Below are 112,462 nucleotides of genomic sequence, written 5' to 3'. Positions count from 1 at the left end.
ACTTGCCCGAGGTCACTCAGGCTAGGGGTAGAGCTAGAAATAGAACCAAGGTCTCCTAAGTCTCAGCCCTGTAATTTGGGAGTAGTGGTCAGTAGTGTCTGGAAGGTTGGGGGGCACTTTGAAGAGGCTTAAATGGTTTGTTTTTCTCAGAGATTGGGATGGGAACCAGGCAGGGGTTCTGAGGGGCAGAGGTGGTTGCTCCAGTGGTGGGAAGGTTGACAGCATTGTCTCTGGGGCCCTGCAGTGTGGCGGTTACTTAAAATATATTTTAGTGATAACATAGGCACTTCTACCACCAATTCTGTGGTGCCACTGAGGATGTTGATTGTTGGGTTTGGATTTTTTCCCTAAGCTGCTGAACCTCTATCAGGCTGAGTGGATTTTGGGTCCTTGACCACTATTTGCTGGACAGCTACTGAGTCCTCAGCAATAGCAGCCTGGGCAGTAACATAGGCAGCGGGACCCAGTATATCCTGGGCGGTTGCTATTCAGTTCTTCTGTTACTCTGATGTATTTGATCTTAGTGTGGGCAAGTTCGGCTTTAGCTTGTGCAGTTACAAAGTCTGCTTGGGTGGCTGTTTAGCCTTGCTGGTATTGGCTTTTACCTGCATACAGTCCTGCTCACTTCCATCTGGGCCTGCATAATATCCCCTCTAGCCTCATGTTTCTATTAATGCATCTGAAAAACACTAAAAGGCTCTTCAATTTCTGGGATCTAGCATCTCCCTCCTCTTTGTCTGAAAATCTCCCCATTTATTATTAATGAATAAAGAGGATATACAGGAGTTGCACAGTTCATTTGTATTTGATTTTTAAAGGTGCAGTTCTGATTTCCTTGGCTTGGTGCAAAACATCCTCCACTCCAGATACCAATAAGCTAATTTTTTTCCATTACCTGCAACAGGTAGTTTATAGGAATATATAGTTTATAGGAATATGATTTAACTGGGAATCGGTCCTGCTTTGAGCAGGGGGTTGGACTAGATGACCTTCTGGGGTCCCTTCCAACCCTGATATTCTATGATTCTATGATAGTAACACAGATCTTAAGAGCTCTATAATCTCACACCTAGCTCTGCTGTTAAACAAACAGCCTGCTGCCGTTAGCCCGCCCCCCGAGCTCTGAGGCTTCGCAGTTATGTGGGTGTCAATTCCCACCTAAGAGCAAACTTTCAGAAAGTATTAACTTCAGTGCCCATCTTTAGACACCTATTGCCTGATATACAGAAATGCTAAGCAACCGGGGCTCCCATACTTCATGCAGTTGTGGGGGGCATACCTCAGCAAAGCAGGCTGTGCTGTACTGTAGGGGTCTAAAACTGGGCACCCAAACTAGACAGGTGCACAGTGCAGATCAGAGGGCAGCAGAACTGAGGGGCTGCGGCTGGCCACACGCTGAGCTGACTTATATGGGGGGGAGGTGGAGGCATTTCCACGCAGAGTGTAACGTGTCTCTCCCCAAGGGAGCAGTTTTCCTGAACATTCCTAGGCTCCTTCCCTCCCTCATGGTCTGGACTCCCGTGCCGTCGCTGGCTGTCAGGCTGGGAGGACCAGCGGTAAAATACCCACCACAAAACAACCGCCTCCCCTGCGCCGCATGCAAGATGGGTATCGGGCGACGCTCTAGCCACTTCCTGTCGCTGCTTGCTTCCTCTCTATGGGAGTCGGTCCTCCATGTGTCCGGCCTCAGGGCGGAAGCGGAAGCGGAAGCAGGCTGCCCGGAAGGAACCTACCCGGAGGCGCGGAGGCGGCTGGAGCCGGAAGGGAGCGTGGCGGCCGCTCACAGGTGGAATAACCGCAGGAGCTCGTGGCCTCGGGACGTTCGCACAGCAGGTGCCTTAGGCAGTGCGTGCCCTCTCCTTTGGAGTGCGGGTCACGCGCTGGGTCGAGCGGCCCCTCGGCGCCAACAGAGCCGGCCGGTCCGTGTCCCTCACGCGGGGGCTGGGCTAGGCTGTCCCTGCCCGTATGGGGCAGCTCCTTCTCTGTGGGGGCTGGGGTGAGGAACAGGGGGAGCCTGCCGTTTCCGTGCGGGGTGGAGAGGGGATCCAGCTTTGTCGCGGGGAGGCAGACCCCAGACAGTGTCTGTGGCCGGGCAGGTCTCTGGCGCAGCGTGATGTTTGGCAGGTCACAGCTCGTGTGTCCCTGCAGCCCTTCTGCATGGACGGAGTTTTGGGGCCGGGCTTCGCCCTGGTTCACACCTCGCGGGTTCCCGCTGACCATCTTCTGTGTCACTTGCCATCTGCTGTGCTTGCCGTTGTTCAGCTTGGCATCCGTGGGGCTGGCCAGCACAGAGTCTGGGACAAGGACTGTGCTGTAATGGGAGAGCGTTACCTGTGCAAGCCGTGTCTGTTTGCACATTCAGGATGTAAAGTGCTACCTGATATTAGCGTGGCTTGGAACTCAGGGGGTTACAGTGAGTCATGCATTGCATCGCAGTTCATTTCTGTTTGAACAAATTACCAATAGTGCAGAAAACACATTATGGGATGGAGCAACTCTGCACCACAACAGTCCTTGACACTCCTGTTATGATACATGGACTAAAGAGCATGGTTTCCTGTATTGAGAGTCTTGTACAGTCTTGTACATTGTGTTATTGTGGTCACAGGCTTTTAGCTTCAGTGGAAATATATTTAGTTTCCAAACCATGCTAATGCTGTCCTGTTTTTTATTCACACATCTGAAACCATTTGTGGGAGATTTTCAAAGGCACACTGGGGAGTTGAGCAATCTAACTCCAACTGAAAGTCAATTGGAGTTAGGCATCTCCCTCCTCTTTCTGTCTGAAAATCTCCCCCTTTATTATTAATGAAGAAATACGATTTACAGGTTCATTTATATTTGATTTTAAAATGCACTATGTGGAAACAAATTTGGATACTAGACTAGGAGTCGAACATCTGGGCCCAAATTCCAACACTGTCTGTGGCTCATAGTGTGACTTTGCACAAGTACTTAACCTCGGTTTCAATATCTATAAAATGGAGATATTATACTTATTTTTGTAAAGTTCTTTAGGGTCTAGAACTCAAAAGAGCTAGGTTGTTTGTTAGAAGGGATCTCCATCCTGTTAAAGCAAATAATTTGTTTTCAAAGTAGTGGTTCTAGTCAGACACCTTATTTATTAGGTTTGTGGTCTCACCAGTGCCTTTGGAACAAACACAAATACAGTCACTGAAGTGAATATCCAGATCTCCATTTCTACTGGACTTAATGAGGGGCTGTGATGGTGGATGTCCAATGCAGAAAAGAAACCTGGGTTTGTCCTGACTTAACTGTGAAGGCTTAGTAGCAGTTATGAGGGAGTCTGTTGGTTCCTAGCCTGTTATTCCCATCAGCTGTGCCTCAGGATACATGGAATTTAGCTACAAGTTATAGAGAAAGTATACAGTACCAAATACATGATATCTAATAAAACAGTATTTATTAGTGATTGTGACACACCTGTATGTGGATACCCTTATTTTGCAACTTTTGTTATGTGTCAGTGTCTGTCAATTTCTCCTGGTTCCTTTTTATAGGATGCCTCTTGACGCTATCTCCCAGCCTTTGCTATTCTTGCAGAGTGTTTAGGAGTAGGTCATAACACGTATGGCATATCTGTTATCACCCCAATGTGTTCTATCTGAGCTCCAGAATGAGGGGTTTGAGAGGAATCTGTTCACCTGCTGACATCCTGCCAGATCCATGCTTAAGAACATGGACTTCACAGGGGCAAATTCTCTTGTGCCAGGTTCTGCTTCAGACACAGTTCATATTTGACCTGTATATATTGCTTTTCATTCCCAGATTCTAAAACAGGCTACAAATTACAGCCCATTTTACCAATGTGCTTATTCACATTAATAAATGTTTCCCAAACTGGGTCCTATATAGATGTATAACATCAATGATCCTTGGTCTAAAATAGTTGGAATTTGGAGACCTTCGGGCCATGCTGCACAAGACAGCTGTTTGATGTGTTTTTGGAGAAGATTGAGGTTGTGCTTCCTATGTGAACACGTAGAAAGGAGATTTTCGAAGGGGCAGGTTGAGCTCTTGCTGAATTGATTTAAATGCTGCAGGGACTTAATTTGTATTGTCAATGTTTTAGAGTTCCCAGAGCCTTGAATAGGTCTCTTATTAGTTATTAATTCTAAATAAATATCTGTGTCCCTTCTTTTGGTCTTTGAGTTGCTGCCCAAGGGTGGGGCCTTTCCCTGGAGTGTAATCCTGTGAATGTCTGATTTCTAGACAGATTCCAGAGTATAGTGTAAAGGTGCACAGACCTCTGTAACTTACCCCATACCCAAGGGTCTTGCCATCTGCTTGCTTCTTTCTCTAAGGAGGAAATTGCATTTCCAGTACAGTTCAGCAGCTTTATTAAAAACAAAGTAAGACTATTTTAAAATGAAACAAACACCTACTTTATAGTGTCTGAGGTCAGCCTATTCTCCTTTCAGTTGTCTCACAGAGACCATGGCAAGTTCTGTGTGTCTCAGTCATTCATGCTATTACCATATTCAGGGAGCTCAACCCCTTCATCATTCTCAGGCCAGCCCCCATGTTTCTGACCAGGTTGGTTGGTTTCCTAGGAGTTCTGCTGTCCACCATTGACCAGAATAGTTCATGCATTGTCTTATTATTATTAACAACCATGTACGGCATCTCCACAGCAGGGGTGGTTTTGTCCATGACAGATTGTCTGCTGCTGTGCCAGCATACTCACTAGACAGGACAGAGTTCATTTTTCTGTTACATATCAAAACTATAATAAGAGATCTGCCCCATCTTTATGAAGGATAGGAAGGTTTATTTCAAGAACATGAGGGCATGCCTTTACCTGACCAAAAAACAAATGGCATGAGATCTTTAATTGTACATGTGCAGTAGATGAAACCTTAAAAGACAAGGTTCTACTCAAAAGATTCCCCCACAATAAACTCCACAGAACTAAAATTGACTTTGGAAGGAGGAGTTGACCTGAGTGAGATTTTAAGTTTTGTTTCCACAGAGTCATCACTGGAATGAGATTTGTTTAACCGTACACTGCAACGATATGCAATAGTTTGGGATAGGAAGGGCCCATCATGTGAGCTTCTGTTAAAGTCCCTGGAAGTAGGGGGTTAGATAACAATGTTGACTGTTTACAGTGTGGGAGGAGAAAGCCCAAAGTGAAGTGCTGCAGCAATCTCACATGCTGCCAACTCGGCTACTTCCCAAGGGCAAACATATACCGTGATTATGCAGTTGTGGAGGACACATTTATTCTAAGGGTTTATTTCTTTTAACTTAATCAAAGTCAAGGATCACATAATGAAGTAAGAGCAGAGGGAGGGTTGTTACTGATGGAATGTTAGCTGGAAAAAAGTGACTTTAAAGGATCAGAGTGAGCTGGTTTGGCATAGTGGAAAAGGAAAGCTGTTACTGGCAGACAGCAGCATGAAAAAGATGCAGAAATCACATTCTAAGAGGTGGGTGGAGTGTAATGTGCCCAGAGTTATGGGTGGATACATTTTAATTAAACCAAAATTAAATTTTGCAAAAGGAGGAGAGGAGTGAGAGCCATGATGTAAGCAGAGTGGGGGTGGCCCCATGTAGCATTTAGTAAATGAGGCTAAGGAGTTTGAACTTTGGAGGAATGAGACAGAAAGCTAATGGAAGAATTTGAGACTTGGGGTGAGGCTCAGTCATCATGGGAAAGTTAACATTCGCTGCAACATGGTGAATGGATGGGGCAGAAGAGAGGATATAATGGCATCATTTCCATGGCACGTGTCTTGTAAACTATAGCATGGCCTTCCATTAGGGTCCCCAGTTTATTTGTCCGTAGGGCCCTCATCCTTAAGTCAGCCTCCAGAGAGAATTGAGGGCCCTTGACTCCTTGGAAAGAGTATCCCTGAGTGAAGGGACCCACTGAATCTAACTGGGCCTTCTATGTAATCTTATCTGGCTCCCATCACCCTAGAATCTGACTTTGGTCAGGACACTAGCAATAAATCTCTACAGTTATGAAATGGGTGTAGGATTTTTAATAATCATAAAGAGTCAGAAACTTAGTCTTACACCTGATTTAAATTTGACCAGTTTGTAGAATGCCTTTTTTAGGGCACACTGTATGTGAGGAGGGGTCTCTGGCAGTAAAAATGTAGAACTGATACAGGACACACAGAATTAGAGAGTGAGTAATATAATTAATGCCAATCAGCATGGGTTTATGGGAGGTAGATCCTGTCAAACTATTTTTTGTGCTTTTGATGAGATTTCAACTGGTTGATAAAGGTAATCTGTTTGTAATATACCTAGACTCCCATAGGGCATTTTAGTTGGCATACAAAACAATATGGTACACAGTAAATGGATTAAAAACTGGCTGATAGGTCTCCAAATGTAATTGTAAATGGGAATCATCATGAAGCAGGTGTGTTTCTAGTGGGGGCCTGCAGGGATCGTTACTTAGCCCTATGCTATTTGACATTTCTTCCAGCTCATGGAGAACAAACATATCACTGATGAAGTTTAGTAGATTACATAAATGTGGGAATAGCAAATAATGAAGAGGACAGGTCTGAAAGCATTCTGGATCTCTTGGTATTCTGGATGCAAACAATCAATGTATTTTAATATGGCCAAATATAAATGTATACAGCTAGGAACAAAGAATGTAGCTCTTACTTACGGGATGGGGGACTCTATCCTGGGAAGTAGAGACTCTGAAAAAGACTTGGAGTCCATGTCCAGGTGAATATCCACCACGATAACCCAGTGAGACACTATGGCCAGAAGGGCTAATGCAGTACTTGGATGCATAAACGGGAATCTTGAGTAGGGTGGGGAGGGTAACTTGAGTTGGTATTTGGCACTGGTGTGACAACTACTGGAATACTGTGTCCAGTTGTGCTGTCCACAGTTAAAGAAGGATTTTAAATTGGAGAGGGCTCAAAGAAGAGCCACAAGAAAGATTAAAGGATTGGAAAACATACCTTATGGTGACAGTCTCAAGCTAAACAGACTGAGCTTCTTAACAAAGAAGGTTAAAGGGTGAACTGATCAGTGTATAAGTATCTACATGGGGAAAGAAATTTGATAATTGGCTCTTCAATCTAGCAGACAGTAGTCTAACAAAATGCAATGGCTTGAAGTTGGAGTTACACAAAATTTACATTGGAAATAAAGCATAAGTTTCTAACAGTGAGGATAATTAGCCATTGGATCAATTTACCAAGAGTTGTGGTAGATTTTCCATCACTGACAATTTTTAAATCAAGATTGGAAGTTTTTCTAAAACATATGCTGTAGTTCAGCAGTTCTCAACCAGGGGTCTGAGGCCTCCTGGGGGGCTGTGAGCAGGTTTCAGGGGGTTCACTAAGCAAGGCCAGCAATAGACTCACTGGGGCCCAGGGGCAGAAAGCCAAAGCCCCACTGCCCTGAGCTCTGCCAACCGGGCCTCAAGCTGAAGCCTGAGCAGCTTAGCTTCGAGGGCCCCCCTATGGTGTGGGGCCCTGGGAGTTGCCCTGCTTGCTACCACCTAATGTCAGCCTGGCTTTACATGCAGATAAACCGTTGTTGTCACATGTGGGCCATGGAGTCTTTATAGCATGTTTGGGGGGCCTCAGAAAGAAAAAGATTGAGAACCCTTGCTGTAGTTCAAACAGCAATTATTTTGGTGAAGTTCAGTGGCCTATATTATGTAGGAGGTCAGAGTAGATGATCACAGTGGTCTCTTCTGACCTTCAAATCTAGGAATAAATGTGCAAAAAAGCTGGTTATCATGCCCTTGTGTTCCCATGATTTTAGTCCTGGCTGTAGCTGAGGAGTCTAATCTTACAATCCTTGTCTCCTAATATTCTTAGGTTCTTGGATTTTAAGCCCAGGAAGGACTATTATGATCTAGTCTGACTTCCTGCATAACACAGGCCATTCAATTTCAAATAGAACCTGGACTTACATTTTAGGTGGACTAGGACTCTGTACAACGCCCCCTAGACATTATAAATGGAATGTTTCAGAGACAAACTTTTTCTTTATTTCCCCTCTAGGCATTTTCTATAAAATGGGAATTTTTATTGCACTTCTTGGAATCTGGTTCAGCTCTTCTCTAGCAAAGGCAGATTCTAAAGCAGTGACAACGTCCCTGACTACAAAGTGGTTGTCAACCCCTTTGTTACTGGAAGCAAGGTAAGCATACAGGCTGTTAGTTTTCATTCACAAATCTGAAATGTAGAAGAATAAAAATGCTAGCTTGTGGGCTAAATCTCACACACACACAGTATAGTAAATCCTAGAAGAGTATTAAATGGTATTTGTCAGCATACCTTAGTAACTAGATGTAAGCACTAATGTGCTGTGTCTAAATCTGTTTACTCAGTTCCCCCCCAGTATTGTGGACTTGATGAATAGTTCTGCTCTCATGTCCCATTTTTCCTGTGCCTATGTTAACAGGCTGGTATATGGTAGAGGGGAGCAACATTAGTACCCCGACCCCATCACTCCCATTGCTGTTCTTCTAGCTAGATTATCAGTGCACTGTTTCCCGCTTCATCATTAGAGAACTCCAGCCAGTTGAGGCAGCCTGCTTGTCAGCACCTCTGACTTCTGGGCTCTTGCCAACCGTAGCATTCAGCCTCATAAATGTGTCCAGAGAGCACCTGCCTCCCCATCTGAGCAGTGAAGCTATTCCATGTATTCTCATGTAGTTCTGATTTGAAAATATGCTGGTATACCCATACAGTCTTTGCTGAAAATGAATTAAAGGTGTCATACATTATGTGCTGAATGATTGACAACAGGTTGGGTTTAATTCAAATGCATTTTGATATCAAAAAGATGAAGGAAACAGTGCAGGGATGTTAATTTAGAAGAATTTGTGAAGGGAAGAGAGACACCCACCCATTCACTGACCATAAGCACCACAAACAACTAGCACAATCTTGGGTTAAGTTATCAGTGCTGTTTAAGGTCCTTATAACCAAACTTGAACATAAGAATGGCCATATTGGGTCAGACCAAAAGTCCATCCAGCCCAGTATCCTGTCTACCGACAGTGGCCAATGCCAGGTGCCCAAGAGGGACTGAACCTAACAGGTAGTGATCAAATTGATCTCTCTCCTGCCATCCATCTCCATCCTCTGACAAAGAGAGGCTAGGGACACAATTCCTTACCCATCCTGGCTAATAGCCATTAATGGACTTAACCTCCATGAATTTATCCAGTTCTCTTTTAAACCCTTTTATAATCCTAGCCTTCACAACCTCCTCAGGCAAGGAGTTCCACAGGTTGACTGTGCGCTGAGTGAAGAAGAACTTCCTTTTATTTGTTTTAAACCTGCTGCCCATTAATTTCATTTGGTGGCCCCTAGATCTTGTATTATGGGAACAAGTAAATAACTTTCCCTTATTCACTTTCTCCACACCACTCGTGACTTTATATACCTCTATCATATCCCCCCTTAGTCTCCTTTTTTCCAAGCTGAAAAGTCCTAGCATCTTCTCATATGGGACCCATTCCAAACCCCTCATCATTTTAGTTGCCCTTTTCTGAACGTTTTCTAACGACAGTATATCTTTTTTGAGATGAGGGGATCACATCTGTACGCAGTATTCAAGATGTGGGCGTACCATGGATTTATATAAGGACAATAAGATATTCTCTTGTCTTATTCTCTATCCCTTTTTTAACAATTCCTAACATCCCGTTTGCTTTTTTGAATGCCGCTGCACCCTGCCTGGACGTCTTCACAGAACTATCCATGATGACGCCAAGATCTTTCTCCTGATTAGTTGTAGCTAAATTAGTCCCCATTGTATTGTATGTATAGTTGCGGTTATTTTTTCCAATGTGCATTACTTTACATTTATCCTCATTAAATTTCATTTGCCATTTTGTTGCCCAATCACTTAGTTTTGAGAGATCTTTTTGAAGTTCTTCACAGTCTGCTTTGGTCTTAACTATCTTGAGCAGTTTAGTATCATCTGCAAACTTTGCCACCTCACTGTTTACCCCTTTCTTCAGATCATTTATGAATAAGTTGAAGAGGATTGGTCCTAGGACTGACCCTTGGGGAACACCACTAGTTACCCCTCTCCATTCTGAAAGTTTACCATTTATTCCTACCCTTTGTTCCCTGTCTTTTAACCAGTTCTCAATCCATGAAAGGATCTTCCCTCTTATCCCATGACAACTTAATTTACATAAGAGCCTTTGGGGAGGGACCTTGTCAAAGGCTTTCTGGAAATCTAAGTACACTATGTCCACTGGATCCCCCTTGTCCACATGTTTGTTGACCCCCTCAAAGAACTCTAATAGATTAGTAAGACATGATCTCCCTTTACAGAAACCATGTTGACTTTTGCACAACAATTTATGTTCTTTACTATTGTTTTAACTAATTTGCCCAGTACTGACTTACCGGTCTGTAATTGCCAGGATCACCTCTAGAGCCCTTCTTAAATATTGGCGTTACATTAGCTGTCTTCCAGTCATTGGGTACAGAAGCTGATTTAAAGGACAGGTTACAAACCATAGTTAATAGTTCCACAATTTCACATTTGAGTTCTTTCAGAACTCTTGGGTGAATGCCATCTGGTCCCGGTGACTTGTTACTGTTAAGTTGCTCAGTTAATTCCAAAACCTCCTCTAGTGACACTTCAATCTGTGACAATTCCTCAGATTTGTCACCTACAAAAGACGGCTCAGGTTGGGAATCTCCCTAACATCCTCAGCCATGAAGACTGAAGCAAAGAATTCATTTAGTTTCTCTGTGATGACTTGATCATCTTTAAGTGCTCCTTTTGTATCTCGATCGTCCAGGGGCCCCACTGGTTGTTTGGCAGGCTTCCTGCTTGTGATGTACTTAAAAAACATTTTGTTGTTACCTTTTGAGTTTTTGGCTAGCTGTTCTTCAAACTCCTTTTTGGCTTTCCTTATTACATTTTTACATTTAATTTGGCAGTGTTTATGCTCCTTTCTATTTACCTCACTAGGATTTGACTTCCACTTGTTAAAAGATGCCTTTTTATCTCTCACTGCTTCTTTTACGTGGTTGTTAAGCCACGGTGGCTCTCTTTTAGTTCTTTTACTGTGTTTTTTAATTTGGGGTATACATTTAAGTTGAGCCTATGTTATGATGTCTTTGAAAAGTGTCCATGCAGCTTGCAGGGATTTCACTCTGGTCACTGTACCTTTTAATTTCTGTTTAACTAACCTCCTCATTTTTCTGAAATTAAATGCCACAGTTTTGGGCTGTTGAGGTGTTCTTCCCACCACAGGAATGTTAAATGTTGTTATATTATGGTCACTATTTCCAAGCGGTCCTGTTATAATTACCTCTTGGACCAGATCCTGTGCTGCACTCAGGACTAGATCGAGAGTTGCCTCTCCCGTTGTGGGGTTCCTGTACAAGCTGCTTCAAGAAGCAGTCATTCAAAGTATCGAAAAATTTTGTGTTTGCATATCATTCTGAGGTGACGTATCCAGTCAATATGGGGATAATTGAAATCCCACACTATCATTGTTTTCTTTATTTGGTAGCCTCTCTAATCTCCCTTAGCATTTCATTGCCACTATCACTGTCTTGGTCAGGTGGTCGATAATAGATCCCTGCTGTTATATTCTTATTAGGAGCATGGAATTACTATCCATACTGTGACGGGGCAAGGCCAGATGGCTATAGAAAAAGTAGTGGGAGATAGATATATTAGCTGCAGGCTAAACAAATCCCTGGTGCCAGGATAAGTTAATTGACCTAGAGCAGCTGCCATTTAAGACACCTGGGGCCAATTAAGAACTTTCCAGAATGCAGGGAGAATGCCAGGTTGATAGGGACACCTGAAGCCAATCAGGGACAGGCTGAAACTAGTTAAAAGCCTCCCAGTCAGTCAGGTGGGTGTGCATGTCAGGAGCTGTGGGAGGAAGTTGCACTGTTGGAGAGACTGAACAGTACACACCATATCAGGCACAAGAAGGAGGCCCTGAGGCAAGGGTGAAGTGGAGCCTGAGGAAGTGAGGGCTGCTGTGGGGAAGTAGCCCAGGGAATTGCACATATCAGGTTTCTAAAAGGTCAGCTACCATAGCTGATACTATTAGGGTCCCTGGGCTGGAGCCCGGAGTAGAGGGCGGGCCCGGGCTCCCCCCTTTGCCCCCTTTCCCCCCCGATTAATCATAGAGACTGGGAGACAGAGACTATGCAAGGGAGGATAGCTTCTCCTCACCTCCCTCGCTGGCATATGATAATGGCTCAGTAGACTGTGACCCTTGTCTCTAGAGAGAGACGGGTTACGTGGAGGGTCACAGTGAGCCTCTGAGGCTTGCAAAATCCACCAGGAATCGCGGGACCCACGGAGACAAGGACAGAGCTTTTGTCACAATAGAGATTCTGTGGAACATGTGGATTCCTTTAAGATTTCTATTTCATTTGATTCTACATTTTCTTTCACTTATAGTGCCATTTCTCCCCCCCCCCCCCCCCCCCCCCCCCCCCCCCCGCACAACCTGTTCTGTCCTTCCGATATATTTTGTACCCCGGAATGATTGTGTCCCACTGATTGTTCTCACTTCACCAGGTTTCTGTGATGCCTATTATATCAATAGCCTCCTTTAACATGAGGCGCTCTAGTTCACCCATCTTATTATTAGACTTCTAGCATTTGTGTACAAGCACTTTTAAAAAACTTGTCACTGTTTATTTGTCTGCCCTTTTCTGATGTGTCGGATTCTTTATGTGAATGTTTCTTGTCTGATCTGGCCCATACTTAATCCTCTTCTATCCTCTCCTCCTGACTAAAACCTGGAGAATCTCTATCAATAGACTCTCCTCTTAAGAGAAGTCTCTGTCCGATCCACGTGCACCTCTGCAGCAGTCGGCTTTCCCTCATCTCTTAGTTTAAAAACTGCTCTGCAATCTTTTTAATGTTAAGTGCCAGCAGTCTGGATCCACTTTGGTTTAGGTGGAGCCCATCCTTCTTGTATCGGCTCCCCCTACCCCAAAAGTTTCCCCAGTTCGTAATAAATCTAAACCCCTCCTCTCTACACCATCGTCTCATCCACGCATTGAGACTCTGAAGCTTTGCCTGCCTACCTGGACCTGTGTATGGAACTGGAAGCATTTCTGAGAATGCCACTATAGAGGTCCTGGATTTAAGTCTCTTTCCTAACTTTGCAAATTAAACATGATCACTGCGCTTTTTGTAGGTGAGGTGAGGGGGGAAATATTCCCACACACTTGATAGACATTCCTTTGGATAAGTTCTGTGTCATAAATCAACACTTGGTCAGAGTATTACACACCTGTGTTAATATATTTCCTCCCCCCACCCCCAAGGGTTTTATTTATATTTATTTATTTTTTATTTATTAAGTTTTATTTAAAGAATATTTTGAATAAGAACTTTAAAGAAACATTTACAGGAAAATGATACAGGTCTATAGGCCCAAAATCTAACCACCTTTCTCTTATGTAATGTCAGTTTTTAATACATATTTATCACCAGGGTCTGTGGACATGAAAGTCCTTATAACATTTAGGAATGCCTAACTGTTTAAGAAGAAATATGCCAGGAGTATAGTGCTCCTGAGAAATTCTCCAATAAAAAAATCAATTTGCCCATCAAAACAGGAAAACATTTTTAAGCAAGGAAACAAGTTATTAATTTAAAGCTTTTAAAGAGCTGTTAAAAACACTGGGAGTGGAGAGGGCCTTGAAATTAAGAGAAATACCGTGACAAAGGCATTTTAAGAAACAAGATTAAGTGTAGTTGACACAAAGGATGGTACAGTATGTTCCTACCTCAGTGCATATAAAGCTGAGACTAAGCCCTTCAAAGTCTAAACAAAATGAGGTTATGGAGAAAGTCCCAATGGTAAAGTAGGTATTAAATATTCTTGATAGTAAAAAATCTGAGTTCTATCGGTGGGAGATAGTAAAGTTAGGATCTTCATTACCTCACTTTAAGATTTAATGGAATCATCAGAATTGGAACCTTGATAGATTATTCTACAGCTTAATAGGTCTCTTGTCAGGAAGCTGTTCCTGATCTTCTGGCCAAGATTTTCTTTTAAAAAAGGGACCTGAAGTTAGATTCCTAAATAAGTATTTAAGAGTTTGCTTTAGACACAGTTTGCTATTCGGGTTGCTAAAAATAGGATGGAAAATGATCCATCCATGGAAAATGGAAATTGATTTAGTATGTTTTGAAGAAGCGGTCTGGTGTCCATGCATTTTTATACTGATCATAGCTCCTGAAGGAAAGTCTTCGGCTGACATCAAAACCAGTTTGGCCTGGTTGGTAAACAGGGTGCCATAACCAGGAGCCCATCTAAAGTAGGGGGGAGGGGAGAAAGGTGAATTGAAATTCCACTCTAAGAGCAGGTGCTGGGCCTGTCACTAGGGCTATGTCTACACTACGCACCTTTTAGCGACACAGCTGTACCGCTACAGTCGTGCCACTAAAAGGCGCGCAGTGTAGCCGCTGTTTGGCGACAGGTGAGAGAGAGAACTCTTCTGCTAACAAAACTTCCATCCTCAACAAGTGGCGGTAGCTTTGTCTGCAGGAGAGAGCTCTGTTCACATTGGCGCTTTTCATTGGCAAAAGTTTTGTCGTTCACAGGTAGGGGTGGGTGTGTGTGTTTTTTTTTTTTTTCTCCACACCCCTGAAGAGTTTCATCATTCAGGTTCCAGTGTAGACAAAGCCTTAGAAAGCACGCCCATGGAGAGAGACAGATATCTCGAAAGGTACAGATGAGCCTGAACCATGTGATGTGTCTGCATAACAACACTTATACAAAAGACCACATTTACACCACATCTACAGTAGGAAATTAAGTCAGTATAACTAGGTTGGAAAAATCCACACCCCTGAGTGACACAGTTAAACTGACCTACCCCTGGGTGTAGACAGTGCTATGTAGACGGGAGGACTTCTCCCGTTGACATAGGTACTCCATCTCTGCAAGAGGCAGGAACAGGAGAAGCCCTCCTTGAGATAGGAGATTAAGTGGGAAACAGACGGAACCAAAAATAAATATTTCAAACACTAATGAACACCTTCAGGATAAGTGATCATTATATTTTAAGTGTTTGATGAGCAGGCTTCTGCACTGAGCTATGGAGTGATGTGAATGTGGGTGAAACTATAGTGCTGAATCCTCCCTCCAGTTTGATTTACTGAAACTGGTATAGTAATTTGCTGCACAATTGTTCTCAAGAAGTTCAAATCAGGATTAGCTCAAAATAGATTGAAACTTAGACACAAATTGCTATCCTGGTTAACTTGCTCTTTATCTTATCCTGTTGCTACTTGATTTCATAGTCAAAATAAATAAACCCCTGGTGTTTGGAGCGCACAAAACTTTTCATATTAGAAAAATCTAGCTACTTTATTGATCATGACTGTTAGGAATGGTTACAGGGCTATTGAAATAGGGGAGATTTAAAAAAAAAACCCCACGAAACATTCACATAAATATGTCCTGTTATTCACTGTATAAATGGTTTTTCCCACAAATATTGCTAGCTCAGACATAAAAGGGATAGATTGAAACCTCAAGTTATGTACACTTGTGCATTTTAGTACTTGTGATTGTGAGGGAATTATAAGTGCTTTACAAGCATCCTCTCCACCAGTGGTTCTCAACTTTTTCAGACTACTGTTCCCCTTTCAAAAATCTGATTTGTCTTGCATACCCCAAGTTTCACCTCACTTAAAAACTACTTGCTTAGAAAATCAGACATAAAAATATGAAGTGTCACAGGACAGTATTTCTGAAAAATTTCTGACTCTCACTTTTATCATAATTATAAAAAATCAATTGGAATATAAATATTTACATTTCAGTGTGATACTTGAGCCTGTTTTTCACTTGTGAGCCTTGTCTGAAGCCCAAGCCGGCGAGCTGAAGAGTAACTTAGCTTCACGGGGGCCCTGGGCATTTGCCCTGCTTGCCACCTCCTAATGCCGACTCCTAATGCAGTCCCCCTAAACCCCCTCCCCTCCCCCAGGGGCTGCAGCCCCGAGGTTGAGAAACACTGATCTAGATGAGTTGAGTACCTACCCCCGAAGACCTCTGCATATCCTCAGGGGTATGCATACCCCTAGTTGAGAACCACTGCTCTACACAATTCTATCAATCAGCCTTACTTGCAGCAATCCTGCTATTTCTAGCTTCCTTCCTAGTAATGATGTTTGTTTTTCTTTTATGGGCAGACATATGCTAGGGATTAAATGTGCTGTAAAAGCTAACAATTTCATAAAGCACTGTAATTTAAGGTAAACTTCATAAAACAAGTTCTACTGAAGATTTTCCCCCTCTCTGTGCAGTGAATTTTTAGCAGAAGAAGGTCAAGAGAAATTCTGGACTTTTGTCGAGGCCAGTCAAGAAATTAGATCATCAGATCATGGTGGTAAGATTCTGTAAACCCTTTTCCTTGATTGATATTAATCAGCATAGATGAAAAGTAAGCAAAAATGTTTTACAATGTATGCAATCACAGAAAAATGGAACATAAACTATCTATATGACTTAGATTGTGATGGGAGCTGTGACCTGAACAGGGCAATCAAACAGCCAGTTGATTAAAGCCAATCTATATGTGCTAAAACTGATTTGTCAGGTTGTGCCATGACAAGAAAATATTGTAAATATTTTCTTTCCTTTTGTGTTTGTTGGAAAAAGTAATTTTGTAATTAGTAAGTAGCTGGCAACTTAACTATATTCCCATACTCCTCATGTTTAGGTCCTGATCCTGCAGTTGCATCTAAAGTTACATGAACTCAGTGCAGATCCAGCTGTAGAACTGGGCTCTAAAAAAGACAGGAGTAATACTTCATATTGTTTAGTGAGATTGGCCCTTATTTCAGGTTTTAACTACATAATGGTCCCATGCACTTTTCACAGTATAGGTTATTGTGAAAACCCATGATTTACAGTTAAATGGCCCTCTTCTGCAGTAGTCTCGCATAGAGGTTAATTGCTTGTGCTCTGGCTTTGCAGGTACTAATTATTCCTCTTACCATGCAATGCTGAAAGCAGCTTGCCAGAATCTGTCACCACTGCAGCAGAACTTGCTGAAGTTTTCCCTGTCTTTACGTTCCTACTCTGCTACGATTCAAGCCTTTCAGCAGGTTAGTACAAAGCAATGGAAGCCATCCAATGACTGTGTTTCATAGGATCCAGGAAGGAAGTAGCTACTTCAGCTACCTACAGACATTAAGTTTGTGGCTCAGATAATAAAAATGATGAAGTAGTTTGACACTTGTTTTCAAACTAGTAAAGGCCTCCATTCCATGTCATAGTCAAACCCTAGCTTGTTTTGGAAAAACAAAAAGTACTTTTATACTTCAAAAGTAATTAAACCACTTTAAATATTTTGATGTGAAATGAATGGAGATCTGAAGAGGCGAAAAGGGGTTTGTACCTTGTTTAGCTTCTTTCAGATGGCTTAACATTTTTAAAATTTGTTGCTTACTTTTACTTTAGAAATATTAATGTAAATCTTCACTGTTTTGCCAGAAGTCTCCCTGCAGGGCCTCAAAGATACATTTTACAATACTCATATAATTAATATTCTCATGTGTATAGAAATATTTTTATCACAGCACAAACTTAACTGTGACCCAGGGTTTTTTTCCTTTTGATTTTGGCATCTAATTCCTTTTTAAATATTTGGGCTTTGTAAGTAATGGGGTAGATAAGTGTATAGTTGCCTCTAAGGGTATGTCTACACTATGAAATTAGGTCAATTTTATAGAAGTAGATTTTTAGAAACCGATTTTATGCAGTTGATTGCGTATGTCCACACTAAGCGCATTAAGTTGGCAGAGTGCATCCTCACTACCGTGGCTAGCATCGACTTAGAGCGGTGCACTGTGGGTAGCTATCCCGCAGTCTCTGCTGCCCATTGGACTTCTGGGTTAAGCTCCCAATGCCCGATGGGGCAAAAACACTGTCGCGGGTGGTTTTGAGTACATGTCATCAGGCCTCCATCCCTCCGTGAAAGCAACAGCAGACAATTGTCTTCTGCCTTTTTTTCCTGGGTTACCTGTGCAGATGCCATGCCACGGCAAGCATGAAGCCCACTCAGCTCACAATCACCATACGTCTCCTGGGTGCTGCTGGCAGATGCGGTACTGCATTGCTACACAGCAATAGCTCCTTGCCTTCGCAGCAGACGGTGCAGTAGGACTGATGGCCGTCTTACGTCTCCTGGGTGCTCTTGGCAGACCTCGGTGAGGTCGATCAGGGGCGCCTGGACAGACATGGCTATTCTCCTCTTAGAGCACCAAATGGGAGCCAGAGACCCCAGGTCATTCTCTTCTTTAAGTTTCGTCTCATGGAGATTCAGTCCTGCCTGGAATATCATGTGAGCTGGAGGCTTCTGCCTCAGGCTGCTCTCCCAGTCGGCAGCGCCGTGCAGTCGCACCTACCTCAGCCTACCCCTTGCTTCCATGGCTCAAAGCCTGGACAGTAGTAAGGAGCAGTTCAACTCTAGGCTGAGCAAGTGCAGAATGGTGGTAGAATGTGCCTTTGGGCTTTTAAAAGCTTGCTGGCGCTGTTTGTGGACTAGGTCAGACCTCAGCGCAACCAACATTCCCATTGTTATTGCTGCTTGCTGCGTGCTCCATAATATCTGTGAGAGTAAGGGGGAGATGTTTATGGCGGGGTGGGAGGTTGAGGCAAATTGCCTGGCATCCGATTTTGATCAGCCACACACCAGGGCAATTAGAAGAGCACAGCAAGGCACCTTGCGCATCAGAGAGGCTTTGAAAACCAGTTTCATGACTGGCCAGGCTTCCGTGTGACAGTTGTGTGTTTCTCCTTGATGCAAACCCACCCCATTCACTGATTAATTCTCTGTAAGCCAACCACCCTCCTCCCTTCGAAATAAAGTAACTATTTGTTTTGAAACCATGCATTCTTTCTTAATTAAAAACAAAAAACGGACAAGGTAGCACGGGTGGGGTGGGGGAGGAGGGAAGGACAAGGCCACATTGCTTATTGTAGCTACACTAAAAATCAAACTGTTTGAATGACAACCTTCTGTTGCTTGGGCCATCCTCTGGAGTGGAGTGGTTGGTTGTCCGGAGCCTCCCCCACCGCGTTCTTGGGCGCCTGGGTGAGGAGGCTATGAAACATTGGGAGGAGGGGAGGTGGTTATACAGTGGATGCAGCGGGGGTCTGTGCTCTTGTTGGCTTTCCTGCAGCTCCAACAGACGGTTAATCACATCAGTTTGCTCCCGCATTAGCCTCAGCATCGTGTCCTGCCTCCGCTCTTTGAGCTCACTTAATTCTTTTCTGGCCTCTGCCACTGAATGCTTCCATGCATTAAGCTGTGCCCTATCAGTGTGGGAGGACTGCCTGAGCTTGGAAAACGTCATTGCGAGTGCATTTTTTTTTCGCCTTCTAATCTGCGATAACCTCAGGGACGGAGATGATAGGAGGAGCGTAGACACATTCTACGCTCTACGATTCTTGGGGGACTGCATGGTCACCTGTGCTGCTGAGCTCGCCACGCTGACCAAACAGAATGAAATTCAAAAGTTCCCAGGACTTTTCCTGTGTACCTGGCTCGTGCATCAGAGTTCAAAGCGCTGTCCAGAGCGGTCACAATGGAGCATTCTGGGATAGCTCCTGGAGGCCAATATGGTCTATTTGCGTCTGCACTACCCCAAATTCGACTCAGCAAGGTCAATTTTTAGCGCTACTCCCCTCGTTGGGGAGGAGTACAGAAGTTGATTTTAAGAGCCCTTTAGGCTGACGGAACGGGGTTGGTTGTGTGGACGCAGTCATTTTTAGATCAGTCTAATGCGGCTAAATTGGACCTAACCCCATAGTGTAGACCAGGCCTTAGCAATCTTAATCAAAGAGTTGTTCTATTTGTATATTTAATTTGGTTTCATTTCCATGGCAACTGTGACATCATAAACTTACTAGTTCTTCAGTAGTTCTGTTGTGGGATTCTAAAGATATTAGCCCATGCCCGTGGAACTGGAGTCAACAGAATCCTTAAATGGAAATCGTATTCTTTGACCTTTATTTACAGATCTAGTACATTTTATAGTTTGTTAAATAATATGCACCATTCTGTAAAGTACTTTATTTTAGTAAAGGCAGACTTGTGTTCCTTTCTGAGGAGGTTTTCCTTTTCATCTTGAATGATCTGATATGTTCATGTTTAGAGAGATTGACTTTTTGGTGCTTAATTATAAGGAATTTTGTGGTATACATAGAGTGTTCTGTGTAGTTACATAAGTAAAATAAAACAATTTTGAAGTTGGGGGGTGAAAAGCCCTATCATTGTAAATACCCTCTGCAAACCAAATCATTCGTGAAATTTAAGTGTTCAATGTTCTTGCTTTATTTTTTGTTTGTTTAGCAGGTAACTTTTAATTACATTAGTACTGGGAGTTGTACATCACCTTGCGCTCCTTGATTAGGAGCCCAATATTATTATCGCCTAAAAGTCCTATTTTCAGTTTCATTTTGTAATGTGATTTGTTATCTTTGTTCGAAGAAAATTTTACAAACTATATTGTAACACAGATATTTTAATACAGATAGCAGCAGACGAACCTCCACCAGTGGGTTGTAACTCATTTTTTGCTGTGCATGGGAAGAAGACTTGTGAATTTGACACCCTTGAAATCCTTTTACAAACAGCTTCAGAAAGGTAGTCTTTTTATATAAGATCTAGCCCAAACTGTAACTTTGTTAGATTTAAGTGGGGAAATTTCATTGAATTCCTACTTTCTGCATACTCTGTTTCCAGATTATATTTGACCTTTCTTAGGCAGAGTAGTAAACACATTTGCAATTTATTCTTTGGTGTTAAACCAGTCAGGAATAATTGTCTCTCATCCTTCTCATTCTCAAAAATTGTACCATAAAGTAATGATATTCTAAAAGGAAATGGCAGAAGTGGAAAAGGTCTGTAGAAGAGCAGCAGTAATTCTTAGAAATGTGGAAAAATGTCCATGTAAAGAGTTTAAAAAAGATCAGGGCAACTTAAAGAGATGAGGAAGAGCTGACATAATAACGATATAAAAGTTAATGAAAGGTTAAGAAGAGGTTAGTCAGATGCTCCTGTGTCTCTTTTCTTAAAATAAGAGAGCAAAGGGAAACCCATCAAAAATAAAAGGCCACACTTCTAAAACTGGTAGTTCCTGTCCCCACTCCTCCAAAATGCATTTGTCACTAAGCTATTTCTGGTGGGCCAGGATGATGTGACCATCACAGAAAAAGGGGAGTAGCGGGAGGAGGTATGTAACGGGGGGGAGGGGATATAGAGCCAGAGAAAGTGTACTAGTAATACACTGTTTTATAAGTATTAGTTTATCCTCATTTACACTGAAAGCTTTTAGTGCTTTCTACCCATAGTTCTCTTACCTTTGGAGCAAGTCCAAAGCTTTCTAGGGAGGTAGGCCGCAGTTGGTGCCTCGTTCTCCCTAAACATAGAATTGTTATCCCAAGGCGTTTGCCCCTTTTCTGGAGCTGTTTTCCCCCATTAGGTATTCTTCCTTTCTCCTCCCTTGCATCTTCTGGAGAGTTGTTTCATTCATCTTTCTCCTTGGAATGAGCTGGGCCTGGTTTATATAGGGCAAGGCCCCTCCCACTCCCAGCAGCCTCTGAGAGGACTGCTTAATTGGAGTCAGCTGCTTGCTCACCCCCATGTGACAGTTCACTGTTTCACAACATTATTAATCTTTGGAATTTGCTGCTGCTGGATATTATTGACGGCAAACATTTTAGGATTAAAAACAGTAATTAGTCATTTAATATGAATAATCAGAAGAGCCACAGTTAAATTAGTGAGAATAAAAGTTGTAGTGTCCCTCATGAGAGAAGGAACAGAATTTGGGTGTAATAAACAGAGGATTCTTTATTTGGATTGCTGGACAGAAGTTGTCTTAAGAGGAACATGGTTGGACTGCACAATGTTACTACACAGGGTCTGCCTGAATGTTTCTCGAAATTAATCAGTTGTGGAGTAGATTGCTGACAGTACAAAAATGTATGAGATAATGTTTTGGACAAAACCTGCCTGAGGTTAGGCAGAAACTTCCCCCAAGTAATCCTGACTGCATAACTGTCCATTATGAGGGTTTATGTCTTCCTCTGCACTATGGTGCTGACCCCTGTTGGAGGAAGGATAGTGGAGGATATTGAACTTTTATATACACCAATGGTCGTATCTGTGTAGTATGAGGACAAACACAGAGCCATGCTTTAAGCAGCAACTAGAGAACTCCCTTAACAAAGTTCTCACGTTTATTAAGCCCTCCGCTGCAACCTGTGTCTAACTGTGGAGGACTATGAACTCTCTGACAACTCCAAAATCTGGATGTGGTTCCTGTGTTCCTAGGACATTGATGTGTTTGTATAGTACAGAGGTCTCAAACTCAAATGACCACGAGGGCTACATGAGGACTAGTACATTGGCCCGAGGTCTGCACCACTGACCAGCCCCCCCCCGCCCACTGCCCCAGTCCCGCGCTGCCCCCACTCCACCCCTTCCATGAGGCCCCTCCCTGCCCTGCCTCTTCCCACCCCTTCCCTGCCTCCAAGGGGTGCAGCGTGCATCAGGGGGCTCAGGGCAGGGGGTTGGGGAGCCAAAGGGGTGTGGCAGGGGGCTTAGCGCAGGGGGTCGGGGTGCAGGCTGCAGCAGGGGGCTCAGGGCAGGGGGTTTGGCTGCAGAAAGGGTTCGGGGGGTGGGTCCAGCCCAGCGTGCACCAGGGGCAGGGCAGGCTCTGTGCCTGCCTTCTCTGTGCCCTTGCTGCTCCGGGAAGCGGCTGGGACCTGGGGGGCGTGGGGGGAACAATGGGGTCTGTGTGTTGCCCTGGTCGATCCTCTAGGTACCTCCCCCAAAGCTCCAATTGGCCACGGTTCCCTGTTCCCAGCCAATGGGAGCTTTGGGGGAAGTACCAGGAGGCGCGGCCAGGGCAACATACAGACGCCTGTGCCCCCCACCCCTCCCCCCGCAGGTCCTGGCCGCTTCCTGGAGCGGCGCGGGGGCAGGGCAGGCAGGGAGGGAGCCTGCCCTGCCCCCAGTGTGCGCTGGGCCAGAGCTGCTCTAGGTAAACGCTGCGGGGAGCTGGCGGGCTGCAGAAAATAACCCCATGGGCCATGTGTTTCAGACCTCTGGTATAGTAAGACACTAATCCTTTGAACATGTAAAATACTTTAGTATTTATAATACAGATATCTAAATTTAGAGTCAGTGGTACCGTATTGTCATTTTCCGTGAACAGTAAAATTCTGGACAGCAGAATGCTTACAAACTATTTCTGAGAGTGGTTCTGCTGTAAGTGTTCCACATTTTTAAGACTAGGACAACAAAAACTCAGAGCTTATGCTGACAAATACATGAGTCTCAGCTTTATTTTATTTTCATTCAGATGTTATTTTAAAATGACACACGATAGTAATCTTAAATTTATTTTCCATCATAACTAACAGGATTATGCGAGGAAATAATTGAGTTGAAATTGGCAGTAAATCTTGGTAACAAAACTAAAAAGTGAGGGACTTTACAAAAAGCAATTATTAACATATTAGAAACTTAAACTACAATCTGTCCTCATGTTCCTCTTTCTCTGTTTTGCAGCTTGATCTTTTGTAAACATAAAGGTTGGCATATTTTACTTCTGGTTCATGTGTAGGTGCATAGCATCATCTTGCTCATTCGCTGCACTGCCGATGCATTCTGTTGGTAAATCCCATTTGGGAATATTTTGAACTTTATATTAGGGGCAAGATTTGAAAAGGAGAAGAAAATACACACACAAGAATACAGAACAGGAAAACTAAACCTATAGGAGGCTGGAAATGTCTCTTTAATGTCTGTTGTGTTTAGCTTATTTTATTTTTGAGATAGGACTCATGCCCCAATAAATAGTTTATTGAAAACATTGTTGCTCATTTATATAAGGATCATCGTTGGGTGCTTTCCAACCCCCACCATCCAGTTTTACAGTTTAACCTTTGGAGCCCTGTTTTTTTCATTTTATCCAAGTTTTGCCATCGCACACGAATGACTGACACGCTTAATAATCAATTGAGAATAGTCTAAGACCTTGTCCTTTGTGAAAAGACACCTGATGGTTACACAGGGAGGGAAAAGAGATTTTGATGCGTCTTGCTTAGTTTCCTCTTTCAAGTGCATGTTAAAACCACCACATTTTATTCTTGATGTTTGTTCTTAGGCTGAAGCCTTTTTTGTTCAAAGGAGATCACAGATACCCCCTCTCAAACCCAGAAAGTCCTGTTGTCATACTCTATGCTGAGATTGGCACTGAGGAGTTTTCCAAATTCCACAACCTGCTTGTTTCGAAAGCCAGTGCAGGAGAAATCACTTACATCCTCAGACACTATGTTGCTGTAAGTACTGATACTATTTTGAACCAATTTCTTTGGAATTAGAAAGAACCTCTCTTGCTAAGACTTTAAAAAATGGGTGCCTAAGGTGAGGCTCTGACATTCACGCTCAGATACTTAAATAAGTGGCCTAACTTTTGAGAGTTGTGAATCTGGACATAGGATGCTGATTTTAGGCACTTGTTTTGAAAATCTAGGCCCATATTTCCTGTTACAGGAATATTTTATTTGCATTAAACTGAATATTCAGACTGCATTTCTGGATTCTGATATATCTATTCAATCAAATTATGAAAATTACTTTATCATTTAAATGTCTAAGAAAAAGAGTTCCTTTTATTATCCAATATTTGCATGGGTGTGGTGAAGCACAAAACATTTGTAGCATAAGCTGGGTGGGTAAAGCGTGAGAGGTATTTTCCAAACGGAGGCCATTCCTTTTATTTGGAATAGGATTGAATTTCATTGCTGAGCCATTCACCAGTCCTACTGTGATCTGCTCTTGTTTCTCCTGCCATCCCATCAATCCGGAGGGGGGACGACCCCAAATTTACTTTCTATACTGGATCTCAAAAGGAATAATTGTAGAATGGATGTTTAATTGTACATTTTTAGTGGCTTACAAGAGTTTTGATCTGTTTAGTTTCTCTTCCTGATAGTGTGATAGTGTTGATAAAAGCCATAAATGTAGTACTTGGACTGACAACCAAATATGCTATATGTGAAAAGGCATCGACTGGCTCAGCTTTAGTGATATTTGTACTTTCGGTGAGACACAGCAAAAAGAATAAGGCTGTATACCACCCTTTTCTTTTTAAAAAAACACGATTCCATGTGACAGAATTCCCATTCTTTGCATAAAATGCTTAATTCTGGGCCTTGGTTATAAAGCCATCGATTATAATATGGTGTTAAGAATTTTTGTGAAGTGCTCAGAGGTGTCATCTTAAAATCATGAAACATAAATATATGATCTCCTGTCCTGAAGTGTTAATAGGTTTGATCATTTCTGTGGTATTCCTTATATACCATTCAGTGAATGCTGGAGGCTGAGGTATTTTCATTCCCTTGCTTCTCAGCAAAAAAGAACCACTTTTTTCTTCCCTGCTGTTCATTTTGATTAAATAAATGTATCCATCTAAAGTTGGCTCAAATATTGGCTTATGCAGCATCATTTTTTTGTTTGGTTCTATTCGGTATTCACAAGCTTTATTTTGGACGCAGCAAGGGATTCTATCACAGGACCATTCACCAGCCCTAGTGTGATCTGCTCTTTCCTATGATTCTTTGTCATCCTCTTCTGCAAAGAGCCTAGTAGGAATATAATAAGACATTAAACGATTGTTGTACTCCTGCAAAATAGCTCATTCTGGGGCTGCTACTTATGTATTTTATACTGTACAAGTTGTGTTTGAATCCTAAAATGACAGACATTCATGTTCTGGCACTCCAATCCCTTTAAATACATGGCAATACGAGCTATTTTGCTATGGGAAACACTAGCTTAGTGTGTTATACATCCATACAAAGACGTGCTATGTGCTGCTGTTTTTTTACCTTTTCTTCTAGAATCCAAGTAAAGAAAAAGTCTACCTGTCTGGCTATGGTGTGGAACTGGCTATTAAAAGCACAGAATATAAGGCCAAGGATGATACCCAGGTGAAAGGTGAATTCCTACTTAAAATAAGAATTTTATATACAAATAATTTGAGTTATAATAAAATGGTTTCATATTTTTTTTTCACATGAATAGTTTTTCTCCCAGAGGGCAGGAGATGGTGCTCTTCTTACCTGTCTGAGCTCTGAAGAGCCACAGTCTCTTCCTTCCTACTCTCCGTGTTGTCGTTGTCGTCCTCCTCTAATTTTGGGAGCAGGTTTACTCTCTTCAGAGCCATTCTTTGATTAGACAGATTACTGTTGTGCACCACCAAGACATTACTTCTTACTTACCCCTGTCCCGAGCATAGTATGGTTCCTCCTTCAGCTTTCCAAGCCATCCAGGGAGATGGAGACTAAAATATTTGAAATTAGTTTTGCCCCTCCTACTATCTCTGGAGCAAGAATAGGGGCAATCCCCATTTCTGGAAATCTGACACAGATGGGCTAAACTGCATATTAGTTAAGTTCATATGTATATATGTATTTTATAGCATTGCATTTAATAATTTTATTTTTGTGTCCATTTAGCAGACATCCGATACTTCTGGATTTTTAAAAAGAAATAGCTACTATCAAAAGCAAGTCCTACTCTCCTAATCTGTTTTAAAATATTAGCATTGACTCGATCACATATATACTTTGAAATTAATTTTGTTACTGTTTCAGCCGATATGGTAGTAAACTCAGTAGAAAGATAGCAGTAGTCATACTGTATTTAAATAAATTTCCTTTCACCCAGAGTAAATATAGATAATTGTTGAGTAGAACAAAACTTACACTTCATGCAAGATGTTTTAGGGTTTGCAGTGTGACCTTTTTCTAAATACAGTAGAACCCTAAACTTAAACACCTCAGGAATGGAGGTTGTCCTTAACTCTGAAATATTCGTAACCATGAACAAAAAATTATGGTTGTTCTTTCAAACGTTTACAACTGAACATTAACATAATACAACTTTGAAACTTCACCATGCAGAAGAAAAATGCTATTTTTAACCATCTTAATTTAAATGAAACAAGCACAGAAACAGTTTCCCTACCTTGTCAAATCTTCTTTTAAGCTTTCCCTTTACTTTTTTAGTAATTTACATTTAACACAGTACTTTACTATATTTGCCCTTTTGGGGCGGGGGGGGTCTCTGCTGCTTGTACTTTGTCAATATTCTCTCTGAAATTCTTAAAATAAAATGCTTTGCAGTGTAAAAAATTATCCCTCAAATTATTCTAGATTGAGCAGATTTAATTCAAATGCCTCTTTTTAGCCTAAATTATTAGTTAATTATCATTTTGAGAATAACTGGCACACTGGAGCATCTGATTAATTTCAATTTAGGAAGCTTTTATTCTTGTTGCATTAGTGTGAGAGCAATTTCATTAATGTATCATTACAACTTCAGCAAGACCTTTGTGTATTGGTTTATGGAACAGAAGCTGTTTTCACAACCCCAAGGGAGGGAACCCCCCCCCTTTTTTTTTTCAGACAGAAAACACGCTCATTCTAGATAAAACTGAATCTGTGGGAAGATGCTTTTGTGTTAGTCAATATATACATTATTTTCATTAATAATAAATAATAAAGTATTTTGTAACACTGAAAAATCCTGCTACCCTAGTGAATTCCACTGCTCCTCTATTTTTCTTTGTCTGATCCAACCCCCTTTTCTTCCTACTATTGCTGAGTCATCTCTACAGTTAACACACAGGCTGTGCTCTCCTTTGGAGCTCTTAACATCCCTTGAGCAGAGGAGCGCAATTTCCAGATTCACTTCTGACCCTCTGTTTCTTGTATTTGGCGGCTAATACAGCATCCTGTTTTTAGCTGGCTTACTTTTTTAGTGAACTTTTTGCTAGATACTCATGACAGCTGTGGTCTAGTGGACTGATCACAGGGCTGGATGTCACAAGAACTGGCTTCTATTTCCAGTTTTCACAGTGACTTGCCATATGACCATGGACTGTCACTCCTCAGTTCTTCTTCGAGTGCTTGCTCATATCGATTCCAATTAGGTGTGTGTGCGCCAAGTGCACGATCATCGGAAGATTTTTACCCCAGCAACACTCGGTGGGTCGGCTGAGGCGCCCCCTGGAGTGGTGCCTTCATGGTACTGGATATATGCCCTAGCCGACCCAGCGCCCCCTCAGTTCCTTCTTATCACCCGTGACGGTGGACCCCCTGGGCATACCATCAGGCCCAAGGGGTTCCTTCGGGGGCTTCCCGTTCCGCCCCTTCGGAGCCCCGAGTACTGGAGGCCACTGTGTCTCGCCCCCCACCCCCCGGGGGGTTCTGAGGGGACTGCTCCAGTGCCAACACAGGCCCATGCCCCTAGCGTGGTGGACCTTGGGCAACAAGTTCCTGCATGTGAGGACACCACACCGGATCCCTGAGTCCCAGGGGTATCTTCCTCGTCCTCGCCTGATGAGGCAGTGGCAGGGACTACAGTTTCGGGCCCTATGGACCTCCGCACCCACCAGGAGCTGCTCCGCAGGGTGGTGCGCAATATGAATCTCCAGGTAGAGAAGGTGGTGGAGGTAGAGGACCCTGTGGTCGACATTCTGTCTGCGGAGGCACCGTCCAGGGTGGCCCTCCCAGTCATATGGACTGTACAGGCCAATGCCAAGACAATCTGACAATCGCCAGCCTCTAGTCCACCTACGGCCAAGGGGGTGGAAAGGAAGTACTTTGTCCCCTCAGAGGAGTACGAGTACCTCTACAAGCACCCCCAACTGTGCTCCCTTGTCGTGGCTTCGGTCAACGAGAAGGAACGGCATGGTCAGCAGGCCCTGGTGCCCAAATCAAAGGACACTAGATGCCAAGACTTTTTTGGGCGCAAGGTGTACTTGGCTGGATGCTTGCAGCTCAGGGTGGCCAACCAGCAGGCACTCCTGAGCAGATACGATAATTCATGGCGCTCTATGGAGAAATTCAAAGAGTTGGTTCCACAGGAGTCCAGAGAGGAATTTGGGGCTCTAGTGGAGGAGGGCAAGAAGGTGGCCAGAACCTCCCTGCAAGCCTCTCTGGACTCGGTGGCTAGGACCCTGGCCTCAGGCATAGCCATGCGCTGCATCTCGCGGCTACAGGTCTCTGGCTTACCACCAGAGTTGCAGCAGACCCTCCAGGACCTACCCTTTGATGGCCAGGACCTATTCTCAGACAAAACAGACTCAAGGCTGCAGAGTCTGAAGGACTCGAACTATTATGCGCTCTCTGGGAATGCATACCCCAGTAACGCAGAGAAGGCCCTTTAGACTGCAGCCTCAGAGGTCCTACCCTCCCCCTCAGCCAAGACAGGACTTCTTTAGAAGATGCGGCCGAGGTGGTAGAAGAAGACAAACTGGCCACCAAGCCAGCCAAGGCCAGGGCCCTCCCAAGCCATCGACTGGGCCTAAGCAGAACATCTGAAGGTGCGCCCGAGGATGGAGAACCAGTCTCCATTCAGGATCCTTCCCCGCCTTTCCAAGATCGTGTCTCCCATTTCCTCCATGCGTGGTCTCACATAAAATCAGACCGTTGGGTTCTTCACACGGTGGAAAGGGGTTACTCCCTTCAATTTGCTTTTTTCCCCACCCTCCTACCCTGTCCCTCTTCAGGGACCCTTCTCACGATCACCTCCTTCTACAAGGAGGTCCAATCACTCCTAGCTGTGGGGGCGATAGAGGAGGTTCCAAGAGAGTCACGGGGCAGGGGTTTTTACTCCCTCTACTTCCTAATCTCCCAAGGGCGGGCTTCAGCCCATCCTGGACCTACGTGGATTCAACAAATTCATGGTAAAGTTGAAGTTCCGCATGGTCTCTCTAGGGACCATTATTCCTTCCTTAGATCCTGGAGACTGGTATGCCGCCCTCGACATGAAGGACGCGTACTTCCACATTGCGATCTACCCAGTGCACAGACGCTTCCTTCGCTTTTGGTCAATCAACAGCACTTTCAATTCACCGTCCTTCCTTTTGGCCTATCTACGGCCCCCAGGGTGTTTACCAAGTGCATGGCTGTTGTGGCTGCCTCCCTTCATCGACAACAGATCCAAGTGTTCCCATACCTCGACGACTGGCTTATTTGGGGCCGCTCCAGGGATCAGGTGCAGTCTCATGTCCAGCTTACCATGAACATGTTCAGTCGACTGGGCCTCCTGCTCAATGTCGCAAAATCTACTCTGGTATCAACCCAGAGGATAGAATTCATAGGAGCAGTCTTAGACTCAGGCCTAGCCCGAGCACTTCTGCCAGAAGCACGCTTCCAATCCCTGGTGAACATCGTCCACAGCCTGCAAAACTTCCCAATCTCGACCGTGAAAACATGCCTATGCCTCCTGGGACATATGGCCTCTTGCACATACGTGACCACGCACGCCAGGCTGTGGCTATGTCCACTCCAAGCCTGGCTATCAACAGTATACCGCCCAGGTCGGGACAGCTTGAGCATGGCGGTTACCGTCCTGCCAGGAATATTAGCCTCTCTAGACTGGTGGCTGGACCCCAAATCAGTGTGCGAAGGGGTGCCATTTCACACCCCGCAGCCCTCCGTGTCCCTAGTTACGGATGCGTCATCCCTGGGATGGGGAGCCCACCTCAGGGTTCTCCGTACATAGGGGCTATGGTCGGCAGGAGAGTTATCCCTGCAGATCAACGTACGGGAACTCAGAGCTGTGCGCCTGGCATGTCAGGCATTCCGAGAGCGCATTCAAGGCCATTGTGTTGCAGTCCTCACAGACAACACAACGGCCATATTTTACATCAACAAGCAAGGGGGAGCCCAGTCGTCCCCCCTCTGCCAGGAGGCCACTTGTCTGTGGGAATTCTGTATAGCCCACTTGATCCATCTGGTGGCGTCATTTCTCCCAGGAGTCCAGAACATCTTAGCCAACCACCTCAGCAGATGATTTCAGACTCACGAGTGGTTGGTTCGCCCGGACGTCATCCACCCTATCTTCCTGAAGTGGGGCTTTCCCTTGATAGACCTATTTGACTCTCGCAAGAATCGCAAATGCCAAGTGTTTTGCTCTCTACAAGGACGCTCTCCGGGTTCCCTGTCAAACGCCTTCCGCGTACAGTGGAAGGATCACCTGTGCTACGCCTTCCCTCCATTCCCACTAGTCCACAGGGTCCAGCTCAAGTTGCGCAGGGACAGAGCCCATCTGATTTTGGTCACCCCAGCATGGCCCAGGCAGCACTGGTATACCACTCTCCTAGAGCTGTCCATGGACGCTCCAATTCCAGTCCCACTGTGGCCAGACCTGATCACTCAGGACCACAGACGACTCTGTCATCCCGACCTGCAATCTCTCCATCTCACAGCATGGATGCTGTATGGCTAACTCCATCTGAGCTGTGCTGCTCTCGCTTGGTACAGCAGGTCCTTTTGGGTAGCAGGAAGCCCTCTACCAGGTCCATGTACTTAGCCAAGTGGAAGCGTTTTTTCCTGCTGCTGCGCTCAGAGTCATATGGCCCCGCTACAGGCGTCAGTACCTATCATCTTGGACTACCTCCTGTCCTTAAAACAGCAGGGCTTGGCAATATCATTCATCAGAGTGCACCTGACAGTTATTTCGGCTTTCCACCCGGGCAAAAACAGGCGTTCAGTCTTCTCCAATCCCATGGTCAGCAGATTTCTCAAGGGGTTGGAGCACCTGTTCCCACAAATTCAACAACTGGTCCCTACGTGGGATCTTAGCCTGGTCCTCCCCAAACTCATGGCTGCCCCGTTTGAGCCGATGGCCACCTGCTCGCTCCTGTACCTTTCCTGGAAGACAGCCTTCCTCATAGCTATCACTTCTGCGAGGAGTGTGTCTGAGCTCAGGGCACTCACATCGGAACCGCCGTATATGGTGTTCCATAAGGACAAGGTACAGCTGCGACCCCACCCTGCCTTCCTCCCTAAGGTGGTGTCTGCCTTCCATCTCAACCAGGACATCTTCCTCCCCGTCTTCTACCCGAAGCCACACACCTCTCAATGTGAACAACAGCTGCACTCCCTGGACGTTCGCAGGGCCCTCACTTTCTACATCGAGCAAATGAAACCTTTTAGGAAAACATTGCAGCTGTTGGTTGCTGTGGCAGACCGGATGAAGGGCCTCCTGGTCTCCTCCCAGCGCATCTCGTCCTGGATCACATCATGCATCCTTGCGTGCTATGATTTGGCTGGTGTCCCAACTACGCACCTTACCGCCCACTCCACACGGGCTCAGGCTTCATCTTCTGTTTTCCTGGCACATGTACCCATACAGGAGATATGTAGGGCAGCGACTTGGTCATGGGTACATACCGTCGCCGCCCACAATGCGATAATTCAGCAGTCCAGGGGTGATGCTGCATTTGGTTCAGCGGTCCTTCACTCCGCGACATCTCACTCCAACCCCACCGCCTAGGTAAGGCTTGGGAGTCACCTAATTGGAATCAATATGAGCAAGCACTCGAAGAAGAAAAGATGGTTACTCACCTTTGTAACTGTTGTTCTTTGAGATGTGTTGCTCATATCCATTCCAATTAGGTGTGTGCGTGCCGCGTGCACGATCGTCGGAAGATTTTTACCCCAGCAACACTCGGTGGGTCGGCCGAGGCACCCCTTGGAGTGGTGCCTTCATGGCACTGGATATATGCCCCAGCCGACCCAGCGCCCCCTTAGTTCCTTCTTGCCGGCTACTCCAACAGAGGGGAAGGAGGGCGGGTTTGGCATGGATACCTTGAAGGAGTGTTGCTCATATCCATGCCAAACACGCCGTCCTTCCCCTCTGTCGGAGTAGCCGGCAAGAAGGAACTAAGGGGGTGCTGGGTCGGCTGGGGCATATATCCGGTGCCATGAAGGCACCACTCCAAGGGGTGCCTCGGCCGACCCACCGAGTGTTGCTGGGGTAAAAATCTTCCGACGATTGGGCATGCGGCACGCACACACCTAATTGGAATGGATATGAGCAATACATCTCAAAGAACAACAGTTACAAAGGTGAGTAACTGTCTTTTGTCCTCGTTTGCCCCATCTGTAAAATATGGAGACGACGCTGCTTACCCATTTTTTGTAAAGTACACATCACTCATTTGTAGATCTCAAAGTAAGTATTCATCATTACTGCTTACTGCTATTATGTAAAACTAACCAAAGAGTATATGTAAGAAACTACCTTCTGAATAGTGCTGTAATTGTAGTGTTGCCTTGTATTTATAGGTACAGAGGTGAATGCTACAATGATAGGTGAAAATGATCCTATTGATGAAGTGCAAGGATTTCTCTTTGGAAAGCTAAGGTAAGACATTCTTTTGGTAAAAATCTATTTCTTTTTGCAAAAATAACCAAACAAACCCCAAAACAATGTAGGCAGGCAGTTAGAGTTGAAGAGTTTTAGCAATGCACTCAAATAGCCTAAAGGTCATAAGAGAGCAGAAACTATGTGTAATGGCAGATGCAGACATTTTTGGTGTGCTAATTTCTTTGGATTAGCTACAGTTTCACTGATCTGGCTCTAAGGAAGGTCTGTTTTTTGTTTTTTTTTCCTTTCAGGCAGTTGTATCCTGACTTGAAGGAAGAACTGAAGGAGCTTAGAAAGCATCTAATTGAAAGCACCAATGAAATGGCACCTTTAAAAGTATGGCAGTTACAAGGTAATTTGTATGTGGAAAAGCTTCTTCCTAGTTGTACTGAAATTTTAATTTATGTAAAAATATGTCTCTTGCATGGTCTCTCCATGCAAGTGATATTTGCTTATAGGAGGGTATTCTCGAGGGAGACCTTAACGAAATTCTTAGAATGTCCAGCAGCTTTCAATCTAAACCTTCTTGGGAAGTAGTAATAGAAGTAGTTTTAGTAAGTTTCCATACCAACTGAGGGATCCATAAAGTTTTCCTTCTACACAATGACTACATTGTTGGTACTCAAACACTCTTGATGTTCAGCACCCTGGCATATCTTCTGGAAGTATAGGGTGCAAGCTTATAGTATCTGCAAAGTATAGAAAAGAGAGTGAGGAAAATTGAATAACATCTTTTGTCATGGCCCCACCCTACCTCAGAAGGTTCTGTTTTCTCCAAGCCAGTGAAGGACTAAACTCAAGATGATGATGATCCTGAGGCAGGGGTGCTGGAACAATTTTTATAGTAGGGGTGCTGAGATCCAAACTGTAAACCCTGTATATGATGGAAACCCCTTCAAGCCGGAGGGCATGGCAGCACCTCTAGTTCCAACACCTATGTTCTGAGGTCAAAGTTTTCTTTGCCCTCACCTTGGACTACTTTACTCTTTAATGCCCTGATGCTGCCACTGCTTAGTGTTCACTTATGTTTGGGCTCATTCCTATGTGATGTGAATGAAGTACCCTCAATTCCCATTATAGTCTCTTTTCTAGGGAGGAATATAGATAACTCATAGGAAGGAAGGAATGTAGGATTCCAATCCTGCAAGTTTCTTAGCACTGCTCTCAGTTTTCATTGTGGTCAGCAGAAAAATCCCTGTATATTTATGGTGCTGTCATATTGTACAAAATACCTTGTCAATAGTTTTAAGTTTAAAAAAGAGAAAAATAAATAAAAATACCACCAATGCAGCCAAATGCAAACACCTTGTTATTGTAGCATAAATGTTTCCTGGGCTTTTCAACTCAACTTTTTTTTTTTTAATATTCACCATTTTCCCTTCCTTCTGCTGCCGCAAAATGTAAACTAATTTAGAGTTCCTGCAAAAGACATCAAGTGAACTTTTCATTTTCCCTTCCCTGTTTGATCCATATTTCAAAAGCTTTCCATATTCTGCTCTGTGCTTCAGTCCCAAGAATAGTTGTAGTTTGTTAAACAGGCCTGTGAGAGGGATGCTGCGGGCCCCTGAAAAAGAAATAGCTAAGGCTATTGCATGTACAATATTCTAGTTGCACAGAACGTGCTATACCAATGCTCCTGGAAAAGAACTGAAATCATTAACTGTTTCAGAAAGTTACAGCAAAATGATAATGATAAATATGCAATGAAATATCTACTTAAATCATGTCATTGTAAGGCCCCTTTTGTAGGGTTCCTAGATCCATGAAGCAAGCATCCAGACCCCACCCCAAAGTAGATTTATTCAGCCAGAGCCAGCCAAGGCTCCTCATTTCTGTGGTGAACTAGAATTCTTGGCTCTGTCTGCAGAGACCATAGGGGGTTTCAGTTTCAGGAAGCCATTTACACAAGGTTGGCTACTAAAGGCTATAAATCAGAAAGAAGACTAAAGTGAGCACCTAATAGGGACAGACAGAAAATTAAGCTTTCAGGATTTCCAAATGCAACAGATCATCCTCTGAAATGTTTGTGTCCCAAGCCTTTGTGTGATGTGAAAATGGCAATTGTATCAATTAAGTTGGATTTACACAAAATGCATTGCTATGTTTAGTTTACAATCCTTGACTTAACTGTTCTCATTTTTAGATCTAAGTTTTCAAACTGCTGCTCGGATCCTGGCTGCTCCCACTGTGGATGCTTTGACAGTCATGAAAGACCTCAGTCAGAACTTTCCTACAAAAGCCAGGTAATTCAGTGCAGAACATCAGGGAGTGTTCCCATTTAATAACTTTCCTAACCATATTTTCTCCTCTCTTCAGCATAATTAAAAGCTGAAGTAGGCTTGTTAAATATTTCTTGAGTATCATGTAGCTGAAAGTAAACAAGTACAAGTCTTGCATGTGAGAGCATCTCCCTAGTAAAGATCTTTAGCATGAGGTTAGATGAGTGTATGAAGTTGTCCTTCAGTGGAAGCTGGAGTTGACCACTGGAATGCTAACACTGTTACCTGCATGATTTCACAGGTTCTTGGAGTCTGTTGATGAAATCATTGCTGTTCTGCTGAAAGCAGGGGAGCTGGAACAATTTTTATAGTGGGGTGCTGAGAGCCATTGAACCAAACTATAAACCCTGTGTGTGATGGAAACTATTTCAAGCGAGGGGGTGCTGCAGCACACCCCAGTCCCCCTCCCCGTTCCAGCACCTATGGCTGAAAGCACTGAAATTGGATGTATAGTGGCTTAGAATGCTTAAAATATGGTTCTGGCAGGGATCAGGTGTGCAGTGTTCTGACTCTTAATTACCACACTATGAAGCTTAAAGTTGTTACACTAAAATAGTCCTTAATTGCCCCTTACAAGTTCTTCTTGTGTACAAGAGAAGGTCCCTATTCACCAATTAAAATTTAAAGTGCTGGAGTAGAGAAATGGTGGTAGCATTCACTTTACTATGACTTCTTGTGTTGAATTTAAGGCTTGGTACATTCCAGAGTTGAAGTTTAGTCTTTTAAGTGGTAGTTGCTGCCTGGGGTAGGGGTGTCAGGATAGCATTGTACAGAAGAGTAAGTTTTGAAAGCCGTTACTTGGCATATCCTCTTATTACTATTTTAATGGTGCCCAAATATGTGTTAAGTGCTTCCTGTTGCAGATAATACCAGATTCCTGCTCTGAGGAGCTTACAGATATATTTCAGACTAAGAATGCAAGGTGGGGTCACAGGACAGCAGATGTAGGGGGATGTGGGAAAGAGGACTGGCAGCGTCCATCACATCTGATGTTTTGCTTCCTTAGAGCAATAACGAAAACAGTTGTTTCCTCGGAACTCAGGACAGAAATTGAAGAGAACCAAAAGGTAATGCTTACAGAAAATTATTCAGTCCATTCGTACACTTCACATAGCTTTAAGCTTTGAAAATAACCTTTAAAAAATGTCAACTCGTTTTTGGGGGGCTGGAAAGTAGACGCCAACATTTTTGCACTTGAGTACATAGGCTCCTAAATCTATATTAGGGTACAGAATAAGTGTGTCTGGCATTTCAAATATGAATGAAGGAGCCTAACTTTGCTCACTCACATATGAAAATGTTGGCCAGGATGCCTTAAAATAAAGACAGAGCGAGAATGTGGGATATCATTGTGGAGTGATGGTATCAGGCTCTTTTCTTCACAGATCCATAACAGGTGTTCCCAATGGTCAAGAATGTCTACTTGTCATTTAATCCTCACGTACATGAAGGATATTAAATGTGTGATTTAAGAATACAATAATATGAACTCAGGAGATCTTCTAACCGTACTCATTTGTCTTTATAAAATTAATTTAAGTTTGATGGAGATGCTGAATTGACAGCTCTGGAGAAAGAAATGCTCTATTCATTCCTGGATATAGCACAAGCAGCAGCTCACAGTTTCCTACAGTTCCCCAGTGAAGTGTCTCAATGTTATTCTATAAAGTAGGGATTACATCCATGGGGGTAGTGATAACTTGGTTTCCATGCCAGTTCAGTCCTTAACTTCTCTACTAAGACTGCCAACAAGTGTCAAATTTGGTGGTGACTTTTGAGGTGACTGTTTGTCCACCAGGGACTGGACTGAAACAATTAACTAACTAACTGATGTAGACCCTTGAACACATATACTGCTTTCTGTCACCATTGACCTGAAGTGGATTTGACCAAAGTGACAGTGGGGTAAAGCTCTGTATCCCCTTGTCAGTGCCCATAGTCAACAAGTCATCCTGGTTAATTGTTAGATTTATTTATTTATTTATTTATTTTTAAGGAAACAGGCCTCATTTGAATGGAAGTTGAGGCTGAGTTTATGGCTTTGTATGTTTTGGTAACCATCTGAGTTTCTCCCAAGATGTAAAGAACAGTTGGAGACAAGCCCTCAGAAGTTTAGACACAAAAATTGCTTAGGCATATTTCTGGATTATATTCAAAAGATGTTTGTGGTGTCGGGGAAGTGTGACCTTTAGGAAAGATAGGGTTTGGGGAGTAGAAAATAGGGAGCCTGTAACAGAGCTTTGTCGGGAAATGACATAAAAGGCAGCAAGAACTCTGCCTGATTATCAAATCCCCAGGTTGAACTGGCAATTAGGAACATCATTTCTGGATAGGGAAATACCTCCTGATCTCATTTATGCAGAAGCACTTTTTTATATATATATATATAAATTATAATCAGTAAAACTGCACTTTAAACATAGGGCCTGACTCTTCTTTTACACAGCATTTCTATGCCTGTGAAACTCTTGACTTCCGCTTTTGTTACTGAGTGGAGAAGGAGATTGTGGGCCTCAGTGCAGTAAATGATTGCTTGATTATTGATATAATTATTTTGAGAGTGAACAGAAGAAGTTTGCAGTTTTTGTTCCTTTGCCAGTTGTTTAATAGCTATTTATCAAATATATGGTCTTGTGTATGTGTTTTGTCATCTGTAATTCTAAATAGGCTCCAGTGTGCCAGTGTTTGATGTAAGAAAATAATAAAGTGGCTCTGATGTAGTGCATTGGGAATTAGGCAAACCACGCCAATTAACAGTGGCAGGAGTCGTACAATACACTGAAAATGTACCCATTATGACTGTTCAGATAGCAGAGTAGAAAATACAGGTTTGAAACAGTAATCAAATAAAAACAAAGCAATAGTATCTTTCTGTGTAAGATCTGAATTTCACACTAGCTCCATGTTTATAGGAAGAATATAGGCTTGTACATGGCTATTTCTAGCATTAAAATATGAGCAGCAACTGCTCAGATTTATAGACCCATATACTCAGTACATTCCAGCTGCTTTGAGCCACTCTGGCAGTACAGAGCAGCCAGGAAGCTTATTTAAGCTGCCTGCAGATTCCCATTATGCTATGTAACATCACTTAAATCAGCCTTTGTACCAGATGCTGGAGGATAGCTAATGAGATGCCAATTTTAAAAAAAGTCTCCAGAGGTGATTCTGACAATTATAGGCTGGTAAGCCGAACTTCAGTACCAGGCAAATTAGTGGAAACCTTACTAAAAACCAGAATTATCAGATACGTAGATGATGTGATATGTTGGGGAAGAGTCAACACAGCTTTTGTAAAGGGAAATCATGCCTCACCAATCCATTAGAATTTTTTAAGGGGTCAACTAGCATGTGGACAAGTATGAACCAGTGGATAGTGTACGTGAACTTTCAGAAGGCCTTTCACAAGGTTCCTCACCAAAGGCTTTTAAGCAAAGTAAGCAGTCCTGGGATAGGAGGGAAAGTCCTCTCATAGATCAGTAACTGGCTAAAAAAATAGGAAACAAAGGGTAGGAATAAATAGTCAGTTTTCACAGTGGAAAGAGGTAAATAGCAGGGTTCCCCAAGGATCTGTACTGGGACCAGTGTTTTTCAACATATTCATAAATGAACTGGAAAAGGAGGTGGCAAAGTTTGCAGATGATACAAACTTAGTTTTCAGAGTAGCAGCCGTGTTAGTCTGTTTCCCCAACAAGAAAAGGAGTACTTGTGGCACCTTAGAGACCAACAAATTTATTTGAGCATAAGCTTTCGTGAGCTACAGCTCACTTCATCGGATGCTTATGCTCAAATAAATTTGTTTCTGAGGTGCCACAAGTACTCCTTTTCTTTTTACTCAAGATAGTAAAGTCCACAGCTGGCTGCAAAGAGTTACAAAGGGATCTCACAAAACTGAGTGACTGGGCGGCAACAATGGCAGATGAAATTCAGTGTTGATAAATGCAAAGTAATGCACATTGGAATACATAAGCCCAACTATATTTACAAAGTGATGGGGTCTAAACTAGCTGTTACCGCTCAAGAAAGGTCTTGGCATTATTGTGGATAGCTCTCTGAAAACATCAGCTCAATGTGCAGTACCAGTCAAAAAAGCAAACAATGTTTGGAATCACTTAGGAAAGGGATAGATAAAAAGACAGAAAATATCATGATGCCACTATATAAATCCCTGGTACGCCCACACCTTGAATACTACATGCAGTTCAGCCCCATCTGAAAAAAAGATTTATTAGAATTGAAAAATGGGCAGAGAAGGGCAACAAAAATGATTAGGGGTATGGAGCAGCTTCCATATGAGGAGAGATTTCTTTCATTTTAGAAGAGACAACTAAGTGGGGATATGATGAAGTGAATGAGGAAGTGTTGTTTACCCCTTTACATAACACATTCCCACCTGTCAAAAATACTTGTAGGTGGCTGCCATGTCCTCCCATAACTATTTCTCTTCCAAACTATATGTAGTTGATTGTTTTGTTTTAAACCATGTGTGCTATATTCAAAGTCACCCGAAGGTAATATGGTGCATTTAGTGGAGTTAATATATAAATGCAGGGACATTAATAGATTTGAAACACTACAGAATAAATGCTACGGAAGTTTTTTTACGTTTAACATTGATTTTTTACTTAGTTTGTAGCATTTATCTAATGACTTTGTTACACTTTCCTTTAGTACTTCAAAGGAACATTAGGATTACAATCTGGTGATTCTGCCTTGTTCATCAATGGACTGCACATTGATCTAGACACACAGGACATATTTAGGTATGAACTTGTATACTTTCTTCAAAAAAACTGTTCTGGCTTACAATCTTGAAAGCGTTACTGCATGTGTATATAGATATTAAGCTTGTTTATGGAGAAGTGTGTATTTTTTGTAAATTCAGCAAAGTGAAAGACTAAATGTAAATTAAGTCATACTTATCCCCTCAACAAGTGAAATATGGAGTTAAAGTTGTTGTGGCATCACTGGTGCACCCTGCTGAAAATATGCTGAAGTTTTCCAAGATTTTTCCATTTTCCCAAGATTTCTAGCTGAATCACATGTATATTGCAATACTTGACACAAGGGGTTGAGCAAAAGACAAATTATTCTCTAAGCACAATTCCTTTTGTATCTAGTTGAGACCTAGTCACGAGTTTTCTAGTTAATTTATTATTTCTTTTATTAGCCATTAGCTAGTATTTTAAAGCTGGTGCAAGTCAGTGGTGACAAAGTATTCCTTTCTGATAGCTGGTTGTTAGTCAATTATGGTCATAGTTCATTTCCTAAAGTCCACATTATAATTGACATCCTTGTTGGTAGTTTCAGCAGAAAGGCTAAGCTATGGAGACAAAATTTATCTTAACCAATGCAAAGGCAACCCTTCCTTGCTGCTGCCCACTGCTTTAGCCTGTTCTGTGAAACAATTTTGAGCTACAGTGCTGTCAGTCAGGCATCTGTCAAACACACACACACGCTCTCATTTTAAGAGAAGAGCAAAATATTAGTTAACCCCCTGAAAAAATGTCCATCTAAAAACTGCCATATTGGGGCAGTCTGGGTTCATGTGTGTTCCTGGTGCTATTTAACACTGAATTTAAATATTTTTTTTCTGGGAGAAAATCCTCTTGAGGCAATTTGAAATTACTGAGATGCTGAAAATGAGACTGTATACTGTAAATATTTATAGACTCTCTTATAATGTTTGCACCTTAATATAATCTGGTAATGTTTAGGCTAGAGCAAATCAGTAGTTGTATCTTAATATGTGTGTGATATTGAATGATTTGTATTCCTTCTAGCGTGTTTGATGTGTTGCGCAATGAAGCTCGTGTTATGGAGGGACTTCACAGTTTAGGAATTGAGGGCCTTTCTTTGCATAATGTTCTAAAGCTAAACATCCAGCCATCAGATTCAGACTATGCTGTGGATATCAGAAGCCCTGCTATTTCAGTGAGTACATTTTCTTCTAAGAGCCAGGATGTCCAGCAAAAATCTTACTTGAGCCTGGGGCTTTTAGTTGCACTTAAATAGACCTTTTCAGCATATCATACAAGTGCAATGTGTCTTATTTATATGAATAGCTATAACTTCATAGAATGCAGAATAAGAGTCTGCACTGCAAAGAACTCTTTGGGATACAGACTGTAGATATGCAGCAGGTGCTGCCTCGTAATGGAGTGGAGATAGGTGAGACAGTATAATTGGTAAGGAAGTTAATACGGGAAGGATTCATGTGTTCAAGAATTGGGTTTAAAGGAAGAGAGAATGTGGGCAGACAAGTGGTATGTGGTTCTTTAACTTGTAGAGCCCAAAATGAAGGAAAATATGTTAGTGGGGAGAGGGGAAAATGAGATTAAGGGAGCAATAAAGAGAGGAAGGAGATTAGAGAGGAAGTAATGGGGGGGGTGGAGGCGGAAAGAGGGGGCTAATGTCAGGGTGTCCCCCTGCTCCTGCCCCCCGCTTACCCCATCTCCACAGAATGGGGGACAACGAAGATGACACGACAGGACTCAGGACGTAGGGAGTTCGCTGGCAGCAGCTGCTGTCTCAACTTGCAGATCTACTTAAAAAGGCAATGTACTTCAAGTGGTGTCAGCTGCGCATCTCTCTCTCACACACACAGACACACACACACACGGTGTGTGTCTCTGTCTGCCATGCTGTCTCCCCTCCCTCCATTTGTGCAGCCTTGTAGAGTGTGAGGCTACATTAACAACCATGTGTTAAGCCTTGAGGGCTTAGCCCAGTGCTAGTTCATCATTTAGCAGTAAGGAATTCCCTGGGAAATATCCAACCCTCTGACTTCACCACCTCAACCAAGCTTCACAATCATCATTGCTGTATACGGTATTAAACACACACACACACAGTATAAGTTTAAACAAACAATTTAATACTGTATACAGCAATGGTGTGTGTGTGTGTGTATATATATATATATATGTATATGTCATTCTTGTCTGATGAAAAAAATTTCCCTAGAACATAACCCCCCTATTTACATTAATTCTTATGGGGAAATTGGATTAGCTTAACATCATTTCACTTAGTCGCATTTTTCAGGAACATAACTACAATGTCAAGCGAGGAGTTACTGTACTGGGGATAGGGCAGGACGAGATGATGAAATGGTGCAGGATTAGCTGTAGACAGAGGCTTCAAGATTGTGCCTTGTGAAAGAAATTATAACTACAAAATATAAGGTATCCAGTGGAGCATAGCAAGTGAGGGAAAATAAACCCAAATAATCCAGTGCAATACTTTCATGCCTGAAAAACAGCCAGTTTCTGACCAGACTTGCTTACAGCAGCACAACTGAAAGCAGAACTGTCTTTGACATCTTTGTTGGAGGATATAAATAGAGATTATACGATACCCCTTTTTATGTGCAGTTCTCCAACTTGTTGTTGTTTCTCTGGACAGTAAATTCAACTGAATAAAAATCTAATTCATGAATCCGGACAAACAAACAAGCGCATGAGAAGATTGGACCAGTCAGACTTGTGCAAAGTTGAAAAAGCAAAATAGAGATTAGATCCACCATGTGGATCCATCTACGACTTTTAATTTAAAATAATTTGCTTTCTAATTAGATGTTCAAATTAGGAACACTGTGTGTACTTGGCCTTCAAGACAAAGGAGCAGAAGAAAATGTTATGACACTCTTTGGAAAAAATGTTTACCTGTTACATTGCAAAGCATCTACTTTGGAAAAAGCATCTAGATTGCCAGCAAGATACAGTAATACAATTAAATTAAAGTATAAGGACAAAGTTAGAGTCCCAGGCTTACCTCTTCAATCTAAAAGGTGAACTTCAGTATCTTTAAAGACAATATTTGAGAAACATGACAGTGAGATGGTACTTCTCTTGCTCACCAAGTTAGAATCCACAGTGACAAAGAACAGAAGGGTCATGGAGGAGCAGAGTTTTCTTTCTGCTATAAACAACCAGACTGATTTCCCACTGTCTTCAGGGTTAGGACAGACTATATGTATGGCTTCTAGAGGAATCCCCTTGATTGGAAGCTGGCTTCTTTCAGCATGGCTGTGCAGTTCTCCAGCTGCCCCAAACAAGGCCATCCTTCGGGGGTGCAGGGCCTGGGGTGGAAGTGACAGATTCGTCTCTTCCAGGACTGATCGCACCGGCCAGTCGCACCGGCCAAGGAGGCCATCCAACCAGAGTGGTTGCCCCGGTTCGCCCTACCCAAGGGATGGCTCTTGTTCCAAGGAGCCAGTTCCTGATTTCCTCTCCTCTTATGTTCTAGGACGTTTTCCTGGGAGTCTTATAATTCCAGATGGCTCTTATCCCTACCCTTAACTCTTACCTCCTAGCTCAGAACTTTGGGGTTTCCTGACCTCTACCTCAGGGTTGTCCCTGTATAAGTATGTAATTTTAATTTTTTTTGCTGAGTATATGGATTAGCCTGAAGCAGGCTCTCTGCATTGTTTAAAATATACTCTTGGGCAGAAATGAGATGATGAAATAGTAAGCCTGGCTCTTCTTCCTGTTGACAACTGTCTGATGTTAATATTTTTTTTCATTTCTGAGGATTACCTCAGGTTGTAAGAAATTTAGATGAGAATGTTTTTAGACAGCTTCCCTCTCCTTCAAGGTAGATAGTGTCATTGCTGGTTGGATTCATTGTGATTTAACATAAATTTCAGTTTACTGCTCTAAAGATCTGTAACCCTTTCAAGCCCCTGAATAAATTAAGTGTTCTAAACTGCATGTAATTACTCTGATCTGTAACATCTTGAACATGTTCAGCAATAAAAGAGCAAACTTCCTGGAAACAAAAAATGTTTGGAATTCCTTTGAGAGTACTGTGCTTAGCTTCTTCACGTTACTGGATTGTCTAAGAAAATATAAATTTGGTGGAGGGAGACTGGCCAGCTAAGAAATGCTGTATAACTCCTAAGGTGGTGCTCCTGTTACTGTATAGAGACATAAGAAACAAATGAAGGGAAATATTAGAGGCACTGTATATTTAGTAAGATTTTTGTTGCAGGAACTTAAATGGGAGACTAACCCAAGCTACAAAAACTAGCAAAAAGACAGATTGTGCATCACAAAGTGATGTGATGAAAAATGGATCGTCCAAAAACCCACCTCCCAAAAATCAGAGGGTTGATACAGCCTCATTTTAATACCTGAGAAATGAGTTATACGCCATCATGTAGTAAAGACTTTCCGGCCTTTGATTAGGTAGTCTCTAGAATCAGAAATCATTAATATACTATTCACAGCTTTGTGCAGCACTATGGAGCAATATTAATTATATTTAACTTTTTTGTTTTAAAAGATCAAAAACATCAAATACTTCTCTGCTGTTACTTTCCTTCAGGCTGGACCTTTATTGCTTTTTCTTTCACATTTGTGTTCCTCCCATTGTCGTGTCTTTTGGATGAGGCCTTGCAGCACTGTATAGGAAAAAAATGGAAATGCTAAGAGGAGTGAAAATCTGAAATTGTGCATGGTAGAAGACATGGTAACAGTGGGGAAAACAGATTCATAATTTTACTTCTAACAGATCAAATTCAATTGGTGTTTTTCAGGCCTAATCAGATTTTATTAAACTAGAGTGCTTAAATGCAATGTTTGTTTTACGTTATTTCAAATGTCTCACATTAACTAATTGCAGGTTATATTAGTTTACCGAGCAATTATTTATTTTTCTTAGTGGATCAACAACCTTGAAATTGACAGCAGGTACAATTCCTGGCCTTCCAGTGTGCAGGAATTGCTGCGCCCCACCTTTCCTGGAGTAATCCGACAAATCAGAAAAAACTTCCACAACTTTGTAAGTAATAACCTGATTAGAAATAAGGTACACATTTTTAATAGTGAGGGAAATTTAAGCATTGGAACTACTTTCATACAAGTGTGGTGAATTCTCCATCACTTGAACATTTTAAACTGAGGCTGGGTGTTTTTCTAAGAGAAAAGCTCAAACTCAACCAAAAATTATGGGTTAGATGCAAGAATCACTGGGTGAATTCCCTGTGCGTAAATTATGCATGAGGTTAGACTAGATGATCATAATGATCCCTTTGGATCTGAAAATCTATTAATTATTGTAACAATGCTTTTCTATGAATGGGGTGAGTATGCAGTTGTGTGCATGCCCGTTTCATGACCTGATAATATCTGAGGATGGGCTAATGAGGTTTCTTGAACTTATCATTGGAATATCACTTTGCCACATGTAAAAAGTTAAACTCACCTGGAACACCTTGCAGAATGACACTGGGCTGACACTCAGGAAAATCATGTTCAGTTCCCTGTTCTATCATAAACTTCATTTGAGACCCTAGGGAAATGGAGAGGGATAGCTCAGTGGTTTGAACATTGGCCTGCTAAACCCAGGGTTGTGAGTTCAGTCCTTGAGGGGGCCATTTAGGGATCTGGGGGGAAAAAAATTGGGGATTGGCCCTCCTTTGAGCAGGGGGTTGGACTAGATGACCTCCTGAGGTCCCTTCCAACCCTGAAATTCTATGATTCTATGAAATCACTTCGTCTGTTTGTGCCACAGTGGGTAAAATGTCAATAATAATACCTCTGCAGTGAAACATGAATAAACCTGTTCTCTTAACCATGACCCACTGTTTTGGCCTTCTAATGTAACAAACTCATGTAAATACTTTTATTTTGTAATTACCCAAAGGTTCTTATAGTGGATCCTTCCCATGAGAGTACAGCAGAATTGCTTAATGTGGCGGAGATGTTCTTCAGCAACCACATCCCATTGAGGTAATGCTACATTTTTATGGGAGGGCATTAGTTTAGCTTTTGTTGCTTTCATGATTATTACAAAGTGTTCATCATTAGCCACCTGGGATGTTGTACAAACTTTCAACAGTTAAAAGTGGCTCAGGAAAGCCAATCCCTCCAACAAAACAAAAGAAAACAGAGAAAGCAAGAAACAGTAGGAAAAAGGAGGGCAAAATGATGAAGACATGAAGGGATTTGAGTGGGTGAACCTTGGGGAATGTTCTGTAGGGTCCCTGAACCAGAGTTATTCAAGTCTGCTTATTAACATACCTAGCAAGAACCCTTGCTTAAGATCTTTATAATCATTGGCTATTCTGCATTATTTGTTATGCAACTAAAATCTTCACTAAGATTTTATTTGCATTACAGGCTCATGTTCTTTGGGCTTGTTTTCTTTACAGAATTGGTCTGGTCTTTGTGGTTAATGACTTAGAAGACGTTGATGGGCTACAAGATGCTGGGATTGCCCTTCTTAGAGCATTTAATTATGTTGCGCAAGAAGTGGATAATAATTATGCCTTCCAGACTGTTATATCTGTAAGTGTTCATAAATACATGTTTAATATCTGATGTATGAGAGAGACTGTCTATGTTCATGGGATAATAGGTAATAAGAGAAATCTGTGTTATTTGCAACTCTGAATCTCTAGTATCTGATGAAGTGCACTTCAAACGCTTTTTCTCTTTTAAAATTTTGTGGGTAAAATTTTTGATAATGAAAACAAGGATCAAATAGAATTGACAGCACTGTGCAAGTTTTCTGTGTCACCCTACCTCCCATTCCCTAGTTCTGCCCACGCATCTCAGTTCTAGCCTGCTATGTCACTTACTATTGTAGTTCTTGGCTTGTCTTTAGTAGAGACTGCCAATCCTGCCAGATAATTTTGTGATGAGTACTAGGATGAGAAAAGCAAACTCATTTTCACTTGCAGTTTACAGTGTTCAATCATGTTATCTTAAAATGGTTACAAGATGCACAATTTTTTAATTCAGTTAAATTGCTAGTGGCTTGAAAACTTTGCTTTGTTCTTCCTCTGATTTGTTTTGATATACTAATGATTAGCTGCAAATCAAAGAAGTAATATCTAGCATGCTAAAAAAGGTAAAACGAAGATGTTTTCTAATTTACAAGGGGAATGTCAACCTCCTAGATCATGGCTGTAAGCAAAAATCCTGGGACTATTCTGCAGAAAAACATGCGGCCCTTTTGATTTGGGCAATATCGAGGTTAGGGAATACAGCAATAGTCTTCTCAGCATAAGAACTCTTATATTGAGGCATGGCATAGGCTAATTTTCAAGACTAGCATGTTTATCATTTGGCTTGTATTTGTATATAGTCTATTATCATACACAATAACTAAGTTGCCATAAATGTTCTATATTAGAAGCTGGAATATAGCAGATACGTTATGTTTGGGAAAGAGGGAAAAATCAGTCATGGCTATAAATCTGCATTTGTATCCCCCTCCACAGATATATAACAAAGTAAAAACTGGCGATCAGCTGCAGGTTGAACATGTGGTTAGTGTTCTCGAGAAGCAGTATCCTTATGTAGAAGTGAACAGTATTCTGGGGATTGATTCTGTTTATGATCAAAACAGGAAGGTAAGAATTTTGTGAGATAAAGCATTGTTATCCTGGTAGTTCACTGTTTAATACACCATTTACCGAATATGATTTCAGCCAGTATACTGAGAGGGCAAATCCCACCCCTCCTTGTGCTGAGGCAGAGAGCCCTTCGGCAATCAAACTGGTGCTATTTCACTGTAGAGGGGCAAGATTTGAGGAGGAACCTGGCATGCTGAGGAACCCAGGTCTGGTGGGGCCTCCCTGTGTGCAGTAACTCTAGAAATTGGGGTAAGACTGAGAGGCTCTGCTGATATGTAGATCCTCTAGGCTTCCTTCCTCTACCCGAACAAGGAACACTAGGACCATGGAGGCTGCTTCAACCCATATTCTGGGATGTGGGTAGATTTCTTCCCCTATCCCATCCTGTAACGTGCTCTGATGGCTTATCCCGAGTAATTCATGCTGCATGCTGGGAAGATTGCCCTAAAACTAGTACATGGTATCAGCCAATCTCAATATTTGGGATGCCTCTTTGGGCAGGTTGGAATGGTGCTTTGAAAGTTCTTAGGCTTACAGTAGAAGCATTGGGGAGGAAGGTGATAAAGGAAAGGAAGCCCATACCCAGTTCCTACATGAAACTTGAGTGCAGAGATGATGATGATGATGATAAATCAGGCTAGGGCATGAAACTGGGCTGCTCTTGTATCCCTATTGAACTTTGTGCTCCTGACCCATTGAACTTTTTCCCCCCTCCCATAAAATACTTAATTACTTGACTTGGATGTTCAAACAAAGCCCTTTTATGTACAAAAGGGTTAATCCCTGAAAGGTTTGGAGAGACAGAGAGAAAAAACCGCTGAAGGGATCATTACGAGTGGTTTTACCTGATACCAGAGACTGTGGCCAAATGTTAAAAGTTGTGAGATCGTCTGCTCAAAGGATACGATGTCCTAACTTTTAACCTTAATCAGCCTGTTATAAAGGGATGAAACACTAAGATGGTTTTGGTAAATATCTGCTCTGTCTGGCAATGCTGAGGGTATTGCATAGAGAAGATCCTATTTTGGGGAGTGACAGTGACATTTCGTGACAGTTCTCAGCGTACCCAGGCTTGAGTGTCACCTTGTTACTCACTTTGCTCCAGTGAGAGAGACGCTTGCTTGTGCCTAACTGGGTGTCCGCTCCCTAACACCACCAGCCTGTTAGCCACCCAAACAATCTCCTTTGGGCCTTACTTTGCCTTACAGGCTAACAAAATAGGTAAATCCCATGCCCCTTAGAGCTATTCCCCTGAAGTGTCTAGCGTCTTCTTCACTGGACACTCACAGTAATATTGGGTCTGCTGTCCTTAAGGGAACAGTGTACACACCAACTTGAATGATTCAGCTCAGCACTGAGATATATTTATAGTGAAAATCACATACATTTATTATCAAAGGTTCAGGATACCAGAGAAAGGATAATGGAAACAAAAGGGTTACATATCAAATAAAACAGTAACATGATTTCTAGAGACTAACTTTAACAGGTTAACCTTCTGTCTAAAGAAGTTTATCTCACCCCAAGTTTCAGCCAGGACAGCTTGTGATCCTGCTTTAATTAATGCAATCACACTTCTGATTACTACTTAGGTGCAGGATAAAGGTGTATCTTCCTTGCCTTCACCTTATATCCTCCAAAGTTTATCTGTAACCCAGTGTCACGGTAACCCCTTCTAGCTTATTGTCCACTGTGCTGCCTCCCTGTTGATTTCACATTCTCCCCCCCGCCCTTGACTTTGTATGTAAATTGGGCTTCTGTTGTGTTGTCGTACAATGCTTAGTTTACATGTTGATAGAGACGTGAGTATACTGCCCCCATATTTCTGGCAAAAAACCTGTTTGTCATCTCTGCCTTCATACAGACTTTAGGCACACATTTTCAGTGTATACACACAGCTCCTTACATAGTATCTGTACTTACATTACAATAATATTAATGCCCAGCATGACCCTGGCTTTCATTTAAGACCACATGTGATATTCATTTGTGAACCAGAATGTACATATCAGGATCAGGATATTCTTGGAACCCCCTTGCCAGTTGGTATTGAGGGGTTCTAAGGTCACAGTACTGAATTAGCTTTTAGATTACTGAATATAATAAAAATGAACCATAAGATGGTTACATGCAATGGAGAGACTTGTTGTCTTAACAATAAATACCTGCTAATTTGTTTTCATAGAATTGCGAAGAACTGTGTTTTTAAAAGGCTTTGCTCTGTCACATCTGCCATCACTGTTGAACTGATTTATACATGGACTTCGTAGTGTGCGTCTCTTCTTGTCATTAGTTCTACATGAGATTTTGGCTCAAATGCACATATGTAACCATTTATATGTAGCTTTTAAAATTCTGCCTTTTCTACCCTCATGCACAATAAATAATAAATTCCTGGTACTGGTTTAAGGAACAAGTGGTTGGCAAGTTGTTTTATTATTTGATGATATAAAGAAGTAAAGATTTCAGCGGAGTTAGAGTATGTTACAGTGAAGGCCATAATTCTTCTATGCAGTAATGAGATAATGTACTTATGTTTGTTCTTTCCTTTTATATCAGGAAGGCAGAGGGTACTATGAGCAGACAGGTGTGGGCCCTCTACCTATTGTGCTGTTTAATGGAATGCCTTTTCAAAAAGAGCAGCTGGATCCTGATGATCTAGAAACTGTAACAATGCAAAAAATCCTGGAAACCACCAGCCTCTTCCAGAGAGCTGTGTACTTGGTATGTGATGATTCTAAACTGGGATTTCAAGGGGAGACCTAGCTTTCTGAAAGCTGAGCAAGCAAGCGCCTTTAAAAAAAAAAATAATAATAATAATAAAAAATCAATCTTAAAGCAAGATCACCAGCCATCTTAAGTGACATGATTACTTTGTTTTCAAGCTTTTTAATAAAAATGTGTTTGTAAAAACAGTAGCTTATGCAGCAGCTTTTCTTCCTTCTTTCCTTCAGGGTGAATTGTCCAGTGATCAAGATGTGGTTGAATATACCATGAACCAGCCTAATGTTGTTCCAAGAATCAACTCAAGGATCTTGATGTCTGACAGAGAGTACCTAGATCTAACTGCCATGAGTAAGGGACACTTTCAACTGCAATAAACCCAATCTGTACAAATATTTATTTACAAGAATTGGAATTTCCCCGTGGAATGCACAGTTTCAAAATGTATTATCAATAGTATAAGAGGAGAGATTCCAGCCCACTTGGTGCTAAGGGAGTCAGGCTGTGCCCAGTAACAGCATAAACATTTATATCTATGTCAGATTTTTCATAGTAGTTATGCATTTTCTATTTTTTTCCTTCTACCTTTTTTAGGGGAATTTAGTGACTCATAAAATTGAGACATTAACAACACTAGCAAAAGCCAAGACTGATAGTCCTGTACTATGTGAAACAAATCAGTCAGTTCCGCTCTATCCTAAACCCCACTTGAACAGAAACTGATGAAGTCTCCTTGAAATACTTAGGATTTGCTATAGTACAGATTTCGGTGAAACTTCGCATGGTTAAAATATTAAACAGTTATACTCCATGCAGAAAGATTATGTAGAATAATAATACAGTTACAGATGCACATGTGTGATCTATCTTGAATGGTTTGGAGAGTAGTAACACAATGGATTTTAAATACATATTTCTTTACACAGAGATGCAGTTGAATTGAATGGGACCTTGCACTACTGATTTCAGTTGAACTTTGCATCGTGAGAATGATATGTTGGTTTTGGTGTGTCTTGTAACAGTAACATTCATTGATATATTAGCCATAAACAGCAGAAATCAAATGCAAAAACGGCGTCAAGATATTAGGGTAATGTGTGGCTTAAATATCAGTGAATGTTATAGATTTATTTCTTCTAATGGTATTGTCAGTTTCTGCACCTAATATTTTATCTTTTTCCTGCAGATAACTTTTTTGTGGATGATTATGCTAGATTTACTGTCTTGAATTCCAAAGATAAAACAGCTGCTGTAGCCAATAGTATGACCTACTTAACAAAGAAAGGTAATAATCATGATAAATTATAAACTGAAATCTACTTCTGTGTTTGTGAAGCTCCTAATACAACTAAGTCTTGATCCTGATTGGGACCTCTGGGGCAGTTCAGCGATGTAAATTTTAATAACACAATCTACTTAGCCAGAGCTTTACAAACAGACTGTAAACACTTAAGGGCAGAAAAGCAATCTTATTTGAAGAGAGGATCTTTTCAGGGAAGGAAGAATAAGGAGAACACTGGTGAGGAGAACATCAAAGGAAAGCCTTTTGTCAGAACTGCTTTGAAGGCAGGAAGAGGTTGAGGCTTGGCAGGAAATGGGACTGTCAGGCATGGGTAACAGCATAGTAGGTGCAAGCCAAGAGACTGTAAAAGATGAAGTGGGAGTAGTAAGGCAGAGAGCAGATTCAGAGACTAGGCAGTGAGTTGGTGGATTCTCTTAGAGGCCATCAGTTTCTCGAGGTTCCTGTATGGCCTTGCCACCATAGTAACGGAGCTCTTTGGTAAAGAGAATCAGTCACTAACATCCTTCTCAGATATATAGAATTACTTGCCCTCCTTTTTCCCTGGGTCTTCCTCTCCTGTCCCTCCTGAACCACCTGTAACCTTCTATGATTAAGGCTGCAAGTTTGTCACGGAAGACAGTGCCTTTCTGTGACCTCCATGACTTCTGCAGTGGCTGGTGCTCCTGGCCTGGGGTCCACTTGAGCAGCTCGAGCAGCCCCTGAGCCAGTCGCACCAGCTGCTGCTGGGGCAGTCTTGGGCCACCGCACCTCCTCCCCCTCCCCACCCCCCCACAGCAGCAGGAGTGTGGGGGTGGGAGGAGGTTGGGGAACGGGATGCGGGGAGGGTTCTGGACAGCGCTTACCTCGAGGGGACTCCCCAGAAGTGGCAACATCCCACTCCCTCAGCTCCTAGGTGGAGGTGTGGCCAGGCAGCTCTGCGTGCTGCCTCTGCCTTGAGTGCCAGCTCCGCAGCTCCCATTGGTTGGCAACCATGGCCAATGGGAGCTACGGGGGCAGTGCCTGCAGGCAGAGACAGTGCGCAGAGCTGCCTGGCCACGCCTTCACCTAGGAGCTGAGGGAGGGGAATGTTGCCGCTTCCGGGGAGACGTGGAGCCAGGTAGGGAGTCTGCCAGTACCACCAACACCCCCTCTACTCCTCCCCTCCCCCCCCCCCCCCCCAGCACCTGCAGGGGTCCCAGGCTGTGTGCTGCCTCCTGCCCCCTCTCCAGCACCCGCAGGGGTCCCGGGCTGCCCCCCAGCACCCGCGGTGCCCCCGGGCCACCCCTCCCCCAGCGCCCATGGCACTCGCAGGCTGCCCCCACCCAAGATTTAGTCAGGGGTATATAGTACAAGTCATGGACAGGTCACAGGCCGTGAATTTTTGTTCACTGCCCATGACCTGTCCATGTGTTTTACTAAAAATACCCATGACTAAAATGTAGCCAGCAGCACTGTATTTCTGGTGTACTTATGCTAACATAGGCCCAATCCTGCGAAGTGCTGAGCACTCTCATCTCTACTAAAGTCAGATTTTGAAGATGTGCTGACCAGAACTGAACACAGTATTCCAAGTGAAAACGTGCAACTCATTAGAAGGGCAATTAACCAATGGATCTAACTGCCATGTGAGATTCTTGAGTCAAACAGCCTAGATGAATATAGAACAGGATTAGCTGTCCTTATGAAAAAATATAATCTGCAGTTACATTGCCTAAAATAAAAATGAACAAGGGATCAGGAGCCTCTGCTTTGTGACCTAAACTAAAGGATAGTTGCCTGAGCTTCAGAAGTTTGCGTAATTGTCCAGTAATCAGACTGACCATTTATCTGGTCTGATCTTGCAATTCTTGCGCTTCGTCCATGAACTGCGTCGTCAAATATTGTATTACTTATATTACAGTTGTAGTCAAAAACCCCTGTTAAGATTAGGACCTCATTGTACTACATGATGTACAAACACACACAAACAGATATGGTCCCTGACATGAAAAGTTCATAATCAGCCCTTCGTATGTTCCCATCTTGGCTATTTAAACTTCCTGACTCATCAATACTTGATTTTTTTATTTTATTTCCCCCCCCCCCCCCTTCGTATCTGTGGGACTACTCATGTTGTTCTTTAAGTGACTCTTTTTCTAGTTTCTCCTGACATTGTCCCCAGGCATTGCCTCTTTCCTGTAGTGCTGTAAATGTTTCCCTCACTCCTTGTCCTCTGTTCTTTGTTCATGTGCAGCCAATTAGAGCTGTTCCTTATTTTTCTTTGTAGCACTTAAAATAGACAATACATCTCCAAACTCTCATTTGAAAGTACCTTTTCTATTGTAGATCAGCACAGAAGCAGACATTTCTGTGGAAAGTGGATGACAGCATGAATATTTACTAACGAGCTGGAGGACCAGTTGCCCCTTCACAGCTAGAATTTCTTCAGATCTGTTTAGCTTCACATAGTATCCACTTCCTGTTGTCTGCTGATCTCAGCCCCTAACTGAACTCCTTCTTATGGAGGCATGTTGTTTTTGAGCTGCCTCTGCTTAATTTACAGCTTTTGGCTGTAATGTGGCATGTTTCTTTTTCTAAATAGTGGAAAAGCCTAGGTTTTGCTGAATCACCAGTTAGTATTCTTCCCTCTGCAATGGTACTGAACTCATACTAAGGGTATCTACACAGCAGCTACGAAGGTGATTCCCAGCTCAGGTAGACATGAAAGTGCTAGCTCTGCTTGAGTTAGCATGTTAAAAACATCAGCATAGCCGTGGGGGCATGGGTGGCAGCTCAGGCTAGTCACTTGAGTACAATCCCACCTGACCTCCTGGATGCATGCTCAGGCGGTTAGACTGAGCTGCCTCTCATTTTCATACTGCTATTTTTAGCACTCTAACTTGAGCGGAGCTAGAATGTGTATGTCCAGCTGAGCTGGGAATTACCCTCACATCTGCTGTGTAGACGTTCCCTAAGTGAGACATAAAAGCAATAGCTGGCCACATCTAGATCATAATATGCTGCAACTTGCAAAAACAGGAGTTTTGGCTCCAGTGCCTTCCTCAAATTCTGTAGTAAGGTCACTATTGGATATAATATTTTGCACTAATTTAAACAAAACAAAACCCAAGTCTTTATGTAGTGTTGCTGGCAAACAATGCTTGCTCATTTACTCTCAATTTTAGCAGCTGAGTAACATGATCCCTGCGTATACTATGCTATACAGCTAGCTCCTTGATACTCGTGGCGGTTGTTATAGAAATTAGTAATGACATTTACCTTTTATTCCATTCTTTCCTTTTTATTTGTGTCCAGGAATGTCCTCCAAGGAGATCTATGGTAACTCAAACTTTAGCACTTTCTCTTTCTTGGGTTATTACTTCAATATGTTTAGGTTCTTTGGGGACTTTCTGATATTTGTATAATGCTGGCCTAGAACCTGCAGGTAATCGAAAAATTGTCTGATGCATGTGTTTGATTTTTTTATAATATCTCTTAGTACAAAACTGATTCTGTAAGCTACCACTTAAAGAAGGGTGAAAAAAGCATGTTTTTACCCTAGTGAGAAAGTATAGGTTACTTGCAGGTTCTTAGGTTCCTTTATAATTTTTAAATTTACCAAGTAGTCAAATAATAATTCAGTTTAGAAGCATAATGATGCATGTCCCTCCAATCTGTTAAGTAAGAAAATCAATAATAATACCACTTTTCATGATACATATAAGTATCACTGCTTAACTTATCTGCATCTTTCTTTATGGCCCTTTACTTTTGTCAAACCTCTGCACGTGTGCGTTTCGCAGTATAATGCCAATGTGATAATATTCAGAAGCTGCCTTTTTTCCCCAAGTGTTGCATTTTTATTCTTCTACAGATGATTCTTTTGTTAGACCAGTTACTTTTTGGATTGTTGGAGATTTTGATAAACCTTCTGGGAGACAATTGTTATATGATGCTATCAAACATCAGGTAGGTGGTAGCATTTCAACTTAAAAGGTTGAGGCAGTGTGGTTCAGTGGCTAGAGCACTGGACTGGGACTCCCTTCTCCTCTCTCTTCCAACATTTCCCCTTCCACCGTCTCTGTCTTTTCTGTCTATATTGTGAGCTTTTTGGTGGTAGGGACTCTTTCTTACCATATGTTTTGTATGGGGCCTAGCACAATCGGGCATCCAATCTCAGTTGAGGCCTGTAGGCACTTACCCTAATGCAAATAATAATGGACAGAGTTCAGGCTGACAGACCTAATATTAGAGTGACACTGCTGTGTTTTGACTTGAGCATGCATGTGAGCATTGTACCATAACCTCTGCTTTTTGTCTCTCATTTGCACGGATTGTAACAGAGGAATTTTTCTCTTCCAGTGTTTTGGACAAAATAATTCTTATGTATTTCAATGCAGTACCTGCTCACAAAATAAATTACACATTCAAATAAATATCAGAATTGTATAATTACTTTTTTTTTTCTCTTTTTTTCTTTGTCCCTTTCAATCTCTGGACATTAACCTGTACACTCCACAATAAAACACACTTGAGAAATACGAATTTTGCTCAGAGTACTACTTTAATGTCTCTCTCCAATTTCCTCTTCAGGCAAAAGCCTGAGTAAACAGATAAGCCTTACACCTTGTCCTACAAGTGGCTGAATTTTCTTTTTCAAGAGTGAGGAAAAAAAATCAGTTCCTGCATTGTGACAATTGAGCGCTTTAACATAAATATTAAGAAACTTACCATTTTAACTAACTCAGACATGTTGCCAATACTCAGTAAGGGTTCTAGTTATGACTACATGATAATTCAATACAAACCGGGAATCAGGGAGGGGAGGTTTGTTATAGTTGTGGTGGGAATCGTGCCTTTGAATTTCTTGACTACTGTTCACTTATTCTCTCGATACCGTTTCTGTATTAACTTAGATTTTGTATTTAATACTACATAGTTGTGGGTCATGTAATAAAACAGCATGGCCAATTTTCTTTCTTTAGCCATTTAAATTTTTCTGGCTTCTAAATAAGTTGCAAGTGTCTGGCAAGTACTTTGAATTTCTGCAGCCATGTCACCTAAAGCTGGGATTTTGTCAGGTCTTGTCATGCTCAGGCTGGATCATTACTCTCTAAAAGAAAACAGATGCTGTGGGAAATGATGTTGTTGTATAGGGGGTGCTGTTCCCTCTCAGTATTTGAACCAGTGCCATACAAGGGTGTCAGGTGGGCAGGCGTGGTGCCACCTGACATGCCAGCTTTAAGGTCTTGACCCCTTGGGCTCATTAATACCCTACAGTGCTTGTTGTAAAAGTAGAGTGTTAACTCCTGTTTATCCTGGCTAAATTTCAGCTTTAGTAACTACATTCTACCTACCTAAATTATCCTTTAAGAGTGGAAAATATATTTTTCATGTTTTTGTCCAAAATAGTCACGTAGTATTGCCAGGTTTCATTCCTGCAGTGGCTATACTTCAGTATAAAGCAAGGCAATAGTACAAAGCAGACACACAATGTGTGGCAATTGGTTTGCACTGTGCTTTGGGATCTATTTAGTATTTGGATTGTAAGCTCTTTGTGGCAGGAACCTTGGCTTCATACTTCTCTAATATTCTAAACATGCTGGTGCTATGCAAATAATAAATAAGTTAGCTTAAAGTCATTCATTATCATTAGTCCTGTTAGCTTTGAGCCGCTGACTTCCTGATTTGGATTCAATATTTCCCATTAGGCAATACAGAACAGTTTTCTTTTGCTTTTTATTATAACGGATTTATCCCACTTATCTAAAAACAGACTAGAATTCTAAATGCGTTCTAACTAGCACTTTATTAAAACACAGAAATCCAGTAATCATGTCCGAATTAGCATGATTAATAACCCTAGTGAAGATCCAAGCAACAAGAACACAATCATCACCAGGGCCATATGGGCAGCTTTACAGACACAAACGTCAAACAGTGCCAAGAACTTCATCACTAAAATGGCTAAAGAAGAGACAGCAAAGGCACTGGAAGCAGGAGCTGACATCACAGAATTTGCGGTTGGTGTAAGTACTTGTGATGGCTTTTACCGGTGGTGGGATGCTTTGCTAGCTCTTGTGATGAACTTCTTAGCGTAAATGCAGATTGTAACTCTTGATGCAGTATGCTCGCACAAAAATTCAAATTCTTGTCCTTAATGGGTTAATTTCACCAAACTCAGCATGTTTTCACAATTGAGAGAGGATTATTTACTTTATTTTTATGGCTTTGAAACCCAGTGGGGTCTTGATTTTTAAAAAAATACTGTGCAAGTATTTTTCTGTGCAAGTCTAGTAAAACATTGTTTAGATTTTCTTTTTTAAAAATTGCATCCCAAAAATGCTTTAGATCATTACATACAAGACAGAAAGCAATAGTTAAAATTAAACCCTCCTATTATAAGGTCAGAAAGGACTGAGGAATGACAGTCCCACTGTTTTTCAATTTAATTACTTTGTGCATTTGTTAACCTATTTTGCATATTCAGTTTCCATTTTCAGTGCATATGAATTCTTCAAACAACAGAAGGGAAGAGAAAATATTAGAAGAATAAGAAAATATGATTTTTAGAACTGCAAAAATTAGCAATGGGGCTTCCAGGCAGGGTAGTACCTGAAACTATTGCTGAGTCACTTTCTGAAATTAGCTACATTTCAGTTTGATGGTGTCACTTTAATAAGTACAGGAAAAGGAGAAAATGTTTTCAAATTAAACTTGAAAAAGTGATACCAAGTCATTAAGGATAAAGAAATTCATTATGACTATTCCAAGTAGCAGGAATGGCAGACGACAAGGCTTTCACGTCAAAAGTGGTGAGACTGATTGTTTGAAAAGGACATAAAGAGGCCAGGGCTCAAACAGAGAACAGGAGAAAGGTAATAAAGAGAGAAAGGGTTTGTGGGCTAGGTTGTAGCAAACTATGAAGAGGTTTGTAAAAACTTGATAAGACAGTTTAACAAGTAGTGTCTATCTATCACAGGGCATTTCTGCAGAGTCTCTATTACGGTTCCCATTTCAGTGAGAATATGTTTTCTTTTTTTCTTTCAGGGCATGGATGTCAATACTTTTAAAGAGGCCTTTGAATCCCCCAAAGTGGATTTTATACTGTCTCATGCCATGTACTGCAGGGATGTTCTTAAGTTGCAGAAAGGACAGAGGGCAGTGATCAGCAATGGAAGGGTGAGCTCACTTCCCAGACTGGGAGACAGACATATTCAATATGTAGCAAATAAGGAAAACTTAAGTGACAATGGGGATCTAGGAATGCAATGTTGACTGTAGCCAAAGGTTGTTACCATCTGATGGCTCTTTACGTGTGAAATTAGTGGCTGCTCTCAATACAGTTTCAACTGGACAAATGTCCAAGTAACAAAAATGTCAGTTTTGACTAGCACAACTTGAAGCACAAAGGCCTCTTACCCCAGAGAGGCTAACTCCAATTCAAGGCTGCGGCAGATGCATTGGGCAGTGTGACAAAGTTGTGTTGCTGCTGTCAGTGCCCAGAGCTCCGCATCCAGCACCTTCCACTATTCAACTTTTTAAATAAATCATTTCACTGTAAAATTCCACTCCAAACAATGAAACCCTTTTGTCCAAAGCAATTAATTTTTTTTTCTCCTGACTTCAAACAACTATAACAAAAAACCAAAACAGGTGCCGCTGAGCATTGGTTTTTTTTCAGTGCTAACTACATTTCCTGTCATGTGGTCATACACTGTAAGTGTTTTATTCCTGTCATTGAGAATTCACTGGGCAACTCTAATAGATCTCAGAGTAGCAGCTGTGTTAGTCTGTATCCGCAAAAAGAAAAGGAGTACTTGTGGCACCTTAGAGACTAAAAAATTTATTAGAGCATAAGCTTTCGTGAGCTACAGCTCACTTGACGAAAGCTTATGCTCAAATAAATTCGTTAGTCTCTAAGGGGCGCCCCAAGTACACCTTTTCTTTTCTCTAATAGATCTGACGCTTGAGAAATATGATTTGATAGTGTTTGCTGAACAGCGGGATTCTGGTCTGGAATTCCATTGCACCCTCGAGTTTGATCTACATAACACAATGCATCTCAGTCTCCAAGTACTCAGAGGATGCTGTGAAAGTATATATTTTACATAATGACAGGTCTGATCTTCACACTGCTGAACACCCTTTGAGAGGTGATAACTACCCTCAACTCCCATTGATATTAATATGACTCGGGCACTTGGCACCTGCAGGATTGGGCCCAGAGTTTGTATCTTTGAAATGTCTTTGAATTTTGTTTCAGTACAGCACTTGCCTAATAAGTCTGACTCCATTTTCTTTACAGATTATTGGCCCATTAGAAGACAATGAGCTGTTCAATCAGGATGATTTCCACCTCCTAGAGAATATTATACTAAAGACATCTGGACAGAAAATCAAATCCCATATTCAGCAGTTGGGAGTAGAGGAAGATCTGTAAGTACATATGAACAGGAACTAAGTGGACTGGTTGAAAGCAGGGCTCAAGTCAGTAACATGGCCTTCTGCAATGGGAAGAGGGGAGAGCAAGTAGACTTGCCACGGTTTGTAGAAAGTGCACACTAGACTATAAATAAATAGTCATGTATTCATCTTGCCAATCATAAAATATTTAGAGGGGATAAGGGGAAAAAGACATTTTAAGTTGCTGTATTGAGTTGAATCCGCTTTGATGGCCTTCTGCAGCCCACACACTCTCCTTCAGAAATAAATTATTGAAGTGATTGGAAAACCAAGAAACACGCTTTCTGTATCTGTGGTTTTCAACTTGTGGTCCGGGGAACCCTGGGGGTCTGCAGACTAGGTCTAAGATTTTCAAAGTGGTACATACCTTCATTTAAAACTTTTTTTATAAGCTCTGCAAATGAAAAGGGTTGAAAACCACTGATTTGTATCATTAAAATAAGCCTCTGAACAGCAAGCTTAATGGCACGGATGCAGAACATTGCTCTGTTAGTTGTGGGGTTCAGGTTGTGGTCTCTTGGCTGGAGGAAGGGGGCTAGTATGGTAACTGTCATGCAGAATGGGAAGAAATATGAAGAGGAATAAGGGTGGCACCCCAAAAAAGAAAACATGGAGGTGCTCTCTGCACTCACTCTTCTTTCAAGCCAGGTACAGTTAAAACCCAGCTTTAGCTCACTCTGACTACAGAACAGCTCCATGTGCTAAGTGGAGAAAACTTTTTAAATTGGAAGAAAATATGGTTGCTACTCCCTACTGTGGCCTATGATTAGAATGAAATCTCTTACATTTCTACACGCAACTCAACATATTGCTAAGGGCCTGGCAATGCTCTTTTTTTTGGGAGGGGGGGGCATATAAGATTAGATTTGAAAGTGTTTTAACCCATCTGCTCTTGGGTGCTTGGGTTTAACAGTAATGCAGATGTTGGATCACTACAATATTTACTTACAAACAGAGAAGGAGGAAGAAAATGGGAAAGAGAACATGCTATCAGGATGCCACAAAAAATACCTTTTGTGGACATACTGGGGTTCAGCTTATGTTTGCTGATTAGCCTTTAATATTTATTTGAGTATTGTAGATCCAAAATCCATTTCCGTATCAATAACAGTGACTAAGCACATAAGCTTCTTTTAAAACTTCATTCTTAATTTATTAGCATTTCATGGTGAGACACAGGTGGAAAAAATGAATGGAGGAGGAAAAAAAGGGGTGGAGAGACACAGAGATCCTTATTATGGGTTTAACAAAATGTATTTTAAAAATCTAGTCATGTTCAAGTTCAAAGTAACCGATACAAGTTTCCAAAAGACACTGATTCCTGTACACTGCCATCTATTTACAGTTTGAGTTTGTAGGATCTCTTGAGTATCCTGTCCATTTAGCTTATACAGCCTGCAAAACTCCCCCCTGCTTTCCTGTGATGACCTGCTACCTTTTAAAAGCCAGCAGCATGCATTTTTTTAACATAGTCAAACAGATTTTTAAGTGTAAAGACATTCGCTATTGTGGTGAGACCTTGCACACCACAATTCTATCAGAGTGAGTATTAACAGTGCCATAGATCCCTTTATACCCATAGCCAGTAGAAGGAAAGGGAGAAGACTTAAGGTCTGCTCCAGGAAAGGGGCTGGGGGAAGGGAAGGAGGATATGGTTTGAATTTGTGCTGAATTTTGGGCACAGCAGAGCCAAGGTCCTAGCAGATGTAGGCCCAGCTTTGGACTGAGCTCTGGATTAGAAAACATGCCAGGATTTCGCAGATTTGATAAGGTATATAGTTTTGTTACGAATGGCTTGCACAATTTGCTATAAACCCATGAGACTAGTAGTTAATTATGGGAAAAGCTGACAGATCCTTAACTACGGCATCAGTAGCTAGCACTGCTATACCATGCAACCCAATTTTTATTGTTCAGTGTTTCATTCTTGAGATTTGTTATGTTGTCAGAGAATTGGATTGTACAAAAGGTGTTTTTCTTTAATCTGGAAAATGTAAATGATATTTAAAATACTAGATTAAATATTCAGGGAATAATAAAAGGGAAGTAATTGTCAACAGTGAATTTATTTGTTAATTATGGCACCATGTTGCATTCAAATTTGCTTGATGCACGGGATTGCTTTCCAGTGCTCTAAAGAGAACTGTAGTTTAAAAAAAAAAAAAAAAAACTTCTGGAACTGCCCAGAAGAGTGCTCTGCAAAGTTATGAGAGCTGGGTTCAATTAATCTCTTACTGGTCTGGCAGAGGCAGGAAGAGCTCTGGAGGCAGCATGTTCAGTCACTACAAATGCAATCTGATTTGCATTGCTCAGCAATTAACCCCTCTCGTACATAATGGAGTGATATTTTTTCCAGAGAGAGTCCACTGGTGATCATGCCTTAGATCTTCAGAAAAATCTTCAGAGTTACCTCAGAGAAATTGTGGGACCTCAGGGTGATGGGAAAAAGGAGGATAATAGCTCCTATAATCTGGGTTAGATTTTAATTTCAGAAGTTTCCACCATTTTCATGCTGTTGTCTCAAAAATTGCACTACTGCACGTATACATTAACAATAAAGGGACTGTTCTTGAGAGGAGTAAAACATATAGTCCATGCATCTGAGATTAGAATCTGGGCCTCTTATTTTGTATATAATCTTCAGTAATACTAGGGGAAATACATAAATATTTCAGAGTATTTTAAACCCTTCTCTCTTCCAGTGCAAGTGACTTGGTAATGAAGGTGGATGCTCTTCTGTCTGCTCAGCCAAAAGGAGAGGCAAGGATTGAATATCAATTTTTTGAAGACAGATACAGGTATCGGGCTAATGTTAAATTCAGAGTACATTTGTTGACCTATGTATTTCTTCTTCCTTGTCGTTGATGTATATTCGCTCTATATCTTGTTAAACTTTGAATCGTCATTATCAACATCATGGCAAATCGCACATAGCCTCAGTTGCAGGTTTATTTTTCTGTTGCTACACAGATGTAGCAATAGAATAGTCTCAGGACACAGTAATGTTTCAGAGAAGTTTTGTGTTTCACAAAACTTAATAAAATAAAACATTTAATGAGAAATTGTTTGAGTGCAAGAGCAAATGGGTAGTGCGCTTATCTACTTTGTCACTATTGTAATAATTGGGCTTACAGATTTGCCCTAATTGTAAGCTCAGTTATACAAAGTGAATAGAAGTTCATAAAATGTCACAATCTGTAACAATAAATGTTGACGAGAAAAGGTGCATGTGGGTGACAGACTGAATTAGTACAAACAAAAGGACTTGTGGATGTAACTCAAGGACTGCTTTAAGATCATGCTTCGTAAACAAGAAAAGAGTGGGACCAGAAATCAATGGACCTAAATTGTTGTGTCAGAAACTAGGTCTAATTGGTGGAAAAATGAGTGTTTGGGCCATTCTGCTCATCACTCCCTTTTGGGGCCCTTAAAAGAGAAGATTTAAAAAAAAAAAAAAAAAAAGAGAAGCTTCTCTGACAACTGCTGGCTGGGAGATGGGTGGACTGGGAGGAGCAAGCATTAGCAACATGGCTGCCTCCCCATTGTGTCATTGGACCTGGGGTCTACTATAACACCATTGGGCCTTTGTCATCCTGATCCTGAGAGATGTCCTGGCCAGACCAGGCCAAAGAAAGGTACCCAGATGACATTGTCACCTCCACCAGCTCTGAGACGTTGGTTCCTGCTTTCTCCCCTTCACTCCCCCACCCCTCCAAAAAAACCACAAACCCATCCTCGTGTCCTTTTCTTTCTCACAAGACCATATACTTTATAACACTGCCGTAAACCTGTATGGCCAAAAAGGCAGTTTTAAAGCAATGCCCTGAACAGCCCAATACAGGTACAAGTTTGCCCAGTCTCGGAGTGGCTAATAAGACCATATGCTTTTCCAGCAGTGCAGTTGCAAGTGAAAGTCAACACCAGCAATAGAGTCTGCATTTTCTGTCGTTCCCTCTCATGTATGTTTGTTTTGTCATGTAGGAAAAGGGATCAGACTTCTTCATAGATTCTAAGGCCAGAAAGGAGCATTGTGATAACCTAATCTGACCTTCTGTATAACACAGGCCAGAGAGCATCCCCAAAATTATTCTTAGAGCAGATCTTTTTAGAAAAAACATTCAGTCTTTATTTGAAAATTGTCCGTGATGGAGAATCCACCACAACCCTTGGTAGATTGTTCCAGGACTTCAATAGCAATATCAAAAACAACAGCTCCACCCTATTTTAGCTAACTTTTTCCATTTCCCCCCCCAAAAAGGACACTTACTACCATCTAAGACAGGGGTCTCCAAACTTTATGAGACCAGGGCCATATTAGATTTTTGAAGGGGCTTTGCGGGCCGAAGCGACTGTGAAAGAAATTATATATGCAAAATCATTAAAAAAACAACACTGCTGTGTCAGTATTGCATTCAATTCTAAATCAGGCTCCCCTTTTTGGGTCTGCTCTGCCCTGTGCCTGCTAGGCATGCCTGCTCTGCTGCAGAAAATGACAAAGGATTGAAAGTTTGGCTGTACTTGGGTAAGAGAAGCTCCAGGTTCCCATTGTTGGTTGGGGCTGTTTGGTTCTATTAGTGCTGAAGTAAAATTTTAACCATTATGAAATTAATTTCCATCTTCTTTACTTCATTTATTGGCGATGTAATTAAGCATCTGGTTTGTATTTTTACTCTAAGGCAGGGGTCCGTGCCTGCTCGGCTGCAGCAGCAACTCTCCCCTAAGTTGGCTCCCCTTTTGAGGGGACACTGGCTCCCGGGGGCACTCACCCCTCCACACTGCTCAGCTGAGCTATTCCCTTCCCCCCCACAACCCATGCGACCTGCTTCCAGCAGCCCCTCCCCCTGCCTGCTCTGCGTGCCTACTCAGCTGCAGCCTGCCTGTTTGCTTCTCCCGGTACCTGCTCGGCTGCAGCAACGACTCTCCCCTAAGTTGGCTCCCCTTTTGGGGGGGACACTGGCTCCCAGAGGCACTCACCCCTCCACACAACTCAGCTGGGCTGCCACCCCGTGTGAGCTGCTGCCAGCAGCCCTTCCCCCTGCCTGCTCGCTTGCCTACTCAGCTGTTCGCTTCTCCCCTGTTGGTTGGAGGGCCAGAAAAATGGAAGCCCCAGGCCGGATCCGGCCCACGGGCCGTAGTTTGGAGACCCCTGATCTAAGAAATGGTCAAACAAAGGCTTTTCCTTCTGAAGACCCTCTACAACTAGAGGGAAAGGGAAGAAGGGATATTGTTAAGACAAAAGGCTCACTTAAAAGCATTTGAAATGTAGACTATTAACTGTTTTTTCCTTCTCTTCTGTATCTTTAATAAAAGGTTAAACTTTTAAAAAACTTTTAATGGTGTATTTGCCATGGGACTAAGCAGGGTCAGGTCTCTGTATACCAAACCTTATTTAAAATTGTTTAGTGTTGGACCATGACAGTCATGTTAACACCTTTGATTCTTTGGGCCAATTTAGTCCATCAAAATTAATACATCAGCACCCAACCTACAGATCCTTAGGCTATTTGGCCCCAGTTCAGGAATGTACTTAAGTACATGCATAACTATACTTAAGTATGTGTGAGTAGTCCCATTAAGCACCTTCCTGAATTACAAGGTTTCAGAGTAACAGCCATGTTAGTCTGTATTCGCAAAAAGAAAAGGAGTACTTGTGGCACCTTGGAGACTAACCAATTTATTTGAGCATAAGCTTTCGTGAGCTACAGCCTATTGAGCTGTAGCTCACGAAAGCTTATGCTCAAATAAATTGGTTAGTCTCTAAGGTGCCACAAGTACTCCTTTTCTTCTTCCTGAATTAGGAATTTGCTGGGATTTTCACCCACATTATTTGGGATTCTAAGAGCAAAGGGGTTTGTTGTTTATCCATAAATCTGTTTGTTTAAAATGGCTTTTTTAATTCTTGATTTTTTGTCCTCTTCTCTTTTAATTTAGTGCAGTTAAACTGAGACCAAAGGAGGGAGAGACCTACTTTGATGTGGTGGCTATTGTTGATCCGGCTACCAGAGATGCTCAAAGACTTGCACCATTACTTATGGTATATATAAACATTGTAATGCATTAATCAGCAGTTAAAAGACAGTAAAATAGTTTAAAACTTTTATAATATAGTTTGTTCTGTAGTTATGGATTGTTTCTCTTTCCCCTTAAATGGATGGTGGATAGGAATCGTATAATGGCCTGTTGAAGCCTACAGCACAGTAAAAAAGCGTTTGAGAAATTTACGGGTATCATGAGAGAGAGACAAGATTAGGTTGTTGGTATGAGAAAAGCTTCAATTATGTGAAGTGCAGAGCGTTTGTTAGTCATGTTGGCATGTAATGTTTGATGCTCCTTGACATCTCTTGTTAGTAAAATTATTACTTATTTGAAATCTCATCTTGCGTTTGAAAAAATAGAATAAACAGAGTTGAAAATCATGGTAGTGGGATTATTAATTAAACTGGAGATAAAGTAATGATCAATTTCTCAGAAGGGCTGTGGGCTTTACAAAATTAAAGTGCTTTGAATTCATGGATTGGAAGGCTCTCTAGAAATACAAAGCATTGAATTGTTAAAATAAAATACTTCATCTCTAATAATTAGATCACGAGGCTATTTCTTTAATGTTTTAAAACCAATCTTCATATGAAAGTCTAACATCAAAAATTTAGAGCATGTCCATATTACAGAGCCTATGCTGGCACAGCCCCCTAGTGGCCATGTTGCATAGGAGTTCTTCTAGCAGAGTAAACCACTTGCCCAAACAACTCTAAGCTGATAGAGGCACTCTTCTATTGTCACAGTTTCGTCTACACTGAGGTTTTTGTCAGTATAGCTGTGTCAGCTAGAGGCTGTGACTCTCCCGCCTAGCCAACATAGCAATGCTGGCAAAACTTGTAGCGTAGACCAGGCCTTAGGCTATGTCTACACTACTAATATAGCAATACTGGTATACAAAGCGCTCCTAGTGTGGACTGGCAAAGCTGAGCTTTGTATTGGTACAGTAAAACTATCCCCATGAGCAAAACAAACTATACTAGTTAAAGTGAAGCTTTGCCTGAATAGCTGTGTCTACACTACAGTCTTCTGCTGGCACAGCTATGTCACTCAGGGATTACCCGTCTTTACGCCCCTGACTAACATAGCTATGCCAGCGGAAGACTAGTGTAGACGTAGTCCTAGATGACTCCATATTTTACAGTGTTTTTCTGTATTGACATGGATAAAATTAGACTCACATCTCACATATTTGTGAGATTCATTTGGATAAATACATCAGATAACTAACTTCAGCATGTCAGTGAAATGCTAATTACAGTATACTATGTAATAAATAATTAAAAAGGCATGGTAAGAACAGGGCCAGATTAACACAGGGGCTTTAGGGGCTGCAGCCCAGGGTCTGGGGCTAAGGGGGGCCCTGCAAAAATAAATCCATAATTATATAGAATTCACCAACCCGTTGATTGCAATCGACTGGTCGATCCTCTGCCAGTCGATTGCGATCTCTGGGCTGCTAAAAGTCCAGTGGCGCAGCATGGCTCAGGCAGGCTGCATGCATGCCATGGCCCCACACCGCTGCCGGAAGCTGCCAGCTGCTGGGCACATCTCTGCGGCACCTGGCGGGGCAGGAGGCAGCTCCACACGCTGCTCCCACCCCCAGCACTGTCCCCGCAGCTGGCCAATGTGAGTTGCGGGGGTGACACTTGCGGGGATGGGTAGCGCATGGAGACACACCATTCCCCTCCCCACAGGGGCATGCAGAGACATGCCAGCAGCCGGCCACTTCCGGGAGCAGTGTGGGGCCACGGCATGCAGGCAGGCAGCCTGCCTGAGCCCGCCGGCCAGGAGCCGCCTGTGATAAGCACCTCCCGGCCGGAGCCTACACCTCACACCCTCTCCTGCACCCCCAACCGCTCCCCCAGGTCAGAATCCCCTCCTGCACCAAACTCCCTCCCAGAGTCCACACCCCTCATCTGCACCCCAACATGCTGCTCCAGCCTGGAGCCCGCTCCTGCACCCAAACTCCCTCCCAGAAAGAAACTAATATAACAGCTGTTCTAAGGTAAGAAGTAGGCTATTTTGAATTAACTTAACTATATTCTACATGTTTTAAGACTGAAATGTAACCACAGAATGACTTTGTTAATTAAAAGGCAAGTTTAATATAGTGTTAATAGCCTCAATGCCATAATTGTGATCATTTTGTTTTAAATTAGGAAAGAGACTTGTATACAGGGGCCACACAAAATCTAATAGCCCCAGGCGCACAGGAGAGTTAATCCGGCCCTGGGTAAGGCCACTCTCAAATGATTTTTCATTGGATCATTTTATACAAGTTCAGTTCCACAGACAATACTGTTGAGGGAGAATCTGTCTGCATCTTGTCTACTACTTAGAATATCCCCAAAGTCCTATTTAAAATCATGGTACGCAAGTAACTAATTCACTTCACCAATTCAATCAAATAAAATGTGTGGTAGGCAGATTGTTAATGCTCATTAAGGCCTAATCTGCAAAAACAGTACTCATCTCTCTAGTAGGAATTTTAGGGTATATGTGTCTCTCATATTTTTAGGTTTTGAACCAACTGATAAACATGAATCTAAGAATTTTTATGAACTGCCAGTCCAAACTTTCTGACATGCCTCTGAAAAGGTAAGGAATACTATGTTGGGGGAAAACACCTTAGTGTAAGCAGCAGTGTTAAAAACATTTGAGGATCATTTACAGGAGATAAACATGCAATTCTGAAGTAAGAAAAGGCCCCTGAGGGCAACGGTTCTGTTCATGGCAACTTTGGAGGTTTCAAAATTCATTTTCGTTCCACAATGGAATAAAAAGTAACTCTTCTGAATGTTTTCGCAAAACCAGAGTTGTGCTTAAATGTTCTCTTTGGGATCGAAACATGAGTTTTTCAGTTCAGGAAGGGGGTGTGTATCTGTCTGTCTGTGTCTAGAAACTGGTGGGTACGGCACTGGCATGGGATTTGGGAGATCCAGCTTCAGTTCCCTGCTCTGCCTGATTCAGAGCAGAGTTTTGACCGTTCTGAACTGGGAAGAGCAGGGACCTGAACATGGATTTCTCGCATCCCACTGTCCTAACCACTAGCCTATAGAATCAGAGTATCTCTCCTGTCTCATCCCCTCCCCTCCCCCATGAAAACTTTATCAAAATCAGTATGTCTCGGCATATTTGCCCACTTCAGTCTCTGGTATCTCTGTTGTGACTTTAACTACAGCGATTCAAATGCAATATTAAGATATTATAGCTACTCCATAAGACACTTCAGAATTTAATTTGAGTCTAGATCCTTCTGGTAAAGTAAAATATTTAATTAGTCAAGATGAAATTTGATCTATGTTAAGTGTGATTTCTTAAGCAAAGAGCCTATACATAGAAGGGAACACAAGTCCAGTAATGGGCTTTCAGAGGCTCTGAGACTATCCGTTGGAAAGATGACTGTCAGTGAGAGTTAAAAGGCATGAAACATGGCAGCCAGATATTCTATTTCCTTTTGCAATTTCAGCTTTTATCGCTACGTTTTGGAGCCTGAGATTTCTTTCACAGCAGACGACAACTTTGCTCCTGGTCCAATTGCCAAATTCTTGGATATGCCTCAGACTCCACTGTTCACTCTGAACCTAAACACCCCTGAGAGCTGGATGGTGGAGTCTGTCAGAACTCCATATGACCTTGATAACATTTATTTAGAGGAGGTAAGAGACTTCAGCATTTCCTATTTGTTTAGTGTGCTTGTATATGATTTTTCTGGGGCTCATCTTTGGAATTTGGAAGCTCAAAACAATGCAGTGCTCTAGACAGATGAGGGGAATGCCACATTTACACATTCTAGGCTTACTGCAGGTTCCACAGAAAAAACTGCATCACATTTATACAGCATTTCATAGAAATGGTCCTGAACTAGAAAAGAAGAAAAATTATTATGGGGCTCCAAACTTTTTATTTTTTAATTTTTTAAATAAAGGAGTTTTTCTGATGCTCCATATAGTGTCTTAAATTTTTTAAAAAATCATTTGTTCAAAATTTAAGGGTTTTTCAACTCCGGTTTGTTCAAGGGATGTTTTGTGTAGGCCTGAGAATATCACCTCAAATGTTCAGGCCCACCCACCTCCTCCCTCCCCTTTCTCTCTGAACACACACTTGTCTGCTGTCTGCTCCCTGTTCATTTTCAGTTCTGCTGTTACTGGTAGATACCCACTTTCAGGGGCTGGGGTTGAGCATGCACCACCACCAAATAGATAAACAGACAACATACAAAAGAAACTGGAAAATAAATGTTCTCTTATCTTTCCTTTATAGTAACCTTAGGAGTGAGTTGTCATAATAATAGGTCCACCATTTTCAGATGGAAATGAGATTTTTCAATTTGATGGTGATCCTTTAAAACTTTATATGCTATCAGAGAAATCTGGAAGGGGGGGCGTTATAAAAAGAAACAAGGAAAGAAGTGAAATCAAAAGAGGACTCCACATTTAATCCAAGAACACTGATAGTAAAATAAAGGAAGTATATCTGTCTGTACGGTCACTGGTTGGCATTTAGAAAAGCTTTATGGCATGGAGTTGTTAAACCACTTACTGTTGGCAGACACGACTTTCCGGCTTGCTAGTCTAAACTGACATTAGCTAATTAGGTCCTAGATACTAGTGCTGGGGTCTCATTACCTGCATTATAAGGTATACCACATTCACTTACACTAAGCTTAGGAAATTGTGAAGTGATGTAAAGTGAACAACTCTTTCTTGCTTCAGAGAGCAAGCTAATAACCCTAAGTAGGTGTGAAAGTATCATTTTTCCCCCCTTGGATTAAGCCATTGCACTGTTGACGAGAAACAATTAGATTTTATTTTTAAAAAAAAATTGTTTGTGTATCTAGTGTACGTGCAAGATGCCAGATTGAATGCCCTGGAGGCTGAAGTCCTCTATTTATCCACAGAACAGGTTTGGCATGGGCAGTGGCAGTGCAAGCTTCCCCACCAATGTGCCTCAACCCTGACCTGGAGGAACCACCTCTAGAGGTGAGAGGGTAGTTCAGTCTCCAGAACCATTGAGTCCTTGGCTTTGTCTGCTGAGGTTGTCAACAGTAGTGCCAACTTAGAGGGTGGCTCTTGTGATATGGACTTCTGTCCACTGCAAAGTGGAGCAAGACTGCCAAAATCACTTCAGATAGGGACATCAAAAGCCAACAGTTGGTAATAACTTTTGGCCACTGCCAACCTGGATTACATTTAGACTGAAAATCTTTATAACCTATTACCAATTCACCTTTATTTTTGCCTCCCTCTAATATATCTGGTAACATCCAGTGCCAGATGCAGTACAATGCATTAGATCGACCAATGGTTGGCTCTATCATCAATGATCCTGTACTAATTGTAAAGCAAATTGTATTTGTATCACTGTTAATTTATTGTCTTAAACAATTAAATTATAAATGGGCAACTAAAGGGACAATACTAATAATTTTAGACCTCTAAATTTATTTTACCAATTGTATTTTCCTTTTCTGTGCCTGAACACATGGAAAGATTCTGAACGTATCGGAGACTTTTCTAATCTAATCACCATCCCAAATCACTAAACAATACTGGCAGTGTTTTTGTATGTGAGATCTCCGAGATGCAGATCACTGAAGCTAACAATTAAACTGAGCATTCTGGAGCAGTAGGGAGGTTGGACCATCTCACAAAATATCATAACATTCTTCACAATTGATAGTTTCCTCAGGAGAAGGTCCAAGCCCAAAATAGCAGAGGATTAGGATTGAGGTGCATTGAGAACTCTGGGTGGGTAATTTTGCTCTGCAGATTTGTCCTGAATTATTTGCAGACAATTACATCATTTAGCATGCTGTGGGCATTGTGAAAATCTGTCTATGTATATAAAGATTAAATTATTGTTTGTTTTTAAATTAATTGGTAATGAAGGATGGTCTCGGACTGGACAGAACTCAACAAATCTGGGTTCAGTTTCCAGCTCTGTCACAGACTGTGTGTGTGACATCAGGCAAGTCACTTGAACTCTGCCTAAATTCTACATTTCTATATGCTTCTCTTCTCCCACCCTTTCTCTTGTCTGTAAACTCTTCAGGGCAGGGACTGTCTCATACTATGTATAAATACAGTGCCCAGCTCAGTGGGGTCCTGATCTCCTTTGGGGCCTCTAGGACTACTTTAATACCAATGAATAATAATCCACCTGAACCAAAATACACAAGTGCTTTTATTTAAAAACTAAAATTGAATTTTAGAGCATAATCCAGCCACTAGGCAATGTAGTCAGAATAACTGGTTTGAGTTATTTCTAAATGCACCAATGGCTCTTCTTTTTTTTTTTTTTTTTTTTTTTTTTTTGGTGGTGGCAGGTGGATAATAGAGTAGCTGCAGAATATGAATTGGAGTATCTGCTTCTGGAAGGACACTGCTATGACATCAGTACAGGACAGCCACCTCGAGGACTCCAGTTCACACTGGGAACTTCAGCCAATCCTGTCATTGTTGATACCATTGTGATGGCCAACTTAGTAAGTGACTGGTTTTATACAGGCAACAAACTACATTCCTCAAGGTTCTATCCTCTATGTTGCTCATGATATATGCAAAGTCTATTGGCAAGAACATTAAGAAGTACGGGTTGCCTTTTAATATGTTGAAAATACACATGTGACTATTGCTTGCACCCCAATGGATCTTGCAAGTTTGGTTTCAGTTGTGGAAGAATGGTTGGATTAGGTTGCTGGTGAGATATGTCAGAGCACTTTATTCCAAACACTGTCAAGGCAGAAGTCTCGCTTTTGGAGCGGGCTGTCAGTTGTTGTTACCAAGATACTCTTGATCCCTCCATATCCCAGCTTACTGAGAGGACTCTTGCAGGTAGTAGTGTGCCCTCTTAAGAATATTGGCATCACATTGAACAAGCTCTTCCCATGGAAAACCAATCAGTTGTGTAATTTGTGTAGGCTGGCCCTTGTCTCCAAAATAACCTTGTAATAGCAATTTGTGTCCTCACACCTATGAGGCTGTCATTTTAATTGTTTCCTAGCATGGCGGCTTCACATCTTGTTCAGAGAACAGTAGCACAATTGCTCACTGGTTTTATTATTTCCATTGGCTACCTGGAGAGTGTGAGCTGATCTGAAATTGACCTTGTTGATAGTTAATCATGCTGCCCTGGCTGTGTTCAACACCAACTTGAGCCTTGTCCAAAGAGGTCTTTGAAACCACCCATTTTTCAGGATTCCCTCATAATGTCTTAGGTCAGCAGACCTCCATAGCTTTGCTAAAGTGGGTCCTAGGAGTGGAAGTCATTCCTTCTTGACACTTGTCTCAGTTTATTCTCCCATTTTAAAAACAAGCAATATAGTACACTCCTTTATAGTCTGGGAGTCCAAGGTAGTAAAATCTTATTCTGCAGGCAAGTGAGTGATGGAAAGGGAAGAGATGTCATTTGTTCTGTAAAAATCTATAGAATCGTAATTTCAATGGTGTCACCCTCTGCAGAGTGGGTGTGTGTGTGTGTGTGTGTGTGTGTCGCGCGCGCTCGTGCTCTCTCTCTCTCTGCCACCCCACTTCCAGGTCCTCTGGCTGGTGGAAATTTTGGTAATACAATATCACTGGAAATGGGTCAAGTTGGGAGAAAGAACTCTTGCCTGATACCCATGAACACAATGTATCGAAGAGGACAAACCTAGAACAATTATGTAGCTATATATGCAAGAAAATGTTAAAAATTATACTTCAACACAGGGATGCGTTGCTTACATTAAAAAAGACATTCTATGGATGTTACCCTTGACATGTAGGACTGAAAACTTATTCATCAAAGTCATCATCAGTGTCATCTCTGTCTAGGGCAACACTGCTAGACATGTTATCACACTGATTCTCATCTGTGCCGCACTTGCACTTCTCCGTACAAGGCAGGCTGCTGGCCAAACGTTTGCAGGCTGGTGAGCATCTGATCTTTGCATACAAGCATTTGATTAACTGCAGGATTGATTTGGGAGTGTGTGGTATTTCATATATCACTGGTGTGATAAGTCCATGCCCAGTAGGGGAGGGTAGTTTTGGATGTGCTTGATCATCCCAGAGCCATTCCATTGCTTGATGATTTCCTCTCTTGATAGCACGTATAAATGTACCCCTTGTTGGTGGCAGTTTTTCTCCATTTGTCTGCTTCTTGGAAAACATCCATGAACATAGCTCTGTAAGTGTCATAATGTTGGTCTTCAAATGGTAAACTCAACATATGAATGCTTCCAGTGCATTTATGACCTCACCAGAGACTATCTCAGCTGTTCCAAGCACCTTTAGAGCAAGGAGAGTGGTCGTCAGAGACTAAATCCAGTGCCTTCCAGAAAGACAATTTGGTCTTTCCAGCCAATTTTCCAGTAGTGTCAAACCCTGAGAGGGCATGGAAACCTGGAAATGTGGTGGCTTTTAATGATCCTAGAGGTAGGAACACATCTCTGAAGGATATACACCAATTCTGTTCCCCAGCAGCAGGCACAAAAACAGAATCTTGCAAAAAAGTCTGGAATAGCATCTCAGAGGGAGCCCTAGAACATTAGTGTCCTGTATAAAAATCCAGACGTTACTAGCACTTGTCTCTGCGGTACAGATAGTATGCAAGATAATTTTAGTGTCCGCCTCCTCTTGGGAACTACAAAGAAATTCCATTGAACAGTGCAAGGCAGCAGCTTCATTATGAAGTCTCATGTGTTGAAACTATTTGATGGATACCTTCGGGCTTACTGCAGAAGGAGCAGGTGTTCTTCCTGAAATGCACACCATGGGACCTAGTGTAAGGTGAGCCTTGCCCACAGTTGTCACTTGTTCCAGCTTCTTCAACTTTTTTTCCTGATGCTTGAAGTACTTCCTTTCCAACCTTGCCAAATACAGTTTATGGGTGCACTTCCTCTAGTATTTAAGGTGCCATCCACCATTGTGTTTAACCAGGTCTTCCATAGTGACGCTCTCCTAAAATTCAGCTACTAGTCACTAATCTTTGTTTCCCCACTGATGCCTAAAAATGATCAAGACAAAAGTAAACACAAGGATTTTGTAATTAATTACTGCGGGATTGTACTTAATTATGTTATGTAGCTATGTGCATCCCATTTGGACGTGGATTCCAGTACCTTCTGGCTGGATGCTGAAATCCTAACCGGTGTCTCATCACAATTCTTTTGGCATAACAAAGCTGATACTCAATACCACTGAACTGCTATTTTGCCACACTCCTTCCAATTAATTGGGTAGCATGTTCTGAGCATTAAGTGACAAGACAGTATGGTCAGTTGAGGGCCACAGTTTAAATTTGTGACAGCTGAATGTTTGACATTGCTGTGTTAAAATATAATTTAAAGAAATTGATTTAAAAAAAACATTTTCTCAAATACGTATCTACATAATTGTTTCATTTGTCATGTTTGGTACCACTGTGTTTGTGGGAGAAATAAACCCAGCTTGATAGGATACCCAAATGATACTCAACTTGACCCATTTCCGATGACATTGTATTACCAAAATATTCACCAACTGGAGGACCTGGAGCTGGGAGCTGAGGGGGAGTGAGTTTCCCCCGCTACCACGCCGCAGAGGGTGACACCATTGAAATTAGGATTTATTTAATTTTAAACAAATCAGCTGACATTCCCTTTCAGGGCCCCGGGGAGGAACGGGGGGGCAAGTGGTGCAATTTGCCCTAGGCCTCAGAGGGGCCCCCATAAGAGTTTTCATGGGCCCCCACGAGAGTTTTCAGCGGGGGGGTCCTTCAGTGCCATCAAACACACCCAGAGTGAAGGACTCGCTGCTGTTTCTTCCACTCCGGGTCTTCGGAGTGCCCCGAAGACCCCAGGTGTCCTGAATTCCCTGGGTGGCCCTGCTCCCTTTGCTTCCCATCATTAACTTGCCCATGGCATTACACATGCTCCCAGACTGTAAGTCTTTTCTGTAATTACCTGAGGCTATGGCTACACTCGAGAGCTTACAGTGGTGCAGCTGCAAGCTCTGTAGTGTAGCCACTCTAAAGGGACAGGGGGAAAGCTCTCCTGTTGGCTTAATTAATCCATCCCCAACCAGCGGTGGTCGCTGTGTTGTCAGGAGAAGCTCTCCCGCTAACATAGCGCTGTCCACACCAGCACTTAGGTTGGTGTAATTTATGTCGCTCACAGGGGTGGCTTATTCATACCCCTGAGCAACATAAATTATATCGACATATGTGGTAGTGTAGAAATAGCCTCAGTGTCTACTAAGGTGAATATAGGCCTAATGGAAGAACAAAAAAGGAGCCAGATTTTCACAGTTGATTTTTCTATATTGCACAGTTCCCACCTCTTTAGCTGACAACTTCCATAATTTTGCTGTAAGATGAGCAGTGGGTATTGTGACTGTGCACACCCACAGGTGGGGAGTGGCTCAGATTTTTGTAAAACTGTTTTTAATTAGCCACTTTGTGGGGAAAACTACATGCTGCATTTGTTTGTTTTTTAATGGGTATATACTTCTCTGTTTAACTTTTCCTTCTTATAAGTTTGGTCTCTGAACAACTGAATCTGAAGAGATTTGGAAATAGCCTACTAAGCATGCACACTGCATCATTTTCCTGAAGTTCAGAAACTTGGACTGTTGTGCTTTTTCTCCAAATGTTTGCACATGCATCTCTGATTGTGCAATCATAATTACACATTTGGTGGCAGAATGAAAGAACATGAGCCTATAGGATGCATCTGCACAAATATTTAGACCCTCATCAGATTTTGTCACCTTAAAAATGAATTTTCTGATTCTTCTGCAATTAAAATCTAAAAATTGATGTTGCAATAACATACTTTTGTGTGTGTGTTCTGCATAGTAATTTTTTAAAAGTTGTACCAGCGTGGTGTGGTGCACTAAGTGTAGGATGTTAAATCAAGTTGAAGTCCCAATCAGAATGAACCAAACATTATGTACTGAAGCTGGATCTTTTATGGATCATTACAGTGGTTATCTGGTGGTGGCTTGAAATATATATTTTTTTCTGCCATTGAGGGAAGCCCACAAGTTAGACATTCTGGGTCATCTTTGCAGAAAAACAGACTGAAAGTCTGTGTTTGGTTTCTGCTCCGACAGTAACTACTTGAAAAAACTCCATCTGTTTGAAAGATTCTACCCGTTCCATGAGTATTCCTTACTTTGAAATGGGAAATTTCATTGGAACTGGTAGAACCTTTCCTGTTCTTATCTGGGTTTTGAAGTTTAAAGATGTTTTAATCAGTTGATTTATGAGCAAATATATACAAATCTAAAATGGCTGATAAGGAAAAATGGTCAAACTGTATACTGCTAGGAAACCACAGCAAAAGTAGTCTTGATTTTCAGCTAAAACAGCGTGTTGCTTTTTTTCCTTTACAGGGCTACTTCCAATTAAAAGCCAATCCTGGGGCTTGGGTTTTGAGACTCAGAAAGGGGAGGTCTGAGGACATCTATAGAATCTACAGGTGAGACTATATGGTATCTTTTTGTTTTTCTTCTTGTGAACATTTTGAACTGGACACACATAATATTGGTATCTATGGATCTAACAGTTCCTTTACAAATTGCAACTAATTGTTAAATGAAAATTGCATGCCATGCCAGACACACTATTTGTTCCATAAGATTAAATCAAATACATTCCCTTGTGATTGTGTATGAGTATGTTCACTTTTGTATTTATTGGATAGGTTTGTATGTTTTATGGTGTTACGGTTTAGTCAGGGAGGGAACTAGGCTGTTATGAAAAAGATCTTTCTGACAAGTGCTCATGAAGAAGAAATAGGAAACAAAATGGCCCCAGTTCTGTGGTGATGGTTACAAAACTAAATATTTTTTTTTTATTTCTAGCCATGATGGTACAGATTCTCCACCTGACGCCAGTGAAGTTATTGTTGTTCTCAACAACTTCAAGAGCAAAATTATTAAAGTGAAGGTGAGTTTGAAAACTGTACTGCAAGAGCTCCTCTTGAAGTAGGATGGTTGGTTTGAGGTCTTGGACAATGGCAGTGGGAACAAGGTGGTTGTTTTTTTTTTTGTTTTTTTTTTAAGAACTAATCATCCCTCCTATAAACTTACACCAGAGGCAGTGTGTGCAAAATAAAGCAGAAGCCTCAAGATACTTAGATTATGCATGCACTTTTTGGGAAAAGGGATGGCACTATACTGTTACTAAGCTGTTTATAACAACAGTTAGGTCTTATATGGCCTGATCCAAAAGCCTATTGAAATCAGTGAGAAAAACTCACTGAAGTAAATAGGACTCCCCCCATTGATTTCACTGGGCTGTGGATCAGGTCCCTAACAATGCATTTCATCCATAGACCTTAAAGCACTTTACAAAGAAATATAAATATCATTATCCCAGTTTTACAGAGGGGAAACAGAAGCACAGAGTGGTGAAGTGATTGTGTAAATTGAAGGGCAGGTCAATGGCAGAGTTTAGATTAAAATCCAGGACTCCAGACACCCAGTCTATAGTCTGTCTCTTGGAACATATTACCTATTTGATATTTGCATTGTTGGTATGAAGGTCCATCTCAAGACCTATGTCAACAGTACATTTAGTGGAGGGTTGGGGGAGGGTGTGTAATCTCATTCGTGGGGTCCATTTATCCTAGCTCCTGGGTTATAAATAGTAATAATAAATAGTTTAATTATTTATAAAACACTGTTCACTTCTAGCACACAGTGGAATAATATTAATATACAAGAGCACCATATCAATTATATAAGAAAAGTGAGCTGAATTATAAAACTGAAAAGGAAGCAATCGTGTGAATGTAAATTGGAAGAGAATTTTATCAATGAGGTGCTAAGTTTGGAAGAGTATCTGTGTGGTGCTAGCAGTATTATAGTAGCACTTACACTAAATACATTTAAGCCCTTTTTTATTGTCATGCATATAATTAGTGATTGTATGTGCAGAATGAGGGATTTGACATACGGTTGCTCTAACTTGCATGCAAATTAGCAACACAATTGTGCTCACTTTTTACAGGCTCAACTGAGAGCAAAATCTTAAAAATATATCCCTTAATCATGTTCAATATGCTTCCTCCTAGTAATGATTATATAACAAATAAATAGCCAGCCAGTAGTGTAACTACCATTATGGATATGTTTTTAACAACTGGTTATCATATACATTATTAAAGACCTGTGCTTATCTACCTTCTATCATCAGCCCTGTGGTTATCTGATGCTGTCTCTCCCTCAGAGAGCACACAGCAGATGGAAGTGTAGCTACAAAATGAAACCAGATTAATCCATTGGTGGTGATGGTTGCAGCATAGCCTTCTCCTCTCTTCCTCCCAAAATTTCTGTTTTGCATTTCTATTTGGTTCTGGTTTTTGGATGTGGCCTTCTCACCTATTAAATCTACCGTGATAAAGTTGCTTAGCTCTGGTGCTGCACTCCTAATGTCTTAGTGGACACTCTTTGGCCAATATGGAGAGTAGTGTTAAATTTTTCTCCAGTTTCCATCATCGAAGATGACGACAAAAATGCATTTTGATAAGTTTTAGCCTTCTAAAGTCAAAGGTCTTAAAGCCTCTGGAACTAGTTTGAATTTTGTGTTAAAATTCACTAGTGAAAAACACTAGTGGGTTATTGTCCCTTCTGATAAGTATCTTAATGTGGCCTAAGTTGTGTGCAGATGGACATTATTCAAATAAAAACATGGTGTGGTGATGACTGCTTAGTATTTTGTAGCTATTTTCTCAGCTATTAATAAAATTTGTTGGCTAACGCAGTGTTTACATTTGCAGGTTCAGAAGAAACTAGACATGATGAATGAAGATTTACTAAGTGATGGAACCAGTGAGAATGAGTCTGGATTTTGGGAGTCTCTTAAGTGGTAAAAATAGTTGTCTGTTCACTGACATCATGCAGTCTAGAGACTGAAAGATTGTCTGGTATTTTAATGATGGACCTAAAGAACCAATAATCTATAGCAATTCTGTTTATAAATGGTACTGGGTTTGAGGGTGTAATTTTTAAAACTACGCTATCAGTAATTCCTGGGAGTCCATTTTATTCAGCTATGCAGAACAAGATGGGCATTGCTTTGTAACTATGTTTTCCTTCTCCCTTCTGTAAAAGGTTACGGTGTGCCTTTCTTTGTGCCCTGGATCATTGTACATCTTCTAAAGGCCCCACATCACAGGCAGTCCCTTTAGGGCTGAAGAGGTCTCATTAACAGGACTCTTTTCAGAGCCCATCAATAATATAAATCAACTGGCAACACCAAGCATGCCTTCCCTCCCAGGTCTGAGCACATTGTGTCTGCAGCACACTCGACCCCTGCCAGACTGGGAAGTGAGAGATTTGGCCTGGGGGAAAAGCCCAGTTTTCTACATGACATTGTAGACAGGTATAAGTATTCTAATGAGGACTATATTTTTCCTGATTTTAGGGGATTTACAGGTGGGCAGAAGAATGATGAAGTGAAACAAGATAAAGATGACGTGATTAATATATTCTCTGTGGCTTCAGGACACCTGTATGAAAGATTCCTCCGGTTAGTCTAGAGACTCTAATTTTTGTTTCTCAGTTGGTAGATGTATTGCTATTGCTATCTACTTAAAAAAGTAGTTGGAAGCTTCAAATCTCCTTTTAAATAATAATCTGACCATTTCTGTTACATATGAATAGTTTGGGGCAGAGTTGTTAAACACTGGCTATTTCACTTGGCATATGTCTTCTTACTTAATAAGGGTAATATTGAAAAAAATGAAATCCAGTGGTAAAACTCCCATTAGATTCAAAGCAGTTGGAAGCTTTAGTGTATTTTATAAACGTTTCTGTTTATGCAGTTTACAGGAAGTGAACTGTTAAGGCAAGCTTTGTTTAGTAGTTCTCACTGAGCTGCAATATCATTGTAGGTTTTGCTCTGCTACACATCAATATTCATAGAACAAACCTTAAGGCAAAGATGAAAAAGTTGATTTTAAAAGCACAAGATATTTATTCTATGACTTTTATTTGTATTCTTATGCTATTTTGCTCTTTACAAATACCTAAATTAGATTTAAGCTGTTTATCTAATAGATAATAGGGCAGCTGATCACTGTCCTATTATTTGATTTACTGTATATTGGATTAGAGAACGACTCACTTTTTATATCCATGCATAAATTATTCAGTATTTTAAAAAATATATTTTGTACTTAGGTGTTTAAGCTGATTTTAATAGGCTGCAGCTGTATATTTTCTTTTTGGTGCATAATGGTCAGTAATCTGGCACAAATTGCATTCACTAGAATAATGTAGGAAAATAGCCATCTGTAATCTAACCATTACACTGAGCTTTCTGCAGAGCTGGGCTGTACGAACTTTGTCTTAGCAATAACGGTAGTGGTCTTTACAATTGGAGTTTTTCCTGTTGATTAAATGTACAAAAACGTTGTTCTTTTTTTGCTTTTGACAGTATAATGATGTTATCTGTGCTGAAACACACTGAGACTCCAGTGAAATTCTGGTTCTTGAAGAACTATTTGTCACCTACATTCAAGGTCTGTTACTAAATCTTTTACTAGGGGCACAAGTAAAAGTAAAAAATTTTTCTAAGGGTTATTTCATTTGTCATCTTACCTCATTTTTTTAAATATCTGTTCTTTGAACAGGTAGATGAGTCCCATACTAATCAACATGAAAAGCTATGTATAATCTATTGATATCTCTTTATTTTGACAAACAAGAAGCGTAGTTGCAGTCTTATTCTTCTGATTAAGAAGTTTTTGTCAGTGAAGATCAGTTTGACGGTGGGTTAACTTTGTAAAGGGGTATATAAGGAGGGAGTTGCACACAGTAGCAAATTGGAGTAAGAGAATTCTTCATATCTTTGTTTAGATTCCTTTGCTTCTATTGTTTGAACTGCTTTTCCTTGTGGTTTGCATGGCAATGTTCATGATAAAGGTGTGGCTGTTAAATAGAGGCTTCTTTTTAAATTGCATGAGGAAGGTGTGCCTGACCTGTGAGGTTGGGGGAAGGAGAGTGTTAATGACCGAGCAGAAAGAGACAAAGCCCAGAGACGGGCAATGCCAAGGATTAGAGGCATGGAAAAAGTTTCATATGAAGGAACACTAAAAATATTAGGACCTTTAATTTTTGAGAGGAGAATAATAGGTGGTATGAAAGATATTTATAAAATCAACAGGGCTATAAAGGAGGCCAGTTGTGCACACATACTAAACCAAGAACAAGGGGAATCAGAAGGCAGAAAATAAAAAACTAACGTATGGAAATACTTTTTTATGTAACACAATTAACCTGTGGCAACCATTTATAGAGGCAGAGTGTTTAGTAGGATTCAAAAAAGGATTACACATGTATATGAATAAGATGGGGAATACACATATATGACATATCAACCCTGATGCTTCAGGAGATGAGACAACCTTAAATGCCTAGGAAAAAACATTCTCCATGGGCATGTTAATGCATGACTCTATTAAAGTGATTTTACGCTTTCCTCTGATTTATCTGGCATTGGCTACTGTCAGAGACGTAACACTGGCCTTGGTGGGCCACGGGTCTGATCTGGTTTGGCAGTTCATTCTAAATGAAGAGTCTGTTTATACAGAAAGAAATCAACTAAGGGCTAGATTCTGTGACTTTACAGTCTGTGCTGCCTCTCAGCCCTCCTTGTTCCAGTGGGGAAGTAATGTGCTACCTTTGGCCAGCAGTACATTATTTCCCGCTCAGTGCAGACTCCACATCATGGATTTGTTGGACAAGTAACAATCTTGGCTGAACCAGCATCTTTTTCCTAAATTAGGATTGTTTTAGTATCATTAAGACGTCTGGTTACTTTTTCTTTTCTAATACACATTTTCAGAGGGTGCATTGTGACATCTTGGGAGCAATACAAAGTCAGTCAGCAAAATCATTTGTTAGCCTTTAATGGTATTAAAAACTAGGCATGAATGTGTGCCATTATATTGTTTGAGTACTAGGTTTATATTAAAATACAGCAGTCGCCGAAGTATTCGATTGCAATTATCAAATGAGTTAGAGGGGGATAGCAGGAGAAGATTTCTTAGGTTCTCTAGTCCCAATTCTCTGCTGATCCAGGATTATTCTCTAATGTACACTTATTAGAATTTTTTCAGGGCTTATATTCATTGTTCAAGAGTTGGGGCTTCTCCCACTTCACTTGGGGAAACTTGCACAGCCAAGTGGATCTTGTTGTTGGGAATCTTTTCCTGATGTTTATCTTACCTTTTTCCCTTTTAGGTTTATTCCAGTATTTCATATTAAACTCAAGTAATCTCTTCTTGTAAATCAAACCCTTCACCCCTGGATCTGTTATAAAATAGATCAGTGTCATAACTGTGGGGATTGAAGGGATCCTAAGATGTTTAGATGGATTTCAAAGACTACATTCTGACAGTTACACTTCTGATGTGTGACTGTCACACACAGTTGGGACCGCTTTATTTTTTATTTTTTTATTATTGTTTGCGATTACATTTACATTTGCTTAAAACAAAAAACCTATTTAGAAAAAAAAATTGTGCTTTACCCAAAGGCTGCAAAGTCTCTTGGGCCTTTTCTTCTTTTTAAAAATGGTCTTTTCTTCTACCTGGTTTTGCTATAATGGGACAAACCCAGAAATGCAGTCGAGATAAATAATTTTTCCCTCCCCAGGAGTTCATTCCATACATGGCAGAGAAATATAATTTCCAGTATGAGCTTGTCCAATACAAATGGCCCCGATGGCTTCACCAGCAAACAGAGAAACAGCGCATTATCTGGGGTTACAAGATCCTTTTTCTGGATGTGCTGTTCCCACTGGTGGTTGATAAATTCCTTTTTGTGGATGCTGATCAGGTAAGCTATCTGATGGCTTTGGGGTCACTGGCAGGAATTACAAGGTCAGCGTACGTGTAGTAAATGGAGTGAAATACAAAAACACCTATGTTAAAAGAACATTATGAAGGTTGCAAAGTAAAGCACTCAAAAGTTAGAAAATGTGGATATAACAAATAGAAAAGGATAGCACAAATCCTATCAGCAAGATAAGCAGCCATCACAGCACCCCAGGGGCCTACTTTTGTCAAGAGACAAAGTGGGTGAAATAATATCTTTTATTGGACCAACTTCTGTTGGTGGAAGGGACAAGCTTTCAGGCTTCACAGAGCGCTTCCTCATGTCTGGAGAAGGTAACGGGAGTGCCCAAACTAGATACAAGGTGGGACAGATTAAGCATAAGGGGTTCGCATCACTTAAAATGAAGTGGGCAATTAAGAGTTAATAGGCGGCAGGGTGTGGTACAAATTGTTGTAATGAGCCACAAACCCAGTGTCTTTGTTAAGTCAATGGTTTTTAGCAAACTTATGATTTTAAATTCCCAGACTCATCTGTTGAAAACGTTGTACAGGTTTCCTTTGAGGATGAGGACTGAGAGGTGAGATATAGTGTGATGGCTCTGGGTATGTGTACACTGCAATTAGACACCTGCGGCTGGCCTGGGCCAGCTGACTTGGGCTTGGACTTAAGAGGCTGTTTAATCGTGGTGTAGATGTTTGGACTCAGGCTGGCGCTCGCGCGCTCGTACCGTCCCATCTCTCAGGGTCTGACAGCCTAGGCTCCAGCCTGAGCCAGCTGCCATGGGTCAGACACAGGTTTTTAATTGCAGTGGAGACATACCCTAAGTCAAGTTATTTGTAGGTACCATGACCTAGATACCAGATTCTCCTTTTATAGCTTTAATTCTAATTACCGAGTCTATTTTGGATTCTTTATATCTTTGTTACTTGAACGATGATGTGCATTATCCTATTCTGATTTGTGTGGGGCAGGGACTTTATCTGCATCCACTAATACAATGTAGAATGCACCGATAATAAGTAACCTTTCTCTAAATGCTTATTCAGCTTTAACTATAGAGTCCTCACCCACACCTCAAAAATAACCCCCCACGCCAGCTTTCCGAAGTCTGTGTCCATGCTAAACAAAATACATTTCCATTTCCCTTTGCTAGATTGTGCGCACAGACCTCAAAGAGTTAAGAGACTTCAATTTGGATGGTGCACCATATGGCTATACTCCATTCTGTGAAAGCCGTAAAGAGATGGATGGCTACAGGTTCTGGAAGTCAGGATACTGGGCAAGTCACTTGGCTGGAAGAAAATATCACATCAGGTATTGAAGAATTCAGTTTTACCAGATAGACTGTAGGGCTCGTTTGGTTTTTAAAGAAGAAAAAAAAAAAAAGCAACTTGTGAAAAACTTGAAACAATACTTGCCATTGTTGCTAGCAAACTTTGGTTGAAGTGCATGTGTATACAACGAAATCAATGTCTGCTGTGTGTTTGGAGGGTTTGCTCAATGCTTTCTTTTTCTGGGCTCCATCATCTAAGCTTGGGCAGCCTCTGAATTTCCACTTGACATATTAGGCTAGAGCATTTGCTATAGCTTTTACAGATTAACTGAACGGATGTTAGTTGCCAGTAGATATATCTGGGTTAAATTTTGAAGGTAATGGGAAAAAATGGATAATGAGACAGCAATACGAGGATATTGTTTTTGAAGAATCCTTGAATTTATACATCACAACCTAGTTTTGTCTGGGAGGGTCCAAGATTACATGCTTTTTGAATTTTGTAAATGAATACATCAATCAGGCTTCATGTTATTAACAACCTGTTATTTGTGTTTAGTGCTCTATATGTTGTGGATCTGAAAAAGTTTAGGAAGATAGCTGCTGGAGACCGGCTCAGAGGACAATATCAAGGGCTGAGTCAAGATCCTAACAGTCTTTCCAACCTTGATCAGGTGTGTGTACTTTGGTTTTTAGTTTTTGCAGTTAGATGCTAGCTTTCAGATACTTAAGACTCTCTTGTCTTTAAATTCCTATCAAGGTCATATACCTTTTCTTCTTAAGGCAGCTCTGTTTAAAGATTGCACTTTAATCTGATGCTTAATTCAGAGATTTCTTCATTGGCTTAAAACTATCATGTGTTAGGCAATGTTGTTCTGAAGCCTTGAACCAGTCCCATGCCTCTACTTGGCTTCATCAGACACAGTGACAACTTTCAAGAGCAATAATGACTGTTACCGTTAATGCTGCAGCATATACAGTACATTGGATTCTGAGTTCTATAGAAGTTAGATGTGAGGTGAGTTCAAGGCAGAATACTATTTTAGCTTTACATGCGTTTTTCTTCTGGTCCGTTATGTTTAATCTTTAACATTATTTTCATTGACTATTAGCTTTTCAGTATTTGGTAGAGATTTTAGTAAGGTTTCAAAAAAATGAAACCAAGCCTCATGAAATGGCATTGTGGAAGGTTCCCCAATAGGAACACTGTAGTCATTCTGTATTGAGTGTTTTAGTTCTTCAGAGACTGCGTTGATTCTTAAAACTTTGGTTTCCCACTGAAGTCCTACATTACCAAAAAAAACACCAAACAATCACGCAATCATGAAATTCAAGTTTCCTTACTGCCTTGCAGATGGCTCTCAGTACAAGTTTAAGACACATCTCTGGGTGCGACAATTATCTCAGTGTCTGTTCACTCCTTGGCCTCTCAGTTGATACAGTCAACAAAACAATACCAAGTGTTATGGAGGCTTCTTTGGTATGGACGTCTTTCTCTTAGGAAGTGTCCTGAGACCACCATTCAATTCATTTTATAAGACAATGAGAAGTTTTTAGATCGTAATGTTTGGTTACTACTAGCATTGACCAGATTGGAATTAGGGTTGTGGAGGTGAAAGTCTCTCTAACCCATTACCAATTTCTTGAGCTTTCCAGTCTGCCCTGGGTTTTCCTAGTTATAGGCCAAAGAAAGCTTTATGTATATTCAAATACTCATCTTTATTTATAATGTGCCATGTGCTAAACTGCATGTATGTTAGTGCATTGACTTTATGTATCTGAACTTTATACAATACAGTAACTCCTCACTTAGTCGTCCGAGTTAAAGTTGTTGCGTTATTATGTTGCTGATCAATTAGGGAACATTCTCGTTTAAAGTTGAGCAATGCTCCCTTAAGATTGTTTGGCAGCTGCCTGCTTTATCCACTGCCTGCAGAAAGAGCAGCCCGTTGGAGCTAGCTGGTGGGAGCTTTGCACCAGGGTGGACCAGCAGCCCCCCATCAGCTCCCCGCTCTCCTAAGTTCCCTGTGTGGGCTGTCAATTGCCAGGCAGTTCAGCTGTCCCTCCCCCCTGCCTTGGAGCTGCTCCGGGGAGCCTCCCACTTCCTGTGTGGGTGGGGAGGGAGAATAAGGGTGCTAATGTCAGGGTGCCCCCTTCCCCCCACTCCTGTCCCCCACTACTTTACCCCATTTCCACAGAGCAGGGGGTGGACGTGAAAGGGCTCATGATGGAGGGAGCTTGCTGGCAGCAGCTGCTGTCTCAACTTCCTGATCTACTTAAAAAGGCAGTGTGATTTGAGTGGGGTCAGCATACTTAAAAGGGCAATGTTTGTGTCTCTCTCTCTCTCACACATGGTGTGTCTCTGTCTCTCTCTTCCATGCTGTCTCCCCTCCCTCCATTACTGCTGCCTTGTAGAGTGTGAGGCTACATTAACAACAATGTGTTAACTCTTGAGGGCTCAGCTCAGTGCTAATTCATCATTTAGCAGTAAAGCATTCTCTGGGAAATATCTCACCTTCTGACATCACCACCTCAACCAAGCTTCACAATTATCATTGTTGTGTATAGTATTATTATATATAAAATATAGTCTTTTATCTGGCAAAAAGTTTTCCCCTAGCACCTAATCCCTCCCTATTTACATTAATTCTTATGGGGAAATTAAGCGAAACAATGTTAAGTGAAATTAAGTGAAACAATGAAAAGTAGCATTTTTCAGGAACATAACTACAATGTTAGGCGAGGAGTTACTGTATTAGAATAATCTTGTGTGTAAGTTACCAATGTTTCCATTAGTGTTACTAGTCAGTGGGACTGTTGGACAGAGTATTTGTGCTGTTATAGTGCCATGGGACCATTGCTCTGTCTTCTAAACAACTGTACAAGCACCAAGAGGCATCTATTGTTAATATCTCTTAAGAAAATAGCCATTTGAGCTAGTCTAGTGCACCAATGAGCATTTAATAGTTGGATTTATATCCCGTTATCAGATGGAGTTAAAACCTCACATATGCTGACTTCACAAAACAATAAGTGAACTGAAATTTAATTTTGAATACTGAACTCTAAAATTGGTAACTGTTTGTTGAAACAGTCTGGGGTTCTGGTGTTCTCTAGAGAATCTAACTTTTATAGATTTTGTTTAGGCAATGTTATCATTCATCTTTCACTCACTGGAAAACCCCTGTTTTTTTTCTTGGGTGTAAAGTACATTCTGCTCTACAGGTTAGGATTTCTCAGAGGGCATCCCTTGGTAATTCTAAAGGTAAATGATTTTTTCCTCTTGCTGTTGTAGATACCACTAATACATTTTGTCCTTCAAACAGGATTTGCCCAACAACATGATCCATCAGGTACCCATTAAATCACTACCCCAGGAGTGGCTTTGGTGTGAAACATGGTGTGATGATTCTTCAAAGAAGAGAGCAAAAACTATTGATCTGGTAAGGTCATTATAGCTCATAAGTAGATTTAAATTGGTTTACACATTTGTTGTGTAATAGAGCTATTAGCATTACCCTTTGGTAACTGATCAAAAAGTAGAAATCGCTTGGGCTGATGTATTCACCTTTCACAAAAATGTATTGGTTGCATCCCTGAGTCACACACAGCAGGGAGAGGGGCCTTTCCGCAGTTGAACTGAGTACGTGCCCCCTCTCTTCCCACCTTCTTTCCATAGACCTGTTGGGCCAGGCTAAATTTAACCTGAGGATTGTGGGCGGAGGCGGTGAATCAAAGCTTTCCTTCTCCTAGGTAGGCTTCCCTCCCGGACGGAAGAGTCCCATCTCCCCTGAGCTGTCTGGTTATTTTTAAAGGGTGCCAGATACCCACTTGTCAAGGCTGATTCCCCACTCCGGCACTTCAAGTGCAGAAGGTGGGGGCCCGCAAGGATTTTTAAAAATTAATATTTGCCATTCCAGGCTTGTATTAAACTCCCAAGGTTACAGCTTTTTTCTGACCTTAGCTTGGTAAACGCTGCCACCACCCAAATGCAAAATCCCTTTTTGAAACCAGAAAGGCGCACTTGGGAATTCCTTCCTGTAGGGTACCCACAAGCCCTTTCAACCCCCATCTGGGGAAGAGCTGAGAAAAAAACTCAAAGGAAATCTGCTGTTGCCCACCAGCTAATTTAACAACATATGCACAAACCTCTTAGGACACCAAAAATCCAATCCTGTTCTTAAAACAAAAAAGAAAGAAAGAAAATACATCTGGAACTTAGGCTTTTGCTAGATTTTCAAAGAGCAATTCCAAAAATTAAGCACCCAAAATAGCTTTCTTGGGAGTTCAGATTAAAGATTACAAGCAAACAAAAGCATCTGGTGTTAGTACAGAGGAGTCCACTAGCCATAAGAAATAAACAAATAAACCTAATTGCATCTTTCTAAACATTCCTGATCTACTTACACATTTGGGGGTTCCAAATAAGTAGTTCTAGGTATGATCTGATGATCTATGATCATACCTGGTTTAAAGCTTCTCATAGCATGATTGCTCTCTGTTCCCCTCTTTCCCGGAGAGCCACAACACAGAGACAAAGGGAAGTTTTTTCCCAATTTTAAAAAGTTCTAACCCTCCCATTGGTACTTTTGGTCAGGTGCCTACTCCTTTCCTTTTACCTGCGGGCTTGTTAACCCTTTACAGGTAAAGCAAGTAGAGAACAGCCACCAAGAGGGACTTTATAGCTGGCTGGGTGTCCATAAAAGGGTGCGATCTCCCCTCCCTCCCCCCCATTTATCACACCATCTTTTGGTAAAAACACCTCTGCCACGTGAAGGCAAGTGATGGGAAGTTTGACTGCCAGAGGCTATCAGATAGTGGCCATTTCTAGACATTTTATAGATGTTGGGAGCTCATCCCTGGCCATAACAGCCTTTTAGGGAGGTCCTATGGGTATCTGAGCACTAAAAAGAGTTACACAAAAGAACAGATTTTGAAATGAAACCATTAGGATGGAAGTCAGTCTGTGATGTGACTGACAAAATCCAAGAAGCGCTACTTCAGACACAGGTAGAAGATTAATGAAGCTATGGTGGGAGAAGCCAGTAAGAAAGAGACCCCAAGGAAAACCGAGGAAGTGATGGATTGCATCATAGAGGGCAAATAGGTGGATTATAGTGCTGTCTTGAACAGGTGAAGATGAACAGAGAGCTTGCATGACGAACTGACCCCAGAAGATGGAGATGATAGCACTTCCCAACCTCCCAGGGGTGTTGTGTGAGGCTGGCAAATACTATGGCGATGAGGGCCATATATGTACCTTACATAGATTCTCCATGTCTTCCGAACCAGCAGTTTTGTCTTTTTGCATTTTGCAAGCATTCATTTGCTTCTTCCTCCTGTATTGGCTAACCACAGCAGCAATTTTAGCATGAGTTGGGAATAGACTTTAACCTGTACTCCCTCCAGCAACTATGAGAGATGCTGCAGCAAGAAGGGCTTTCCTTTCAGTTGGTCATTGATGATAGTGAAATTAAAACTACTCTAATTCAGTAGAAAGTGTTCCCCATATTCAGTTTTCTTTTAAGGTCAGGCAAATTTGAAGCTTGAAAATACTTACGTGAACACAGACTTATCTTTTCTGCATGTATGCAAAGGTCATCTGTCTCAAAAATGAATTGGTTTCATTTGCAGTGTAATAATCCAATGACCAAAGAGCCCAAGCTTCAAGCAGCTGTGCGCATTGTCCCAGAGTGGCAGGACTATGATCAAGAAATTAAACAGCTACACAGTCGTTTCCAGAAAGAGAAAGAATCAGGAACCCTTACTACAACAGATGGGATGAAACAGCAAAACAGAAAAGGTAAATTGTATAGTCTCCCATTTAGAAAAATGGCTTTATTGAAACTAAAAGTTTGCTGCCCTCACAGTGCATATACATAGTGTGTAATGGTATTCTGGTGAATTTCTTTCCAGCTGTTGGAAAATAGTTCATGCTTGACCATTTTAATGCAAATGTATGTCCTCGTACCATGCAGAAGATAACTGTCACTGTATGCTGGCGTGACTGTCTTTTTATTTGGGTTTAGTGGAAGAGTCCACTGTAGATGAGAAGAGTTGTTTATTGGCCCATTCCTTGACAAATGCCTTAACAGAATCCAGGCTAAACAAAGTGCCTCGCAGTTCTGTGAATTGAACAGAATGGGAATTTTTCAGAAGTTGAATATCATCCTTACTACGGGGAAATGTTTGGCTGAACACAGACTTCAGTGTACCATTGCATAGTCTCAGTTTTCAGCAGTTGGTGCACTTGCACCAGTGTAGACAATGGCTTAAGCGCTCATGTAGGCAGAACTAAACCGTTTTCAACACTGTCAAGAAGGCCTTCATCACTCTCCATTTTAACTAAATTATTTGTGAAGCCTATCTGCAATACATGTCTGTACATGCTTTGGAATGTATTTTGAATAGTGGTAATATATAGTTTATATAGTACATTTCTAGTCATCATTAGCACTTTGCAAATATTAGTTAAGAAATGTACTTGAGAGCAGATTTAAAATTTGGGCATCGTTTTGACCACAAAAACAAGAGCATATATGAAGAGAATGGTTTGGTGGGGATTCATGAACAGAAGGACAGATCTTAAGGCTGGGTGAAGGTTCATAAATTTGGGCCTGCCTCTTAATTTTTCAACAATTGAAGAAAAATGTAATTCAAACAAAGGTCAAGAGGATTACTGTGTACAGACTGTCCTTTCAATTCACAAGGGATTCATGTCTATAATTCTGTTCTGAGAGAACAATCCGGGGGCTTGTAAAGCCAGTTTCACACAAACACACACAGTTCAAACCCAACCTGGAAATGTGATTTTCATCCTATTTTTTTTCTTTTCCACAGATCTAGGTGCACACGTGGAATTATGATCCTTGGGGGAAAATGAAGTTAGACTGATTCCATAGACCATTTTTATATCAAATGCTAGTTTTTTTTCCAGTATGTCTTCAGAACTGCTGAATAATTGAATGGGATGATGATGTATGCGTGTTTTACTTGCCTTTGGGTTGATTTCTGCATATGAAATAGGATCAAGGTTACTGTTTTTGCACCTGTGTGGGGAGATGAAAGTGCTCACTCAGAGTGTAGAATTTCAGTAACAGAAGTTCGAAGTACATTGAAAAGCAACAGGTCTGTTCATCTAGCTGTTGCCACATACAACCAATGCTGGCCATGATTCTGTTAGCCACAGATATCTTACTCAAGAGCACATGGAAAATGCATACTCAGTGAGCGGTGGGACAGCAATAGCATGAGTCCTTACCTCAAATGAGTGTTTTGAGATGGAGCTAGTTTTTCCAGGCTACGCTATGCTTGGAACCATGCCTTGAACTGGTCTAATGTTGGAACTGCAATTTTCAGATGGTCCATCATCTACAAGGCTCTGTTCATTATGCCACTGATTCTGTTACAGAACAGCAGTTTCATTATTTAAATTGAGACAGCATCTGTTTCCTCACTTTTGAAGAGTTCGTTCAGTGCAAAGCTACCCACACCACTTAAAAGCAAACATTCACTTGCAGCTGTATATGCTAACAAGGTTAACAATACTTTGCAACTGATAAACAATCAGGATTTTTTTTTCTGACTTGCCCTTTCCTCCTAAATTTATTTAAAAGTGCCCTGTTTCTCCTTCTACACTCTTCAAAGTTTTTAAACAAATCTGTAGGGCATTAATACTGCTGTGGTTCATTGTTTTATAAATGTTTTTGCTGTTTATGAAAATCTGTGGAAGTTTTTGATCATGTAAATTTCATTTTTCTTCCAACACAAGCTGTCACATCAATAAAACCTTAGAGTTCTTAGGGCTTTGTGTTAGTCCTCACATTCAACACTCTCTTTCCTTTGATCTTCTTGGTCCTCCTTACTGTGGAACACAATAATGGTTTCCTTGTTTGCACACATTTTTTAGTTGCTTTGATGCAATAAGTCTAATTTAAGTGCGCAGTACAGAAAACATTTTTCTCCGAGTAACTGCATCTTTTGAGGATTAGTGTCCTTAGTTTCTTCAGCTGTAAATTTTCTAATATCTCTTTCAGGTATTAATTTTAAAACAAGCCATGGCAGTAGTTCTGCCGCAAGAGCACACTTATAAAGTCAATAACTGTCTACTCAGGTACAGTGTGTGTACATTTTACCACTGCAGGTAATTGTGAAATATATTATCAAAACAGAAGTTCCTTTAAGAGAATGTTGGTAAGATAAATTGAGCAATTTGGTTTGTAATGAGATAGCACTATACCTTTATCCAGAACACCGTGGAGATGGAAATCCAAGCCCTTCATCCAAGATGAAGAAAAGTCTCCATATTTTATATTTCAACAGCATTGAAAGAGCTAGGTCTCCCTTTTCAAAAATATGCCTTTTGTGAGCGCCTGTAGATACAGCAATTGTCTATGGTGTGTGTTTTTGGTTTTGTTTTATTTTTTTAAGAAACAGGCCTCTAGCAATTCTGGCCAAGATGATGGGTTTCTGTGTTTAGCTTTCAGTGTTTTCTTTTTAAAGGTGTATATAATATAAGCCTACTCCAAATGTCAATATCTGAGGTAGGTAATTCTCTGAAATCCGCTTTGAAGTAGAAAGTGGCTCAGATAACCCTAAATTTGTGTATAGAACTCAATGTAGTATCTTGTGACTGAAGGGACAGATTTATTTTTGGAGGGAAGAGGTTTTTAGTTTTTGCTTACTTTTAAAAAAAAGTATCCATTTTTCCCCACCCCTGATTCATTTTGAACACCACCTCCTGCATCCTATCCAACTTTAGAACCAGGGAAGTTGTTCATAGCATTCTCCTGAGTGCTGGACAGAAGGGAAAATGGCTCCCTATGTCCCCTTTCCATCTGCACACAGCAGGATTCAGCCCTAAGGGCTGTTGCATTGTACAAGTGGGATTGAGTTTTATATACATTAAATTTAAGGATGTAAAAATTAGTGTAACTCCCTTGAGCCCTTTGTATCCCAGTACTTACACATACCCAGAGTGCCTCAGCCTACTACTAATTGATACAATGTGTGTTGCTTACATGGCAGACAGTTATATTGCACAGGCACTTTTAGGAGATCTCAATCCCCCAAGTGGCAGCTTAGCACTAGTACAATAGAGGCAATGCCTCTCTCGTGATCAAAGCCATGCTCTGCAGGTGAGTGGGAGAGGGTTTCATCAACCAGAGATTCAGTTCAAATTCCATCATGTCTGCATAACACAGCATATGTTCATATTATCTATCCAGCAGCTCTTAATGCACTACTCAGATACTTAAATTATCATTGTCAGAGCTATAGTAATCAAGGCTGGAAAATGAGATGGTTTTTAAACTCATTCCAGTGTAAATTTAATCTAGTTTTATACATTATGACTTTCTTTCTTCCACTAAAAAGATCAGAAGCCCAAGTACCACAGGTGCTAATAGGACCCTCCAGCAGCTTAAAACTAAGATTCTTTCCCAGGATTCTGAACAGAATGCAACCATGTATGCAAACTTCAAATTTTTGCTTGTTACAAGGATTACCCAGTTTCAGCTACTGACACTTCATGACACTAAATATACACAGTGACTGGGACAGAAGAAGAGAGATTTAGTCCACCATTTTAAAAAAATATATATATATCTATCCAAGCTTCCAAGGAGGGAAATAAGAGAGCACACATTCTGTAAATGACTGTTGTCCATGCTGCACAAATTCTATGAATGTAATCAGAGGCTTGAGGGTAAATGATAAAAGAAATGTAGTCCAGTATGTGGGTCTGTTTGGGTGCAGGTACTGGTAATGAAGTCTTGTTCACAGTCAAGCTGGGTATTTATTTTTGAACCACTCACTCTTCAGTTACAGACTTGAGCTGTCCATTGTTTTTTGAAGTGAGTGCCCTAGGAGGAGCATGATTTGAAGACAAAAACAGTAAATTCTTGAAATACTTATAGTTAATGAGGTGTGAAGTATAAAATTGCTATATAAATCAACTTGAATTTAGTAACTTGGAAAGCTATTAAATTGGCCAAAGCTATTGAGATAGTTTTACATTCTTTCTGCTTGATAAAGATTATTCTCTTCCATGCAACTAAATCTGGGTCTGATTTAGAGGAAAAACTTTGTCAGTCACCTGGAAGCAAGTCATAATCAGGAATGAGCTGACTGAGAAACTACTCTTACTATGAGAGAGTCTGCAATTCTTTTGCAGTACATTTCAAAAGTTCTGTACCTATTCTGATAGTCACAATACATGAAGTATGTGTGCCAGCCACAGTCTGAATATGAAATTCTCCAGCTATATTTAGAATACAACCCTGCCTCTCTCTCTAACTATAGTTGTTGCAGGTGAGACAAAGTAGAGCAAAGTATTCACCTTCTCTCAGAACTACAAGAAGCAGTCCCATCAGAGAATATTGTTATTTTGCAAAAAGTTGCATCCAGGGAACAAGTCTTACCCTCTGAACTCCTACAACAGAATCTTAATTTTACTTAAGTAGAGCTGTTTCTGAGCCAATTGGCTGGGACTGTACTCCAGGGATAATTGTGACATGTTGCTAAAATGTGATTGAAGCTGGTATCAAATTCTGGGTCCCCGTGCTGCGAAGGGCACAAAAAAAGCCACTATGCCGTTCCAAATACTTTAAGTAAAGCAAGCCTCTAAAACACAATTGTGATGTTTATTTCTATGACTATTGCCCTATGGACATCAGTGAGAAATGGGTTACAGTTTTCTTTCAAAGGAAGCTTCAACTACCCTTCTATTCCAAAATAAAAAAATAGAAATGGTGGAGAAGTGTAAAATAAATTCTTGACGAGCTTTGTACTCAGCTACTGGGACTTGGGGGAAGCGTGAGAAAGGACATTGACAAAGGAAAGAATCCATCAAAGATTTTAAGAAACCTAGATACCTTTTCCCATATTCAATTCCCTGTAATCCTGTTCAACACCATGCAGAGTAAAGATGCTGATACTTATTGATGTGAGTGTGGGAGTTTTAAATGTCACCTGAACTGAAATTACAATGACTTTCCCAGTACTGTGATTAAAAAAAAATCTGTTCAACACAATAAATGTTTTTCCTCTCTTCTGTAATAACTGGTCTGTTATGTCAGATCTCCCTGTTTCTTGAGTTCATTAATAGGGCTACTGAAATACATATATGTACTGCTTGTTTAAGTCACTTATTTTGGTTTTCATATTTGTGTTGTGGAAAATATTTGGTAATTTTTAGAGGCTTCTAAACTGTAATGGCTATAACTGCCGGCTCATCCAAGCCTAAGCAGTTGAAGTCAAGGAGCCTGGCTTTACACATTTTTATATCTATTTAGTTGCTTAAAGTTAGACGCCTATATAAGTAGTCTGACTATTCCTCCAGAAGATGCTGAGCATCCACAACTGTCATTAACTTCCAAAGGATTGCTCGGTGCTCATCTTTGAAAAATTAGACCATTTATTTAGATGCCTACAAACAGATTTGGAAGACTAACTTTAGGCACCTCAGTTTGAAAATTTTGGCCATATATTATATACACCATGATTGATTGTGTATGCACAACAGAGCTCTGTGCACTACTTTATATTAACACACCAAACATTCAGAATTTATTTTATTGTCTAAGGTAACTGGCAGGCAGATCTTGATTACAAGTGACCCCCCTCTCTCTCTCTATATATATATATATATTTTAAAGGTCATATATGTGTGATTTAAACCAGCAGACAGCTGTTTAATAGAACAGTGAGTGCAGCACCTACATGGGTATGAGTAACTGAATGCATTCAGTGCCAGAAAGTGCACAATTGCAAAAGGAATTTCCAGCAAGGCCTCCCGCTCCCATCAATAATCAGAGCCAACCCTTCCATTAGAGGGTTTCTCTGTGTACTTCATATTAATATGGGAGTGTCCACATTAATCATGGGCAGGGAAGCAGTGAAAGGTGTAATGGACCATCACCTGGAGTCATGTTTTGATGTCTCATGGCACGAAATAAATACAACTGCAGCACAAGCCTGTCATAGACTCAAAAGGTCAGTTTGACAATGCAGCTCATACTACATCTTGATACCTCTTGGCTGAAATTCTGCTCAGTTACACTGCTGTAAGCTTGGAGTAACACCAGAGGATTTGGATTACTCTCATTTCTCTGTAACATCTCTCACTCTTGAGGTCAGCTGCCATGAATTCAGTCTACAGTCCTGGGGATCTTTCTGGGGTGCTGGAACAATTTGTATAGTTGGGATGCTGAGAGCCATTGAACCAAACTGTAAACCCTGTTATGTAATGGAATCCACTTCCAGCCAAGGGGTGCAGCAGCCCCTGTGGGTTCTTTTGAACTCTGCAATGCTATTAGATGGAAAAATAGATCACCTTCCATCCACACCTGCCTATAACATTGCATCCTTTGCTAGCCACAGTATTCACAACTTGTAAGTTTTGGAATTTATAAACACAGTTATATTTAGGAACAAAGCCACACATTCTGAAAAAGCTACAACGAGTACCAAAATCTGACTAGTTATTCATAACACAGGTTGCCATGAACATATCATTTCTCTGCTCCTCATAATTAGCCCAGGTTAAGCACTTTCTTCGGATATTCCAGGCCCTCCATAGTATTAGGCCTTTGATATGAGAGAAGTTCCATCTATCTCCATGATTATGACTTCCCTTGATAGTTATGTACAATATGAAAGTAACATTAAAACAAAAACAACGAGCTGGCATATTAAAGACTAACAGATTTGTTTGGGCATAAGCTTTTGTGGGTAAAAAACCCACTTCTTCAGATGCATAGAGTGAAAATTACAGATACAGGCATAAATATACTGACACGAAGAGAAGGGAGTTACTTTACAAGTGGAGAACAGGGCAAATTCAATGTTAAAAAAAATTCCCACCATTGCTAACAGTGCTGAAAAAGCTGATGGAACCAGAAAACCCTTTGTTCTAGGAGGCACAAAAGTGGCGATTGTTTTTGTTAAACCCCTTTATGTAGATGTTGCCTTTGTTTCTTGATCCTATCAAGTCTCCCTAGAATGTGCCTTTATCCTATTTACCATTAGTGCATCATTAACAAGACAGAATGAATAATCAGTCAATTAATTAACCATATCATGAGAATCCCTGAAGGGTTAAAATGAACTAATCCCAAATATAGACAAATGACAATACTCAGGGTGCCCTTGAAAGCAGGACTCACTGAACTGGAGATGGAGAGATCCCTTGTGAGTCAATCTTCTCAGACAAATTTTAAGAAATTTCATGACAGTCATCATCTTGGACTGAGTCTCCAGCAGGGATAGACAACTGCTGTGAATCCATACCGGCATTTAAGAATCTGGAAACAAAACAGAATATGTATAAATCCTCACTGTGATTTCTGGATGGTGCAAGTTTCCTGTCGTGTTAGCATACAGCTAGCCAGGATAACCTGTCCTAAATCTACCATGATAGAATGCTGCAAGCTGCCAGGCCACATTGATACTATCTGATGGCTGTTTGGTGTCTTATGTTGCAGGAGTTAGTGCTTTCAGTCCTGTTCCTAGCCCACAGGTAGTGTCAACCATTGGCACGAATAATAATCCATAGCACTTCCTATGGGAGAGCTTCACTGGGCTTTGCAAAATGAGGACTGATTCATTCCTCACCACACCTCTGAGAGATAAGTAACTATTTTCCCTGTTTTTCAGGCAGGGAAGCAGAGAGAGAGAATGGGGGACTTGGCAACAGTCAAAAAGGACTCAACACTCCTGACTCCCAGTCCTAGGTCTTCAGCATGAGACCCCCCCCCAGCTGGCACCTTAGCTTTAGTATCATCAGTTAGATGAAGGGTAGAATGGGAGAGCAGATCCAGCTATGCTCTCACCCCAGAGGTTGTCGCTGCAGCATAGGGTTAGGGCACATTACTTCCCCATCCTCTGAATTAAAGCCCATTGCGACTGCTATGCACTAGCCTTTAAAACAGTGTGACTGTGAACACCTCACATTTTCAAACTCCCATCCTAGGTACAGCATGTTCCATTTGATTCCCCAAACCGGCTTGCCCAGTTTCCCCATACCAAGTTTGTACCTCTGCCCTCCTGCCCCACACTGTAGAAAAGTATGTTTACTGAATTTGGAATTACACACGGGAAAGAAGCAGGTCTCAGAATTGCACCTTCTGGGTTCCAGAGATAGTTCTGCCACTGGCTCATTCACATCCTTAGGCAAGTCTTTTAACCTGTACACCTCAAGTTAACCAGCTGCAAAAATGGCTGCAGTAACAGCTGCCTCAGGGGAGGGTATTGTGAGAAGTTGTGCTTGTAAGAGATTTTCAGATATTAGGGTGAAAGTTGCTATGTAAGTGCACAGTAATAAAAATGTCATCTCAGGTAAAAATTGCTAGTGTCATTTGGCTGAGTTATTTCTCACTCCACAGTAAGGTGAACAAGGATTGATGCCATTGACAGCAGCTGCAGAAGAGCCATGCCTGTACCTGTACATGCCTTAGTGATGGAACAGAAACGAAGATCTAGAAGAAGCAGTAACACTATCTTCTCCCCAACCCTATCATCCAAAAGAACCTTGCAGTTACCCATACATTTGTCACCTCCCACAATTAATACACAACACCACAGTATCTCTCCTCAGCAACACAGCCTACTGCAAGCACATCATGCCTGCCCTCCACCTTTTACACTGGCTTTCCATAGAATATGAAGCCAAGGTTCTCAGTGGCCTGGGCTCAGGCGCTCTAAAAGTTAGTGGTCAACAACTCTGCTCCGCTGGCACAATGGAACTCTTTACAATAAGGATAAATCTCATCTGTGCAGGAAACGGAGCTCTCAGAAGTTGGTCTGAGGCTGTGGAATTAACTCCCCCAGGAACTAAAGGTACGTCTACACCAATGGTTCTCAGAGGTACATGTACCCCTGGGGGTACGCAGAGGTCTTCCAGGGGGTACATCAACGCATCTAGATATTTGCTTAGTTTTACAACAGACTACTTTAAAAAAACTAGCAAAGTCAGTACAAACTAAAATTCCATAGACAATGACTGGTTTATACTGCTCTATATACTATACACTGAAATGTAAGCACAATATTTATTAATATGAATATTAATATGAATATTAATATTCCAATTGATTTATTTTATAATTATATGGTAAAAATGAGAAAGTCAGAAATTTCTCAGTAATAGCGTGGCTGACACTTCTGTATTTTTGTCTGATTTTGTAAGCAAATAGTTTTGAAATGAAACTTGGGGGTACGTAAGACAAATCAGACTCCTGAAAGGAGTAGAGTAGTCAGGAAAGGTTGAGAGTGACTCGTCCACACTACAAGTGCTAAAGCTGCAGTCTAGACACTTGATACGGCGCCAGAAGGGGTTTTTCTATCACTACAGTAAATCCACACACTCAAGAGGCGGTAGCTAGGTCAATGGAATAATTCTTCTGTCAACCTAGCGCTGTCCACACCTGGGCTTAGGTAAGTTTAACTACATCTCTCCGTTAATTTTGCACACTCCTGAGCAACATAGCTAGGTCGACCTTAGTTTTAGGTGTAGACCAAGCCTACGTACCATCACAAACCTCATCACTTTTTGCTCTAAGCACGAGATGCACTTTTTCAACTTGCCTCCTGCCACGGAGCAGAGTGTACATAATTTAAAAAAACCCCAAAAGCAAAATCTTACCAAAATAAAAAATTACACTTCACACACAACCCTCTGTGGGAAGAGGATGAGGGTGAAAGAACAACCCACACATAACAGATGTTAGTCTTGTTGCTTGATACACTACTAGGAGCCTGTAGAAGAACCTATGCAGAATATATAAGTGTATCGAATAGACACAGCTATTGAAATGAGCTGCAGAAGCAGAAATCCTCTTTGCTGGTTAAGAGCATTAGAATTCATCTGAGTGTGTTATTTACCTATTGCATATGCTATAACATCCATTACCACAGCATTTAAGGCTCTAGTCTTGCACCCTGATCTACTGGGAGCAGACCTGTGCTTATGTAAAGCCCCATTATTTCAATGGGACTTCATGTGTGCATACCGATTCATCCCCACCAATCAGTTTGCAAGATTGGGGCTGTAGGCCTGAACAGGTAAATTAGAGCTACATGACCAGATCATAGCCAACTTCACAGCTGATTCCACTCTTCACCCTTTCTAAGTTCTTACTTCTTTTAACATCTCAAAACCAAAACTTATCCATTGCTCAACTTGTTCATTCTGGCCTGAATTCCTGCTCAGATTTCCTTCCTTTGTGGCATTGCCTAACCTCTCTAGAGTGATTTGGATTCATGGTAGTGGGGTTCCAAGTGTAATACAATGCCCTACGATGGGTAGAGGGAATCAAACCCAGGACCTCTAGATCTGAATTAGAGTTAGAAGGCTATACAGACCCAATCCTCTTTGTGATCCAGCCACTAGAGGTGGATAGAGAGCAACACTGTAAATAAGGCAGCGTTACACAAGAACTAGCCCCTCAACCTATAGCTGCTATGGTAGTCTGACAGTTAAGAGACAAAGGGTGACTGATCACTTACTCTAAATTTAATTTTCCCATTTCCATTTTTTAGCTAGCAGCTACAGTATAACTATTCCAGTGTCTACATGGCCAGCCCATAGGAAAATTCCCTCTTCTATTAGCATTTGTTTTGCTCTCGTGTTCTCAGCCACATAGCTGTATTTATCCAATCACAAGTATTACTGGCAGATTATGCACTCAGGGCTGGATTACCCAATAGGCAGACTAAGCACATGCTTAGGGCACCAGCAAAGCAGGGGACACCAAAAACAGAGATTTTTTTTTTTTTAAAAATTTGATATTTGATATTTCAAAAAAAGCATCGAAGTAGTCATCATGGGAAAAATCAGAACTTTGTTAGACTTCCTTACATTCCACTACACACTCTTCCCCGTTTTTCTGTTCGCTTTTTATTACTTATCCTCATCTAAACCAGGGAGACGCCTACTAACGTAGATCGAAATAATGCGAGGAAATCAGATCCTGTCATGTATTGCAATAAATTTATGTTTTATTATCGATATATTCTTCTGAGTTATACGTACTTGATTTGTTTTTTTTTCCTTTCACACACACACACACACACATATATATATATATGAATGAAAGGAAAAAACATATATATACACACACACACACATATATACACACACCCACATACATAAAAATAGTGTACGTTGTATAATTTGTTGTTTTTTTTTTAAGTTCAGATAACTGAGATAAGGGGCAGGATGAAACGTAACCAACTGAGTGGAGCACAGAAACGTAAACTGACAGAAGAAAAGAAACAAAACACTAGTGAAATTTTCCTAAATCTTCCAAAGCTGACATCATTTTTCAAAGTGAATCCATCACAAGCAGCATCTTCTCTCAGTAGCACAGACATTGTTCCAAAACCTGTAGGTGTTTCAGAGACTGACCCTTCTTCTATTGGTGAAACAAACACCATTCAAGAACATGTGGATGTGTCAGACTGTAACTGATCATCCTACTCCTAGTGGTAAAACGGACATTGTTCTAGAAGGTGTGGATGTCTCAGAGACTGAACCTGCTCATGCTGTAAATAATAGGAGAAAAGATCCTGGTATGTGGGTTGATTTCAGTACCGATGATGTCGCTTACTGGATAGATCATGGACCAAATGACTGTCAACACCACACTGGGCCATTTGAGAAATCACGTTGGACTTTTACCAATGGCAGGCAAACGAGATATTGTCCACAAAAAGCAGCTTTTAGAACAGAACAAATATGCCATATTCATACCATGTGCTGCACACTCTCTCAGTCTTGTTGGCCGCGGTGCTGTTGATTGTTGTCCGGTGGCAGTAAGTTTTTTCTCAACAGTCCAGTTACTTTATACATTTTTCTCTGCCTCAACACACCGATGGGCAGTTCTTAAAACATATTTGCGCAATGATCGTGTGTCGAAATCTCTTTCTAATACTCGCTGGGAGGTACATGCAGTGGCAAAAAGTGCAATTCTGGAGTTCTATTCAACGTAGAAAGTATAGCTGAAGACCAATCACAAAAGGGAGAAACTATACAAGAGGCAGAAAACATTGCAAACAAGATGCAAGAACTAGAGTTTGTATTCATGTTGACCATGTGGAATGAAATTTTACAACACATTTACCACACAAGTCAAGCTCTCCAAGAAAAAAATTGGATTTGAAAACATGTGCAGACCTCTGTCAATCATTAGCAGACCACTTACAGACTTTGAGGAATGATTTTGAAAGATTTGAAGACATATCAAAAGATATCTTGCCTGATACTAACTACAAAGAAGCCCAGTCCCTCAAGTGAATCAGGAAAAAACAAGCAAGTGATAGCAGTGCAATAGAAATAGCATTGAATCCAAGAGACAAATTTCACATATCTACTTACTACGCTATAATTGATACACTTGAAGCTCATATGAAGAGGAGAGGTGAAGTGTACAAAGAAGTATCAAGTAGATTTTCTTTTCTAAATGATAGGGACTTATCTGACAAACAATATTCACAAGGTTCCCAAAAGCTAGTTGACTCATACCCTGTTGACTTGAACATGAATCTCTGTAGAGAAGTACGGCAGTTCCACTGTTATATGCGCGCAAAGTTTAATGAAACAGGAACAATGAAATTCAGACATATTGATCTTCATGACACAACACTGAAAGACGGAATACAATGTGTATTTCCAAATGTAGAGATCACACTAAGTAATCATCAATGTTAGAAAAATACGAACTGCTCCGCAGAACGCTCTTTTTCTCAGCTGAAAAGAATAAAAAGAACAACAATGTGTCAAGACAGACTTGATTCACTTTCCCTGTTGGGTACGGAAGTGGACATGCTTCGTCAAGTCAGCTTCGAAGAACTTATCCAGAATTTTGCAATCAGAAAATCTAGAAAGAAGTTATTTTAATTTCAGCATAAATGTAAGTTTTGTGTAATTTCGAAAAATAAAATTTTATTTTATGGTATAATATTGTTTTTATTTTAAATTACATATGGGGGGGCACTATAATGTTTTCAGTGTTTAGGGCCTCTTAAGGTCTTAATCCGGCCCTGTATGCACTCCATCTGTTTTGATCTTTGAAGATAATTAAAGTCCCCCTCTCCCCCCCACTTCTGTCTGCTACATGTGTGCCAGCTGCTCATTGACAAATTCCTTTGAATTATCCAGATTCCAATCAGGAAACTCAAGCAAAATTGTTTCTGACTACTGGGGTTTATTGTTGACTGGACTTTATTAGGATCATTGCTCAGGCATATTGCTCTGTGCTTTGAACACAGTGAAGTTGTTCCCTATTAACCTAACTTTGGGAGCGTGGGGAAATGAAAAATATTTCCTCTGTGTAAGGGCTAGTAATAAATAATCTCAGGTATATTTTATAAACTGCAGTTAGGGCCAGCCAGCCATCTCACCTGGGGGCAGCCCCAAAGGCAGATGGTAACCAAACAGCCTTCCAAAAAATAAGCACAAGCACAGAGATGTCTGGTATCTTTTGAAACTAGTGCATGGTCTTCCCATTTCATTATCCAGTGCTCTCATTACAACTCTTTTAAAAACCAAACAACTTTTGACTGAAAATAGTGACCAGTTCAGTGCAATACTCTGTGCTCAGTCAACAAGTGTCCACCATCTAGGAAGCTACCATTAGTTACGACTGGCAATAGGACCCTAATAATGATCCGGGCATAACTAGCTTTAAACTGTTTCATCTAAACCCCCATCTATCGATTTAAACCCAGGTTTTGAAATATTATGTTCCAGGTTTTCGAAGATTCATAAAGTTTAAGGCCAGACGGAACCATTAGATCATCTAGTGCAGTGGTTCTCAAGCTATTTACCAGTGTGGGCTGCACGCGCAGATCTGTATCTGTTATGTGGGCCGCATCCACACAAGATTATATACTACCTCTACAGCTACCAAAAAAATAAGGTTTAGTATTTGTTATATGGCAGCAATACACTTAAAATCGATGGAGTACGTTTCAGTTCAACACTGGCAAATGTCTACAGGAGCGTTTTAAATTAGCAAAACAACTGTTCAGGCTAATTCATTTATTGTAGGAGTGACATGACAGGATGTATCGCCACCCTCACTTCCACGCTACTGCTAGCAACGCGGCTTGACTGAGAACCCGGAGAGCACAGCTGCGGAGTCTGCCTGTAAAGATGGGGAGCCCTGCCCGGTGCAGGGCACCTCCCCAGCCAGGGACTTTCCACAGCGCTCCCATCCAGGGACTGCCCCCCATTACCCAACCCCCCTGGGACTGTCCCCCCCAGCATCTAGACCCTCCCCCACAACACTGGGCTGGCAGAGACAGGGTGCCTTGTCCAGGGCAGAATGGCTGCCCCAGGGACTGTCCCCTCCAGCATCCAGCCGCCCTCCCCCCCGCCCCTCCCAAGAACTGCTGCCAGCACTCAACCCCCCTCATCCTGGGACTGTGCCCCAGTATCTAGACCCCCATCCAGGGATTGCCCCCAACCACCAGTCCCTCCATCTACAATATGTCCCCCATGTACCAGCTGCATCCCCTCCCCATGGCCCTAGCCTCCTGCACCCCTCTCTCCATGCCCACTGGTTTCCTACCTCAGCTGCAGGTAGCTCAGCCGTGCAGCCCACCCTGCCCACCTGCTGCTGCAGTCCTAATGCCAGGGAGTCTGCTCAAGCCAGGGTCACCAGACCCGTGATCCTGGGGAGTGGGGGGGGCACAGAGTACCCTGGCCTCCTGCCAATGCTTCTCGGCCCAATCCTACTGGGGGTGGGCTGATGATGAACCTGATCTTGTTCCGCCCCATTTTTGCACACACTCCTCCTGCCAGCTCTGCACCTGGGGCATGTGCCACTCCTACTCTGCCCTGCCCTAGTTATGGCCCTCCCTGTGTGCTGATTGGGCTGCAAGTGGCCCCGGGCTGAGAATCACTGATCTAGTCTGACCTTCTATATGTCACAGGCCATTAAATTTCACCCAGTTACCCCTGTATTGAGCCCAGCAACTTGTTTATCTACTAAAGCATATCTTCCAGAAAGGCATCCAGTCTTGATTTGAAAACATCAACAGATGGAGAATCCACCACTTCCCTTAGTAGTTTGTTCCAATCAGTCTGTCTCATTGTTAAAAAAAAATTATGCCTTATTTCCAATTTGAATTTGTCTGCCTTTAGCTTCCAATCACTGGGTCTGGTTCTGCCTTTCTCTGTTCAACTAAAGAGCCTTTTATTTCCTGGTATTTTCTCCCCTTCAAGGTATCAAGTGACTTCTTAATCTTTTGCATAAGCTAGTTCCAGGGGTTCTCAAACATCACTGCACTGAAAGCCCCTTCTGACAACAAAAATTACTGTATGACCGCAGGAGGGAGGACTGAAGCCTGAGCCTTCCTGAGCCCCACCGCCCCAGGGCTCTTACTATAAGGCATTTTGTCCAGCCCTCTAATCATTTTTGTGGCTTTTTTTCTGCTGTCTTTTCAATTTTTTAACATTGTTTTATAAAATGTGGATATCACAACTTTACCTCCCTGCTCTTACTCATTAATCCCTTTTAGTCAGCAAGGATGCTGTCAGGATTCCCTCCCCACTCTGAACTGTAGGGTACAGATGTGGGGACCCGCATGAAAGACCCCGCTAAGCTTATTTCTACCAGCTTAGGGTAAAACTTCCCCAAGGCACAAACTCTTTGCTCTTGGAGGGTACGCTGTCACCACCAAGTGATTTAACAAAGAATCAGGGAAAGGGCCACTTGGAGTTCCTATTCCTGCAAAATATCCCCCAAAGCCCTTACACCCCCTTTCCTGGGCAGGCTTGAGAATAATATCCTAACCAATTGGTTACAAAGTGAACACAGACCCAAACCTCTGGGTCTTAGGACAATAGAGAAACCAGTCAGGCTCTTAAAAGAAACAGAACTTTATTAGAAAGAAAAAAAGGTAAAAGAAGCACTTCTGTAAAATTAGAAGGGAAGCTAATCTCACAGGGCAATCAGATTTAAAACACAGAGGATTTCCCTCTGGGCAAAAACTTTAAAGTTACAAAAAGAAAACCAGGAATACACCTTGCTCTCAGCACAGAGAAAATCACAAGCCAAAACAAAAGTAAACTAACACATTTCCTTGCTTGTACTTACTAATTCTAATGGAGTTGGATTGCTTGCTTTCTTGATCTCTCTCCGGCAAGCACACAGAACAGACAGACCAAAGCCTTCCCCCTCGCAAGATCTGAAAGTATCTTGTCCCCTTATTGGTCCTTTTGGTCAGGTGCCAGCCAGGTTACCTGAGCTTCTTAACCCTTTACAGATAAAAGGATATTGTGCCTCTGGGGGAGGGATAGTTCAGTGGTTTGATCATTGGCCTGTACTCCCACATCTGTGTGTATCCATCTGTTGTCTCTTGCCTTAGACTGTAAGCTCCCTGAGCCACGGACCATTTTTTGTTCTGTGTTTGTACAGTGCCTAGCACAATGGGGTCCTGGTCTGAGACTGGGTATCGGAGGCACTATGCTAATACAAACAAACAATAAGAATAAGAACAACAAACTCTTCTAGTCTCCTGAGATTTCCCTGGTATTACAAGACTAAATATTAACATCAGCAGGCCAGAGATCTCCCCTACTAACTCTTTTAGGATTCTTGGGAGCAACTTATCCAGGCCTGCTAATTTAAACATGACTGTCCCTAGCAGATGTTGTTTAACATCCTCCTTAGTTACTAATGGACTGGAAGGTGCTTAGTCATCCCCATGGGATACAAGCACATCATCCTGCTTCTTTCCAACTACATATTTATAATAATACATATTTAGAGAACACTTCTGCCTGTTCTGCATCAGCATTAACAATTTTATCAACTCTAGCTCCTTATTGTTCTTAGCCCTGAATTGCATTTAAAACCAGTTCAAACATTTCATTTTTTCCCCAAGGTAATCAAGGCCTTATTGGCTCCAACCTTGACAGAGGCCTTTTAATAGATGGACAGAGACTGAACTTCTTCCTCATCCCAAAGGGGTCTTTCCAGCTCTGTGCTGAGGCACGTTGGTGGGGTTGCATGGGAAGAATTTGCATTGCTGTTGACTATTTTTTTTTATCTGCGGATGAAAACAAAAATATTCTGTTTAAGGGCCTGTCAATCTGGCTCCTTTCACAAGCACTATATTCGCTTCAAAACCAAAATAAGACTGTACACCTTTGTCCTTTTAAGCTTTAGGATACGAGACAGGGCAAGAGTTTGCATCAACAGTTATCTGAGAAGTTGCCTATTCGCCATCTAGCACAGGTCCTGATCCTGAGCTCTGCCAGCTTTCAAAGTTGCATGGGGCTTTTGGAAGCCATGAAATCAAATTAAACATGATTGAATGTGCAAAAATTAAAATCTAACCCACAAAGGGAAAGGCCGTGGTTTTCTACCTGAAACAACTTACTTCCATTTAGATCGGCTGAACATTTGAGCTAGCTTAGAACCACAAAAAGAAAAGGAGTACTTGTGGTACCTTAGAGACTAACCAATTTATTTGAGCATGAGCTTTCGTGAGCTACTGCTCAGAAGTGAGCTGTAGCTCACGAAAGCTTATGCTCAAATAAACTGGTTAGTCTGTAAGGTGCCACAAGTACTCCTTTTCTTTTTGCGAATACAGACTAACACAGCTGCTATTTAGAACCACAGCATCTCCTATCAGCATAACCATTGCTAGGGCATATTTAGTGCATATGGTTGCCAATCCTCCAGGATTGGCCTGGAGTCTCCAGGAATTAAAGATTATGTAATGGGATGAAATCTCCAGGAATACATCCAACCAAAATTGGCAACCCTACAGTGCACACTGACTTGGTTATCCCTGGGCATTGTTTTACTAGGTTTTCTGACCTGTAGATGGAGCAGTTGCACTGTTGAAAGTAACTGTGCGCTTATTCCTAAGCTTCCTTTTGCACTGTAATTCCCAGCAATGTTTAAACGGGGAAACGTATTTGTTCCATGTGGTCTGATGTGATATTCAGCTAAAAACCCCCATTAAAAAACAAACAAACAAAAAAGCAATTGGAATGTAGCAATCTTTTTCCAAATCAACCTAGAACTGGAAGCACACGTTCTCAGCCCTGTCGCTGTACCACTCCCGTTGCATGCCTGCTGAAAACATGCAGCGAAGTATCACCTCCATCAAAGTTCACTGCACCCTATAGATCTGCAGTTAAATATTAAAGGAAGATTAAAGGCCAGCCAATTAGGTTTAAAAGCAGCTGCCCAGAGAGTTCTTATTTCTGCTCTCTGGGAAAGAGAGGGGGCAAATATCAGACCCATGTAAAACCAGTGCAGCATTTTTTTAATCAGTGGTCTTGGACCCCATTCTACTCTTACTCTTGACTCTCCAGAGTTACGTCATTGCCTTCAGTGGGGGAACTGAATACATCCTAGTGTAACAGCAGAATTTGGCCCTTTTTTACCAAAATTGACTGATTTTGTGCAAAGTACTTAACTATTGGACAGGAACTGAGGCATGGGCGGTGGGTACAATAGGTTAGGGGAGGCTAAGCCTCCCCTAAACCAAGCCCTGAGCCCACCCATGCTCTGCCCTTTACCCCAAGCCGGCAGGAGCTCAGCTCCGCCGCAGGATGGAGGTCAGTGGGCCAGTGCTGAGGCTGGGCGGCTGCCTGGCGTTGGGGCCGGGTGGTGGCTAGGGGTGCCAACCCTCCAGGATTGGCCTGGAGTCTCCCAGATTCGGCATCAATCTTCCGGTGACTATTGAAAGCAATCTGGGAGATTTTAATAGGCTATTTTAAGAAAATGACATTACGTCATGTTGGGGGGAAAAAAAATCTCCCAGAATAGCTTCAGTCAGAGTTGGGAACCCTAGCAGCAGCCTGGCACTGGGGCCCAGTGCTGAGGCTGTGTGGTGGCCCAGCCAGGGCTCCTCTGGCCACAGGTGCAGGTAGGGCGCTCAGGGCTCCCGCAGATGGGGGTAGGGGTGGGGCCTGGGCAGAAGAGGCACAGCTGCGTGGCTAGCCTCCCTGAAGGGGGGCTCATGTGCCACCCATGAACTCAGGAATTGCTATACCAAAGGCCCCCTTTACTACCCTGTCTCTGACGGTAAGTACGACAAGCTCTTTTGGAGGAAGATGCAAGAAACAAAGTAGAGGACAATTTAGAGGACAATAAGAACCAGCCCAAAGAGAATATTTCTTTCTGACCTCGGCCACTGAGAGACTGAATTATGCCCTTAAGTATGAGCTTTACATCCCTTCCGTTTACAGGATAAAGCTGCCATCTAAAGTAGCATTTCTCATTACCTTCCACTTGGTGAAGCACAACTGTCTGGCTAATATTAACAGAAACAGGCTCCTAAAAAGTGTTTCTTTGAACCACTCACATTTATTTTAAAGACTAATTCCATTCACTGATTTGGAGGAAGCTTTTGCTTTCTTTTTTGTTTGGCTAACACCAAAAGTTTCATGAAGTCCCCACCCCCAGCACAGATTGATTTTGGTTTAATTTTTTTTTTTTTTATAAATCTAGTCCTAATTTATATTACTGCAGCATGTCTGCGGAGCTTTCTTGAGCTAAAACTATGCTCCCTGTTTGCCTTCAGAGGCTCTCTTACAGTGTGTCTTTAAGTCTCTTTCTGCTTAGTTCCATCGTTGGATACACTGGGGACAAAAAAGCCTCAGAGAGAAGGGAATTTGGAAAGGGAAAAACATTAAGCAAAGCTAAGATGCTATCTTTCCCTCCCCCTGATCTCTGAAGTTCTTGCCTTGCCTGCTTTCACTCTGTATTTGCTGGAGAACTGATGCATGAGGAGCCCTTTGCCAGCTCATATCTGTGGAATAATAAATGCCCCTGATCACTTTGTGTTGCTGATCAAAGCAAGAACTGTGTTCTAAAAGCGGAAAAGTGATTTCAAAACAGCTTCAGCCCCATCAAGCACGAGCCGAATATTGTAATCTTTGGGGGTTTTTTAAAGCTGTCTCAGCAAACCACATGTATTTTGGGAAGCAGGGGATGGGGAAGGAGATATTAGACAGCTTCACTTCACTTTTTCAAAGTCTCATTGCAGAAGGGCCTGACCTTGCAACAACTTAAAAGCTGTCCAGTGTGTTCATTCACTCGTTCATTTATTTTAAGGTTGTAAAGTTTAATGCCCATGCAGCAAAAAACTAGACAGGGCGGCTCTCTTGCAGACGTTTCAAATCAGAATGGTTGCATGGCACATTAACCAAAATAGTGGCCCTGCACACGTGTTCCCATGTGGCTCAGAGGCATGACTGTAACAGTGGCCCACCTTTTAAAACAGTCAGTTCTGGTGGGTGTCAGATCTGCTTGGGGGGAGGGGAGAAAAGGGGTGATGGCTTTTCATCATGATGTCCTGAGACAGCTACCACCATATTCAGCTAAACTCAATGTAAAAGTCTCTTTTTTCCTTTCTAAGCATCTCAGCCTTGCCTATACGGGAGAAATTTAGCAAAAAATCCCCCTGCTGGTGCTCAGCACCTGGCAGAGACAAGGCTCCTTCAGCTTCTGGTGTTACCATCAGAGCTGGTGTGGTAATGAGCATGCTGGAAGCAGCCAGGAGCAATAGACAAGTGAGGTGCTAAACTGGAGAATGAGAGAACCAGGCAAGGCAGGGTGGAAGGGAGTCTGTCACTCAGGCCCGGCCTAGATTAAGGGAACAAGGCCTACCTGTGTAACCAAACCACATGCCACTGGAGTTAAAAAGAAGCATCTGGAGAAATGTTCCTAGTTTTTAAAGCCTGTGGACTGGACCGGAGATAAAATTCACAGAAGGGAGCCAAGAAGGACGAGGACTTTGAGACGATGCACCCCTTGGAAAGTTTCTTCTGGATTATTCTACTGTCCCACAAAACAATGAGCCATGTGGCCCATCCCAAACCCAGGACATCCTCAGGGTTTTTCACCATGGGTCCAGTGGTTAGGGCACTAATCTGGAAATTGGGAGACCTGGGTTCAGCTCCCTGCTCTGCCACAGACATCCTGTGCAATCTTGGACAAGTCACTTTGCCTCTCTGTGCCTCAGTTCC

At 41.6% G+C, this 112,462-nt stretch overlaps 1 protein-coding gene across 4 annotated transcripts; it reads left to right on the top strand.

Annotated features, from left to right (window-relative positions):
* The first annotated feature begins 1,604 nt into the window (after window positions 1–1,604).
* Window positions 1,605–96,525, top strand: UGGT1 (UDP-glucose glycoprotein glucosyltransferase 1). 4 transcript variants are annotated; one of them, XM_048865192.2, is made up of 41 exons: window positions 1,605–1,833; window positions 8,019–8,157; window positions 16,294–16,376; window positions 16,967–17,097; window positions 20,530–20,642; window positions 24,175–24,349; window positions 25,916–26,012; window positions 33,161–33,239; window positions 33,494–33,594; window positions 35,386–35,485; window positions 36,528–36,588; window positions 40,193–40,284; window positions 41,305–41,455; window positions 45,188–45,307; window positions 46,172–46,257; window positions 46,680–46,815; window positions 47,754–47,885; window positions 50,448–50,612; window positions 50,843–50,963; window positions 51,799–51,897; window positions 55,189–55,212; window positions 55,748–55,842; window positions 57,696–57,902; window positions 58,924–59,055; window positions 60,182–60,312; window positions 63,042–63,137; window positions 66,271–66,373; window positions 68,897–68,976; window positions 69,848–70,037; window positions 72,707–72,865; window positions 77,736–77,821; window positions 78,207–78,291; window positions 80,126–80,214; window positions 80,773–80,877; window positions 81,787–81,871; window positions 84,009–84,191; window positions 85,345–85,505; window positions 86,024–86,138; window positions 88,791–88,907; window positions 91,099–91,267; window positions 92,305–96,525. In XM_048865192.2, the coding sequence occupies exons 1-41, from the start codon at window positions 1,605–1,607 to the stop codon at window positions 92,328–92,330; spliced, it is 4,848 nt and encodes a 1,615-aa protein (XP_048721149.2). In that variant the 3' UTR covers window positions 92,331–96,525. The 4 variants fall into 4 exon arrangements, with proteins under 4 accessions (XP_048721149.2, XP_048721151.2, XP_074988345.1 ...); XM_048865194.2 differs by having other exon boundaries at window positions 1,710–1,786; XM_048865190.2 differs by having other exon boundaries at window positions 1,731–1,845.
* The last annotated feature ends 15,937 nt before the right edge of the window (window positions 96,526–112,462 follow it).

Source organism: Caretta caretta, chromosome 9 (assembly GCF_965140235.1).
Source record: "Caretta caretta isolate rCarCar2 chromosome 9, rCarCar1.hap1, whole genome shotgun sequence".
NCBI classification, from domain to species: domain Eukaryota; kingdom Metazoa; phylum Chordata; order Testudines; family Cheloniidae; genus Caretta; species Caretta caretta.
Note: the sequence above shows the minus strand (reverse complement) of the source record. Positions and strands in the feature narration are given on the sequence as shown.

Bases quoted from the DNA above. Each gene is read 5' to 3' on its own strand.
- UGGT1 (XM_048865192.2), top strand. From the start codon at position 1,605: ATGGGTATCGGGCGACGCTCTAGCCACTTCCTGTCGCTGCTTGCTTCC. The intron at 55,843-57,695 runs GTAGGTGGTAGC...ATTAAAACACAG, and splicing joins ATGATGCTATCAAACATCAG to AAATCCAGTAATCATGTCCG. The intron at 68,977-69,847 runs GTAAGGAATACT...TTGCAATTTCAG, and splicing joins TCTGACATGCCTCTGAAAAG to CTTTTATCGCTACGTTTTGG.